This window comes from Hypomesus nipponensis, chromosome 5 (genome assembly GCF_054491055.1).
Source record: "Hypomesus nipponensis isolate SF chromosome 5, ASM5449105v1, whole genome shotgun sequence".
Classification (NCBI taxonomy): Eukaryota; Metazoa; Chordata; class Actinopteri; order Osmeriformes; family Osmeridae; genus Hypomesus; species Hypomesus nipponensis.
Genome location: NC_140365.1, coordinates 7,054,181 through 7,192,186, shown reverse-complemented (window position 1 = coordinate 7,192,186; position 138,006 = coordinate 7,054,181). Strand labels below are relative to the sequence as shown.

The following is a 138,006-nucleotide window of genomic DNA, read 5'->3' as shown; positions in this document are numbered from 1 at the left end:
TGGTCATTGGAGACAGCATATCTTTATTTGTGCCTGCCACCAAACAGAACTAGCTTTTAGCTACACCAACCATGTTGACTCCTGCAACCATTATGACGTGTGTTTGTGAGTGTGTGTGTGTGTGTGTGTGTGTGTGTGTGTGAGTGTGTGAAGTATGTATGCGATGGGAGTAAGGGGTTTTTAAACAAAGACGCACTTGTGTTATGTACAAAGGTCAAGTTCTAGTACTAATACTTATTGTTATTAAATCCAACAATTTAAATTGTGTATCTAAAGGAAAGGGGCTGAGGCAAATACCTACCACACTTGCATAGTGAGGAACAGATTATATCAAGACTCTTAGTTTCATAACGGGAGGCCAGCTGTTGGTGACACGCACAGCGTAACTTTAGGGAGATCAGTGGGTTTCAAATGAGTGTGACGTTTTACAATCACTTTGAAATTGACTGATGTCATTACAAAGCCTGTATTTAAATAATAATTCATCATCGTTAAAGTGACAAGACAGGCATCACTAACAACTCCCTTGGATTTGTTGCTGCCAGGCTAAATGATTTGAAAGGAACACACAGATTTTGGAGTTGTACTTACTACCATGGTTGGGCAGTAAATCCTGTCCTGAAAAATAAGTTGTGCAACATCTCTTGAAGATGTCTTTATTAAAACAATTAGAGACAATGAAAATGGAAAACACTAGTGAAAGCTGGCCACAACATTGAGTAAACCACATTGTAAACAAATATTTGAAACAGCATTCAATATCGCATTTTTATGATTGAAACCATAAACGGACCCTCGTTTTGTTTCGTATTATTCCAAGTTTCTTCACGTCTGTGTCTGTCCCAGATAGTGTTCTATGGTGTAATCATATAGGTGTTGAAGTGAACATGTTTAAGCTGTGCTTGTCTGAGTTGCCTTATAGCTTAACTATCCCATGTGTTTCACAATGCTGATTAGTCAAATCATTCAAAGAGTCAAATAGCTTCAGGGAGAGAATGACGTCTTTGAGCACACGAGAAATACAGTAGCAGTTTCCTCTGGCCACTAGCCATTAGTGAAGTTTGTCTACGGCTGGTCACTGGGACTGACAGACCTGCTACTGAACTCTAGATTTACAACTAGTTCTGTTCACAGATAAGGATCTTGATGTAAGACAGCCTCTGTACCTTGAACTATGACATCGTTTGTGGCCAAGACCAGAAAATGGACGAGTACAAAGGCTTAAATAAAATGTACTTGGAAAGTAGTTGCTTGGCTATGCGTGAATAGACCAAGCTGGCTATCTCTCCGTCTGAGTTCTCCTCCGTTGCCTGGGATTGCGTGATCGTTCGTCAACTTCAAATACAACTTTTTGGAATTATAAAATGTTACACACTTATAAAGCTCAAAATGAGGAATGTGAGTGAAATCAAACGCTGTATCTGCAGCATCAAAGAGCTTTCATGGCTCCTTGGTTCTGCAGTTTTTGCTTTGGGGATTTCTTTTTCGCGTCCTGTAAATTATTAACAGATCTTGTAACAAAGAGAACCTAAGGGGGACTGAAGGCTAGATGGGATCGGGGTGATGTGGAGTGAGAACAAAGAGGTTTTGCTTTGAGGTCAAGTGGAGGAATCAGAGCGTGTTCATTGGGAAACTGAGATGACAAGCCGCAAGCACATCCTCTCCAGACTCTCCAAAGGGCAGCCATTTTAATTGCGTTTTTGTTTATTTGTTCTGTGCCTATGTTGATCAATTTGAAAATATATTCAGTGAAAATGACATGAGTGAATATCTCATAAAGGACTTGAAATGAAACAACAATGAACAAGAATTATAGAGCCCAGAGTATCATTAACCAACAGTTTTGGACTCTGAGTCACAAATCTAAGCGGTTCCTCAAGAAATACTGTTTGCAGATGGATCGTTTACCATGGCTTATTGTGGGACCAACCACTCAATGGGTTTCAACATAGGTTTCCTTCAAAGTTGTCGACGAAAAGTACTTACTTGTCCTGTGACCATTTAGGCACAACAATGGCAAGACTTCAGACGATGAGTTTCTCATTGTGCGTTCTGTGGAACGCAGAGATAAACAAGCTCTAAGTGGGGACGATGTATGATGAGGAATTACAAACCAACCCTGAACGTGACAAGACCGTGCAAGTCATCCTCCCACATAGGGACCTTGTACGGATGCTGTGTGGTTTTCTGACAGGCAGACATGGGCAGGCAGACATGGGCAGGCAGACATGGGCAGGCAGGCAGACAGGGAGAGGCAGGCCGTCAGGGAAAGGCCACAGAGGCTGAAGATGTAATGGAAGTTTGAGTCATTGAGCCCCTGCTTAGGCCCAGGCTGATAAGACGGTCCCGGGGTTAACGATGGGCCATAGCAGGTACCTGAGCCATCCATTTCTGTACAATAAAATCCAATTTAGAGCTCTTCCCCTAGGGCTTCAAAGGTGATTATTGGTTAGGGTAAGTATGTGTGCCTGCCTGCCTATGTACGTCTACATGTCGGTCTATCTGCTTGTCTGACTAGGACGGCTCTGATTTCTGACTCACAGAGTGGACAGAAGGTACTTCAAGGGTCAAGGGGGTAGATCACAAGGCTGCATTGATGTGGCTAACCTTTGACCCCGGGCTCTAGGGGAGGGCGGGTCCCTTTCGGCTCCTAGCAGCATGTGTCCAGGACCTGACCTGAAACCAAAGACCCATAATGGACGAAAGTCTTCATCAAGCTCCTCCATAAATGTCCACACACACATGGGGCCTCCTGGTCAAACACAGGGCCCAGCTCCTCTCAAGACACAACACATGGTCTGAACCCCTTCTCCTCTGACAAAACAAACCAAACAGCTTTTCTGAAGCAGGGTTGAGAGAGAAACAGCAGCCGATGGCAAACAAAGGGAGTGGGTTTCCACGCTGCCTTTCCAGACGCAGGATGTGAATGAGAAGGAGCTCTAGAAAGTTCTGAAGTAAGCGCCACACCTTTTCCGAGAAATGGTGCGCTCATTAGGAGGTTGTCATGGTAGCCTTGTAATGTCATCCTCATCATGCTATCCAGGCAGTGTTTAACAAAACCAGGATTATTTCTCTCTCCCCTAAAACAAACACACACACACAAGTTGATAGGTACCAGCCACATATTTTAGTGTCTGTATTTGTGGAAATATGACATGACTGTAAAACCCATACATACGAACATTAATATAACTCAAGCAGACTGAGATTTGAAAACCATATTTAAAATATTGACCTTCCTCAAAGTCTCTTAATGATTAGAAAAACATTGTTTTGACTATGGTCCTTGTTTCTGGCAAAAGTATGCATAGATTTCACAGAAACAGGATATGTGCTTGATTTGGTTGATCGAATATTCAGTAGCTTTCCAGTCTCCATAAAGGAGGGTGATGGATTCTCAACATTTGCACACACCACTTCATCTTATCATGATAGCATGAAGGAGGCAGTAACACAAGCATGTTACAATGCACCTCGTAGTAAAAACATACCAGTCACAAGAAGCCTTTTGATCAACAGCTATTAGAGCAATCTACCCAATGTCCAAAACAGTTTTTTAAATATTTTAGTCATTTGTCGTGTTGTCATTCGGGTTGCCGTCCAATATTCTCCTCCAGTTCTTGTGAATGTTCTGAACAACTGCCACGTCATCCTGGCATCGTCTCGTCGTCTTGATTTACAACCCAATTTTTGCCCTACCATTACAACCCATAGATTTGTTTTTCTGACACGGAATGACTGTGTCCTTACGCTATTTAACAACACAACAGCCTCGGGCAGTGGAGCTGAACTCATGGACCGCAGTAGCAAATCTCCCAACGACCACCAGGTCGGAACACCACAGCCGAGCTTGACCCACCTCCTCAGGCTCCACTCCCCAAACCAGGGAGCCCTAGGCCCCAGCAAGCCCCAGTTAAGGGTTATCTTTAGTGGGAGCCAAGGAAACAGGATCTAACCTGGTGGGTAGGTTTCCAGCAACCCATCTAGAACAGCCAACATCGGTCTGATATGCAGTGTTTTGTAGCAACGGATGTAGGGATTTTATGAAGCTGATTCATGTTGAGCTTTGCCAGTAGGCAACACTAGGTCAGCCTCAAACTGTCAGTTCCACAGATTTGGCCTCTCCGCCAGGTTAGCCCAGTTTGGTGCCCAGATACCCAGGGTGTGCTGAGATCCACCAGGCCCCCCGGCCCCCTGCCCCACCCCCCTGGCTGGACGCCTCAGCTCCGGGAGGAGAGGGGGAGCCGAGCCAGAGTGACTGATGGAAAACAGAGCTCTGCTTCGGTTTGGACATCTCCCCACAGGGGGGAATGGGATCCAAATTGGATGGGAGGGATGGACCCTGCACAGCCATCCTGACTGGCTCTGGCTCTCAGCTGTGTTTAGGAACGGAAACCAAAGTTAGGAGGGCTAAAGTAGGATCCAGGAATCACGCACACTCAAACACACACCGAACGCACTGCTTCCCTCCCCAAGCCAACCAGCGATCAGCTGACAGACTCAGGGTATTTCTGCTCCTCCGTGACCCCTGCCGCCCGGTCCCCTGCTGGGGGCCACGGACAGGCCTGTGCTCCAGACGCAGCTTTGATCCAGCCAGGACCGAGCACCACGTGGAGCCCCGCGCAGAGGAATGTGTCAGGGTGACTTCAGCCTCCACAGGTCCCTGGACCCCCTGCTGTGCTGACGTGACCCCCTACATTCTGCTCATCCAGCAGCAGAGAGCTCGTCTGCCCCCTCCCAGGACCAGGAGACAGGGGGCCAAGCTCCACCGCTGGAAAAGAAGCGCCTTCCTGCAGGGAGGCGCCCCAATAAAAATCCCTTTGTTCCCTGGCGGATGCTACATCTCAGGTCAACATCAACGCGCTGACTCAGGGTTAAAGAGAAACCAAATCTCCCCGTGGTTCCTCTCTCATAGCGCTCACCTCATGTTTGTTAGGAGGGAACAACATGTATTGATTTATATCCTCATCACACTGCATACATACGCTGACTGGATTGTTATTGGGGAAATATTGATTTAATCAAAGTTCTGGTCTTTGTCCTCTAAATCTCTCGATGTTCTCTTGAAGTTCACCGGTAAGAAGAGGCACCCTGCGGTTTTGGATGGGTTCTGTTGTGATCAGATGGTCCGTGCCTGTGACTGGTCCAGCTGGGTCCCATAAAAGTTACTTTATGACCTAAACATTGTCTGTGATCCCTTTTTGAGATAATGCTTGCATGCCACCGAACACTAATCCAGAATAAACAGTGTGGTCATGTTGATGACAAAATAACAAATAAACCACATTTTATTTTTCTTCCTTGTGATTCGGCAATAGCGCCAGCCTTGCAAAGGAGGTCATGTTCATGATTGATGGGTGCATGAGGGATGTGTGATAGAGAGGTGAATCATCCCTTCCAAGACCCAACCTCCAGGCAGTTTTGACTTCAGTTACCATACAGATCAAAGCAGGACAATTCTGCATCGCCTTGTCAAACCAAACGTTTTCAGAGCAACAAACCCACAACTCTTTAATTAGCATTTCAGCAGAACTTGCAAAACTGACACTGAGATGAATGTGATTTTGATGGCCTGAATTATGATAAGGTTTGTTTCTCAGTCAAACTCAACATGAGGTCCCCCCAAGCCAGCTCCCCATACCGACTTGACGCGTTTCAAAACAATGTGAAAGCCCTTTGAACCGATGAAGTTAACTGCATCAATGTTTTTTTAATCACCGACACTAATAAACTGGGAAGAGCCGTGAAGCCTGGTGGCGTGTTAACGTTGGTTAATCCTTCCTCTGAGGAACCTTCTGCTGGGAACCCAGCATGAGACAACAGAGGACACCGTAGGAAACAATACACAGTATAAATATTTGGGCCATCTTTGTGCTCTGCTGAGTCTAGCTGTCAGGATGGATGGATGTGAGGACCTGGGAGATCACTTGGTTTGGTGTGGCGTTCCAGTATTACCAAGCATAAACAACTTGTGTGTGAAATGAAATATGGTTTTAATTGGCATGTAAATATTTACTGCATAGGACATATCAAAGGCCCAGCACAATCTGTGCGAGTGTACATGAATGTGGATGCCAAATGGGGTTTATGCTGGGAGTTGATAGCTGATTATTCATGGTTGTATTATATACATAAACAAACACATCTCTTTGACCTTGCAGTCTGTCAGCATTAGGAGGACACACATCCTATTGTCATTGATCAACTCTCTTCTCTAAAGGACAACAACCAGCGGACCCAAAATGGCTGCCGGCTCCCAACACCCGACACAAACCCCATGCTTAAGATTAGGCCATCTCTGAAACTACCAATCGAGGGGTGGAAATCGTTATCAGGGCTGTCGAAGATAGAGAGGGAGACGAGCGGGGGGCCAGAGATCCAGGGCGGGGCCACGGGGCCCCAGGAAAGCCTTGAGCTTCGCAGCTCTGCTCCACATTAGAGCAGCTATAAATCTGTCACCCCCACCGCACCCGGAGGCCCCTCCCTCTGGGGGGGGGGGAGACACTCTGACAGGGAAGGGAGCGGGCTGAGCTGGTGTTAGCATGTCACCATCCATTAGGCCTTACAGGGATCAGGGGGCTGTCACATCCCTCCTGGTTCACCATGGTGAGTTGGAGCGTGTGGGAGTCCAGACGTCCCTCTGATGACGCGTGTTCTCCACCTATAGAGGGAGGGAGCCCACCGACAGAGCAAATCGCTGCGGTGTTTGAGTTTGGGTTCCACGTGGAGATTCACGCATGCACACGCACATGAATGCACAGTACATTTGCACACACTGCACAGAGATGTCAAAACAACTTCCTTTGGGGTACATCAAATCCTGTTCTCCCTGGAGCCGGGCCTATTGCTGCGTTTTGGAGCAGAAGGGGAGGGGGGCGGGGGGATGGGAATGCCTGACCAGAGCTGGAGACCCTGTCAGGCAGGCGGAGGGCCGTGCCACTGCCCCAACTTCCAGCCGGAGGGATTAGAGCCACTGTCAGCCAGAGAAAGGGCAGAGGGGCGCCCAGGAAATGATCTATGTTGCATAAAGGCAGGAGGCAGTGCTCCTAGTCCTGCTGCTATACCAACCCAGCACCGCAGAGAAAAAGGAAAGTGCGTGGTCAGTAGTGCACCGAGAGAGAGAGAGAGAGAGAGAGAGAGAGAGAGAGAGAGAGAGCACAAAGAAACGGGAGAGAGTTAGGGGAGGCCAGCAGCCGTGGGGGAGGAAAGAGTGCTCGGTGGAAAACCAAATAAACAAAACAAAATGAGAGAGCGAGAGAGAGAGAGAAAAAGAGATAGAGAGAGAAAAGAAAAAAAGGCATGGATTGCTTCTTCTTTGCTGAAAGTGAATATTGCATATCTGTAGGCGAAGGGGGGGGGGGGGGGGTCTAGGATGTGTGAGCTGCAGACAGAGGGGGGGGGGGGGGTCATGCTTGGATGCTCATTAACCACTCAGTGTGTGCCGCTACTGCTGACCTGAGACATTGCTCAGGCATGTGGTGCAGGAGGAAGTATGCTAGTTTGGCTCAGGGGCTTGCCGTCCCGAGTAGGATTGGAAAAAAAAGCGCTTTCCGACTCATTGCTCTTTTATAAGCAACAGAAATTATGAACCTGCCAATTGGCTAAGGCAGACCAGATATAGCCTCACAGTTAGGCTACCTTTTAAATCAAAACAAATGGATCCGGCCCGCATGGAATTACTGTAATTTGAAGTGTTTCCTATTACAAGGATCAGTGACTCTTTACTGTAGGAGAGAAATTTGACATTTTCCAAATGTTTCACTTCGACAAACAAACACAAAAGCCACATCAGGAGCAGAGTATCAGAGCAGCATGAGACCCGATCATCAGAGGTTGGAGCAGGATGGTGGTGATAGTCTGAGGTTTTCATGTGGCCCACAAGTCTAAACTATCCATGTCCCTCTTCCTTCCTCTTCTCTCCTCTCCTTTACTATCATCCTCTCTTCTCCTCTGTTCTGTTCTTCTCTCCACACAAGAATATGTATACACCACATGAGCATTCCGAACCATACCGAATCATGACGGCGTATACTGTCTGTTCCCTCTGGTCCAAGTGTTGCCCCCTGCACTGCCCAACACTGCACCTAATAACATCATGCTCACATGAAGGGGTGTAGTTCTATAGGTCGAGAGCTACGAACCCTTGGCGCTTGACAGGAAGGGCTTAGCTTTCATTTGCCTCCAAATAGAGAGACTTGATTTGACGTACGATGGAAGGAATGTATTCTTCTCTTATAGATCTCTCTCATTCTTTCTTCTTTCTTAGTGCTTTCTTAGCACCAGAGAGAGAGAGAGAGAGAGAGAGACAGAGAGAGAGAGAGAGAGAGAGAGAGAGAGAGAGACTCATTAAGGGGATGGGGATGTGGTGGAGTTTTCTATGATTGAATGTCTGAAGTCAGAAGAATTTGTCTTCATCTTTTTATTCTTTAATCAAGGAGGAGCAATTCCAAAACAGTATCATAAATGATGTCTGGAGTAGAAGGGCTCTCTAAAGGTGTCATGATCTGAACACTCTTTTATACAGTAATTCCAGACAGTTACAGCAGAACTGGATACAGATGCTCAATATTAAAAAACAGAGCTTGAGACAACAGAAGCAGAACTTGTCAGCAAAAAAACCCTGTATGGGCAAAACAACCAGGGTCAAACAGTCAAATTGTTAGACGTTTGTCAGCAAACGGAAACTTAAGCAATACTGTCTTAGGCAAAAAGGTTATGCCATTTTTACAGAAGTTAAAACCTCAGCAATAATTGTTCTAGGCCAAAGAATAGTATAGACATCTTAAATAATAGTCATTTTCTATTACAGGGAAAAGTCTGATTGACAGACAACCAGGCACGAGATTCTGAGTCACAGAGAGCTACCTCGTCTTATCTCGGAAACATCTGGACACGCCAACAAACATTCCATTCTATGTCTACCCCCCCCCCCCCCCCCCTCCAAAGTGCAGAGGCCTTTTTTAAACCTCTCGAATTGTCTAGCAGCTCGCTGCTAACCTTCCCTGGTGCACATCCAACAACATTTTTTATCAATATTTATCCCCAGTACATGAAGTCCTTTATAAAACACGTGCTTTACATTTGTTTGACCAAAACAACCCTGTGCACTGTGAAAGCCTACAGCTGGGATCCATTGTGCAGCTGATGTAAAGGGTTCTAAACATGATCTAATTTCCATCTAATAAGACCTCGGTGGAGTTGAGGTCCGACACAGCTTCAGAGGCTACGGTGCTCTGATGGCCGGCCACTATCAGAGGACGAGGGAGGCCAGTGGAGGAACTTGGAAGTTCAGCTCCATCTTCATTTACTATGTGAATTCAGACCACAGGCAGGTGACATCCTCCTTCTCCTAAAGTGAGTCCAGACGGGGATGTCTGGTTCGCTCCTATGGGCTCATGTTCAGTGAGTTGACACACAATCTAGATCTCTGAACTGTTTAACTTTTCTTCTGTCCTTCACAGTTTGACACGGACCAAAATAAAAAAACTGTTGATCTCTGTTTAACCAATTTTGTTCGAGTTTAGGAATTGAAACAGGTGGCGTTCATTCTGAATGCCCTTGGAGTGCTGCAAGTGGCAGTTTAAAGCCAGGTTAAGAACAGCCATTGTCCTTAGGCCCCTGGGTGGAATGCCCCCCCCACCCACCCAACCACCCCCCTACCCTCTCCACCTGTCATGAACAGTGGGTGGCGAGCAGCAGTAATTATGGATCCCAAGTGCCACGCTGGCATGGAAGCGTACAGGAAATCCCTCCAACAAAACGTCCGCCAGGCTGGAATGTGGCATGGTCACTGGGCCACTAGTCCCTCTCTCTCTCTCTCTCTCTCTCTCTCTCTCTCTCTCTCTCTTTGGCCAGAACACAGGAGCCCAGTCAGAGGAGAGAGGCTGGGGGAGCACGTGAGGCAGCATCACATTCTACTCAGAGGCTGAGGCCCAGCTCTGCTGGAGGTCGAGGGGTTGAGGAGTGTGTGTGTGTGTGTGTGTGCAGAGGAGAAGGTCAGGGTGGTAGGGGCGCAGCCCAAGGTGTGGTGCTAATCCCAGCAAACAGGCTGAAGATAGGTGTGAGGGGCTACGTGCAGCGATAGTCCATCACTGAAGAGGTTACTAAGACCATGAGGTGCAACCCCTTGTACCTAGAAATGAAAATGGTAGTCATCTCATTTCAGATCCCTAATATCATTGAACGCAAAATCGATCAACTTCTGGTTCAAAACTGGTTCGGAAGAGATGAATTCCGGCCTGTCATCGATAGTATGTGATCGATAGTATTTGTATGCCTTTTGGAGCGTTTGCTTGTGGCTGTGGTGTCTAGTCAAATTATGAGTTATAGTGTGAACATGACACTATAATATCTACGGGTATCGATTTAAATGCCAAAGGGGAACGGTTTCATGCAGGAATGTGCAGTGCATCGTGATCAAACCTCCCTGGAACGGAGACAACAGCTCTTAGGAGCCTGGTTCCCCCACAGCAGAGGAAGCAAAGGCAGAGGGATGGAGGGAGGGAGGGATGGATGGAGGAGAAAAGCCTGCTCGGTTTGAAGTCATCTGTCATGTGTCTTAATCTCTATTTGTCTAATTTAACGGCTGTCAGGGTGGGAAAGTAGTGTTTCACTGTGCAACAAGCACACACACAGAGAAACACACACAGAAACACACACACACAAACAGCCCATGTGCCCAACACAAATTCGCCTTTCCAGAGCTGCAGTTCCTTCTGCAGCATCAACAAGGATCAGTCCTCCCTGACCTGTTCAACACAGCATGTCTTTTGTGTTTCCTTTGTTTATCCAATAGCTAGTGGATACAGTCCTCTGTGCTGACAGAGGACTAAAAGCAAAGTTTTGGAAGGAACCCTCCTTAATCATTTACTTTCGTTTAAACAATGGGCGAGTGTAAGCCATTGCCACACACACAAACTGGCAAACTGTTCAGTGGGAGGTTCTGACCCAGCTGAATGACATGGTCATTTATCAGAGCAGTTCACTTCACTGACGCACACACACATACACAGTTCTCTGCGTCCAACCTAGATTCCCACGCACGCAAGTACACTGTCTGTGTACATGCACACTACTCACCCCACACTTGGTGGCAACAGCTCTCTGGTTGGTTCTCTTTGTCAGCATGCAGAGTTGGGGTCACTTAATCACAGACACACACACACACACACACACAATCACACACACACTCAGGCCTCCATAACACAAACAAGGACCTGGCCAACGAGGCTGCTGCTGTCAATCCACAGCCTCCCTCCTTCCCTCACACCCTCCCTCCTGCTCGGCAAAGTCACACAGAGGCCTGAAAGGACAAATGTTTGTTTCCCTCAGCAGAATTAATGAGAGCATCCATTTCTTACTTTGCCGCCAGACTTCACCCGTCTCTCTCTCATTCTCTGCCTGGGCTTGAAAAGGGGAAGTAAATATTAGGACGTGACTATTTAGAAGGAGGCAGGAAACATGCAGAGCGTCGTGGGAGCATGAGAGGGACAGAGGGAGAGAGAGAAGGGGGTATGGCCTGAGGCTCCTGGGCCGGCACCCAGAGCTGCCGCCCAGCACAAGTAGACACACAGAGGGGCCAATCATGATGACCTTTAGGAGAGGGTGGAAAGTAAGAGTGTTTGATCTTTAAGATGAGATGTCTAGGGCAGAAAAGCTTCCATGTCTCGGCCAGGTGTCTGGGTGGAAATTAAAGCATGGCTTAGCTTAAAGCCTCTGGTTTCATTATATAAACCCCCCCCCACACACACACTTGAGACTCCCTGCCCAAAGCAAACCCTAACCACCACCACCACCCCCCTCCCCCCCGCCCCATCCCCCATCCACTTTATCCTTGTCCTCATCCCCGTCCTTGTGAAATTCACCCCCCCCCCCTTCGTTCCTACTCTGCCTCCCTCGCCCTTTCTTATCATCACCAGCATCAACCCCGCCCCCCGCCCCCGCCCTCCCCCACACACAGACCCACCCCCAGCACAGCAAGACAGATCCTCTCTAACAATAACATACACCGTCAAATGAAGACGAAGCACCGCGTTTGTCTTCAGAGCGTTCTCCCCGTTGAAATGAAGATATATACCCCGTCACATACAGTTTCATGTCGGCCTGCATCGCCCCTCTCCCCTCATGGCTCATCTGGGGGGGGGGTGCGGTGTTGCTGTTACACCGGGGCCAACGTGCATCCCTGTTCCGACAGAGACAGGGGTGGGGCTGGGCGCTCATAGGAACCTCTCTGTTGGGGGAAAGCTTAGAGGATTGGTCCAGTGCTGGACAAAGAGCCAGTGTTTGCTCGAACCTAACAAGGTTTTAATCTTGGGCCGTTGTAAGGTCGCCGGAGTAATGAGAGTATCCTTGGTGGGCGTCCAGCTGAGCAGTTTGTTTTACCTTTTCATTCTCAAACACTCTCTTTTTAAACGTCGACATCCGAGCGCTGGCTGGTTGGAGTCCACATGATGGCACATTGTGAGGAAGAAGAATGAAATCCAGTTAGCGAAGTCCTCCTCCGCCACATCTCTCTTAGCATTTTGCTAAATTGTACTCTCGTGGACAGAGGCGAGCAGGTTGATAGAGAGCGGTAAGAGAGAGTTGCTGGGAGGTCAGACTCAGGGCAGCAGTCCCCCTCGGCCTATCAGGACTGCAGATTTAACAACCCTGCCGGCAGGTTGGGTCCATTCCAGCCCGCTAATAGGGACCAATAAATCAGCCTCTGTCAGGCTCAGGTGGAAGGCCCAGAACCAGTGGCCCAGGACTAGTATGGACGAACAACGTGATGAACTGGAATGGATTTGTCCATATCCATAAGTAGCTCTACTGGTTGTGTGTTATGGCTGGAGTAGTGTTGTTAATATTTATTTTTTATAAAAGTAAAAAAAAAAAAACACTTCTCCAGCCACAACACACAACCAGCTGAGCTACTCATGGATATGGACAAATCCATTCAAGTTGAACACAAACAAACTTAATGATACTGACCGATAATGTCTTTTCTCGCCACGGTTTGTGCAGAGTTAGATCTGAGATTTTAGGAGAGACTAGGTCTTCAGAGCGAGTACATTGATTATTGTTGCACATTATATCTTTCCATTGGTGATTATGAATGTTGATGTTCAGTCACCAGACTGGACAAATCAGTACTGAGAGATGTAAACTTTCCCTATATACAGTAAAGGACCTGGCCTGCCGCTCCCAATGGCCCTATCTCTAATCAGACAATTCACAAGTCAAATTTCTACTGCAAACACTCCTAATCACACATAATGGCTTAGTGGGCTGCCATTCCTACTCAATCATCACTAAATAGATGGCATTACCTCATCCAGCCTCAGAAATATGGAAGCAATTAAAGTTGTGGGGAGAATGTGGCTACCACTGAAAGTGACCCATGCTCTGGAATGGAAGATAGATTGAAATAAGTGCATGCGTACATGTGTGTGTGTGTGTGTATCCTTCCTTTGCTCTCCTAATCACTTAAGATCGACTATTTTTCTTACTCTTGATAATGTTATGAAAACGGATTCAGAGGGCGGGAGATTGATTTACTGTGATGCGCTTGAGTTGCATAAAGAGGAGATTCATCTGAATTCTATATGCCTTCATCTGGAATCTGGCCCTATATAGCCTGATTATTCCGAAACTGTGGCGTAGGTATATGACGTGTTTGTGTACGTGTCTTCAGGTGTGTGTGAGGGTGCATGTTCAGGGGGATGTGGGTGTGTGTGTGCATGGGGGAGGTGTGGGTGTTAGGGAAATAGGTAGGGAGATCATGTGGAAGTGAATGAGACACACATTCAAGCTCATACACAAGCTCACACATATGACCATATAGAGGAAGCTGGGAACTCAGTCTTCTATTGTTCTCATCTGTGGCCTGGAACTTTCTAATCCTGGTGACGAGTCTGTCTGAACTCTTGTCTGACTTTCATTCTCCACTTCTGAATCCCAGCTAACACAGGGCACTCCTCCACCATCAGTATTCACATTCACACAGTATGAAGACGCATTCTTCTCCATAACAGAACCCTCCACCTGAGAGTCATGCTGAAACCAGTCAGAGTTTCCCTCAAATCCCTTAGTCAAGATCCGGCAAAGATCCAATGACAAGCTATAGATTAGCATAATATGTCATTTATAGATTAACCTACAGATTAGCAGAACAGTTCAATTGCAAGTGCATTTTTTGAATTAGTCTTGGTGAGGGTTAAGCTGTTTGATCATTGCTAATATAATTCCCACGTGAAGAAGAGAAAAGTGTGAGGAGAAGGTATTTGGTCTGTCCTCTGAGTCCTATGACTTAAGTCTCGCGTTCCACTTCCAGCTCTAAAGTGCAGCTGTGGACCACATTCTTAATATGAACGGGATGAATACATCACTGGCGGTGCTGAAAGGAGGAGGCGTTCGGCCCGCTCCTCCACACCACTCTGTGGTCTCCGCTAAGGCTGAGCTGCTCCACTTATCAGATCATCAACACTGATCCTGGGCCTGCCAGCGCCGCTAACGTCCGTCATCACAGGCCCGCTCTGGGCTCGCTTACTTTGGCCTCGCACAGCGAGAGAACGTATGTCAGGAAAGGCCGGAATAGTCCTGGGTATACTATCCAGATTATATACAGAAGGGTTCGAGACGGCAGCTGGTCAGAACATATATATATATACACTCACACACACACACACATACAGCCCACAAGGACCTGTAAAGTGATTTACATGGAAAAGAATGGAAGGTTGATTCAAGAGTTGGGATTGGAAAATGTGGCGACCATAAAGGAGCCAGACATTCAGCACACACACGGTGCAGTTTTATTGTGCTTCGTTTGAATAATCAGTGTTCATACCCCCTATGAACTCTGCTTACTAATGTCTATTAGTTGGCCATTTTCTCCTGGGTTTGTTGACTTCTCTCCTCAGGGTGCAAGCTGCTCCGGGGGCCCTGGACAGAGTCTCTGTGATTACATGGCCCCGTGTTTACTTTTCCCAGAGTGCTTAACTCTATCTACCTACTTCTCTCTCTCTCCATCTCTCTCTCTCTCTCTCTTTATATATATATATATATATATATATATATATATATATATATATATATATATTATTTTTTTAAATATATATATGCATCTGTCTTTTCCCTCTCAAACAATGTTAGTTTTTTCTGTCATCCTAACCATCTTTTGGTGGCCATCTGCTTTAGGAGTGTCAGCCTTTTTAAGCAGACACAGATGCATGATATACGGAGCCCAAGAAGAGACCCTCGAAGTTGTCAGTATCACTTTATACTGTGTACTGAACTTGAAAGAAAATGACTGAAAGTATATGTACCATATCAAACTAAACTTGCAATTAAAATGAGACAACAATTTCATTGCATAACTTCCCGTTCATTAGAGCCTTTTATTTATAACACGTGGCATGTTGCATAACTCACACGTGAATGCTTATTCTGCAACAGCTTTATTCTATGAGATCTCTGCATGATCTTTACCAGTACGCCTATTGATTCAAATCTACGGATGATCTGATTATTGTAATGCCATTATTGACTGCCAGCATAACCCTTTACCCCTTGACCCATCCCAATGGTCTGCCTTTATCCAGGAGTGCTGCATGCCTTGTGTCCATTGTCTCCTAGGCAACATGCCTGAGGTCACATCCTAACTGCCTCACAGGGCCGTGTTGACACACACACACACACACACACACACACAGAAAAAAGGAGTTAGAGAGAGGGAGAGGGACAACAAAACCAGCATTTAACAGCACATACGGCTGGGGCTGTTTACAAAAGGCTGGAGGGTGTGGGAGTGGCCCACCAAAGTCCATTTACAGTACGGGTCAGTACATTTCAATGCCTTTACCACTCCAGTCAAATTCTTTGTCTCCCTCATTCACAGAAAGCACCTATACCAGAGGGCACACAAAGGCGATTGTCATTATATGGTCTAGGCTGACATTAGCCGCCTAAGATTTTCCCTGATGTCCATTAAAGTCCCCTTCCCCTCCTCGATTAAAGGGCAACTCTCGCAGAGCCAGGCTCAGTCGCGACACCACCCCGGCTGTGAGGCGCTGTGCCTCGAAACAACACCCAAACGTAAACTTCAGCGACAATTAGTTCCGTTCTTTTGTTTTCTCCAGAGGACAATGCTCTTTAACGGCCCAGACGCGGGGGGCACTAAAGCTGTGGGGAAGTTCCGCCGTGCTCACTCTGCTGCCACCGCTCCCTGCTCCTCTGCCGCCTCACTTTGCAGGCTGCAGAGTGCAGGGAAGGAGAGAGAGGGAGGGAAGGAAGGAAGGAAGGAAGGAAGGAAGGAAGGAAGGAAGGAAGGAAGGAAGGAAGGAAGGAAGGAAGGAAGGAAGGAAGGAAGGAAGGAAGGAAGGAAGGAAGGAAGGAAGGAAGGAAGGAAGGAAGGAAGGAAGGAAGGAGAGTGGAGGCGGAAAGCATACCATGATGATTTTCGTTCTTGTTTTCTAAAATGACTCGAGCCGCTGATGTTTATAGTTTGTAGGGGAAGGGGGGGGGGGGGGACGGTACATAGGGTGTGTTGTGTCATCGTGAGTGACATGATCTGCTTTTTCACAACACCAGATATTTTACAGAGGTCATGATAAGGTCACTGAGATGTGACATGCATAGAGTAGATACGCTTACTCTTTCAACTGACCTTTCAGACGGATTGAGTTGATATATAATATATGTATATATATATTGAGAGATTTTCAAATAAACATAAGCATAAACAATAAGCATTTTTGACCATTGCTAAATAGTTAAGGAATTGCTCATATTTATGGAACTGTTCAAAGGGGGTGAATTTGATATTATTTTTTTTACTAAAGTACTGTGAAAATGGAAAGAATCCGGATTAAGCTTTACATATTACATTGTTGGGTGAATAGTTCAGATTCAAGACTACTATTTACAATACATGCTCCATGTTCATTCTACGTTCAGCTTTCACAGGATTTAATTAAGATGAACTAAACAAGTTAATCTTACTCAACAATGTTTTTTACCGTTTCATTTTGCTATTACAGCTGCTCTGGCTTTCACATTGAGGAAAATGAATTGAGATGTTGCTTGATGTGAAATGACTGAAGTCAGGTTTCACAGTAGATCCATACTATACTGCATAGTCCCGCTCATACAAGCAAGGCTGACGGGCAGCATGGTTCTACTCACCTCATAAGCTCTTTGACAGACCAAGTTGTCAGAAACAAGGTTTCCAACTCTGGTCCTGTCAGTGGCCCTTGGGCTGGGCAGCGACATAGAGGGCAACTTGTGACAAGTCACTCAACAGGTTAGGTTCACTTACTCGCAAGTGGCGACAATGGCCCTACCGACAGACAGCAGACAGAAGGAATGCACACACACACACACACACACATACATGCACACATACACACACATATCCTTCAGCCCAGCTGCCAGTCGGAGGGATGCCAATGACTGAGGAATCCTTGAGTCTGTCGACAGAGAGGGTTGTGTGGAGAGCAAGCCTGCACACACACCTGGCTCTCTATTCTCTATTCTCATATAAAGCTGCAATAGGTAACACATTCAAATATGAGAAACAGCCCCCCTTCAAATCTTGCCTGAACTTTGTCACTTTCCTCTCGCTCGAGTTTGACTGACAGTGGTTCCGCTTCACCAAAGGCGATTGCCTGGAACAGGATTGCTGAAACACAATTGACTGGAAAGTAGCCGGCCCCTCCAAAACTCTGAAATGTACATTCCACTTGCACTGAGCTGTATCACTGTGTTACTAAACAACACTCAGGGGGTATCATTAGCTTACACAATATGTTTATAGGGGGACACAGGCTTTCTTTTTTGCTTACCTATTTTACCTTTACTCTAGGTTTCCCTATCCCATTCTGTATTTACACACAAACCTACAGCGGGCCTATAGACGATGCTTGGTGTGAGAGCATGCTGAAGATTTGCAGGTTTGTGTGAACAACCTTTTGTTTCATTGGCCCCATGTGTTATCACAGCCTGAAAATGGTTTGGTATCACTGACAGAGGTTTGGCTTGACTACTGGCTAAGATTCAATCTGAAACTTTCTCTGTGGTATATTTTTTCACCGTTACACTCCCTAACATAAAAAGCCAGTTAAACACACAACCCACTTCTCAACCAATTTGTAAGGATTAAGTGACTACTGCAAACAAACCTAGGGGTCATAAAAGGCCTCTCTATAAAGCTAATACAACAATGATTGCATTCCATAAATAATACTGTCCCTCCCCTGCAGTTCCATAGTGTTTGTTGCTATCTTGGCAACAAGCGGCAGTTTGTATGTCTGGTGTAGTTTGGAGCTCCAGCGTGTGAGAGCTTTTAATACGGGCCAAGATGCCGAACCAGCAACCTACTCGAAAGCTATTTCTGTCTGTTTAAAATCATGAGAACCACTTGAGCCAACACAAGACTGGTCAGAGGGCAATACCTCAGCTCGACAGAGTGCCAAGTATGTTCCCTCGACAAACAATCTAACCCTTTGTTTTGGAATAAATTCAATTTTGAGTCTTTTAATTGGTTATTTGGCCATACGGAGGTCCCCCTAAAGATTGCCTAAGCCAATGATAGATGTGATCCTAGTAAAGAGATGGAATGTCCAAACAAACACTTTCCCAGCATGTGAGGTTGATCCTTAGTTGTAATCAGTAGTGTTCATTTTCTTTACTGTCAGAACAGTGTTCATTTGATATTTTCTTAACACTTGGAGGTGTAATCAATTACAGTAATGCTAAGAGAGGAAAAAGCATTGTTGATTCCAAAAACAATCCTGGTATGATTTAAAGGTTTGTCCTTGCCAAGAACCATCAGAATCAGCTATGTATTCATTAGGAGGTCGACATGTTGTTTTGGGAAAAGAAAAAACGTTTCAATTCCATCTACAGAGCTTAAAGATTCTTTAATTTGTTTATAAATATTTCTTTCTTTAATTCAGCATACAAAAAGACAGTATGTACATCCACACAAAAGTGGTTTACAAAATGGCATTGAAGCAGACCCATACAGTTGACATGCTTTGAATGTGTTCACTTGTGGACAACTTGTGTGTGTATTTGTTAGTGTGGGTGTCAAACATTATGCACTGCTTTAAACACTAAGAGTTCTTTGTCCTTTTCTGCAAATGCACAGCGATGAAGGCATCTCCACTATCGAGTACCAGTGCTTAAGTGTCCAGTCAAACAAAAGTCACCAGAAAGTTCCACGACTGAAAGTACTTGAAGTTCCCTTTTGTGTGTTTCTTCTGCTTCTTCTCGGTTCACCTCGTTCTCTGAGTACCATTAGAACAAACGCCCCCCTGGATGCTCCAGACCCCCTTTTGAATTCCGGAGAATTCTCTGAAATGTCACCCTCAGAACTTGAGAGACACTCAAGAGAGTGCTGAGACTTTGGCTTCTCTCATCCAAACACATGATCCAATATCACTTCTTTTTAATAAACGTATAAGAAAATAGATTTTCAACATCCGAGTTTGGCGAGTGTATGCAGGTGTTACGAAACAAGAGGACAAGCCCTGGAGGACGGTGGTCTTGAACGTGAACTGACAGGCGTTGTCACAACAGCTCAGAGCCAAAATTCACGAAAAAAACAGAGAGAAAAAACGTCCCAACTTACCGGTTGGAGTTTTGTCGAAATATAATAATTAAACAAAAATAAACCGTTTCTTGTCAAAATATACATGCTGAAGCTTAAGACAAAAGTAAGCCTTCTGGGTAACGTAGTGCTTTGGTTATCTGTGCCCCTCCCTCTCCCATAGATACCGGGGTTGGTGGAATGGGGAGGGAGGGTGGGTGTTTATAAGTGAAGGCGGAAGGGACTCATTTGCAGACGTATCTCTCCACAATCCTCTCGCACTTCCTGCAGGTGACGTAGCAGCACCAGTGGTACTTGCAGTGGCAGCGCTCCACCAGCTTCTCTGTGTAGGGGTTGTAGCCACGGCCGCAGCACATCAGGTCGCAGCTGTCGCTGCCCACCGAGGTCTTGTTGCACTGCCTGCCAGTGAGCCGGGAGAGGGGGGCAGGGGAAAAGGGGGGTAGGGGAAGAGGGGGGCAGGGGTGAAAGAGAGGTGGGAAAGTGAGGGGAGACAAAGAGAGTGTGGGGGGGGGGGGGGGTGAGAGAGAAAGAGAGAGAAAGAGAGGGAGTTCTGAGTTAGACATTCCAACTATTACTCAAACTGCAACAAATCTTGTGTTCGAGCAACCTGACCCCCTGAGTCACCACCATATTCCCATTTATTCATACACAATTCTCCCAAACGACTTCCTGCCTCATACAAACAAAAGTCTACCACTAGTCTGCCTCAGTCTCTCTCTGAGCCACATTATCCAATGAAAGTCACTGAGAAGGCCCACAATAGTCCCCTAAAACGAAACTTGATGAATGCGTTGTGCGTTCACCCAAAAACAGCAACACCCCCTTAGTGTTGCTGTGTCTTTGGGGCTAAAGGACACTTGGGACTCATTCACCCCTACCGCCTGGGGCATCCAGAGAGGACACAGAACAGCCCCGGCCCTAAATCACAGTGAATACTCAGACCTGCCTGCTCTTAAGCTCGCTCCACATAACTGCATTGTTTCATAATGGCTTGAGTGTTAATGGTCAGTCGGTGAGTGAGACCGGACGGATGGCGGCCGGAGAAGAGGAGTGAAGGAGGACGTGGGTTAGGAGGGGCGGAGGAGCGGGACTGGCACTGGGAAAAGTAGGGCAGGGTCATTACAATGGCAGCTTTTGGGACTGGCCGATTACCAATGGCTGTGGACTAGATATGCTTTGTCTGGGGAACTTTGACCTTCTAGTGCCATGAATGTATCAGATCGCTCCCCTCGCAAGACCTGCTTCAGAGAGTCACTTCACCGCTCAGCTTTGGATGGTACTGAGGTTCAGCATGCGGCGGTTATGTGTTCACCACTGGCAGGCGCCCACCTCAAACACATCAAGACAAAGCACCCTTACTCGAGTGAATATCACAAGGCAGATAAGGACATCTTTGAACGAGCTAAACATTTCACATGTCTGTTTCTAGCTCAGAAAGACTTTGTTTGCTTCCCCACTTTGGGTATTATCAATAGGGGTCAAAGCAACCCATGGCGAGGAGTGGCGAGATTAGAAGTCACTTCAAGGGTAAAGCCAGATAACACCATCCTGAAGTGGACACTGCAGAGCGCCGGGGTCCGTCCCAAAGTCAGCGGAGGTTCGTGGGAGGGCCGGAGGACGCGACGGCAGCGTGACGAGGCCAGGAGGTGTGGGACCGACCGTCGGAACATCCTCCAGATCCCCCCCCCCCCTCACGGAAACACACGCGGCATGTCAGTGTCACACGTCCCCTCGCCGACGGACAGCGACGATGGAGGGGGCGACGCCTTGTGACTTGGCGCAGGGCACTAAATATACACCCGGCGTATAGGGTGCGTGACGGGATCTTAAAAGGCCAGGGACAGGGCATGCATGGGGCGTGGGGAGTGCATCTGATGTGGAGCGTGTCTGCAGGTTATCTGGGAAGACAGCGGGGGATGAGGGTCTGGGGGCCTTGACCAGGTTAGTCACTTAGACAGGCTGCCTCCAGGGCCCCTTTGGGGGCACGGCCCCCTCCACAGTGGAGTGACTGTGCTGCAGTTAGCATGTGGCAGACATCAAACACAAGCACAGCAAGCTCTTTATTTATCTGACTCTATTGTTTTAGCTTATAATTGACTGTACCCAAGTTAGTGAAGCAACAACAACTGCCAGACGCTGTAAGTAAATGATCCAGCTTCAAATACCTTGCTCCAGTACTCACAGAAAAACAGACATTCAAAAGGGCGGACAACATGGAAACCAACAGTAGCGTATTTGTAAGGCCGGTCAGACGTTACACCGTCTGGCACTTTGTTCAGACAAAGACAACCCAAACTTCTCACTAGGTTCTCACAGTGTTCCAACAAACAGCATGCATCATATATTGACTAATAAAAACACCACAACGAGAGCCTTGGAGTCTTTATCTATGGGGGAGAGGGGGGGGGGGTTGTGTGTGTTGAGAGGTGGGGTCCATTACCCATTTCCCCTTACTGTCATGCTCTCATATTGATATCAGCTGAGTGGACTCAGGCCCTAAGAATAACTGCATTACTCACTGACTCTGATAGCAACACAAGGGCCCCAGTCACAAAGGCCCTGTCAGTGACACGTGCTCAGACAGGCCACAGACAGGCCAATCTCGGGGGCCACCGGCGTTATCGGGCCTGCTCCTAGCACAGTGGAGCCACCAGGGAGGCCCACAGCTCATTAGGTCAACATCCTGACGAGCCCACGCCGACAAACAAACATGGTGGGTCACTTCCTAACTGCCAGCGATAGGGGACTGTGCCCCCATGAGGTGGTTAATATGGGCTAGCTGTGACATCAAAACAGGGGAAATGTTTTATGGACTGAGAACACACGTATTCACACATCCCAGTGCGCAAGTCTCTCTCTCCTGCTCTTTCTCTCTCTCTGTCACACACATACACACACACAGCGGTATTCCCAGCAGTCTTACCTGTCCTGGGTTCCGACGGAGCCTAGCTTGTCGTTCTTAGAGCAGAAGTCTGGGGAGCTCTGTAGGTATACCAGCTCGTTGTCCCTCACGGGCCTGATGTCGATGTCCTTGGGGACCAGCTGCTTGCGCGTGCCCATGGGCCGGTGAACCACCTTGGTGGCAGACAGGTACTTGGTCTTCAGGTCCATGGCGACATCTCTCAGGTCCTGGAGACCCCTCCAGCAAGTCCTTATGGAGCAGGAGCCCGACACACCGTGACACTTGCACTTCATCACCAGGGCGTCTTTCAGGGCCTGGGTGGAGGGGAAGCCGATCCGACATGGTGCTCAGCAACACGAAAATATACTGTGTGTGCGTGTCCATGAATGTGTGGGTATGTGCTTGTGTGTGTGTGTGTGTGTATGTGTGCGTCTGCCTGATTAGCCTGATAGCATCAATGTCTTATGAACCCACCTGTCTCCCCACTTCGCTGTTGTGCAGGTGCATGAGCTTGTTGGCGTGCGAGCCCGCCCTCTTCATCTTCATGGGGGCGTCGGAGAACTTGGAGCCCATCACCAGGCCGTAGTTCAGGTTGTCGGCACAGCCCCCCCAGCGGTAGCCCGGCTCGGGGATCTCCCCAGGGATGGGCCCGCACGAGCACAGACGCAGGTCCCCTGAAGTGCACGCCCGCGCAATGGTGTGGCTAATGGCAGCTGCTGAAAGTGCGTAGACGAACGCTGACTCCCTTGTGCCTGGTGGGGTGCGGGGGTCAGAGAAAATTGTTGTTAACATGGCCACAGATATTTTCCGGTTCAATGTTTATATTTTCCCTCAGCTTTATTTATATGAACAAAGATAGAATACGAGTGGACAATGATATGTAATGTTGAGCCCTCACAGAAAATAGATGTAATTGGTGTTGAAATGTGTACACAAAGGGCCCATCGGTTTAAGTCAAGACTGAATAATGGCTGTGAAAGGAGAACCATGCCTGGACGTAGTATAACTACATCAAAGACATAATTGACTGAAGAAGCCAGTGTTCTCTGTTCCCATAGACTTCTCTAACTCTGGGCAGATGGGCTGTATCTTCTAAGGCACATCATCCAGCTCTCTCCTCATACATTTGATTAAGAGCCAGTTCTTTGTTGTGGGAAGGTTTATATCTTTACCCAAATTCAATGAACCCTTCTTGCATTGGTGTTGTCTAGCCTGGCAAGTGCTTTTTAAGGCAGTGGAGATCAACTTATCAAAGTGCAAGTCCGGGAAAACGTATGGGAAGAGGTGCATTCACATGACAGGGGGAAGTTTGGGAATACAGACTCGGATGATTAATCAAAGACTGTGGCATTGATACATTAGTAATAATTAGTTCAACAGGGAGTATTTTCAACTAATAGTATAATATATGGCTTCTCTTTTCCTCCGCGTATCACAGAGTGAGTTGGTTGGCAATATAAAATCCAGATGCTGGGCAGGTCTATCCATACAACATAAATAAGAGATTTGAACCAGACAAGAAGAAAGGATTCTGTGAAAAAAGATGTTTAGATCCTGTCTCATTTCCAGCTCTATCTCTCACATGAATGGAATCTATTGTGACGTGCTAAAGAAATTTAACTCAGGAACCGTCGAGCCAAATAGACTGCTGCATCAAATACTGGACTGAGAAGGACATTGTGGCACAGATCTTTTGGGTGGTACGGGTGATAGAGGACATATTCTTTCTTTGAACGGAACACAATGAAGGTCTTTGGTTGGCACATTCTCCAAGCCCATAGACAAGAAAGACCACCGAGGACGACTATTAAGGCTTTCTCTCTTTCTTTTGCTAATAAAACACTTTGAGTAGGGCTTAAACCTCACCAAGGTCACTGAGTTGTTCCTTGCTTTTACTTAAGACAGAAACGCTCAATGGTAAAAATGTCAATGATCTTTCAATGATTTCCTGTAAAAACACATCACGGCAATAATTGCATGTTTTAAACTCAATGAACTTGTGTTTCTGGACCAGTTTTACCTCTGTCCAAATCCGGACTGTACTTTGGGGAGTCACTAGGGATGTCTATGGTGGAGCAGTTCCAGCGCATGTCGGAGAAGGTCTTCTGGCAGGTCTTCTTAACCTCCCGCGCCGCCTGGATGATGGTGTGCATCAGCTCCAGGTTGCTGCGACAGAGCTGGGCCTGGGAGGACACCAGGCCAGGCAGTATCTTGCAGTGCTGGGTTTGGTTGATGTGTAAAGACCCAGGCGTGTGTGACAAAGCTCTACAACAGGAAAAACAACCACACATCAATATACAGGCACTGTACATGGACAATGCGTGATCTTTAACATTAACACAACAGAAAACATATGCCAACATGCTGGCCAAAACAAAACAGTAGACAACTTGGAACTTGGAAAAGTATGGTGGGGTCTTAAAGTCAAGTCGGCAATTCGTTTCTTTACAGAACGTGTGCACCTTGACCCATATTTAGCTGACAAACCACACACAGCATCAATCTGTCACCATTAACATTCTCCTGTCAAAGGGTTTAACCTACTCTGAGTTTCCAGTTATGACGTGAATCATCTGTTTATAGACATATAAAATAGACACCGTCTTTGCACTTACATAGGATTAGCTGGTAGAGATACTACAAGCAAAGCTGGTCAGGCTCTGAACTCTGTTTTGGAAACGTCTTTGCTTCTGTGAGAGTTCGTGAGAACCAGCTCATTCCTCCTACACCTTGGCCTGTTTCGCATTAAGAGAGAGGTTGGCCACTGCTCCGTGCCCAATGATAAGCTGTGACTCCCCAGTGCTCGTGGTAACCCAGCTCTCGCCCCGCTCGCAGGTGTTTACGGCCACATCTGTTTTGCATCGCGGGCCGTGCATTATCAAGGCTAGAGGAGCCTGCCTTTGGATTTAGCACATGCTCTCCCATATCCCCGAGGAGCATTTGGTCAAGTGTAAAAGGGAAATTTGACAACAATACTCTCAAAAGTTTCAGTATGCTACGAGTACGGATACGTTCCATCAAGAATCTTGTAGATTCACAATGTGCTGTAGCCTGTGTCAGTGAATTACGGAAAACTTAGACAATACAAAAATAGAAGTAATCGTTCACTTCCAATTTAAGGTAAAACGCACCCACCACCTTTTGCAAAGTCATAGTAGTCTATTATTTATAGAATTCATATTGCTCATTGACATATGCTACTTCAACAGGGTGGCATTAAAATACTTATCTTATCCAATAATTTGAGACTAAAATAACCCACGTAGACTTCACTTCAATGTCATTGTGATTCAGTCAAGTTATTCAAAGGAATGTCCTTGGAGAATTTCATTTGTATTGCCAAAGCAATTTACCCACATTCATTAAACATTTAAAGAGTGAAACAAACATTCCTCAATCTAAAGAAAGAAGAGAGAGGAGAGTCCTTACAGCCATTTGATGCCAGAGCAGATATGCGGCAGCAGCAGAACTGTGAGCAAACACAGGGAGACGATTTGAGAGGTGCTCTTCATGGTGCTTGTGTTCCAGTTTAGACGGCACGAGACACAGGTGGCTGTTGGCTTCTTGGCTCGGAGGTGCAATCAAAAGTCAACTGTCATGGCAACGCCTATCCCCTGTTTAACAAAATTAAAGAAATCTCAGCATCAGGCGACATCACAAAAACTCATTTAGTACTATCACGCTCAAATATTCTACCTGAATACAGTTGTCATTATTGTACGATCTACACCAAATAGTCCTACACAAATGTTAAATGGGTTAAACACATAATTTTGAAAACACAATGGAGAATAATCACTATAAAGAATTAAATTATGACCCTCCTTGAGATTAAGTAGTCTAAACCAACTTTCAGCCCATTATTTCTCAAACTTAATTTCAATTTCCAAAAATGTCAAACACCAGCCACTGTCCAACATCGTTGGCCAATGCGCTGAATCATATACTCAACCGTGATATAGCCTATGCTTGTAGAATTAACAACGCTAGTCCATTTCGGGGGGGAAAATCTCTGGAATTTGAGGATCTCTGATCACTACAAAATTTCCACAAACCAGCATTCTACCCTCCAGTGGGCAGGACTGTAGGCTATATCTAACGTTACCTCTATCAGATAGCTTTTCATTTGGGCTTGTGATGATAAACAATCTGCTTGAAGAGTGCCCTAAATCTATTTAGTAAAACACACAGACTACTGTTTTTAAATTTGAGGTGATAAGAAGGGACCAAGTAACAAGCTTGAGATTCAAGCGTCATCGTGCTCATCTTCTTTGTGGAATCTATAGGCAAATATATTGTTCATTTGAAGTCCCTTAAACATTAGTGTTATAGCCTACCTACTACTGTACATAAGTTGGCTACAACATTTCAGTTGGCCTACAGCTAGTCATGCTAGTTGAACATGTAGGCTTATGTACAAATATTGTAAAGGTTAGGCCTATTATTTTAAGGCAAATTAATATAAACGTTTTTAATATTGAATTAGGATAGACAAAAATAGCAAATTGGTAGTATCACTGCTGTAAATACTTTTATTTATCTTTACCCCAATCATGTACATTTAAAATCAAATGTAGTAAAGAAAATCATATAGGCTCTATACATCCACCTTTGTTAACTTCATACAATTGATAATGCTTTGCAAAAAATATTTCATTTTAGAGATGTTTCCAAATGTATACAAGAAGCGTTGACCCCCTTTGAAGACCTACGCAAATAGCCTATGTTTTAAATCGTGGAAATACAATCCTCACAAAGTTTTCCAGATCTTTATATAGACATAAAGACACTACTTAATTCACGGTTTCATTATCTGCCATAAACTCGAAATAAGACGAGCCTATCATTCTATAATCGTGCCTTACCTTTTCACGAGTGATATTTGTTTTAGTGTCGATTTATAAATTCCGTGTAATATCCTTTTCATTCAATATCCACCAAATATATTTGTAAATCCACAGGATCGCAATAGAAGTGATTCCAAGTGCGAAGTAGACTACGCATCCTTTAACTCCCCAACAGCGCTTATCTCTCGCAGGTTCCTCGATGGTCTTTCGCGTTGCGGAATTTGTCGGACTCTCCGCAGCGGAACAGCCTCACTTTATAAGTACTCCTGCCCCGCTTTGATCTCCCTGGTGATGTCAGGCACAATAAGCATAACAAAGCAGACTGGATTTCAAGGACAGTTTGACATACAGTTTTGCTGGATTATCTGTTGCTGTTTCACATATAAAACAACACAAGTAATTTATTAAATAAATGCTCCCTTTTTTTTTTACCATAGCCTATTGGCAACATTAATACGATTATTGTGTATACCTAATGATAATTTAGCAATTTTATAATCATGACATGAATACTTCTGGCTACATATCAGTTAATATCGTTTGCATTCCCATTGTAGATTAATCTTCAATCCATTTCACATCAATTGTTTTCCGTTTAAACTTTTCCAGTTAACTGAATTAGGTAATCTGTTTTAACCTGTTTCAAGCTGCTCAAAATCACAGTCACGAGCTACTGATTAAAATGTAGTAATCTTAGAGTTTCCAAAATCTAGGATAGGCTATCCTGTAAGTATTGGAGTAGGCACATTTCTTATGTGAATAAAATAAAAGACCTATAATGCCAGAATTGTTATAGTATGTATTAGCGATCAATTTTGGCCCTTGTAGGCTACATTCATTGCCTCGATGGATTTTTCGATGTTGATTTTAAGATTCTTTTTTATTTGGGCCTCCTAGTGATTTGAACTACATAACGCTAACTTCAGCCACACGCCTACGTTACTAAATTACCATGTAATTAAGATACCTTCATTAAGACTGTTTCCACAGTCTTAACGCTATTTTAAACGAGAGGGAACTCCGGTAATTGTGGGGTTTTTCCTTTTCAGATTTGCCTCTTTACAGTGGAAAACTTAACAAGAAAAGACTGTTGCAAAGCAATTCACAACATTCTACTCTATATTTTTCCACAACAACGAATATTGTTTAGTATTCAGAAATATTCATACATACATGGCCTACAGTGACAGTCTGTCCCCCTCTCTTTTATACATTTACCAAAATGAACAATTTCCTAGCTAGAAATCTAGAGAGGCATTTTAGTTATCATACGAAATCAAAGACAAGGAGGTGGTGGAGACCAACTGTTGAAGAGTCTCTTTCTCTCTCTCCATCTCCAGCTCTACCTCTAGCTCCACCTGTAGGATCCTGCCTTGAGTGGGCTGTGCACCCATACCTATCCAGAGGCATTATTTTGCATATCCATTAGCGTTGCCTACCTGTGCCCTGCATGCCTACAAATACTCATCTGGCTTCCCCAGAGGGAAGAAGCCACTTCCTCTCAGGAGCATGGGGATACTGTGTCCAAAAATATTCGGCAAACATAGTGAGCTCCACAGCCCAGTGTGGGTTTGTAGTGAACTGTAAGGTTATGTATGTCTGTATCCTGTCACAATGCTGTGCCTTGTTTCTGATTCTAGAGTGGGTGAAACATGTTTTATGGAAGTCAACTGTGAATGGGCATGGATTGTAGTGTATGGAGTTTAAGGGTCGCAGAGCTTACTGTAGAACCACCGGCGTCTCAAACCTGAACGTTTTACACACAGGCTCTCCATTCCTGTCTAAGCCAGGATCAACACACAGGACTTTGATCCCCCATCTCACCTTTCAACCAATACACTGAGGGAGAGGAAATCTTCTTGCTTTTAATAGAGGGACCAGAAAACCACACAGTTTTGTAGAATTTAAATAACTGTTAGCACTGTAGGCACTGTTAAAGACTGACCCTTTACCAAAAACATTGCCACAAATAGTTTATTAATCATCACACTTCAGTTTTAAAATTCAACTGAAGATAGACAAGGCATCTGGGCAGTTCTACTCACAAAACACCCAGTCTTTCTTCCAGAAAGGCAAAACTGGTTTGAATATAATGATGAAAGGTTTGGAGGGAACGGCTCTTCCTGCCTACAATGTTGGCCCATTGTCTCTCCTATCTTAAGAGGATCAGAGTTATATCAAGAGTATGGAGGCTCTCCAGGAGAAGATAAGGCCACTCACCTTTCCCCTCTGGGATCTGGACCTGAATAGGCCCTGAGATGCAGCCTCCCAAGCCCTTTCTACTTTTAAAACCCCTCTAACTGTCTGGCAGGCATTGAAGACTTTCTGAGGACCAGCCTTTCAGTCCTCTCTTCCTCCTCTCCCCGTTCTTCAGCTCAGTTGGGAGGCTGCTGCTTGATGCATCTTGCAGATCCCCTTCTTGGTAAGGGGCATCTTTATGAAATCAGCTTTAAACATGAGTCACAATGACAGGCTGAGAATGTGAGATGGAGAGCGGATGGGCGACCGACACACAGTCTCGTTCTGCTATATAGGACTGGTGACATTTGAGGACAATTTGTTAAGGCATTCATTGGTCATGCTCCCATCAACTGGCACATAGGAATGTTGTCAGTTCAATGAAGGAACCAAAATTAACCCATGTCATAGTTACAGTAGAAAGACAAAAAAACGATTTTGTTCGAAAGATCAGAAACTTGACAAAAAATACAATTGAATCAAATGTCCCCTTACAGATGTTAAGTTAGAAACATATGTTTCAACGGTTAAACTCTGTATCCAGTAAGAACTTTTGCCAAAGGGTTCGTGAATGGACAAATAACCCTATACTGCCATATATTATGTAGGTATGAGTGTGGGGGCTTCTTTAAGACTGCATTAACTGTTTTGAAAGTGCCACCCATCTGTCACTTGAAAGGGATCTGGATCCTCAAAGCAGAGTTGAAGAAAGGTTATACACAAATGGTTATAGAGTATTTGGTCCAATCTTCTCTTGTAGAACGGGAATTGGATGGGATTGTTGTTTCTGTAGTGGTTCCTGCTGTGACATACACTCTTGTCTGTTTACCCAACGGCGACACCTGAGAATGTAAAGCAAAATTACTTTTTCACATTGCTGAACGGAACTCCAGAGAGGACCATTGATGTAGCATTTCTTCAATTACAAACTTATTATAAATCACATAAAACAGTACATGAACAGTCCTGTTCATCACTGTCCTGTAATGTTTAGTTTTTGCTGGTAAACAATTATTTGCTGTTGGTATGGCATCAATATTATTGCCATCTGCATGTTACTTTTGAAGTGTTTGTTCAGTACCAAACAAATGCTGATTGAACTTTATATTTGCTTATTTATTTGAATAATATGAATGCTATTACATTCACTCATTGAGGTGAATTGTTTTCTGCAGAATTTACGAATGGCATTTTCTCTCACAGGATGCTCTGTGTACATGCACTGAGAATCCAGTACGAATAATGGTTCAAATTAGGGTTAAATTAGTGGCTAATGATTGCTATAACAGAATGATTTATTCACAGCTTCAATGAAGCATGACCAAATAATATTTACTGTGGATCTGATTTCAAAAAGTAAATTGATTCATGTTACATATTTTCCTAACAATTTGAAACATTTGCTTTTAATAGTAAAGTAACCAACAATCAGTTTTTAAAATGTAAGATTGATTTTATGTAGGTTTATAAAAGGTCAGATTTAACACAAATGGTCTGAATAAATCAAGACAGTAGTGTCTTTGTACATTTGTGATAAAAAAAAAGAAAAATTTAATCAGCAGAAGAGTTACACAAAATCAGAACAAGAAATAACTCACAGTTATTTCTATTGTTATTGCTATTACAGTGTAGCCTATATTCTTCACATACTGTACTCCAAAATCTTCGATCACAATTCTGTTCATCTTCAAAGGTAAACTATTTTCTTGGTTGGTATCAGTAGGTCTTCCAAGTGTAATTGAAAGAGGAATAAAAAAGGAGCTGGTTACAGAGCCGCGACAGGATCATGGTGGGGTAGGAACTCCTATCAACAATCCTCTCTTCTAACACCCCCAGGAACACTAGCTCACACCATTTCAGGGGCAAGTGTCACCACCACAGGCTTCTGACCAGCACAATAGATAAATTGTGCTGACGCATCTGTTTCGTATAATTTTCCTCCCTTTTTAGAAATGCCAGGAGAGGTAACCGAGAACCGGAGAACTGAACATAAATGAGTGATACTTCAACCTGAAAGTGGAGCAGAAGAAATGGGGTTACCAAAGCAGTAACCTAATCACTTCATATCGCCAGGTAATCCTACTTGCCCTCTGCTGGAGCAGGGGCATATTTTTGCTGGGCCACCTCAGTGCACAAGCAATCAGCAACCAATCACTGACAGCCCAGCTTTGGGAAAGTCACTGTGCAGCCCAAATGTCTTCAAGTTGTAAAGTATTGATAACCTTACGGTTAGATACACAACGCTCTGCTCTTGAGCAACAAGTTCATCATTGATGTTCCGGAAATTCTATACAGAAGTGTGTTACATAGCGAGGGAATAAAAATGAGTGTTTTCTGTGTCTGATCGGCAAGTCCATATTGCAATAACTCAAACCATTTGTTGGTGGTTGTACATATCCTGACCCAGGCCGCCATTTTTTCGCCTGCAAAGAAACCTTGAAATAAAATCCACTTAAGCCCTCTGCCTTTCCCTCCAGAGTAGTTAAATCCGAGCTGTGTATGGACATGATTACAGACTGCCACAGGTCTTAGATCAGTGCAGAACCTTGACTTCCAGCAGGAAACCAGCGCCGAAGTTCAATTATGGTATTTGCTCATTTTGCTGAAACAACGAGGCCTTCTTTGCCTGCTGTATAAAAGGTCACCAATAACCAAAACGGCTCAACATGTCACAATATCTTCCCAATCTAAGAATGTTCACCTTTGGAACAAGAAAGGACACATAGCCCTGCAATAAAGCCCACCTCTATGTTCCCGTGTGGAGGGGTCTAACCAAGGGTTTAAGATTGAGTAACAGGAGTTTCTAGTTCTGGATGTGGAAACCGCATGGGCTGAGCTTTAAACCTGTAGGTAAACAAGGCTGTTTGGGGCTCACAGAAGTCAGACAGATCCGTTTGCTCAGCAGCTGACTGAGGACACAGAGATGCACCTTTCACACTAAACTGAGCACCAACAATCAGCCCATTGTAAGAAAGGGCCCTCTGGTGTTACAGCCTACAGGAAGAACACATGCCCCTTCAAGACAAGGTGAGGTCATCTGCCTCTGAGGAGGGGATGCTTCCTATCAAGATGGAGTTTCAGGGAGACTGAGTTTTATATACTGCCGCATACGATTGACGAGTGTTTTTTAGTTTGTGTATCTTGTTATCCTTATTGTACCACCTATATGTCTAAAACATATCTTACTTAAAACGGAGGGACAAGATGTTTCTAATTTTTTTATTGGACATGCTACAATCAAGTATTTCTCTACACCATAAACAAGATCTGCAGTGAATATCTGGTTTAGAGAGAAACCAGTCCAGTTCAGTTATGTATCTCAAATGCAGACATATTGTCCACAGTCCAAGCTACTCCTTCAATTTAACAGCCAAAAACAAAGACAAGAAATCGGCACAAAAATACATAAGAAAAAGGATTTTGCAGTCCTGCACAACCCTCTGTTCACCAAACCTCTGACGTTTTGCACAACTAAGATTCAAGCAGGAAATCCCTCAGCTATCAGGGCCCCCTTTGTTTACTTAGTATTAAAACAGTATTAAAACATTCTTTATTAAGAGGATATGCCTACAACTACATACCTTCCTATTAAAAACCCCCCAATTATTTTAACTGAATGGAACACTTTAGAGATTGCATTTGTATAGCTCCCTATTGGATGGTTTATCGATATAATTAAAATATATACATCTCCATAATCTTAAATCTACAGTTACAAGAGTTAACAATTAAGAAACAAAAAATATTCATATAGTTTTAATAAGTAAAATCGTTTGAATCATTAAAAAACACAACTTTGATCCAAACTGAAAGAGGAGGCCCCTAATTCAGTGCAATCAGAAGACTCACAACACCCTCTTGTGGCAAAATAATGTCACTTCAACTGTTCCTGTACCGGTGTTAAAATAAAAACTATATACATTTTTTTCCACAAGTTTTTATTAATTTTTTGACAAATATATATGAAGGCTGTCCTCTTAAGGAGACAGTATTTGGAGACATTGCAGCAAATTAACCCCTCTAGACTGGAATCCTAGGCAATCATCACAAAACACAAACATGAAATAACTAACCATCTATTTGTGCCATGGGAGGGAATGATACAAATTAAGTGAATTGATGCAAGTGATTCTTTAATTGAGAGAAAATTAATTAGATCATGTTTTAATAATAGTAAAACAGTTATTCCAAAAGCCTGATGGGACTGAATTATTTGTTGACATCAGTATTATCATGATGCATGGAGTAGACTAAGTTTTGCATAAAGGCACACAAGCATTGGTAACCCCTCAGGTGAGCATTGCTTTTTTTTGGCAAGACATTGGTCCCAATAGGCAGTACAAGTGTTTCAACAAAAAGAATATATGCTTGCAGGAAAACAATAAAATCTTCAATCATTCATGTATACATAGAAATATCACCTAGTAAGTTAAAAAAGGGACTGAGACCTAAATAAAGAGTAAGGATACAATGGGTCAGCAGTATATGACACCCTCTTAGAAGCCAGGTTTATACTCACGAGCTTTGAGGGCAGACCATTAACTATTACAGAGGATGAAGTTCGGCAATGCACCTTCTCTCCTGCTGTACAAAGCCCTGTAGACTTCTCTTTCCCTGTCTAAAGGTACTTTCTTTCCTTGAGAAGGGCAAGATGACTAGGAGACGAAGGAGAGTTTCAAAGTTACTGAAGCTCCGTATATGCGACACCTTCAGGGTGTCGAGGACTGTGGCAGGGAGATAGCCTGCCATGGGATCCAACCACTTCTCCTTCCAAGACTTCAACTCGGTGTGGAGCGAGGCCACATCTGGCAAGTCATCTTTGTACATGCGGAGCATGTGCACAGCAACGCTGTTGCTTTCTAGCTTGGACATTGCATAAGGCACAATCACCAGGCAACTCAAGGTGCTCAAAACTTGCTCGGTGAATAGCTCTGTGACCTCAGCAATGACATGCTCTACCAATCTTTCACTCACTGCTCTTTTGTAAAACTCGCTCAGGGGTTCTAGAAGTGGTGGGTGTAGCATGGTTATCTGCAACTTGGAAGCTAAAGCCACAGCCTCCTCAAACCAGGCCTGATGATGGTTGTCAATATCACTCATCAATTCGCTGAGGGAAGTCTGGAGGTCGGGCAAGTTACTCACAGCTATCAACACATCCAGGGGCTTTCCCTGGAGAGACTGACTGAACTTTCGGGTCAAGCTCAGAACGTTCTTCAGCACAACTGTGGAGAAGATGAACTCGAAACTTCGGACTGCATTAAGGTAGTGTGACGCTGGGCTATTCGCTTCGCCTTTCAGCTCATTCAAACAGAGCATGATCACTTCCAGAAGCTCTACCATAACCTCATGCATATCGTGGCTCTTCTCCCAATTTTTGATCAGCTTGTCCCTCAGCTCATTCCCTTTCCCTTCGTCATGCTGGAACATATGAATGATCACGTCGTCCAGTTTGGTCTGTCTCTCGGTGTCCTCGGTAAGCCACTGGAGCATGTCTTCAATCGAGGCTGCCCCCTCCGCTGCCTCCCCTGCTGGAGAGGACCTGGCCAGCCACACGTTCAAAGACACAGCAGAGCTGACCGTGCGCACGGCCAGGGGGTATTTCTGGGAGATCACTGTTGTGACTACCTTCATCTGAGCCCCTACTTCTCCAACACTCAAAAAGGCCTGACCTCTGCAGTATTCCATGTTGAGTCCCCATTTCTCTGACAGGGCTGTCTCAATATAGTCGGCCAGGAGAGCTGTGTCCTTAACGAATGGGACAAAAGCCACAGTCTCCTCGCACTGAGTGTCCTGCTTGTCCAGGTATCGGATGCAAAGTGGGACGTACAAATGGCCCTCGATGTCTACTTCCCGTTCAGTTATTATTGTAAAGAACTGGGAGTCCCAGAGTTCCTTGAGGATTTCCTCTCGAACGGGTGGCTCATAGAAAGACATGGTTTGTCTCTGTTCCGTATCACTGTCCCCTACATTCAGATTTCCAACTGTAGGTTTCACATCCAATGGATGTTGAGGTTGCAGGCAGGTTGCAGATCCAACTTCTGATAGAAATGCATGAAACAAGATGTTGTTAATACCCCTTTCCCCCCCTTGTCACTCCAGTTCTCTTGAAATCAAATTTAGGCCAACCTTAACTATCCAATCTTAACCTAGCCAGGGAAGTAATGGAAAACAAATATTTTAATGCATTAACATTATGTGATATACTTTTCACTTTTACATACCAGTTTCCAGTTTCAGACCCCCAGTTATCATCTTCACCTGTAAAACGTAACAGACCTCAGATTAGAACCAAACATTTTCTTTTGAATGCATATGAAAATTGACCACAACATTACCAATTATTAATATTATTACTACAAGATGGTGGTTTTGTTGAAGAAAAAAAAAGGGTACAAGTTGTTCTTACCTGTGACAGGCATACACTGCTCTCGGAATCAACCTCGATGCACTTATCGATGACCTCTTGCAGGCTTTGAATGGTCAGATGATGCATGCGGAGCATCAAAATGTCGGTTTTGCCTCCTTTGCAGATAGTGTTCTTCAGGATATCCTTCATGGAGTTCAGTGTCGTCTTCATGAGGTCCCATTCCATGCTCACACTGGGCAGGACAGCCACCAGCCTGAGCAGCGTGGTGACAGCAGGGCTGGTCTTTGACTCGGAGTGGAGAAGGGTCTCGGAGATGGACGCCGGTGGTGCCACATCCTGATATTTCTCGATCCACACTGTGGCCCAGTTACTGATTTCCTGCTCTGCTGTGTCGGGGTCAGGAAGATCACTCAGGTACAGGCTGTAGAGCTTGTCAGTGGAGTCCTGGAGGATGGGCTGAGGGTTACATGAGGGAAGTAAAGACAGGACCTTAAGGGCCTTCAAATGGCTCTCTGAGAAGCTGTACTTCATTTCTTCTACAAGACAGCTGAGGAGGGGAACACTCAGTTTCTCCTTGTAGTACGTCTCCGGAGAAGAATAGTTGTTGGTTTCCTCTGGGAAGCAGACTTGTTCAGGGGCCACTTTGGATGCGAGTTGGAACGCCTCTTCGAACCAAGGCGAGTGTATTGTGTCAATGTTCACCTGCATGTTACCCAGTGTCTCTATGATAGCGGGGATTTTCTCCACCTCGCAGATGATGTCAGCTGGATTGCCACAGCGAAAGACGGTACTGCAGTTACGAAGGGGAGCACAGGCATTCTTAAGGATCACCAGATTTATAATGAAGTCCAAGCTTTTCAAAGCAGAGGACAGGACCTGCGCATGTAATGAAATTGCACCTGTGGCACTGGAACTGACTGAATCCAAGCAACTTAAGATTCCCTCAAAGGTGTCGACCAGGATATCAAAGAAGTCCTCCCTCTTTTTCCATCGGGAGCAACAGGTTTCTGGAAACTCTTCCAGGGCCTCACTAGGCGTGTTGAGTAGCCCGTCCACAGCCTGTGCCAACGCTCCCTCCAATCCGGGGGACGAGTCAAAGAAGAGTAGCAGATCTTCCACAACATCCAGCATATTCGTGACAGAGGGAATAGCCAAACTACCGGCAAGCCAGCAGGCAAGACCGCAAGACTCACTGGGTGTGATCACTGACAGTGGATAGCTCTTGAGAAAATCAAGAGACATTTTCTTTAGGCTCTGACAGCCTGAGCCCATGCGCATATATGCTTGTCCACGACATTGGGCCATCTGCAACCCCCAGTCTTCGGTCAGAGTCACAGCAAGAGACTTTGCTTGTACGTCAACGTCACAGCTTTCATCAAAAGGTAAATACCCAATGAGCTCCACTTTTGGGGAACTTTCACCACCAACATACCTGACAAACACAGGCAGATACTTTTTACCAGTGATTGACACTGGTCTGTCAGTGATCAATGAAAAGAAAGGGGACTCCTGGATTTCTTGGAGTATCACTTCCCTGATTGATTTTGTGAGTAGTTTTACTATTTCCTCTTCGCCAATGTTAAGTGAGCACTTGCCATCACTTGGAAACCAGTGACACATGCCGAGCTCTTGAATGACAAGCTCTTGTTCTTCTTTGGAAAGTTCTGACAGAGAGCAGTTCTTCTTTCCTAAGCGGGCAGCCAGTCTGAACACAGTTTCCAAACTTTGCCGATTATCTCCACTGTGTCCATTCTCATCCACGGGTTTGATTTCCTGTTCTTCTTTCTTCTCAGTAGATTGTGGCATCTCAAGTTCCTCTACTCCATCTTTGTCATCCACTGCAAAGACAGACAGATCAGAAGAGGGTTAGGGTTATCTATGCATTCATTAAAAACATTTTGTCACAACATTTTGCATTACACAAAGCATTATTTTTTTTTTACAAAACTTAAAATAATTTGAGGCTAATTTAATACATTCAATCTAAATGTGCAGAGGTTTTACAAATATAATCTACCATTATACACAATGGTTTGTGAAACTTACCTTCCATGTTACTTTCAGAGCTCTTCAATAGACATTTGGATTCTTTATCCTGAGAAAACAAATTAACACATAGCATGCTTGTTAAGTACAAAGTCTACATAAGCACCTTTTTTAAAGATAGGAAATGAAGAGGAAAGAGAGAGGGGAGGACATACAGGGCATGCTGGCTCCCCGGCATGCAAGCTTCTTAACAAAATCAAATACAAAGTCGCAAAAAACAATAGCCATGAAAATAACCTACCAAGCAGATCCCCTCCAATGTCTGGGGAGTGACCTTTAAGCACTGGGAAACCATCCGGTCCAGATCTCTGCTGAAGTTTGTTCCCACCTGTAGCATAGCCAAACATGGGGCCCGGTCTTTGGGGCAGGTGTTCCTCAAGTACTCTTGATACTTCTTGTGGCGCATCGTCACGCCACAGTCCTCCAGCACAGTGCTAGGCAACACAGACATGATCCTCAGCAGGGTGTTGATGTTCCCAAAGTACTGCATGACTGGCAAACGGAGAGTCTGAAAGATGCTCTCTGGGATAGTCAAGGACGCAACTTTGGTCTTCCACTTCACTCTCCAACAGCACAACTCGGTGAAGAAGTTGTCGGCGTCGGGAAGGTCGCTGCTGTAGAGGGGAGGCTTGGACTTCAGGATCTCAAACATGTAGCTCACAGTCACAGAGCATGGAACTAAGGAGAGGAAGTTCAGGGCTTCCTTGTGGTCTTCAGAGAAATGGTCTTTCACAGCATTGATGAGGTTGTCCACAAGTGGCACACTCAGAGCATCTTTGTAGTACATAGCTGGCTTCAACATGCTATCCCTGGGCAAGGTCGAATTATCAGGCACTTTAATCTGCACACCTAGACTCTGTGCCAGGGCACAAGCTTCATCAAACCAATTCTGGTGAAACACCTTGATGTTAGTCTTCACCCTATTTAGGGTAGCCACAATGCCACTGATCTGGCAGAGCTGGGAGGCGGCACTGAAATGATCCTTCTGCAGGCCAGCACTGAGCTCTCTGGTGAACGAGGAGGAATTCTTCAAGGCTACCATGGGTACAATGAACTCAAAGTCCCTTATTCGACGTAGCAGATTGCCAGCTTGTTCTGAGATGGATGGTTTCCATCTCTGTGGGTTGTCTTTGATTTTCTCCAGACATTCAACTAGGGGTTCCAGCATCTGCACAAAAACCTCATAGGAGTCATGCTTCTCTTGCCAGACGGTACAGAACTTTCCCTGTAACTCTTGGATTTTCTCAAAGCTTTCCCTGAGGCCAAATGCAATTACATGGTCTAACTGTTTCTCAAGTGTAGGCAAGCTGCTAAAAAACATCAGCACTTCCTCAAAAGTATCCAGTGCTCGTTTGACAGAGGGCACAGGGATGGTTTTTGACCACCATGTATTGAAGGAGTAACAAGAGCTGTGAGTGCATATAGCAAGAGGGTACTTCTCCTGGATTTTGCAGGCAAAGGCTTTCAGCTTATAGGACACATCACCGGATCCGAGGTAGGCTTGCCCTCTACAATAGCGTAAATCTAGGCGCCATTCTTTGGTGACAGTCTCAAAAAGGCGCTCGGACATTGCATCACAGTCGAGATCCACATCAATGAATCCCATTAGCTCCAATCGCATGACATCAAAACTGTCTACGAACCTGAGGAAAAGTGGTAGATAATCGGTCTCTCCGAGCTTTACAACGCTGTCAATGAACAGGGAGAAGAACGAACTCCCCACCTCCAGCAGAATGCCTTCACGTACTGAATCTTCGCATACCGTGAGCACTTCTTTCATCTCAGACTTGGACACATATTCAACTTCTCCGTCTTGTTCCAATGGCGCCTCACTACCCTGCCTCATTTGGCTGTTGTACGCAGCTGTCACAGCAGCTTGCAAAGCAGATTTAAGGGCCTCCTTATCTGTCTCAGCACACTTTGGTTGCACAACTCTTTCGGCTTCCATCTCAATGGTCATGACTTCTGTTTCTTCTTCCTGCTCCTTTTCAGTGTGGTTTCCATCATTCTCCTCAGGGACTGAGGCTGCAATAGAGAAAAGAGGGAACATTTAATTGATTAATTTGCAGATGGAACCACATGTGAAAACATTAGGGGAGAGGCACGTGTACTCGAGTACTCAATTGGGACACCAGTATTTGTTAAACATCAAGAGTAAATCACCTATGATAAAAGTACATTGAACCCTGTTCTATATTCAAAGTTAACATTTTTAGGAGCGTATGCAGTGATGCTACTGCTATCCATGAATATCTGCATTAATCCATGCAGCAAAAATGATAGGCAGGTGCAGATAAATAAAAAAAATAAGTAAAAGGAACATTACTTTTTTTTCACCAGCCAACTAGATTTTATTTTACTTACTGCAACATTTAAATGGTTGTGGATGTGGCTTTTCTTTATGTAGGTAAACAGTCAGTGCAGCGCAGAAAGGTAGGTAAATACCTACCCCCATTTTTGATAGGGTGTTCATTTCGGACTCTATTCTTACGTTTGCAAGTATGTGATAAATGTGATCATAAATGTGAGTACTCGAACACTGAATTACTTAACATGTCCATTGTTAGACAACATCACAAACAAAATTCAATAATTGTCTTACCTGTGGGCTGCACTTCTATCACATCCTCCTACAAAACAAACATTATTCTCATTAAATATATCATATATCCATCATATGCAAATAATTTAAACCCCTTATAATTCCAATGAGCAATTGCTGAGATATCAAATGGATAGCTTACCATATGCAGCAACGCCAAAATTTCAGGGTGCTTCTGGACATAGGTCTCCACCACGTCTTCCACATTGAAGTGCACATCTTGATTTACAAAGACAAATGCCATGTTGCACAGTCTCTGGTCATCTGGTGTGGCCATTAGGTAGGACTGGAATCTTTCCAACACCATATTGTACTGCCCGTACACATCTGCCTGTGCATTCACACAGGGAATCGTGCCCAGAACCCTGAGAAGGCTCTGCACATTAGGATAAAACCCAATGTCTGGAATTTTCAAAGTGGCAAACGCTGTTGTTGGCAGGATCCTGCGCTTGCTAGCATGTCTCCACTTAACCTCCCAAAAACCAAGCTCATCATAAAATGTGTCGGGCCTTGCAAGGTTATTCAGATTGGCGTCTGCCACTTTATCCCTGCGGATACTAAAATTGTGATCAGCCATGTAAGAGGGAACCAATGAAAGCCATCGGAGAATCCGTACCATCTCAGTGCTAAACACTCTCTTCACCTCATCAGTGAGATACTGCAACACATGCCTGCTTAGAGTTTCTCTGTACAAGTCTTCCAGGGGGGTGTCAGTCACTGATCCTTTGTCTGACTCAGGTAAGGTCTCCGGCACACAGACTGCCACACCCAGCTTCTTAGCCCGGCCAACAGCGTCAGAAAACCACTTCCTGTGGAGTATTGCAATCTCCTGCATATACTTGTTGACCAGCTTTAAGGCATTGGAGATTGTATACTGCAGAGTGCTGCTGATGCTAATGGCTCCTCTGAGACTTGAGTTGAGTATGCTGACACAACAAAGTGTGTTTTTCAGAACAACTAGGGTCATGATAAAGTTGAAATTCTTCAGGAAAGGCTTGAGATTAGCCATCTGCTCTGCAGTGTCTGCATCTGTTGTCGAGGACGTGGTCATCTCATTGATGCAACTTAGGAATGGCTCAAGGATCTCCAGCATGACCTGAAATGCATCGATGCCATACTCCCAGTTGTCCTGGCAACCCTCTGTTATCCTATCTGCTTCCCCTTTAAGGTGGCCATATGTTGACCTGATCTTTATTTCCAATCTTTTCCTAAGATCAGGTGTTTTTCTAAGTATCTGGGCGACCTCCTCAACTGAATTCACAACCTTCTGAATGGAAGGTATGGGCATGGAGCGAATTAGCCAAATATTGAATGCATACGGGTCACTTGGAGCTAGTACTACCTGAGGAAACTCCTGAAGGATCCTGTTTGTGAGATCTCTCATCTTCTGACACATGCTACCTGTGGTTATGTATGTGAGTCCACGACAATGCTCCATCCTCAATTCCCACTTGTTTCGAATCTCTGAGAGTAGCATGTAAAACAGACTCTCAGCATCCGCATCACAAGGCAGGAAACCCATGAGGTGTTTCTGAGGGAAACCGGCCACGGTGACTGACCTAATGAACACTGGGATCTGTTCTTTCCCCTCGATATTTGTGACATCTTGAAGCAATATTGAGAAATAACGTGCCAATCTCAAACTGTTCCGGATCTCCTCTTGCATGAGATCTTCAGTGAACTGAAGCACTTCTTTCTGGTCGATTTTTTCCACACAGATAGGGTTAAGAGACTGCTGTCCTCGGTGGCCTCCCAAAGGTTCATCAGGGTTGGGGTTGGCATCATTCCTAATGCTGAAACCAGAAAAGGCAAGAGTTTCCTTGAAATAGACTTTAAGGATTTCCTTTTCTTTGGAGTTGGGTGTCTCTTCAGTCTTTTGGTCCTCTTCCTGTGCATCACATACAATGCTCTCTCCAGGCTCTTCTTTCAATTCAGCACTAAACTCAGGTGTGACCTCGTCATCTAAGGAAATATATAAAGTTGGTTGATATATACATAGCAGACCATGTAAGATTATACACTGATATGAAAAACTAGGCACCGTTGGCAAATACATCTCGGTTACCTTTAGATTTCTTCAAGGAAGCAAGCTCTTCTTCAGCCTGTGGGTTGAAATTATTTCAATATAGAGGCAATGAAACAATATTTTCATTATTTGCAGTGTGGTTATAATTAATGACTGGTGATACAGGATTTAATAACCAAACGGTCTGAATGTTAAGGCAATACAGGATTGAAAGCATTTTGTGACATGCATTCTTTGCATGGCATTGATGAAGAGGATTGAAATAATAGTGTGAATTCCAAATACTTACTGGAACTATTGTTCTTTTCCTAGTGTGGGTCAATGGATTGTTTGAATGGCTTGAGAAGATGAATATTGTTGGAATGGCATCCTCCTTCAGCACCTGCTCGGTGCTGTCCGTGCCCTATAAAAAAACAAAATTCCTAATTTAACTAATTGTCTAATATCTCCTAGTGACTCATTATTACCTTCTATCTAACCCTAATGCCTTGTCCTTACTGATCTTGTAATCAAATTGTCTTCTTTGATGTTGCCCTTTATAATTTATTATAAAGGGCAACTTTTTATCCCACTGGGGACCAAAAGTATTTAATAACAATTATGGGAAATTATGGCAGGATTGTTTGGTCATCATTATTAATTGAAACATAACCTCCATTCCATCATTATTGATTTAGGACCAGATTATAATTTTAAATAAATCCCAACATTGTATGATCTGTGAAACACAACCTCAAAAAACGTTCAGGTGTATTATCTGGAATAAATAAATTTCAGGAATTTACACAAACTGTTATTGTCGTAATACTTACAAGAGGACAAATCAGGGATGGCTCAAAGTGATTAGCACATAGTCTGTAAAGCTTGTGCAGTTGTTCAGGGGTCTTTGATGCCAGATCTTGTCGACGACAATTGTTTAGCCATTGTTTGCATCTGTAATGTGACCATAGAACACAAGATTACAAAAAGTAACCTGAGATGTATACAATGCAATCACACCAACAATGCCTTGATAAATTTAAAACAATTCAACTTCGAGTTGACCTAGTGGCTAAAACAAGTTAACATTTAGCTTACTGTAACTAGCCCTAAATAGCATGCTAAGGACTGTAAGGCCCTGTATAATTCCTGGAACAAAATGGAACATGTATTACATGCAACAGAAACAAAACAGTTTACAAACTCCAACGGACTCCTAGTGAAAGCATCGGGCATTATGTTGACGTATTATGCAACGAAACCTGCATGCAATGCTTTGGTTCCAGGAATTAGACTGGCCATTTTCAATTAAACTAGCTAGCTAGCATTGAATAGCTTATTTATGTTGTTAGCTAGGGGATACGCAGAACTTTCTAAACTGATGCAGTAGTACTTGAACACAAATTATCACCAAGGTCGACTTATTTTTAGTAGCTAGTTACCTTTCTTCATCCAAAGGAAATCGAAAAAAGAGGACGTTGGATCCCTCTCTGTGTAGATCACAATTTGGTGCGGCACAGCAGTCGGGCATTTTGGGCTGCATGTACTACTGTAGATCAGAATAAACCATGCCTCTCATAAAAATCCGAAACCCTACGTGTCGTGTTTGTAGTTACGAATTCTAACGGACTGCTAGAATTAACTCTGCGTTGAAATAACTTATTTCATTCTTAAAAAGTTGATGAGATGCGTGGGGCTCTCTCGAGTGTTTCAACCAGGAAGAAGTCTACCGAGGGACGGAAATGGTTCTATGCAGAGCTTGAATGGCGCACTGATCTCCGATCTTAGTACCATGTGTTCTGCACTAGAACAAGGTAATTATTGTGCATTTACTCATCTATAAGTACAATGTATACACATTACAATTCTGCTTATTTCATATTATGACTGTACGTGAATTACAGGTTGAGTCTACAGAATATATATTTTAATCCCACCACGAGGCCTCTATCGCATTTATCACGTGACATTCAGAGCTCTATCGTATACTTTGAGACGTGGTTCCATCTGTGGACTAGATAGAACGAGTCTTTAATGTGCTGAAAATAGGCCGTTTGATCGGCGTTCACTTCAGATTGAAGTTTTTTCTTTTCTTTTTTGTACTCAAGATGTGTTTTGAATCTAAATTGTCACTCTCAACTGTTCACTTAACATTTTCGTGGTATATAATGAATAAGTGCCAGAATCACAATTCTGTAGTTTACGAATCCATTAATAACGCAAATCTTAGTACACTGTAATTTTTTCATCAAACAAAGGAAGGGTTCCATGTCTTTTCTTAAATCAACAATTTATAAATGCAAAAAATAAATAAACAGAAGCTATATATACTTATTTATTCAACAACAAATCTGTAAAAATACTGTAATCATTAACAGTTTGGATTAGAAAATTATAAATGCATCAATCAAATGATTTAGTATGACTGTAAGACTATTAAACAGTATTTGTTACATTTTACAGCACCACGTTGGCCTAAAACATTTCTATCATCATCCATTCAATCTATTCAGAAAAAAAAAATTTACAACGTAAAACAAACTCATCTATGTATCCTGCACACATTGTAATCAAACAATATTTACATTGACTTTAATAAAAGATGCCACTTTCTCCAGTCATATCATTCTTTCTCAGGGTACTTCTCCATGTATGTATCTACAATGAAGTCTAAGTTGTGTGTAGCATTATAATGCATGTTCAAAAAGATAATACTCTTGGATCTGTGGTGGCCAGGTGTGTTTTCCACGTACAGTTTAAGTCGTTTGCGGGCGGCATCACAACTGCTCTCAGCCGTCAAAAACGGCAAGGTGGCAAGCACCTTCAGGAAGGCCAGCACATTGGGGAAGAATTTCACTTCAGCCAGCAGTAGGGTTTCAGGGACACTGGAGGGCAGAGTGGTGACATCCTTGACCCTGTGCTTCCACTTCACCCACCAGCAGTGTAGCTCCGCAGGGAGTGTGTCTGCATTCGGAAGGTCATTTTTAAACACATCCATGTTTTCCTCGGACGCGTTGAACTTCAGTTGACCCATGACAGCAGGGACCAGCAACAGACATTTCATGGCCTTGACGTGACTTTCAGTAAACAGATCCTTCATTTCGTTGAGGACATGGGTCACAACGGGGATGGACAGGTGTTCCTTGTAGTAATTCTCTGGCTGCACCTCGGTTCCAGACTCGGAGCGATGCTTTCTCAGGTACAGCCTGGGAACCTTCACCTGGATCTCCATTGCAGAAGCTAGGTTGATGGCTTCCTCGAACCAGAACTCGTGATACACATCAATGTTGTCAGATACCTCATTGAGCGAGTGCAACACAGCTGTCAAATTATTTGCAGCAAAGTAGGTGTCTGTTGCTTGCCCTTGCAAGTTCTTACCAAAGGCACGGGTGAACGACAGGGTGTTTTTTAGCACAACCAAAGCTATAATGAACTCAAAATCAGCCAATGCTGTAGATATTTCTAACGCATTGTGAGTGACTTCATCACTCCACCTCATGTCTTCATTGTCATGAACACTATCCACACAGAGCAAAAGAGATTCTATGATATCAACCGCGACCTCAAATGCATCGTGCCTTAATGTCCAGCTGGTGCGACATGCGTCTTTCAACTCATTGGTTTTCTCTTCCCTGCCTTGATAGAATATCGAGATGGCATTTTCTAACTCTAATTTCAGTGAAGGGGCGTCCTTGAAAAAGGACTCAATCTTCTTAAAAGTAGACATGACAATCTGCGGCCCTGACAGTGACATACTATTTACCAGAAAGGTGTTCAAAGCAAATGTGGACAATGTTGAATGCAGTATCATAGGATACTTCTCTGTTAACCTGGTAGAGATGGCTTTCATTTTGCTGGCATGCACACCAGAGCACAAGTGGGCTTGCCCTCTGCAGTTTTCCATATTCAAGCCCCACTTGTCAGTTACCATAGACAGCAGTTGCTCTGTTAGGGTCTCCTCATCTCCCTGAAAAGGAAGCAGTCCGGCAAACTCCTCCCGCAGGCAGTTAGACTGGTCGACAAATCGCAAAAAAACAGGGAGGTGGCATTGCTCTTCTATGTCCACCAAATCATCTGTGACTAGTGAGAAGAAGCGACTTTCTCTGACCGCCTGCAGGAACTCATCGCGAACGCCATTCTCACACACCTCCAACATTTGACTCAGTTGTGTGGAGGACCAGAGCTCTTTTCCAGGAGTCAACACTTGATTCCCAACACTCATTTTATATTCTAACAATGCCTGGACATTACTCAGAGTGAGGCTTTCTTGTACATCTACAGCATGCCTGTTCAAGGGAATATTTTGCTTGCTTAGCACCAGAAGAACCTCAAAAATTGATTTTAGGATCTCTCTGGGGTCTGTCTCTTCCATAGTTATTTGGGAGTCATCTTCGGTTTTCTCCGTTAAGTCCTCTAGAAGACAAGGCAGAACAAAATACAGTGCATTTTGGTGTTTTACAGTGAAGTTGACAAGTAAATTACACATCTAAAACTCACCTTTCTTCACTTTACTGTCCTGTGGATCATCTTGAATCTGGAAAATAAAACATATGAAACATATAAAATACGAAACACAAAAAGTGTTTGAAGTATAAGTGTATGAATTTAGAAGTTTCATGCAGCTAATCCTTACTTCTCCCTTACGCTTGCACTGTCCACTTGTGGGGTTAGTAGGTTGGCTTGATGAATCAAATATGGTTGGTATAGCATCCTCCTTCAATGCGGTGTTGTGAAGCTGAAAAACAAGTAAGCAGATATGTTAATCATAATATTTTGACTACTCCAGCAGTCTGAATAAAGATAGTAGTTTAATAACATTATAATAGTTTAATATTTATGTTGTGAATGATTTCACTTACAGTTGTTTCCATCACTGAATCTTCGAAGTGTTTTGCACAAAGTCTGTGCTGTCTGTACAACTCGTCTGGGGTTTTGTCTTCAAGATCAATGCGATTGCAGTTTTCAATCCACTTCTTGCATCTGAGAAAGGGAGAAACAACAGCATTGGACATTATACAGATAATGTAATAGTCAGAGCCAAGTAGGCTCACTACATAAGTGGTGTAAGGCCCCGGAAATAACATAAAGCCCTTGCCGGCTTATCTATTATTATGTCCATGTAGTTAGCTACCTAAAATGTAGTATCTAGTATTACTACCAGCTAACTAGCTAAAAGGCAAGACAATTATTAGTAGTATTAGGCTAACTAGCTTGATAGCTAACTTGCTGTTACCTTTCGCTGTTTCTTGGGAACCTGAAGAGGGGAGGAAGGCTGGGCAGACTGCAGTTGTTACTTGTGCAACTGGAGAAAGCACAGTTGTTCGCCATTGCTGTCAAATGTATCGCAACTTCATACGTACTACATTTGCTTTAGCTAACAATAAAATCAAACTACCACAACTCGGTTCAAGCCAGTGTGCAGCAAGCGACAACTGCCGTGGTATCCCATGAGCCTTTGCATGCATAATATGGCAAAAGCGCGCGTGGCGATGTCTCAAAAGTTACGTCGCATTCGGTCGCCGAATGCCGGAATCATAGAGGAAAATAGGAAACCATAACCATAGACAAATATATGTTGAAAAATGCATGTATTTTAGGTAAAGGTTTAATTCATAAATGTTCATGTGTAAGACAAAACAGTTATTGGTGGTTTTCATGAGAAAGCGCATTGTCCTGCAAATTATTGTATGAAAAAGCAAACAGCTTGAAAGGCCCCCTTGGCAATTGTATTTATTCTATATTGTTTTGTCTTACGTTATAATTAAGGTTACGTGTTGTGCTGTTTTCTAATGAGCCTCCTACCAGATGAATAACTTTTGTTTAAAATAAAAAAATACAAAAAAACCCTCTTTGGTTTTAATAGCAGACTTAAATCAACACATATGTGCATTGCCGCCACTTACTGTTCAGGAGTATAAAGCCAGCGGTTAAATACGGACAAAGCGAAACTGATATTATTTTGTCTTATTTGAACTGCAACACGATTCTTTACAAAGCTTCTTCCATCTTTATTAATGAAAGTTGTCAACACTGAACACCAATAACAAACATTCATAAAACGGATTTACTAAAACAAAGGTAGAATACAAAACACAATAATATAAGATTAGAAACTTAAGAAAAAGTGAAAGGCCTAGATGGTCTGACTTCCTTGACAACATCCATGAGTCATATAGGGATTAGTAAGCTACATATGTAGTGACTTTTTTTCTCCTCTTAGCGTATGTGTATGTAATAACTGCAGTTAGCTTTTTTCATCAATTGACCAAAATCAATGAGGTAAGGTGCCCTTAAGTTACCATGAGCGTTCATTGGTACCCATCTTATGCATTACAGAGCATTCCCAAACCTAAGCATCACAGCACTCAGATCTTCCCAAGGTCTCTTGGATGGTCTGGAAGCTCCTCCAGGAGAGCTGGGTTCTTCCTGTAAATGTAGGCATTGGCATCATCATCCAGTTGAACCAGTTCAGCCAGCGACGACACACAGGGGTCGTGGTCGGTCAGCATGCCAGGCAGGCGGGACGACTTGCGTTGGATGCGACAGGAACGGCGCACTGGGGTCAGGAACTTGAGGTCCTTTATGGTGTTCTTCCTACTCGACCCAGTAGCACTTGCTTCACCCTCCATGGTTTTCTTGACACTAAGAACAAATATCAAATGTGCCGGTGCACATGACGTTATGTCCTTGGGCAAGGCACTTCACCCTATTTGCCTCGGGGGGAATGTCCCTGTACTTACTGTAAGTCGCTCTGGATAAGAGCGTCTGCTAAATGTCTAAATGTAAATGTAATGTAAATGGGTTGAGAGCTAGTAACACTTGCATGGAAATCTACCCAGTCGATGGTTTTCGTTTTCAGAGGAGACAAGACTCACCTTTGCAGGTACGGAGTCGTCCTCACGCTGTATTTCACCACAGATGCTCCTTGAGACTCTGGCGTGGTCCCCGTCAGGTCCTCACAATCAGATTCCCCTTCCTCGCTACAGGACTCGTTTATCTTCTTTGAAGCCCTTTCTTCAGCCTCACTCTTTACATCATCCTCTGACTTGACGACGTCTAAAACAGCCTCAGGCAATTTGTTCTCCTTGTTATCTGGCTCATCGTGTACCACGTTCTCCTCCTCAAATTCATCCTGCGTCTCTTGTGGTTCTAATATGGAGGGGCAAAAAAGTCATAGACTAAAATGTCAACCACCTGATTATAGTCAATTTAATAACACAAATGTATTACTTCAAGGAACAAACAACCCCAACACTTACCATCTACACACTGAGAGGGAGTTTCCATGGCCTCCAAAACATTACAAAGGTTTACTACAACCTAAGGTAAAAATAGACAAAAGAAAGCATTTATCATCAATAAAAAAAGCAAGTAGTAAACATGTGGTCCCGCACCAGGGATGTCGTTTCTGCCTTGGGTCAGTCAGTGACCAGACTGCCCCTAGCAGCACAAATTCTACATTACTGAGTGACAAACTAAGAAACAGGGACCTTAAACCGTAACCCCACCATTTTTTGTTAATTCATATATATAAACAAAGTTCTTACATCATCAATTCTGACCTCTGGGTCAACCGGGAGGTCCATATCAGAGTTATCAAGCAGGTCTAAAGTTGTGTTCATGATCAGTGGACTTGAGGCACATGCAGTCAGCAGCTCTGGTCCCTGGTTGGTATCAGGTGGAGGAGCGATGTTGGGATCTAGAGCTTGCAGACCAGGCTGTGGTTTAGTCTCAGTCTGGGCAGGAGGTTGAGGCTCACCACTGGACTCCTGCTCAGGGATTATTTGGGATGGGGCCTGAACTTCAGTCACCTCAACCAGTCTGGTTATTGGGGCTGCCCGCGATGTCATCGGGGGTCTTTTCAAAGTCTTCCCTTTGGATGCTAACCACTCTGCCAGCTTTGCTCTGGTGGTCAAGAATATAAAAGATAGTTGTTAACTCAGAACAGATCACTTACAAAAGGAATTTACACAATGAAGACGTTTTCACTGACAAATGTTTCAGAATCGTGGTAATGAAAAGGGCACACACTTCCTCTCTTCAGCAGTGTCAGTGTGTCCTCGGTACTGACTGAGGGTGCTTGATACAGAAGGCTTGTTGACCTTCGGATTTCCAATAGGCATCTTAGGCTTGGTGCTCCGTGACTCTGTTCCCTTGGATGCCATGGCAGGCTTAGTGGAGCTGGCACGAGGCGGGTATCCGCATGAAGCATGTCGGGCAAGGGGACCTGCATCGCGAGAGGCTGCAGGCCCGCTGGCAGCAGGGCGTTTGGAGACCGGATTTGGCCGGTCCAAAACAGACTTGGATTTGGAGAGTTGACCTTGAGGAGGCTTCTGTGTGCCACGCCCATGCAAGTCAGCGATGGATTTGGATTTGGTCAAATTTCTCGTCTTCTGTGTGTCATCCTTGGGCACTGATGGTTTTGTGGATGCTTTGTTTTCTATTCCTCCATCCAAGCTACAACTAGACTTCCAGATAGCCCCAATTTTGGACTGGACAACTCTGCCTTTGTAGGTGCCTGGTGCAGGCTTAGGGGGTATGGAAGCCTGTGGCTTTGGAGCCTCTGTGACAAGCTTTCTCTGTCTGACAGCCTGTTTGGTCAGGAAAGCCTGGCTGAGTGTATGGCGTGATTTAGCATCACTTGCTGCCCCCTGCCCTGTCTTGACCTTTCTCACAACATCTGCTGCCTGTCCTAGAATAATTTCCTTTTCATCAACCTTTGAATGCAAAGGAGCAGATGAAGTTGTCACTGTTTTGGAGACCTCCCTTTTATTTAAGGTCTTAGTGAGACCACTTGCTGGTCTCGTGTTCTCTTTGTTACCCTAATGTAGACAAAATACACATAACTACAGGTTAGGATACATTTTAAAAATACCAACGAGCAATACGGTGCCAATGTAACTCAAGAAACTATGTAGTTTCGCCTTTTGAATTCTTCCTTTCATAAAAAAAAAGTGCCTACTGTACCTTTTTAAGGTTGACCTTTGCTTTTGAAATGGTCTCCATTGCGTTTTCGACGTCCCCAAACACAGTCCCTAATAAAAAGCCAGCCATTAGCATGCTAGTTAAAACGACAATGAAATCAACAATTCTACAAAAACAAACTAGCTTGCCATAGCTACACTTAACTGATAGATCTCGTACTGTATACAGTTACTGTAGCTTACAGAAATTATGTCAGTCCATGTGCACGAACATATTATCTACTGTAGCTAACACTTGAAATAACTGACTTACGTATACAGCGAGTAGTCATTACATCACAACTTGAGTAATTTGTTCAGAAATACACCAGATTTATGTATACGACTTACCTGTGCAACTTCACTTACAAATCTGAGGATTTGTCAGATATCCTAGGTCCAGGTTGCAACAACGTCTTCGTACTGTCTCATTCACATTTAAGTTTGGCGCTGCATTAGATACGAAATGCTTCTTTGGCATTGGTCAAGATGGTGTTGGTAGACGGTTTGTTAAGCCAATTGAATGCATTTTCTTAGAGCAATGGACTGAATCTATTGGGCATTAGATATTTGGGAGGCGGGCTCTGTTTCTGAATAAGGACTACTGTGTGTTTGAATGTTTGAAACATGCAAGAGAATACCTCGTTCAAGTTGCCTACACCCAAATAGACATCGAGCTGACTGACAACTTGATGTGCATCCCACTGATTCACAAATGTTTTCCGTGTTGTCCTACATCTCACCTAGTTACATGATTGCAGGAATATAAAGAAAGTGAGGGAATGTTTCTGGAATGTAGCTGTCAGTTGGTTGCATCATTGACTGGAACCCCTACAAATCACGAAAGCACATTCTCTGAACATAATGGACACACCCAAGGGACGAAAACAAAAACGTTATGTTTCGAATGTCCCAGTCTACGCAGGGCACAGACTGATCCCAGGTGTGTTAATGTTTCAGTAAATTAATTCGAAGGAGTAAAGTAATGCGTGTCTGCGCATTGACAAACCCTAACAAATCATGAACTGTTGCTTTTTCTGCCCGTATCGCGCTACCCGACGGGCATAGCCTAGATATACGCAGCTCACTGGTGAGTTGTGCTATTTTTATAACAGGCCTGGGCGACTCATGTGGTCCTTGGGGGCGACCTGGTAACTCTATGTGACCCCTAGTCTATCGCACAAACGAAACTCTCCCCCGGTCTATAGATGGGGTTTGCTATCAGACCGGGGGAGAGTTTCTAACTAACACATTTTCCTCGGAAAACCCTGATACCTAAATGAAAGCTTTGTTGGAATATTTTATCCGGAATTTTTTTATTATTAGCAAATCCCAAACACTTAAGTACCCCCCCCCCCCCCCCCCAATTGTTATTTTTGTTTCCATTGCCCGTGTGTCCGACCACTGTGTATTTGGTAATTGGGTTAGGGTTAAATCGCATTTATCTGATCTGGTCATGCAATCATAATCATGATAATATTTTTATAGTTTAAAAAGACAAATGACAAACTTTGCTTATTCTTTTTAATAAAATGCTGAAATTGTGTAAATTATGCAAATTATACAATAAAATATTTTTCATAGCAAACTGCAGTTACAATTGAAGTTTATAGGACTTTTTTTTTAAATTCATTCAATTGATTACCATAGGTAGTAACAAAATAAATCCAACAGGCAATTCCTGCTATTAGTGACAGCACGTTGCATGCCAGGGCCCAGTCTGATGCATTCTTTGCGCCTTCCACATCTCTCTGGGCCATTTTTCTGGACACCTTAAATGCCAACAGATTCAGATTTGAGATACACTTCAGGCTTTTTAGAGTAGACTGCTCATATCACACAAAGACAACAAGACTTACCCGTCTGGAGTAATTGAGAGCCACAAGACCAAATGGGAAGCAGCAGAAGATCACATTGAGCACAGACCAGCTCAAGTAGTTGGGCACAGACAGTTGGACATGTTCCAACGCTACTCTTTGCATCTGCAACTCAACATCTTGGGACCATGCTTGGGATGGCATATCAGCAGCCTGATGAAGTTGTTCAATGCAGGAACGTCAAAAAATGAGCTTCAGCACAATCATTTATACCTGCTGGAAAAAGGACCACCCACAAACGTACCACAGTTTCTATGTGACATGCAGTAAACGGATAGCTGAATCAAAGTATTTTGGGAGCAGTAAATGAACAAGGCTTAACAGGGTGTTTTCCATTGTTTTTAAATTCAATACTGAATTAAATTGATTCTCCAAATGAAATAGAAAAATTTGACTGACTAGACCTTTCAAGACAAGAATGATATTAAGACTTAATTTAAATGGTTGAATACAACTCAAGATGGTCATAGAAACAGTATTAATTTAGTTGTTTTCATTATCTTGAGTAGAAAATGCACTATTCTGTAAAATATATCCTCTCTGAAAAGAACATGTTGATAAATACCAAAAAATGAAAGGTAAAGGTGAATTGTTTCTCCATGTCTTGTAAGATTCAATTTAATAAGTGACTCTTGGAACTTTAATCACTTTTATGGCAAGATGTCTTGCATCCAATTCTTGAGAAACTGCAATGGCTTTTGAAACTGCAAACTTACCATGCGGTGAACTACTTTTCAAGTTGTCACTGGAAATATGGCCACAAGACCACAATGTAGTTACCCCTAAAGCTGCAGAAATGGTGCAATAGGTTACTTAATGATGACAGAACCTACTGTTCTTTAGTCAAAAAACATGCTTAATTTTAATCATCAACATAATAACATCTAGATACCGAAATGGGTAGAAACCATTTTACTGGTAATTTCATAATTGTATTTGGCTATGCTGTGATGAGATCCACAAAAGTCATCTCCTAATATTTTTTCTCTATTGAGTATGGATGTATGTGGTACTTTATAAACTTATAATGGCCTAGTCACAAATCATTTTCTTCTTACACTGTAATTATAGACTCTATAATATAGAGTGAGTTGTTAGATTTCTGGCATCTTAACAATTGTGTTATGCAACTTAAGTTCTCCTTTAACCGTTGGCAAAGCATATTAAAAATAATAATTTTACAACAACTTGTTTATCCCTCTTTAATTGACCACATTGTAAAAATTCAAAGCTCACTGACAAATGTATCTTTTGGCCACTGATTGCAGAAATCACCTCTTGACATTGAATTGGACGTTATGACACCACATCCCTCTGTTATCCAGACAAAACACCACACTGGTAGGTAAAACAAAATCAAAACAAATCTCATTCTGGAATTCCCAACAAAAAGTATAAAAAGTTTGAATTTCACACTCGTCTGCTGACCACAGGGGAAGGCTTCAGTGCTGTGTGCTAACAGGTGTGTGAACGTGGACAGGTAGGGAGGCTCTACGTCCGGGACAGTCCTCGGTTGTCCAAATCTTTCACCTGAAAAGGTTTAAACACAAGGCTTTTTTTAGGTCACTAATTCACGGGATGTGGTTTACAAGTTCCGTGCCATAACCACACTGAAGCGACTGCAGGCTATTGGTTCTCACAATAAGCAAGTACAGCGGCACATATGACACGTATAGTGGTATGACAGACCGTTTAGTTGGTGCACCGCACCCTTATTTGATTTTCGGAAAGACGCAGTTGATAAAAACAGGAACTTGTGTACCTTGTATATTCTAACCAGCCAATGCTCTGTTGTATAGGCCTCCTCCAGCACATCCAGCTCAAAGTCCTTGTTCCCAATCTCAGCATTTCTCACTCTGTCATAGCCAGGGGGACGCTCTAGAAGAAGGGATTAGTAAGAAAATTATTTGATATATACCCTGACAATGATATGACACTGTGGACACCTAATCAATGATCCCAGTAATCTCCTGTGTAGACCTGCCATACAGGTAGCCTGTGGAGTTACTCACTGGCCTCTGTGTAGACCTGGCCAAAGCGGTAGTAGCACATCTTGTACATGAGGCAGTTGAGCAGAACAGGAGAGCCCTCGCGGTCCACACGGAACTCCCCGGTGGGGGTGTAGTAGTCGTGCTCTTTGATGTGCTTGCCTGTGTCTGTGCTTCCCCCGATACGCACCATCCACAGGAACTTGTTGATGTCTAGAAGACAGAGACGGTGTCATAACGCGTTTCAAGTTCAAATAACTGGCTGCAGTCAAGGTCAGAACTTATGCAAATCCAGCAGGGACAGAGGAAGTTTTGACACCGCTGTGTGAACATACCGTCTGAGGAATAACCTGTCAGTCCACCGAAGATGACAAGGACATAGCTGACATCGAGCTCCCGCATGATCTCATAGGCCTTTTCCTCTGTAGAGGCCATGGCCTACATATGACAAAGACAACATTACCCTTCCATGACTGTGACCAAACAGCTGAACCCATGTAAAACACATTCACTATCTTTCTGTACAAAGGAAGGGAGAAAAGAGCGAAACAACAAGATCGCTACCTGTCCAACTCTGGAGATGTGCGTGTTATTCCACGTGTTGTTGTCCACTAGAATGGTTCGATTAGCCATAGCCGTAATCTGGTAACCGTAATCCCACCATGACATCACTTTAGCATCCTGGAAACACAGCAGAAAATGCAAGGATTTCCCTCAGTGAGTCAGGTTAAGCCAGTGGTTAGGTGGGAACAGACAGAGATGGAGCCCTGGGTCTGACCTCGGGGGTGTTGTGGCGAAGCCAGTAGTAGGCCTCTCTGAAGTCGTCGAAGATGATGCGGCTACCGTCGCCGCCACGGGCTGACAGCACAATGGAGGGGGAGGAGTAGGCTTCGCTGGTCACCCAGGTGGAGTGGAAGGTGTATGTGATGAGGAAGAAGGCCATGACGAGAATCATCCCACTGGCCACCTTGACAGAGGGATACGAGATAAGAGTCATTTCCTCATCCAGGAACAGACATAAAACCACCAGACTAATCAACATCATTTCGAATGAATGGGACTACCAGTAAAGCGCAGAGTTACTCATTAACCCCCTATCCTAGTAAAAAGGGGGCACACCTCGTCAAGTCACAACGGTTACGATGGTGGTGCTCACCTCGTTCTTGATGGGGTAGGTGGCGTCCGCCTGCTTCTTGCTCTTCTTGTCGGGCCGGCTGACGTCCAGGTTCTTCATGTAGGTGGTCAGAACCTGGGACACGCCGATGCCTGACAGGATGCACATGACCGGGGCCAGCACCAGCATCAGACGCACCTTGGGGACACAACAGAGCACAATCAAAACATAGGAACTTGGCGTATGCCTAACCAAGAACAACAGTTAGTCAAAACACATGCTCGGTCATTGGCATTGAAAATTGAACGCTGGCCCTACAAATTAGAGACCTTTTAGGAATTGTGTGTTTTTTTTTTTTAGGACATACCATGACAGCTGAGAAGTACATGCTGGTGACTCCGTACATGATGATAAAAATCCTGGCATCAGACAGGTTGTTGAAACAGTAATACAGACCCACTGTGAAGAGAACCGTGACACGACCATTAATGCAACCATGACCACACCACCTTTCATTATATACATGGGGGCCATGTATATTGCGGAAGGCCCACATCCCTGATGTATGACGAGAGAGAGAGAGAGCGAGGGCGGGAGTCCAGTGTGTTTACCTGGGAACATGAAGACAAGCAGCTGCAGGTCAAAGTAGTAGGAGGACCAGGTGGTGGGCTGGTGCTCTGACACAGAGGCGATGATGGGGATGTTGTTCTTGGCGTACGAGGGGTCCAGCAGAGAGTAGAAACGTCCCGTCCAGGGGGAGATCTTACCTAGAACACACCACAGCGTACATTTACATTTAGCAGACGCTCTTATCCAGAGCGACTTACAGTAAGTACAGGGACATTACCCCCGAGGCAAGTAGGGTGAAGTGCCTTGCCCAAGGACACATCTTTATTTGGCACATCCGGGAATCAAACCAACAACCTTCTGATTAATAGTCTGACTACCTAACTGCTCAGCCATCTGATCCCTTAGGAGTAGGAGTAGTGCCTTCAGTTATATGTGACCCGGTTTTGCTATCTCTAAACCTCTCACCACGTCTGACAACGATCACATATGCATCTGCCACCATACCAAGCACTGTCCGAGATACTGCGGTGCATTCGGATCCGCAACCATTTCAAATCTTCAACAGTAATCCAACTGCTACAGCCGCCACACTGTACATGCACGTTGTCATGTGTTGCCAGACACAGCGCCCTCTTGGGACGGCAGAGGCGCAGTGCGCGGTCTTACCGGTGAGCATGAGGACGGTGCCCACAGACAGCAGGACGAAGCCCACCAGGGAGATGACGCTCTTGAAGAGGACCTCAAACTGCTGGGTGTTGAGCTTGCTGCGCAGGTAGTCCACAAACGCATGGATCTGGCACAGGCCAAACACCCCAAAGGCCGCCATGTGCTCAGACGACTGCACTGGCTAGAGGGGCCACAGGTGGGGGGAGAGACATGGTGGTGAATCCACTGACTAGAATCCAACTTAGGCTGTCCCGTTCACAGAAACACAGAGGTTTACTTCTAACCAAATCCAAATATTGGATGGATACCTATCATTTAATTAGGTTTTTATTAACATTGTTGGCAGGAGCATACAACACTAATCCCTGTCCAGTCCTAGATGACTAGCAATTTCACCAGAGGACAAATACATGTGGAGGGTCGTGGAGGGGTACCTGGAAGCCCACGAAGGAGATCTGCATGGAGAGGATGGTTCCCAGGCAGTAGACGGTGCAGTAGGCCACGTAGATGCGGTGGGAGAAGCGTCCGGTGAGCATGAGGACCAGCACGTGCAGCGGGATGAGGTTGATCAGGAACACGTAGCCGCCCCAGGACGACACCTGCACAAGCGGGACACCGGGTTAAACCGGGGCCAGATCACCACCCAAAAGAGCCGAGGTAGGCGATTCCGATACCAAACGTTCAACTCTGTTCAACCCACCATGTAGAAGTAGGCCAGAGCGCAGATGGAAGACCAGTATACTGAGCCTGTCTTCACTGCCTTGATCCACATGTAGTATGTCAACAGCATGCAGAAGATGGCAATCCCTGGGTAGAGAGAGGGGGGAAGGGAAAGCATGCTCAGCTAACAATTGTGAACGGGGGAAACTTTTAACTGAGGGGCGCCGTGTGGTTGAGGCCCGTACCTTCATTGTCGTAGGAGCCGGCAACAGAACGAGAGATGTACCCGGGCACCACGGCAATCATGGCGGCCGCGAGGAGCCCGGCGCCTGCATCCTACAGAAAGAAAGAAGTCTTGAGTTACTGTGCCAAAACCACCACTAACTATTTCGACCGCATTAGCTCAAAATACATTCTGTCAACATGCTTGTGGCCTTTATCAAATCACCAAATGTTTCCGCATACAGTGCACGTGGGATGGAGTACCTTGAGCTCCTTGGTAAAGTGGTAGGTCACAATGGTCGTGAAGGAAGAAAAGAGAGGAGCCAGAAAGACGCAGACGTTGCGGATGTCGATGGTGATGTGGAAGAAGTGGAGGGCATGGTACAAGGCTGCAGAGGTGACCATCAGACCTACAGGGAGGGAAGTCAAGGTGCATCGGTGTCAGATTGGCTGAAGTGGCCATTATAGTGACCGTTGCATAAAAGTGCATTGATCCCACTCGAATCAAAGGAAAGTGTCCGTGTGTGGCAGTAGAACCGCTCCCCCCCCCATCTCCTCTATAAAAATCACCCCCTACTGTCTCATAGCAACCCTATTAACGGTGCTGGAATATTTGACATCTTTATTGAATTTCAACCCAATCTCATTCTCACCTGGGTAAATGGTACCGCCAATGATTCTCCCCAGAGGATACCATGCCCGGTCATCAAACCAGTTATGGAACTTGTAGAAACCCTCCTCTGTCAGGAAGCGGGTGGTACGGTAGTTGAAGTATCTGGGTTGAAACAAAGTATGAGCGGGAACCATACTTGGTGTTGTCTTGGTCACAAATGAGGGAATTTAAATGATTGAATAGCCTACTCGACTTACGGATCAAACTCATGGATGACACTCTCAAACCTCAACACGGAAAATAGTCTAGTAGAAAATGCTGAAGAGAAAAAAAGAGATCACGTCTCAACAATGTGCTGCTCACTGTATCGCAAAAGACAAGGATACTGTTATGTTTGAATGTTACAAGAGTGATACTGCAGGGGAGGAACTGTTTGCAGACTGCATAGGTGCGCCTCATTTGGAGTTTGTGTAGAAGTACAGAGATGTAGAATGAGGAGACTCACAGAGGATAGCGGCCATAGACAGGATGAGCAGCTTCAACAGCGTGTCCTGTTTCTCATAGGACAGCCGTAAGAAGCCTAACTTGGTCATCTTCAAACAGGGTGGGACGACTAACCCTTAGTATCCTAAATCAAGTTTAAAAAACAATGCATGAGTTAAGGTTAGTCATGCATGTAAATAAGATGTACTGTAAGAAATATAAGAATGCAATGAACACTAACGAAAACCTGAACTGATAGAAATGTCCTAAACTAAAATAAATCACTGAGGTCAAAGACATGGTAACTGACTCCTGTACCAACCAGATAAGGACACGCAGGGTTTGTGTGGCGTGGACCAACACCAGGAAATACTTGGCTAGCTGCAACGCCTTTGTATTTGAGAAACTACAGCTATATTAGCTAGCTAGCTAGCTAGCTAACATGAGCTGTCATTTACGCGCTGCTTTCATTGCATTAACGACATGACACTGACCATTTAGTCAAAACACACTAGTTGTCTGATTAATTCACTGTGCAACATGTCAATCTGATTAGTTAGCCTTAGCCAAAATAGAGGGGCAAGCAAACGCTCCCAATTGTCTTAAAGAAAGCGGTAAAGTAAACTTACTCTGACAGTAGTAACAGTGTTGCAAAATGTTAACGAGACACGCATGCAATAACTTTCGTGAAACAGTTGTGGGCTTGCGAACTACGGATTATACGTCTGTTCGGGTTTTCTCGGGTACGTGGCCGAAAACCAGTGCAGTGCTGCTGATGATTTCATTCAATTCACGCCGACATGCTAATGCTATGCTGCTAGCTAGTGAACTACGGTGTATAGCAAGGAAAGGGGACCTTTCTTTTGTTCTTATTCCCCTGAAGATGATTTCAGTACATACAGGAGGACAGTACAACAATAACGCTATAAGTCTAGTTTAACAAATTCCTTTGAAAATCTTAGACCTGCACTTACCCACTCCGTTCCTGTATCACAAACACTTTTCACATACAACCCTGCTTTGTATGTCAATCCCGCCCAATAAGCCCATACGACATGATTATTGGCTTAACGTCGGTCTTCAGTAGCCTTGCTCTTTTCTGATTCGCCAATACGTTGTCATTATTTTCTCTTCTTGGGCCTGAATAGTGACGTGTCCTTGCTACCTAGTGAGTGCGGAGGCTCTGAGAATGCATTATGAAAAAAATAAAGATACATGTATATTTTAGTGGGTGTATCCATAATTTGACTGCAAATGACACTAGAAATGTGCTATAAATTTAGTTACTGTTGGACCTACAGTTAGTGTCTAATTACATAAGATCTGACACTAAGTTCCCATCACATATGTCTCACGGTTTATAAAGTCAAAGATCTACAAAATCACTTGCAGTACATATGAAAACTGTATGATGGACTGCACCACTATAACTCCAATGAAAACAAGTGAAGGAGTCAACAATGTAATGTATACTGACCAATTTTATTGAAATTAGGCATAATACTTTTACAAAACTTCACTCACAAATATCAATCTGCATACATAAACACTATGCACTTCTTACAATAATTACATACCGTTTCAAAAACACTTCCCCTCCCACCAACCCATAACATGAAAGAAAGAAAGCTTGATGGGGATGATACCCCCACGGTAGAGTTTTGGTTAAACATTCGGAGCCTAGTGACATCATATACAGTACAAGTGACAAGAAGCCAATAGTCTGTATGGATTTGCCAGTGGAGAACATATAACAATCAGTGGAGGGATTCTCCTCTATTATAAGGTGTGCACCATCCTTCATACAAAACCCTGTTAGATCAGTGATCTGTGATGTCTTCCTACAGTGTACTGCAGTGCTTTGTGTCGCATTGATAAAAGTCAAAATGAATCCAAACAGAGAAGATCAAGCAGTTTGGCAGTGTCCTCTGACCCAGCAGCAGGGCCATGTAGCTTTGTCAACCATCTACACACCCATAGAAAACCACTTGTTCAAAACAGTTTGCGTCACCTATTAACACTCTACAACCAGTCATTTTTGAATTTGGTTAGTAAGGATGCCCTTTCCTTTTGATGGGATAATAAGACCAACTCCCTTGCTGAAATGTAAAATATGATTCCCCCAAAAAAGCACTTAGTTAAAAGAAAAGTCTCCCTTTGTTTTTACTGCACAATATTATTTCTGGCTGTTAGACCAAAGACGTAGCTGTGAAAACTTGACTACACAGACAAAAAGCAATGCATGTGCAAGAATACAACCAGTCTGGGAGAGAAGGTCACTTGCAACCCAGAAGAATGTCACAAGACAACACCATGTGCTTCTCGTATCAATGAACATATTCTCCTTCAATGGGGATGGAGAACCTGCGTTTTCTTTTTGTCCCACACTTGGGATGATTTATGTGTCCGTTCATTCTTTTGTATAAAGAACACCAAGAATCACCTGACCAGTGTAAAAAGCTGGCTCTAACTTTAATTAATGTAGCTTGGGGTTTGGTAAAAATGCAACCTATTCCTTGTACTCCTCCATATCACCTATTGGTTGCTCAACTGCAGTAAACATGGTAAACATTGCAATTAAGCATAGGGGCAAAAAAGCAGAGAAAAATGTATGCAACTCTGTGCTGTATTTGAAAAAGCCCAAAGCACTCAAATGGCACATCATACATAAAAAAAGCAATTAAACATAAAGGAAATGAACAATTATCACATTAGTGTTGTTTAAGGGTGAGGCACAGGGCAGTCAAATCCCCCAAAAGTTATTCACATTAAAAACACACCTGATAGGTGCACCTAAAGAATATGAAAGGGCCACAGACTCAATAAAAATACTAAAAACTCTCCCTTGAACCACACAAACGTCATTTCTCCTTCTGATGAGTGATTCTTCTCCCAGAATCGCACACTTTTTTTTTTTTTTACTAACTAGAACTGATCTCTGTCGCCCTCTAGGGATCATTACTGGGAAGACATGGGTCTCTGGCGGGTGGGTGAAGCGTGGGGGGACGGCTGCTTCTCGGTGGGTGTGGAGGAGGTCAGGGAGGACTGGAGGTGGACCGTCTTGTGGAACAGCTTGTTGCTGATCAGGACCACCAGGGAAAAGAGGCGCAGCTGGAAGTGGCTGTTTGATACATGAGGGGGGAAAGTCAAGTGTGAGGGTGGATGATGGGTCTAGTCTTTTTCCAATTTCCAATTAACTTGTCACTGTACTCACTACAGCTTCGTTGGGGTCTTGGCCTCGTTAGCGCTGATGATGAAGAGAGGGAAGAGGATGGAGAACAGACAGCCACTGTTGAAGAGGGGGGAAACATTGACATTCAGACTCAAATATGAGAGGACATAAATCCCGGTACTGAAAGTGTGTGTGGAGGGTAGTGGAGTCTGGAGTGGACAACCAGTCTTACCTAATTATATATGAAGATGGGAGGGCAGTCAACAGGGCCATGGGAAGACCAAAGCCAAAGTAGTAGGGCCAGTTTCTTTCAATGTTGGACAGCCGTTGGTGCATCTCAATTCCTTAAAGTAAAAGTAATTAGGTTGAAAATAACATTTTCTTTGCTTAAGGACGATGGCAATACTTTGTCAAGGGCACCCTCTTTCAGACGCAGCGATCTGCCACTCACCGTGGTTGAACCAGCGATACTCAAAGCAGTAGAGGGAGTAGAGCAGAGACATGTGGAGCAGGCTGACCATCTGTCCAATGGCATCGATGGGAAAGAGACTGACAATCATTCCCTGGGGAGTCATGGAAAATAGAGGTAGATGAGCTTAAACACTGAATTCCAAATTGATAAACGTCAATCAGCAGGGGCCCAGAGTACATGGGATAAGGTCATATAGGGACAACCATACCTGAATAAGGAAGAGGGCCTGGAGGAGGAGGTTGAAGAGCATGTCTGCGATGATCTTGCTGACGCTAGGGAAGGGTTGTGCCTTTCGACCTGAAACCTCAAATGCCAGGTCGGCTATATCCTGCAGCACACAACAAAATCATTCTGATTTTCTACCTCTTTAGATCGGCACTGCAGTATGAACATGCTCCATGGCCAACAATTCTAGTTTTAACTATCCACCACAAAATCACTGTACTGCCAAAGGCCTCACCTGAAACCAGATGGCATTGACTATCTTGCTGAGTACAAACAGAGGGAGCACCCAGAGAGCACTGAACACTGAAGTCAAAGTAAACTCCAGCCAAGACCATACGTTGCCATGGAGAGAGGGGTCACCTGATAGGACACAGCACTTTTGAGTTACACATTTTTCAAATAATCACAGCACAGATGAGTTACGGAAAGAACCCACCCACAAATCTTAGCTGTCATACATACCGATGATTCTTGCTGTGAGAGTCTGCAGCAGAGGAATAAACACTCGGTAGAAAAGAAACAGACTGAGCTGTGGAAGACAGATCAGATAAGCTGCACAGAATGTCATAGCAGTAAACTGCTCTGTACTTATACAGTATATTCCTCGACTGCAGATATATTGTTTTGAAGTGTGTTTGATTGGTGTTTGTCTTACCCAGAACACTCCCCCATTCCATGCACAGCACTGAAAAATCCTACTGGCTAGTTTGGGTTCACTGAAACAAGAGAGCAACTGTGTTCATGAAACAAACCCCCCCCCCACAGCCAATCCTGCTGCAACGGGGCTCACATGTGTTTGTGCTGCTGCTGAAGAAGCCCACCTGTCTGGTTTGCGCTCCTCGCTCTGGGCCCGTCTCTGTGCCAGCGCCCCGCTGGCTCTCCGCCTGCGCTGCTCTTCCCTCTTTAGTTGGATGCGGGCATCCAGCTTGGAGATGGTGCCAATTCCCCAAATCGAGTCCTTGATCCCCTGAAAAAAACAGGTAGTAAATCTTGTATGAAGATTTTTTTATATATATATATATATATATATATATATATATATATATATATATATATATATATATATATATATATATATATATATATATATATATATATATATATATATATATATATATATATATATATATATATATATATATATATATATATATATTTATTGAAAACACTCATGGTTACCATGCAACCTGGGGTTGATAAGGTTTAAAGTAAATATCAGAAGATAAAATGTCAATATTTGGTCAAATCCACTGTTATATAGCGCTGTTTTTCAGCTCTAAAGTATGAGGACTTAAATGACAGTTGGGACAATGTTATTGACAGCTGCATGGTTGTGCCCTCATTTGTTGTCACTTGTGTGTGAAGGCAGAGTGCATTGCTGACCGTCGCAACATTGCGGAGGAAGGCTCTGACGCTGTCGGTCATCTCCAAGCCAGCTGCAGATCCATCAACTGCAGAAGGAGGGGGGGCTTGGGACCTTTTCAACTATCATGGCACGGAGGGGCTCACCCAGCAACCTGTTTGAACAGAAAGTTGAACAACTTACCATTCGACTTGTTCGCATGCCGTAAATTAATGTTCAATTGAAGTTCTAACAACCTGCTGATTTTCAAGCAGAAACATGTTATTAAGACTAGTGTGATAACATTTTATAGTAAATTACTTGCTGGTTATAGCGATGGTGTAATAATTCAGACTACTCTAATGAATAGGTCGTTATGAAGCTCATTAGAAGCCTGATAACCAACATCATTTGAATCAGGTGTGTTGGAGCAGGGAAACAAAAAACATGCAGGACAGTGGGTCCCGAGCACCAGGGTTTTGTTTCTCTCTTCTAGGTCCTAGAAGATGCAGTTGGACCTTTGTCTTATATAAATGCACTAGACTGATAACTGATACTAGATAACGTGCATTAATATCCAACGTTAACGAGTTATTCTGATGTCTGACAACATATCCCAGTACAGCTGTAATGTACTGTAGTCTAAAGAGAGCTTTCAGTTCGACAGAAAATAACCAGCTACACAAGATAAGATTATTAATTTCAGCAAACTTCGATGAATCGTTACTGAATCATACATTATCAGTTGAAAGTTGCCTTATTATACAACAGGGTAATTAAATATCCATATAAAAAGACAAGGAACTTACGACTAGCAGTATGGCTAGCTAGCTGGCCACAAATGTTTTTCATTAGCTAGACAGAGCTAGCTAGACTAGCTAACTTAGCTACTGTACCCGTCCCTAGCTGACCAGCAACAGTATATGCTGATTTAATAAGTAAGATCGTAGGCAAGTCACATAGTTAAACATATTCAACTACGCTTACCTCATGCGACAACTAAACACAAATCTTCACTTTACCTCTTCATACGGTTCCACCTTTTTTAGGAACAACAACAAACCTAAACCAGCTAACGCAGGGCCGTAACTTGTGTATTGCGCAAGCTCAGCCTCAGTCAAATAATTGTGGGATTTGTAGTGATGGGACGGAGGCGTAGTCTTTCAAACGGCGTTTGTGTAACAAATGGGAAACGCACTGTTTCGTTCCAGACTAAGTTGCCTATGATATTTTATTTTACTCCAATCATGGACGTATCTAAAGTGTCATTAGCCCCCCATCTGTTTTTGTTAAAAAAAATAAACAAAAAAAAGCTTAACAAATGTTTCTTTCATATTTTAAATATACATTTGTTGATTTCTCTTTCTAAACCCCACTAGAGGACACAATTTAAAAGGATATTTCCCCCCCTTGTTTTGCTGGGTCACAGGAAAAATAATAAGTTTTATCTGGGGCTTAGCCCCCCCAAAAGTGTGAACCTAGATTTGCCCCTGACTCCAATGTTGGGCTGATGAACATCAACTGTTGAAAATATTACATTATATAAAAGATCAATAATTCACAAAATGGAACTAGTGGTGAAGCATTAGGACTAATAGGGTGTATTTCCTTAGCTCTGCTCACGTAATTTTACATTCCAAATACTGTCACAGATGCATGGTAAGGCCTACCTATGTGTCTTGGCTGGGAGGGCACCTGTAGCCTAGGACTATACAATATAAATGTTGAGGTAAAGTTGGTTTCATATTCGACATTTGTCTCACATTCGGAAGACGCTACTTTGCAGCGTTGCGTGGGGGGACTGGGTGAAAACTTGTAGGCCTACAATTATTATTTTTTATTATATTTCTATGGATATAAAAATTCAAACTGTCACCAGATTATTCTAATAATGTCTGGCCTACTACTACAACCTTTACTTTTGCAATTAAATTTCAAACAAAACTATAGAAAATCGCTAATCTCTGAAAATAGCATAAAATCCTCACAAAACTCAATAACTTTTTCAAAATTGCACTGAAAAATCTAAAATATACACCATATTATTCTAATAGTGTATGGCCTATTTCTACCCCCTTTACTGTTATTTTTTGCTTAACATGAGGTAGTGTTGCCTTTTAAAGCCCAACGGCATTGATTCACACCACTGTAGATAGTTTAAATTGAAAGGAGCCTAATAAACATGCATTTAGAGAAGGTATTCTTTCACTTTTGGGGTCATGCAAGAATGGCCAAACTAATCTGCATAATATGCCCTATGAAATCCTCAGTGTCTCTGTTTTGTTGTCAATGTTTCTGTGTTGTCCAGTCCTGGTTTTGTGTGTGTCTGTCCAGTCTGTGTTGCAGGTCACATACACCAATACGCCGGTCCACATTTTCAGTTCCCCTCCCAACCGGACACCTGTTAGCACAGATATCATCGGCTATTCCATCACTTACAACCTACGGCTCCCTCCTCATTCCCTCCTGTCTGGCTTACACGGACCTAACCATCATCACCCTCTGCATGTGTGGCAATAAACCTGGTTCATATCACATCAGCATCTGAGTGTTGCATTTGGGTTCACCTTTCACTTCCCAGGCAGCCGGGTTCATAACACCTAATATATATCTTGAAAAGGGGCTTAGAATGTCACGGTCACTTTTTTGTATCTTACAAACACACACAAAATGTAAGTCTAGTTAACTTCCACATGACACTTCTAATCTTCAGTAATCTTAAGAAGCATAGGCTAATAATGTTTGCAGAAACTCACAAAGCTAGACTACACCCACAAACCACAAAACTTCCTCAACATTTTGTCAATGTTTTCTTTAGCGCAAGTACTATGCAAACGATCTAATAAGGGCTACCCATTGGGCGGTGCGATCATCGTTGGGACTGTCAGTTCATTGTACGTTGGCGTTAATTCTGTGTGGTCCTCTAACTAAGTGAAATAAACCCTGACATCGCAACGCGAAAGAAGTGCCTTTCTCACATGCGATCTGTGAGTTGATTTTGTTTTTGTTAAATCAAACCTGAGCAAATCAATGTTTGTTCTAAGAATAAGGAATACCCATAAAAGACGTTATGCACTTCTCTGTTTGAGCATCGTTGTTTTTCTCATGTACCGGTGCATCGGGTAAGTCGATCCCATAGTTTTCCAAAACTTCTTTCATCTGAATTCTCGTAAAGAGTGTTTATGTTGTAATGTTGTAATTGTGAAGTTGGTAGTGTTAAATGGTTGAAACCTGCAAATCAATTGTGTGTTTTTATAACTGTATTTGATCTCGGGGAGAAATCTAGGTAACAATTTATAATAATTGTCCGTTGTTATCAAATAACTATGCAGGAAGTAATAGGTAGTTCTACATTAACACCGAATTTAATACTATTAACTAATATGGAACCAAGATTAACTAAGCAAGTAAGTAATAGCTAATTTACAACAAATGTAGTTCCTTGGTAGGTATTTGGTTATTACTAAATAGATGTATCCTCTTGAGAACTACTTGTGAACTATGACTTTTACTATTACTACTACTTTTGCTATTACTTACTGCTTTGTTAATCTTGGTTGCATATTAGTTAATAGTATTAAATTCAGTGTTAATGTAGAACTACTTATTACTTCCTGCATAGCTACTCATTAACAACAGACCATTATTATAAAGTGTTACCGAAATCTATGAGCTTGTGTGTGATTTGACGCATAGCATCTTCATACCAGTATCTTCATCCCAAATATACAAACAGCCTGTGTCACCCATTCACAATAGCCTACTGAACATGCACCGTCAGCAATCCTTTGCTGTCAATTCCATTTGACATAAATGTTTGTGAGTTCTTTATACTTCAATGTGTATGACCCAAATCACTATTACAACCCATTCTCCAGTCTCCTGTCTGGGGGAAGGGCAATGAGTAGGAAGGTGGGCTTGCGTGCCAACTCATCCCAGTTCACTCTGGAGGGGGAACCCTTCCGCATCCTGGGGGGGTCCATTCACTATTTCCGGGTGCCCAGAGCCTATTGGAGGGACCGGATGATGAAGATGAGGGCGTGTGGCATCAACACACTCACCACGTACGTATTCTGTCTACACGTACTTCCAAACCCTCACTACTGTCTCAATCATCATTCCACTTGTTGAACGTTAAAAGCGACCCGTCTCTCTTCTATAGATATGTACCCTGGAGTTTACATGAGCCGGCGAGAGGAGTTTTCCAGTTTCAAACGGATTTGGACATAGAGTAAGGAAAGCTTTCTGCTTCTGTCACACTCTGATAACCCCCCCCCACACACACACACACACACACACACACACACACCCTCTCCACCACCACAAATGAATCAGGCAAATGAAACAACACTGAATGCAAATTTGCTGCAGCTGTATCTGTTGGGTGCAAAGGCAAACACCTGCTGTTCTCTCCTCGGTCCCCTGACGTGAATACCTGGTACAAAGTGCAGTGAGAGCAGCCCCTTCTGAGACTAGATATCAGGCATTTTCATTTATTGGGCTACAATACTGTGGGGAGGAGGTAGCAGATGCACCTCACCTGACGACCGCAACATTTCCACAACAACAGTTTGAGATGCAATTACTGTGAGGATCCTCAGGAGATAGGAGTAGTTGCTAAGTAAAGGTTGCGCACCTCTCCAACAGTTGGAAATATGATGTGTATATAGTTTGTAATGAACAATATTTAAAGAGTGGCTCATGCATCAAGGGCATTTCCCATTCGGAGACAATCTCTGCTGTACAGAATATCTGTAAACAGTTGGCCTCACTGACTGTGTAATACAGTGTATGCTTTGTTGTATGTTTGCATGTCACTTTCTTGTGTTCCAAGAGCCTATATAAACCTGGCTGCAGATCTGGGACTGTGGGTGATTCTATGTCCAGGCCCTTACAGTTCCTCAGAGTTAGACTTAGGAGGGCTGCCAAGGTAATGTCGCTGTCTTATAAAACAATCAATAATCTGTAACTCTTTACAGAGAATATGGTGTGTATTGTGTATGGGATCAAATCCCAAATGTTCTGTGCTTTAGAGTGAGTATCTTATCCTTGCAGCATTCCTGAGTTAACGCAATTATGGGGTTTGGTGAATCTGTTCACACAAAGGCCACTTGAACTCGCTGCACAACGTTCTATTTTAATTGTAATGTGTGTCCATGGGAACCATTATAAACAAGTTGGATGCTCCAGGGAAGGGAAGCGGGATAGAGATAAGAGGTGGGGCTGGTGGGGGTTATGATTCACATTACTCAATAAAACTCTTCTCTGTGTATGTGAACTACTTATATTTGGTCTTTTTTGAACAAATGATTTTCAATACATACACAGTGCTTACTTTATCCTTGTACCCTTACACTCTGTTTCCTTCTATCAAGTTGGCTTCTCCGGGATGGTAACATGAGGTTGAGGACTACTTACCCAGGATTCATTGAGGCAGTCAACACATTCTTTGACAAGCTCATTCCAAAGCTGGTTCCCCTACAGGTATAGTTCGCTAACCACAGATCTCCTTTGCAGTTGTTGTCATGGCCGAATTGTAAACCTAGCCCTGTAAATCACTTATTTTGTTCAAAGTTCAAAAAGGGAGGTCCCATCATTGCAGTTCAATTAGAGAGTAAATATGGATCCTTCAAAGGCGATGACAGTTACATGCCTTTCATCAAGGAGGTAAACGCAGACATACGGTACAGGCACATTCAAACACACACACACACATTATGGTTATGATTTGTTGGTAAAGTCTATAGTGCCTAAAGTCTGCATTCCTTTAAAAAGGCAGTTCTGTCGAGAGGGATCAGTGAGCTCCTTCTAACATCAGACACCCCCCAGGGCTTACAGGCAGGGGGTGTAACGGGAGGTATTGTATAAACAACAGTCATATATTCACAGATTATCACAACAATGTGTGAGGTTTACTCATATTTTAAGTATCATTTTGGCACACTGTATATCATGATCAAAGACACATCATCATGTTTTATTTTGTTTCCAGCCCTTCGAGCTGTAAATCTTCGGAAATTAAATCAGGGAAACATAGAATATCTAAATGCTGTTCAGGTATGCACAAACCATGTTGGGTATTTCCAACATTAGTCACATATGCAATCAATAAGCATTTATGATTGACAGCTCCCTGGATTCAAAGAGAATGCCTTTGGTTGTTTATGTTGTCATTGGTGACAGCCTAACAGCCCCGTGATGGTGATGGAGTACTGGACCGGATGGTTTGACGTATGGGGAGATCTTCATCATGTTCTCGCCCCTGAGGGTAAGATACGTCGTCGTACGTGATTCAAATCTGCATGTATGTAACGTGTGACGCTAAGTTAACTGTCCATCTAGCTAGCTTTGACGATGTCACTGTTGTGCAGACACGGTGTCTTCGGTGCGGGAGATGCTGAGACGAGGCATGTCCGTCAACCTGTACATGTTCCATGGAGGGACAAGCTTTGGCTTCCAGAGTGGAGCGCTGGCTGATCCCTCCTACAAGGCCTTGATCACAAGCTACGGTGGGTCACCTCGTCCCTCTGTTTTCCATCCTGTCATATTCCATTCCATCAAGTCACCACTAAGTGGCAGTGTTCAGTAACTCACCCGAAGTGAACCTTTCGTCGTTGTCCTCTTCTAGATTATGATGCTCCCCTGTCGGAAGCAGGGGAATACACTCCAAAGTATCACCTCCTGAGGGAACTCTTCAGCCGCTACCACAGTAAGTCCATTACAGAGGTAGATAGGAACGCCGTCTGTGTTAAGGACTAGGATGAGCATGTGAGAGAGAGGAGGCCCTGTTTAGACCCTGTCGCCTGGTGACTCTCTTAACCTTTACCTGCAGGAGTTGATAAGCTCCCAGACATGCCAGCCCTGCGCTGGATGGAAGCCTACGAGCCAGCCATCATGTACCACCATCTGTCCTTGTGGGACGCATTGAGCTTCACGGAAGAGGTATGTGTGTGTGTATGTGTGCGTGTGCATGCATGGATGGGCACGCATGATCCGTGTCAGCAGATTGTTCCTCAGGAGGGCAGTAAAGATCGGTGCATCCCTTTCTGGTCCCCAAGCCTTTTAAATCCCCAACGCCTGTAAACATGGAGAATCTTCCAGTCAACAATGGGAATGGCCAGTCCTACGGCTACGTCCTGTATGAGACAACAATCACAAGTGGAGGTCTACTCAAGTCTGAAGACCACGTGCGTGACAGAGCACTGGTAAGTGTCAAGAAACCTATTCTGATAACTGAGAAGAACAGGAATCCCCATGGCTGGGCATGTTATTGACACGTGGGATATGTATGTCTAGGTGTTTGTGGACAGACACTACATTGGCATATTTAAGCACCAAAGTCTCGAGCTAGCAGTTCCTGATGGTAAGGTACGACATCAAGGTGGGCTGTGGAATCTGCTTTGAAATCTGATATGAGTTTTTTAAAAGTCAATATCTAATTTTATGGCAGAGATGAATGCTTGAACTGATAAAAACTCAGCCCAATACTAAAGTAATGTTCGCCCTGCAGGGGAAAAGGATATTAAGTTTGCTGGTAGAGAACTGTGGACGAGTGCAAAATGGGAAAGCTCTTGATAATCAACGCAAAGGTGAAAACCAATTATATATCACACAATCGTAGAAATTGTGATAAATGAGCTTACTTTGAGAATTCAACCTTTTTACATTTTGTTTTGTAGGTCTAGTAGGAGACATTTTCTTGAACAATGTTGCATTGCGGGATTTTACAATCTACAGTTTGGAAATGAAAGCAAGTTTCATTGACAGGTTTGCACTTTTTCAGTTGTCACTTTCTGTTCCAAAGCACTGCATGCAGCAGACACCTAACACCATCCACTGTATTTAAACACATTTCAGCCTCTACCTGGCGCCGTGGAAATCTCTTCCCCACATTCCCAGCTTCCCAGGGTTTTTCATGGGCAGATTGTTTACGTATGGCTATCCTAGCGACACCTTTGTTAAGCTTCCGGTGAGTAAATACAAACCAGCTGTACCATGTATTGTCTCGGCTGACTACACTACACTGCCTGTGTACCAATTTAGTTGAACATTCAGGTTGATTATAAATAAATGTTACAGTTTGATAGTCAATTAATCTTATTAACGATTCTAATGTCTTTAGGGCTGGGGGAAAGGTGTGTTTTTTGTTAATGGACTGAACCTGGGCCGGTACTGGTCCATTGGCCCCCAGCAAACTCTCTACCTCCCTGGGCCTTTCCTCAACAGTGGTGTCAACCAGGTAGTTCAGGTTCAAAGTTATTGTCATATGTACATGAACACAGTTATTAATGAAACAATATAAAGCTAGTGGAATTTTTAGCAAACATGTAGTGGTATTACTACTACAAATTCTATTACCATACACTCTCCTCCAACCTTTCAACCCTGCACATTCTTCTAATCCCGTCTCTTTGATATTCTGGTGTTCACCTTTGTGGGCTGTCTCTCAGGTCATCATGTTTGAGGAGCAGGAGGCAGACTATAAGGTCCATTTTGAGGATGTTCCTGACCTGGGTATGGCTGTGGACATCCAGTGACTCAAACCACACACTGCTACAGGTGGACCAGGCTGAATATGGATTGAACCTGTGAATTGCGTTTTGCTGTAACATAAAAGGGCTTGACATTTTGCTGGGGTGACCACTGGAGCTCCTCTCAGTCCCTGGGTGAATATCAGTTGTGCTTAAAGAAAATGCCACTCTGACTGAATTAATTGGAACAGCCTCCAAAACCTAATTGCCATTTCTCTTTAGCTGTGGTGATCATGTTGGCTGGCCGACAACTGTGCTTGTTTAACTTTTCCCTTTTCCCAGTTTTTATGTATTAATTATGGCTGTTGTCAAACATGGTTGGAATACAATTGTGAGTAAAATCGGATTGATTGTTATTTTCATCCCAGTCCCAAAGTGTCAAATTGTCTAGACAGCTGGTGAAAATACCTACTGTTCTGTCTGTTGCTACAGTATGGGGGATTTTCAGGACTTGGTTCCCTAGAGACCAAAACTATATGAAAGCTGTCAGAGCCTAGCAATCGAAAACAATGCTGTGATTATTAACAAAGGAAAAATAAGATATCACAGTCCCATCCAACAAAGAGAAAGAACCTGGCAGATGGAGTAGAGTGTTTTTTATTTTTATTTATGTATTTATATGTACATTATTACAGTGGCTCATTTATATTGCAGGCAGATTCTTTGACAACTTACAGTAACCTTTGAATATCCAATCAAAAAGTGTATAATGGCCCCTTGGCACCACATTTGAAAGAAAATGGAAACATGGAAATCAAAGACGAATCTTAGTTGGCCGATGTCCAGTGACTACACAATGCTTTGTCCATTGTGATATAATACTTTAGTAACTAACACTACAATTAAATTCAGCAGTGTCACATACCTTTAGAGATCAATCATTATTGTTGAAGAACTCTGTGATGTATAATGTAATCTGTACAGAAGACCCTGATCTGAACATGAAAGTGCTGAAACAAAATCAGTAGTGTTGCATGATCAGGAAATGTGTGCATATGAAGGGAAGGGAAAAAATGAAGCTGGGATTACAGTAGCGTAGTGTTAGACTAGCTATCTGTCTCCCTGCTTTGTGTGTGTGTGTGTGTATGTATGTGTGTGTGTGTCTGCATTTGAGTGTCTGCATGCGTGTGTCTAATTAGCAATGAAGTTGAGGGTGCTGTCTGAATAGCTCAGTGTTTTACAGTGAACACGGGATGGGTTCATGTCCTCTTTGACCAGTCTGTCAGTCACTGCTGATTCCCACCAGACAAGGCCCCCATTCTTCTTTCCTGCTTCACACCCCACAACAGGCCAGGCCTGGACAACCGGGGCCAGCTCCCCCTACAGAGAGGAGAGACCACCAGGCCACTGATTGGTCCAATGTGTGGTTCGAGAACACTGATGGGATGGTTGGCTTGTTTTGGCTGGTTGGAGGATGCTTCCAATTGGATCCAGCATCTATGAGTCCCGCGCTCTGCATTGCCTGACTTGTTCTCTCCTCGCTCTCTGGCCAGCTCATCTTGGCAGCCTTCCTGTCATCAGGGTGCCAAAGCGCTCAGCTGAATATTGCTCTCCTCTGTGAGTTTGTGCTTTGATATTTGATGCCCGTGTTTGAGGCTGTGTGCTACAGTACTGTATTTGTGGACAGGTTGGCTCCCCTCTTTGAACTGTTAGCATAGCAGCCAGGGGTGGACCTAAAGAACTGTACAATACCACTGACTCCCTCACTCAGCCAGAATAGTTTACTGTCCCAGCCAGATGAGGTACCTGAAAAGCCAATGTGCTTAGTGGGCAGCCAACACATTTTCTATCCAGTATTCTTACATTTTGAATAACAAATGTGCAATACATATTCAGCAGGACAAGCTGGGATTCTACAGTAGGTTTCCAGGTTCATGTCAAGTCCCTGGGAGGCCTAGGAGAGCGTGTCGGCCCCCTCGCCAGCCCTCCAGGGGGTCCGTCATTTACATATCTCTTTCATCACCTGGTATCAGACCAAGTATCATATCTCTACGTTGGAGTCAGTGAATCCTTTCTTGCCTTCATTCACCAGAACAGGCTTCTCTGTCCTCGTGTGCCATACAAGTACCTGCTCAAAACAGAGAGGACATTAGAGGATTGTTCTGCTTAACTGCATTTTTCAGTCACTATTACACTCGCACTCAGAGAGGAAGTTAGAGATGTGTTAGGCTTAAATTGAATTTGCGCTCCATTCTGAACACTACAGCTGTTAAGTTTCAGGAAAGGTTATTTTAAGGCTGCATATAGTACGTTACAAGTGTACTACATTTGCCCAGAGTCATATGCTCACAGTCTCTATACTAAGCTAATCAAGAAAGATTGTGAAATGCCTGTATATTGTTGCTTCTCAAAATTAACACCAAAAAAACCAATCCTCACCTTAGTGCAATTAGCAGCCTTGGGCTCCAGGTCATTGAGTGTGACCAGTTCCCTCAGTAAGCTGCTCTCCTGGTAGCCTCCCTTTACTCCTCGCAACTTGAAGTAGGCCTGAGGCTTATACAGAATAAGCTGCAGGTTGACCGCAAAGCCAGCCATGTCGATGGCAAAGGGCCGGTGTGGGTCAAATACAGTCTTCCAACCATACACTTTCCCATGGGTGTTGACTTTAGGGGACTCGTAGCGCAGGCCTCCTACGAAGGCCACAGGCCACACCGACACCTTTTTGGTCGAACGCATCTAGAATGGAGACAGAGAGCATGAGCTACTTCACTAAGAACGACATGTCCATGTTTCCATTTTCTTCCTTTAGCACTTCAATGCAAAGTACAAATGGCGCCTATCTAGGGGTTGGTGATAATGAGCGGGAATGTGCGCGACACCTCACCTCCTCAAACAGCTCCAGGCTGTAGGTGTTGTCGTCGTCCGCAAAGTAGACGATGCCAGCTTGACTGCTGTTGACGCTGAACGTCTCCCGGAGCCACCGCAGCGCCAGGTTCCTCTGCATGGTTCCCCGGGGGATCCGCGGGTCCCTCATGTCCCCACGCAACTTATAGTTCCTGGGGGTCTCCACGTTGAGGTGGGTGTAGTTGAGCCCCGTGTCCCGGAGGAGCCGGGTGACCAGGGGCGTCCTCCTCTGGGAGTCCTCCACCAGGATCCAGTGCAAATTGGGGACGTGGAGGAAGGTGTTGGCCAGCCGGGTGAGCTCCGCCTTCTGGACGGGTCGGCTGTAGGTGGGGGTGATGATGTGGATGGTGGGCAGCACGTCGGACCAGGGCGGAGGCCGGCTGTAGACGTACTCTGTGCGTACAACTTCCACGATGTCTCGGTTCTCCATGGAGCAGGGCTCCTTAAGGCCGAAGGTGTTCCTGGAGTCTCGCCGACTCTCATGTCTGTCATCTAAGGCAAGGAAGAACATGATGTCATTGCTGCAAAACCCACCTATTCTTCATAATGTTTCTCTTATAGACGAGTCAAATGAGTTTAGCGGCTATATCAAATGTACATATAAGAAATCCATCATTGACTGAAGGCTTGCCCCCAAATAGATTTTATATTAAGTTCTCCATCCATCATGGCTCAGCTATTGGTTTGTTGGCATTTGAGATTTTCAAAACCGCAGTTCTACACTTTCGGTATTGGAAAGAGGTGCACGGTTGGCAAGATGCAATTGGTGAGAATGTTCCAAAAAATTCATGAAATAGTCTGGATCTGGGTAGGACTTTTTTGTGAAACCTTGAATTCTCACAAGAAGCTACCAAAAAAGGACCATTACCCTTTCGAGCAGCCAGCAGGGGGGCGATGGTACTCTGGTGCCAGACGGTGATCAGTAGAGTCCAAGGCAACACGATCAACACGATGGCCAATATGTCCCGTCTCTTCGGCATCTCCGGGGTCGGACCTGAGCCACGTCATTACCTGCGGCGACACACATCACAGAGGGGCCTTCAAGGTCAGACTGAACGCCACTCAATGCAAAAGCTACAATTAAAACGTTAACTTGAAAACCCTTTGCTAAAATACAGGAAGTGGGTTTGTGCTAATCAGAATCAGAATCATAAGGGATTTTTATTCGCCATGAATGTTTGCACAAACAAGGAATTTACTTTGGCAGGAAGGTGCATACATTAAACATATAGGAATCTTGAAACTTAAATATGTGGTCTAACAATACAAAAGGAGCAAAGTCTAGCTAATATTAAGGGGATTTAGAATACAAAATAAAATATAAAATATAAGTAGCCATAATTACAATCTAACCTAAAAATACAGGTAGTGCAAAGAGAAGGAATGATACATGCAGTTTCTCCCTGCCGCTGTATTGTAACGCTTGGTACGAAGGAGGTTAAGTTCACCGTGTACCCAACAGTAAGTCATTGTCAGAACATAGAGATCAATCGAAACGCTCAGCTGTTGAGTTGAACTGAGTCTATGGTATGATCAAGGTTGATGACATTTATATTATTTATTCATGAATGTTATTAGCAGTTTATTAACGGTTCAAAGACAACAAGTTGCAACCTTGACACTTGCTGAAAGACGTCTCCAGAGAGTCATCACTCAAGAGAGTCAGGGTGATCCCTGACTTTTTAAAAGGCTTCATCCAATACAAGACAGTGTATCCCCCCCTCACAGCCAGTGCCTTGACGAGGTGGCCCAGGGAGCAGAAAAGCTGCCTTCTAATGAACCATCTTTGTGCCACCATGAAAAGTCAGTTAGATTCACCATACAAGGATATGGCTCACAGGGTCAGCTCTGCAGAAAAAACATTTGCAAAGGATCCCTCTGCCCCCAGTGGAGCCAGTCCACACCAGAAAATAGGTCAGGAAGGGCTGCGAGCGGCCCTTTCATCGCCTCATGAAAAAGCAATCTGAAACACAACAGAATTCCTCGGTTTGCATGTGATCTAAGGCGATGGGTCTGTGACAGCAGGCTGGAAAAGAATGTTTGGAGTCCATAATGTTGGGTTGATTTGCAAACAGTGAATGTGGACTACATCTGTCACAAAACCCCCCAGCCTGAAGCAGATATCATGAAGGCAAAAGCTATCTAAAGGTTCACTGCAGGCGAGAGGTGATGACACGAAGCTTTCAAATCCGCAGAGGCATAACACAAGACCTGCTAGTCGACTCCACAGGTGCAACCAGCCAGAAGATGTGGTATGTCTTCTGATTTACCTTCATAAGAGTTAGGGCTACGGTGGTAAATATAAATGTATCTAAACCTGTGATTAATTATTTGCTGTTGACGTAGTTAGAGCATGTTTGATTTGAACCAAGTGTAGGTTTGACTTGAGCTGATTTCCTGTGAGTAAAGGCTTTTGTGACACCACAAAAGGGTGCCTGAACCACAGCAGGAGATTGCTGGGCTCCCCGGAGTGAAACACAAGCGATAAACAAACTCAACAATCAAATTAATCTAATGAGCTCCGAGCTGGTTGATTGCTGGAACCACAACATTACATTGATTTTGCCTTCCACGCCACATTCAGAACATGTCTCTGACCAGTGGAAAGAAGTAATGCAGAGCACAGCTAATCACCTACTTCACCTTTAGCATGTGATCAAGACCAATTGTCTTCTCATTAATCACAGCCACTAAGATATCATTAATCCTTGATTAGGGGAGACAAACCCCAGTGTAAAAGATTCATTGGCATGGTGGGTAATTATCCCATCATGCCGGTCTTAATGGGGTTGCTGTGTTAATGAGGTGTCATTAATATTGGCAAGGTAATGACAATGCAGAATATGGTAGCAATCAGTAGTTTAGAAGCCCCAGTCCATATGACTTATTTCACAAGACGGCTGCACCTGCAGGCCAGTACTGTGATAAACGGAACACTGCATGTCCTGTGTTGTAGACGGATCCATCTGGTCAGTTCAAGGAGAGTACTTTCTTTACTGGCATGCAGACAAAAGAAAGCCATAGGAAGCTTCAGGCTACCAGCAGTTACTCTACAATGGAGAGGAAAGCTGTTCCAATCACAGACCCTCAGCCTCCCAGCAGTCTACTGATTGCTGTGAGACTCATATATAAGTGTCCATCAGTGTAACCCAGTGTGGGTTACTGATCCACTGTATAAGACAGCTCATAACACTGTCAAAGGACATTATTATGGCAAAAAAATACAGCTCCCTCATGCAAATAATTATTACAGCCTACATTATGCAGAACACGATTACCATGCAGGTAAATCCATGTTTATTGGAAACCACGGTTCTCCCAGCCTGATATTCTATGGAATCTTGTGTAATCGTACCGTGGTCTTACTGGTGGTGTAATAACATGTCATGCTTTGATGCAGTGTTTCTTCCTCTGCTCAGAGCCGCCAAGAATGTGAACAGACACATCCCGAAGTGAAACTGAAATGTTGAACGACGGCTTTTTCAGCCGCCTATGTTTATCCTTGGAGACTGAAAACTGTCAACAGCAGAATGGGACTCTAGGGACAATACCTCTGCAGTAAATGCCACTGCAACACAATAGCCCACAAATCAGCCAGTAGCTGTGTATTATTCAATCCATAAGCCTCCCAGAAGGATGCACACACACTCAGCCGACTGGCTGTGTATGGAGATAACACAATCAAAAGCGCAACCGGGACTAATATATTCTGTATTTCTTCAACCAATCTTTCAAAGGCTTGTTGCTTTTTGGACGCAAGATTCTCAATGAAAATGGCCAAAGAAATTAGAGAGCATCGAAATGAAAAAACACTCAACATTTCCAAACATGTCAATATAGACCTTTCTTTGGCATTAACCACTGAAATACTGTTAGAACTATAGACTTGTGGCACTTGATTATTTGCTGTTCTGACCACATGCACAGTTTTTGTTTTGTATCCCTTCGGATAAAAGCTTCTGCTTAATGAATAATGTGTCAAATGTATATTTTCAGTGCCGTCCATCAGGAAAAATGTGCTCTCATCCATGATCACTAATATGTCTGGTATTTCTGGCAAAGATGTGGGTTGATTCTCACACAATCCTTCTGTATAAATACTCTGTCTACATACTGCATCTCGGGTGGTTGGAGCCATGGATTAATGAGCATGGATTCAATTATATAGTAGAAAGTTGGTTTTCCCTACTCAACAGCAAGCACATAGAGATCATCTCCTGTTTGACTTCAAAGTGTCACATGCCTTTGAAATTCAAGCATTTCTCCTATCCTCCATGGCAACTGGCCAGAGAAGGTATGTTAATAAAGATGGGTTCTAGGTTGAAGTGTTGCCATGTGCTCACTTCCTGGATGTTTTAAGGTTAGAAGTCTTCCAATACAGTACTGTATGATGCTACTCACTTGGGTTGGTAAATTGAATGGTGTGTGACAGATCTTCTTCCCTGATCATTAAAACCTTATTGAAAGCTTGGCAGCTGTAGCTCTTGTTTGGACTTGGCAGCGCTGGAGTTTGTGTTTTGTTTGGGCCATTTATTTAGGGGACTGACAGAACCAAGCGCTGTGGTGACTGAGGCGTCTCAGAAAGACCCAATACTAGGGCACGCACACACACACACACACACAAACACCCACACAAACACCCACAGAAACACACACACACACACACAGAAAGCTGGACAGGAACCAAACCATTAACCGCACTGAGGAAGCAGGACGACCAACTAATGGGCACCATTGGGGATGCAGCATTACATGTGGAAATGGTTCCAATTAAGCAGCCCAGCCATAAACTTCGATGGGCTGAGTGGGTTGTCTAAACATTTGCGGGCCTTTTAATCAAACTGCATCAGCTGAGAATGCACAAACACAGACAAGAGACTCATAAATCAAGAACAATGCCATCGATTTACAGAGACCTAGAAAAGCGACACAAAAGGATTTTTTCCTTACCACAGAACGGCCACACTATTTCTCTGCTCCCAGTCATCAGTCTCGAAGTAACACTTGTTGCTGCCTGTTAATTCCTATCACCTAGCCATTGTTCTAGTCAGGGCCTTATATTATAAAATCAATTTGACTTCAGACATGCGAAGACTGAGCTATGATATCATTACTTCACATGGTTATTTATACAAAGTGTTGTATGTCACATAACAGCTGTCAATTTCTTCACTAACCCTTAGTCTGTTGTTGTGCTCCCCAAATACTGCAACTTCTTTGGAATAATGACTTCTGTGTGGAAGCCTGGATATAGGTTACCAAATAGCTTTAACATCACCTGAACCCTGGCATCCAATTGAAACGCCCAGATTGATTCTTGCCCTCATATTCCCGCCTCACCAAATGGAATGATTCTCAGATACATAAAATAAGATGAGATTTCTAAGATGGGGAATGGCTCGGCATATTTATTTCAGTGTAACTCATACATGCAAAAGTCAGAAATGAATCCATTTATTTTGATCCATCGGACACACACAGCACATCCAGGCAGCACATCCAAGCATATTAGGTCAGCTGTGAATTGCGCTGTATGTGGGTTCTATATGCAGGCTCTGAGCCATGAAGTCAAATTCCTATCATCAATAGATGTGGCAAAATGGGACCCCTGGGCAAAAGAAATAATCATAAAGAAAGAAATCCATTTCCATATATTTACTAGAGCCTCTCATGCCTTACCACTGGTGGCAGAACAATCTTTAGCTTACAGTATAAGATGAATGTCCAGCTAACTGTAATGAGAGTGCAATATAGCACAGAAAGTAGTGTCATCATGCTGGTGCTGCGTGTTCTAAACTCTCTGCTGTATGACAGAGGCATGGAGAGACCCCATCCACGGAAAAAACCCCATCAAAGTGCACATCTGAGAAACGCTGAATCGCAAAGGTAGAGGGGTATAGATCACCTCAACGACAGGGATGTTATGATGAATGTAAACAAAACCAATCGGACTAATGTCATTGACTGTCTGGCATGTATGGCTTCCATGACAGGTGTGACGGGAGGCAGAGTGTGTGCATCAGACCGGCTGCCCTGAGCCCAATCCATCCTCCAGTCACGACCGAAACAGTCAGACTAGATCAAAGGCCAGGAGAGCGGGGAAAAGAGCAGACTGCCAGGCACATTTAGCACTTAAAAAGATTGAAAGCTTCTTACCATGTATTTCATGAAGCGCACAGCTCACCACAACTAAAAATAGCTAGCCCTCTCATAGCCAACCTCTCAGTCAGGGTCTGTTAAATCCCACCTCCATAGGGAAATCCATCCGAATGAAGTCCGTTCTAATAACCGTCACATGGTTGCATTGGGTCCACATAGGTATCAACCTATCAGTGTGGTGGGAGGAGGAGAGATAGCTGTTCTAATTGCTAGGAAAGTAGTTGAGAACTCAAGACATACTCTCCCTGCACCTCAACTAGGCTCTGTGGAGGCCTAGTGTCAGAGTAGTCAACAGGATTACCGTGCTGTTGAACTGTACAGCCATACCCAAACACATCTGCACTTGTCCCCTCTATAATAAAGATGAATCTGCTTAGACAGAAAAAAGCTTTCTCTCATCCAGGATTAACCCTCGTCAAAGCCAGTCAAATCCTAATGATGTCTATCATTATTTCATCAAACCTATGCCTGCTCGTCAGTCTAGTCACGATAGACAGCTGTCATTATTATTATAATCTGCATCGGGGCACAGAGAACCACGATCACGACAGAGTTGATCTCTGTTCAGACATGAAGTTTGGAAAGACCTTGACCTGGGGCTAATTTTAACAGTTTTTGATTGCTCTGTAGTTGAGTTACTTAGCTATGTGTGTGTTATGAATGCATGGTCTGTTCTTTGTACTGATGCCTTTGGCTTCACTCTGAAGTCTAATTGTATACTTTAATGACATTTAACAATTTTTGCCTTACACTACTTTTACGTGACAGAGGGTTTGGGATACTAGGTAGGATACATACTAGGTTCAGGCCCTGTCAGACAACCTGGACTTCAGAGCAGCCATGAATCTATACAGCACACTGTACTCACACAGGGTCCTCCACTCTTCCCATGCAGAGTCCAAAAGTCCAAGTCTTTTGTTGTTGTTGTGATGATGTGTTTGTTGTGTTACCGCTCCCGGTCACAGAGGTCCATCAGGTCTGCATCCTCCTCACCAGTGAACAGTGCAGAGTGGTCAGCCCACTGAGGAGGACTAGACAGGCTGCTGCCCGCTCTGGACACAGCGTCCGGACACTGGCCAATCCACGGACAGGGTGGGCAGGGTCACGTCCTCAGTGTCAGCCCCTGTGGAGACAGAGGGAGGTCATCGCTCTGGAAGAATGCTGCTTCACATTCGCTAAAACAAAGGCCGGGATTGTCAAAGCTGACGGAGAGAGAGGAGATGGAGGAGTGGGGGGGGGTGGGGGGTGGAGGGGAAGGGGGGATGACGAGGGATGGGGGGACCAGGGACAATGGAATAAATCACATCAAAAATGTTCCAGCTCCTCCCAGTGGAATGTAGCTCGGGGATGAATCTGGGTTTGACAAATGGAGAGAACGATGCATGATGTCCCTGGGTCGTTTCGCAGCGCCATAAGCAGCCTGTCACATGGTCCAGTCAGTCAGACAGTAGTGCCACTTTTTCAAGTTCTTTTATTTCCTGACAAAGGACCACATTCTGAACGGACTTCCTGAACAGTCACATACTTGACGTGATAAAAATATGCTTGCTACTCAAAGGAATTTCACAGAGGGGGAAAAGGCTATGAGAGTAAGACTCATTACACATCAATAATTCCTAAATCGATGGGATCAAATTACTTGCTGATATTGGAAAATTCTTCTGACATTGGTCAAATCTTGAATTGTGCCTACAGAAGGTGTTTTGGATGTCTGTGTGTGTGTGTGTGTGACCTTGCTGTCCTTTGAAAGATTAGAACAGAGGAGATCAGAGGTACTGTGTTACTGTATGGGAGAGGCAGAATCAATCTACAGATACACATCTCTGGAACTGAATATTTAGAATGAAACGCCATCAACTGAACACATTATGGATGAGTTACTACCATACCAGCTTCACTGTACCAGATTACAACTATTGCAAAGATCAAGACAAAACAGAAATACTCAGAACCTGTCAACCAAATGAACGATGTGACACTGGAAATCACATGAGCTATTTTAATTGGACTGCTGAAACTGACATAAATCTCTTGACGAGTCGTGCACTCCCATTTCTGTTGAAGGGAATCTGTCGGTGAAGAGAACACACCTCCAGACATCCATTCACCCTCGACAAGGCTGATCTCACAGGTTACGAGGAATCATGTCAGGTGCACCAAACCAAGAAATACAAGCACCTGCTCATTGAGGGGTTGTCAAGTTCCAATGCTGTAGCTTCCAGTTATTCTTTGGGTCCGGCAAAGACGCTACTTCACATTTACATGTAGTCATTTAGCAGACGCTCTTATCCAGAGCGACTTACAGTAAGTACAGGGACATTCCCCCAAGGAAAATAAGGTGAAGTGCCTTGCCCAAGGACACAAAGTCATTTGGTTTGCACAGCCGGGAATGGAACCAGCAACCTTCTGATTACTTGCCCGATTCTCTAACCTCTCAGCCATCTGACTCCTAGCTCCTTTATAACATTGTGTTGTAAGTGAGCTGGAAGCATTGATATTTTACTGCTCTGGTCTTTGACTTCTGTTCTTTCATACCAGAGCCATGATCACCTACTTCCCCTCTGTATCTCCTATGATCTGGGTGGCGGGGGTGGGGAGGGAGTTCTCGCCTCCTGACTACAACACAATATTGTTTATTCAATCATAAATCTTCAACTGATATATTCCTTTTCATTCACATGACTGCATTCCTACACAGAAGCAGAATGGCCAGAGTGCACACATGACCACATGAGATGTGATGAGATGAAATAGCACCAAAAAAAGCCACATGAACATCATTCATTAGGTTAACATCTTTTCGTCAGACACTTTTACAGTAGTTTGACTGGGATCTGCCTGTTTCCTCTGTTGCTCTGGGACTTATCAGCCCTTATAGATGTGACAAAGCAGGCCACAGACAGACAAAGAAACAGACTTGTGCTCGATGACTCTGAACTCCCACGACCATGCTTAACGACCGTTGCTATGGCAACAGAAGGAACACACTTCTAGACAGAAAGAGAGAAAGAGATAGGGAGAGAGACGAGGTTCTGGGAATGGGTGTGCTGTTTTGGGAGTGGTGTCGGTGTCCGACCTAAACCAGAATATTCATAATCTGCCGTCGTACCTATAAATTGATAAAGCTGCAAATAAAAGTGTAAGGAATAAATCTGTAAAAATGTCAATTAGTGTTAAAGAGTGGAAATTCTTCTAACGTCTGGTTCAATTGCACCAACAGAGCATTGTTGGGATAGGGGATTATGCATGGTGCTGTAGTCTGATACCCTGCACTGTGTAACTCTTAAATATAACCGGCTATTGTTAATCAAAATTGAATCCAAATTCCCCAGTTTATTGTCAGTCCTTGGTGAGTAAACTTCTCATCCTTTCCTCAAGGTATTGAAATGCTAAATGTGCTTCAAGGACCTAGGAAACAATGACACTGGTAGCTCTATGGCAACGACGCGCTTAGCTCTAAACTATTTCGACTCTACATTCCTGTAATCAACAATACTGTTCATTCATGGGCATGTTCTCCCATTTCTGCACCTGTGATTGCTTGCTGATGTGATATCACACTGTGCCCTGACAACAGTGAAACAGCTAAATACATGGCATACTAAGACTAATCTAGTCAGCATTTGTTACCATACGACAATTTGAAAGACTTGGATTTGAATCAACTGTTGATTTTTGACATATTAGGTTGACAGGTTTACATATTAGATCAATTCTGTGTACAATTATATATTATCAATATTCCACTTGTGCAAGAGCACAATTCTGAAATGAAACATTTCCAATCCAAGTGTGAAAACTGGTCATTAAGATATAAACCCATTATTTTATCTCAACCTGTCCTCTCCCAGATTGTTGGTATCACAGTGAATGCTGGAGAGAAGATGTATTCCCATACAAACACAATCATTCCGAGCAAACATTTATTTTCCCTCACCAAGAGCTGGCAGGCTCCATGCGCATGCACAAATGTATGTACACACACACACACGCACGTGCGTACATACACACACTTTTGAACATACTGTATGAACTCAGCACTAATATACAGAGGCTGGGGGCAGTGTTGTCCGGCCTGGGGCTATGAATCAATACTGAAGTGCATGTGAGCTTATATTGAATGTCATCAGGATCAACGCTAGGCATTTAGGTGACAACACTAAGGTTGAGTAGAGCCCACCCCCACCATGGTAGTATTTAACTAACATCTTAACAGCTGAGGGTTTGTGTAAGCTGTCATGCAACGATTGGTTATCAAGATAAGTTAAAGTGATTCAACAATTAGTGTAGCGTCACCTTCACACTAATGAAATCAGCTGTCAGTGCACAGCTATATTCACCGAAAGAGTTGTCACTGAGGAGAGTAGAGAGAGTCTCTGAAATCTGCTTTTGAAGAGTGTGCATGTGATTTCTACCAGCCACATGGAACATGAGGAGTGGGAGACATTGAAGCCTAAAGGACCTAAAGCGATTGTATTTCCCCATGCCATGCGCAGCATGATGAGACTACCCTCTATGAAAGACACACAGTCTAAATATATTAGTGTGTGTAGGAGGCTGGACGGTAAGCAATGCTCTTCAAACGCTCTTCCCTGAGACTGTTATAATGACCAAACTGTTTTGGAGCATTGATCTGCCCATACTGTGCTTCCATCACTGGTGGCAAGATATTCTGACATCATCCTCAGATCTCTGGACTTTCAACTTCAGTAAAAGAATCTCTGAATCAAAGACACTTTTTTTGAATCCTCAGCAGCCACTAAATTAGGCTACTTGATGTCAAACCTCCCTTTGCCTCACTTATCTCTCATTAATTCCGAAGTATATAAAATAGCAGCTCAAAACACAATGCTATGTTCAGGAATGTAGGGTCATTATATTGTGACAGTGCTGCTTGCCACAAATGGATCCTGATTTAAAGACTTCCTGTAAAAATGGGTATACAAAGTACAATTCATATTATTACAGTTTGCTTTGTTTCTTTTGACGTTGTCATTCCTAATGCCTAATATTATTTTAACCCAATACTTTAAGAATGAAACAATCTCAGCCAACTGACTCAGCACACACGCACACACACACACACACACACACACACACACACACACACACACACACACACACACACACACACACACACAGACACACACACACACAAAGTGCAGGGGGGTATCATATCACAGTCTAGAACTGTTCATTCCCAACCAATCCTTAACAGCCATAATTCCATGTAGTACTGGAAGCGACACTGCTAATAATACAAGAGAGATTTCCTTCAGAGAGTCCCAGCTTTAATTGAAAGGCTTACATGTCCGGAGAACAGAGAGTAGGGTGATTACAGTAAGACTGCACCAGCATACCAGTGCAGTGGGAAAAAAAAGTGGGTCTCTCATTTACTTTTGTCACCTGATCAATCACTGCAGGGTTTATTGATCACAGAAGCTTGTACTCGGTTCTAACATCTTCTTTCATATCACCTCTAATGAATGGCTTGGGGTGCTGCGATTCAGCTGCACACAGTAGTACACAGAATCTATCGTTTGACTGTAACCTCAGACACTGACACAAAAAGAGTCTAATAACTCTATGGAAGCAAATATATTGTGCATGGCACTGATTTCAACTCATTCTCCCGTGGAACAGAAACGCTGTGTACGTGTGAATGACTGTGTCCCCCTTGAACACAGATGTGTCCTCAGAAAGTGAAAACCCTCACAGACAAACAAAGGAAACTCAATTACCTGATACGTGTACAGTCCTCTTCACAAACAGAACAAAGTGTTGAAGTGGTTTAGAACTGACATAATAAATACAGAACAAACATCCATAATACAGATATAGTAAAAAATGTACCTTATAGGTTGAGTCCTGTTTTACAGCTTTTCCATGGCCACATGTGTGTGGAGTGCTGTAAAGTCCATAAAATCCACTTTACTTACAACATTTTCTGAGTACTTTCTTCTCTTTAAGATAGCCTCAAAGCGTTCTTTCATTTCCCTCTATGCCCACACCAGAGCTGACATTTCTGTTCAAACCCCCCAAACACAAAAAGCTTAGCGGAGACGAGCATGGAAAATACTCGGTGTTCACTCCGTGCTCCAGTGCACATGCACGTAGCTATGGGAATAGTGAAGGCAGCGTATTCTGTAGTAGATCCTCCCTCCCCCTTTCTCCTCTCTCTCCCTCTCTCTCTTCTCTCTCTCTCTCTCTCTCTCCTCTCTCTCTCTCTCTCTCTCTCTCTCTCTCTCTCTCTCTCTTTTTCTTTTCTCCCTCTGTGTCAGTGCTGGTGCTGGTGATGAGCCTGGCAGAGAGAGGGAGGCAGACACAGCTCGGAGCGAGACATCTGTGAGTGTGTTTTGAAGGGACTGAGGGAGTCTCTGCTCTGAACCAAGGACCCCCCCACCCCTGGCAGAAATGTGTTAGCTACTGGCATGTACCATTCCCATGCAGTGCAGGGTGGGTGGCCCCACATTACAGTGATAAATATTGACAATCAGACAGGGAAAGAAGTGAATTTGAAGGAAAGGCAAAAGGCAGTTCATTGTAGTTATGTAAACAAATTCCAACCTAACCTTTACATACTCTTGAGGAGAGACCATTATGTCAAGTAAAGTAATTGGAAAATGGAAAAAAAGTCAATTTTGTGAGACATAATTTCAACGTGTTCACATTGGACACAGAATTGTTGTGGTTGTGAAACGACAAACATCCAATATTTAAATTGTCTTTGATAAAAGAAGCAGCAATTCATTACTGTAAAGTTTACATATCATAGAGAGCCTATCGTGTTTAGACGTGTCAGCTTTAGGTTGGTTTGGAGAATTGCTTTTGGGGGGCCAGTGGTTTATTATCAATACAAGCAAACCTTGGTCTAATTACGGTAAGATATTATCTATGCTTTCAGATGCTACTAAGATAATGAATGTTTTTAGTGTAGTGGATAGTTTAACAGCCTGCTCGCAGCACAAGTAGGTCAATGCATGCCAGGGATCTTTATAAGTGTTTTGGCCCAACATACTCACAGATCCCCTGGAAGTGAGTCTCAAGAGAGGTTATAGGAATAATTAGGGCAAGGCCATACACGATGAGTCTACTCCGTGGACTGGGTTTCAGGCTGCCACAAGCAGCAGCAGACACTTGGGAGTGTTTGGGAGCAGACCTCTTCTTCAGACTTGGTCAGATTGTTATTGCTATGATGGCTGAGATATACTCACTTTTAAGACCCCACAATCCTAATGTTTGAGATCTTATTATTTGGATGTAGGCACTGTGGGAGGCGCTTCTGCAGCACATGTTTATTTCAACTGCCTGTAAAAGTATTTGGCTGCTACCCAAGGCTTTATAGAAGACCCATCGTGCACCAGGTTACCTCCCTGTTACCATGGGAGACTAAAGGGCAGTTTGTGCCATATGTGAGTTTGTGAGATGGAATGAGACAGAGTTGCAAGTTGAATTGAGGAATCAATGACTCAGCCAAGCTGAATACTGTTGTAGTTTGTCTCTGGTTGTCTCAGGGGTAACCTACAGTGTGTGTTAATTCACCCTTCACAAAGGGCCTTGAAGCAAGGCACTTCCCAACCAGCCAACAAATCGCTTTTCAAGCTCAATTGGTATGCTCAGAGGGTGAGTCTCTGGTCTTTATGTTTTGTAAACCGGATATAAGAATTCTAACCACAGATTCAAGGTTGCAGCGTCTAGTCTGTTACGCAAAAACGTTTTCACAAACCATCTCCTGTTGCTTATGAATGTGCATTTTCATGGACCCACACAATATACCCAAAACGACCAACCCAAAACACCACTGTGGCGATGAACTACTCTACTTTTGCAGATGAGAAAATCCCATTTGAACCTGCAATGCTTTAAGATGCTTGTTAGATCAATTTCTTCCATATTATGGAGAAAATATAGGGTACACCCAAATTACACTTCAAAGGATATTCTTAATTTTTCTTTTAATCATTAAATAAATTATTTGCATTGAAATATAAATAATTGATCATTTTCTTTACAATAGGAAAGTGTTTTTCTTCTTCTTCTGAATAACAGCTGTCAGTCCAAGCTAAATTTATATCTTCTTTTAAATAATTGACCAACCAAATGGCCTTCTTCATTATTCAAAGATTGTGAATAGCAGGGAGGCATCATGGTTGTTGCAGATTGTTGGTAATGTGAGGGTTCCTGCAGGGGAGTTTACTGGGACAAATTACAGTAATATTTGATAGAAAACAAGATCTACAGTACATGACTTCAACAGTGAGGGGGTTGTCACATGACTACATATGTGTGAGCATGAGGTGGTGGGTCCATTCTGACCTTTCTCCAAGCTCAGGACGTACTAATGTACTATGGAATGAAAAGACAATGAAAAGGACAGAGGATTTCTGAAAATTATGGCAAATAGGAAAAGGATCAAGAGTCCTGTATTCACTGTCTTGTGTCAACCTTGGACCATGTGGGCTGTCGATTATCCAGACCTTACAAGGGCTTCAGATGCTTTAAGAAAAGAATGTGAAGAATTAGGTAAACAAAGACTTTGTCTATATACATATCTTTTTGAATGTGATATACTGTACTATAGTGCTAAAGTCATGACCTCTAACAGAACACAATCCCACAACATTGATTACACTACATTGTATGGACGCTGATGTGCAGTATGAATCTTTCATTAATTGTGGACAAACATCAGTGGAACAAGAGTGCACATTAAGAAGCATCAGTAAGAAGGAACAGTAGAGGATTACATTGTGTGGGTGATGCCTTATGATGAAACAATACTTATAAGAGAAGCTGTCAATCTCCTCCAGAGGATTCCAGAGGAGTTTTACATGAGTTCTCCTCAACCTACTAAAGTTCACATTTCCAGCAGGAGATGACATTTCCAAGGACTGATTCTATACTGACGCTGTTACATGGCATTATTTCTTTTGATTACGAACAATACTCCTGTTTTGATAGGTATAATGACTCATGTGTTATAGCAGGTATATTGAAGCGACGGAAATACACAACATGCGACATGGACAGGGTGCCGAGGTCATCTCAGTGAAGTGACCTTCCCTGCTGACAGCAGAGAGACCGTCACTCCAAACTCTCTCAGCCCTCTGATGCCGTATACCCTCTCAACGCACGGAGGTCTCCAGTGAAAGCAACAACAAAAAAGAGAACCTCATTTCAACGTCCTCCCACAAGACAGGCGGAGATACTAGCCTAGTCTTTAATAATGAGATCTCAAGCAAGAAGGCCTTATCTTGCGAAGAGACTGGGGAAATAATGGGAGTAATTAACTGAACGTTTCTTCTCAGCGAGACCTCCTGAGAGCTCCTGCAGTCATTACCGCCCTGCTTGTGCTACCGCACTTCCTCTCTGCTTTAACCGATGTTTCTGTCTGACCTGGCGTGCTGCGGAGACGCTGCAACCGCTTGTTTTCACGTTATATTCACATGGGACGCTTAATTATTTTCGGGTCACCAATGCACCCATGCAGTAGTTATTGCTCATATGAAAGACAAACACCTTCCACTCCATGTATGAAACGTCTTTCAGACGTTCAAGGTTTTCAATTTAAGGCTCCATATGGACATGACATTTAGTCCACGGTGAGTCGTGTTAAAATCTGTGTTCCACATGCAGCCACAGTGTGCAATCAGGCTGCCTTGGCAGGTTACAATAAATCATTATGCCCCGATAATTTATGACAGCGAGGGAGATCTGATCATTATGCTCTGATGGGCTCATGTAGAGAACTCTCACAACACATGCATTAACCAAAGCAGGCCAGCCTCATTTATGTCTGATGGTTTGTCATGACAAATTACCCAGCTGCAAGGCTTTGGATATCAGGGATATTGTTTGTTTTTCAATGCAATGTTTCTGAGAACACAATCTGCTCAGATGTGAGCCTCATTATGCTCTGTAAGGTAACTATTGACCAGCACAAGGAAAGCATTTGAATTATCAATGCAAATCTAAAAAGATCCTGCAACTTATTTCACTGGTGTAGCTTTTCTATGACCAAAACAGGAGGTCCTACTGAGTTCTGCTTGAAGGGTTTGACTTACAATCGATCCCTCAGAATCCAGTTGCTCATGAAGGAAATCAATGTACTGTATATACACCAAACAGCAGTCAATGTTTCCTCTGCAACATTTATATTCCAAACAATTTCCTATAGTCTACATACATGTGGTTCATTCATTATCCTCCTCAGTCCTTACATCCACTTTCATCAGTATGCATATCAGAAAAACATCATAGCCTTAACCTCCCTTGTAGAACATTCTAGTGCTACAGTATGGTGTCCCTCAACCTTTTGAATTCTGCCAGAGAATCTGGGTGAGCCAGGGTCGATAAGAGACTCTGTCTCACACTGTAGCATTGTGCAACTTGCTGGATTGATCTCTGCTCTGTGTGAAGTCAGAGAAGGGAGGATAACTGAGTGAGATCAGCTCTACCAGCAGTCCAGACCAGCGCAGGGTTGTATGGAGGTTTTCCCTATTCTCCGAGGGCTCCGACCACTCTGTTCACCTTAAAGATCCATAGAAGAAGAACCTCGCTCTCGTCTTTCGAGCAAATTAGCAATATTGGGCTACCATCATTGCTATTGATCAGTGCCAGTTCAATGGGCCAATGCGAGTAAAAGTTAATAAAACAACAGGATGGACTTCTTCTGGCACAGCTGTTGCTGTGTCGAGATTGAACCCCCCCAGAGAGGCCCACTTTCACCGTCTCATTAGGCTAGCAAGAAGACACAGAGCACAGCAAAACATCTCTATCACCAACACCAATCCCTCCCATTGTAATGATGCCGGGGCTGGTATTGTTTGTCTGTGGGTATATTGGTATATGTCAGCTGGTGTGAGAAGCCTGTCTTCTTAACAGCTCACCTGGGGTCACTGCAAAACAAATCTCACTGCTGTTGTGATTCCTGTAGCCTGGAGTGCCTTCATACGGAGCTGGATGAAACGAGCTCAGTTCATATTTTTGGTCGGTGATCTGATATAAGCATCTGGGTCTCTGAAAGGGAATTTGATTATCTCCAGCTCTCACATATGAGATCCATTCTTCTCTGTCTGCCTGCAAGACCAATCGCTCTAAGTCAGCACAAGTCGACATGACAAATAACACTTTCATTTTGATGGTAAGGGTACCAAATGGGGGAATGATGGTCTTACAGAAAATCATAAAAATACATCTTGCTTTGGAAAATTGTAGGGCGGCTGTTCTTCAAGGTCACTGTCATGTCATCACCAAATAATTAAGGAATGTGATTAAATGCAGTTATGACTATGGTCAGATTTGGTGTCAACCTTTGTGTAGTGTTAAAATGCTGATTTCGTTTAAAGGTTGATGAAAGAGATTCCTCTAAGCGGTTGCAACAATACCTATTACACAAATATGAAATATATTTTCAACAAGGTTATAAGATGTTGAATAAAAGAGTAACATTTTGAAGGCTAATTTATTGCCATAAAACAAAATCTTTGTCCATTTATCTTCCATATCAAAAATTTATTGTAAGAAATGTGAGAAAGCGTTGGATAAAAACGTGAAGAACTCTGGGATTGATTTACCCTAAGCCCAGGTCCCTGTGATGATAACGCACTGACCTAGAAGAAGGAGCACAGCTCTAAGGGCTGAAAAAATCCTCAAGTTATATACCTCACCTATTTAGTTAACCATGCATTATTCTGACATGGACATTTATGGTACAACAGAGGTAAAAGAAAAGCCTGAATTGTGGGATCTTTGTCCATCATTCTCTCGTATTGAAGTCTGAAGGGAGTTGCATAATGAGGTGGATATAAAGCTACTCCACTCAAATATCAATAAAACATAGTAGTAGATGGGTCTCAGGTGAGAAGTGAGCACATGGTATGGTTATATTTATATTGCAGAATTATCTCCAAGGTAAGAGAAAATAAAGATGTGTTTCAGAAAGTCAATGTCACTTTGTACTACACAGACAATAGCTCAAAATAATTGCTGTAAAATAAATATGAGATACATTATGGGGCATTTTCAGGCTTTATTGGACAGTTTTTCAAGTAAAGTGTGATTACAAATGCAGGGAGAGATAAAGGACATGCAGAAAAGGGCCAAGGCTGGATATAAACTCAGGCTTCTGTTTACATAGTACAAACATTCATCCAGTGTGCCCCTAAAGCTGCCCTGAATTTGGTATGTTTCCTCACACAAGCTAGTGGAGGGAAAAAAGCCATTATTTTTAACAGCAGCCACAAAGGTGACCCTACAATGACTAATTTGCTACTGGATGGAAATCATACTTTAGGTACCATTGCCTTGTGAATCTCCTGTCACAGCCTCACAATAACATTTTCAAGCTCCTTCTGCTTCTCCCACTGTGGTGCTGTCTTCAACGCTATTGCACTTCTCTGCCTCCTCTAGTCAGCACACGTCTCACTTTACACTGTGATCAACAACGGATGTCTGGTGAACAGCTGACAGGGCAAAGCTATGCATTACAGATGTCAGTGCCAAATGGATTTCAATGTCAAAAAGGTTTATTAAACAGTGAGCTTGACATATTTATACATCCAATGGATAAAGACTAAGGATTGTTCTAAAATAATTTGTGTGGAAGGAAAGCTACATAGACAGCAGTACCATGGACAACAGCCAGTCCTCCAACAGCACATTCAGGACCATGGACAGGTCAGAGTACGGTATCGCATAGAAGCCTTGCAAAGCAGGATTTATTGATCGTATCTATTTATACACACACGGTCATACAATAGCAGTAGTCTTATGTTGACTGGATCAGTCCTTTTTGTTCTTTTAGCTTTTGTGAATCGGTCCATGTCTGTACATTCTCTGGATTCCTCACTTTCCTTTCTTTCTGATCTCAGTTCAACAGATTGTTGGGAGACGTGTAAGTGGCTTTAGATCATCAGTATTTAGGTTTATAATTAGGCCAGAAGATTGCAAAAACAGAATAGCCCTCAGCTCCGCAGAAAAGCCTTGTTTCTGACTTTGCCAACTTACTTCTTTACCAGCTCTCAAAAGCAGTGGGTTGGTTTCATCCCCTTGTCATATTTGATTAGTCATTTCTTTATACATCCAGGATGGGGAGGGCCCTGATCACACTAAGTTCAGAGTTTAGATAGATCCATCAGAGACACAGACTGTCTCTCCACCTTCAAGAGAAGGCTCAAGACGCACTCTTTCCGGGAGTACAACGGTACTTAGGAATGGTTTGCTGAACCCAATGCTAGTTTCCTCAAGGATCAAATGACTTGCTTAGAGACTTATGTTGACTTGCTTATGTTGGTTAGTGGTAAGTAGTGGTATGTTTTTTGGTTGTTCACAATGTGTGCTTCTTGTTTTGGCTACCCCCAATGCTTTTGGGCTATCTTGTTGTTATTATCAGTGACCTTTACACTTCGTAAAGCTCTTTCTTGGAAGTCGCTTTAGATATAAGCGTCTGCTAAATGAATAAATTAAAATGTAAATATAAAGAGCGCAGAAGGTCAAGAAAGAGGACTTGCTGGAGATGTGGAGCGCGGTACATAGGACAGGGTCGGCAATAATGTTAACATTTACTCACACATACACCCACACATGCACACACGTTTTCTCACAGAAGTCCTGCACCTTCTGGTCTTCATTCAGAAACACAGGAGACAGGAATCTTTCCTCTCTTAATAACTACTTCAATACTATACATTATTGTGAGCTCCAGGGCAAGAAAACATGTCAGGTTCCCTCAAGAGTCCAAAATGCAGAAACTCCCTGCCAATGTCAAATTCGTCAGGAATGCTTCTCCATGTAAATTTTGCCCTTGGCACTGTAGCCATTGGTGGATTTGATGCCCTTCCACACAATGAGTAATGCATACAGATATTCTTTGACTGACTGCCTAGAGGCTATGTAAATTTGAGCTCTTATCTATCACAATGTTAATTTGTATGTCCCTAGATCCACTGCTTCATTATCATCTGTCCCATTCGTATGCAGTCGGTGTGATGCTTGGCATCATGATCAACCTGGAAAGATAAGCTGTCGTGACTGGAGGACGACTTTCTTTGGAACATAACCAGAGATGGAGAAGAAATTCTATTCTTGTAGACAGTCAAAGTATGGACATATCTATGTTATTTTAGATGTGTTTTTTTAAAACCTGCCATCAGCCTTGTGTATTTTTCATAGGTCTGCTCCATGTATATTGAGAGAACAGTCAGATGACTGAGGGAGGAGATCTACTAGATATTGTCTCCATGAAAAGTGACAGCCCTGGGGGAATACTATCCAGATCCATGAGAAAGGTAGCATTCCATTGCCCACTCATGTGTCACATTGGGACATGTTTTTTTACACACGATCTGCCTTCCCATCCATCTTCAGAAAGCCAGAGTCCCTGCCAGAGGTGACTGTACGACCTGTCATGATCTGTGATGGAAGACACCACCACATTGCACCACGTGGACCCCATTGACTGTGCACTGGCCTCGTCTTGGGCTTGGGAAACACAGCTCTAATGGCCGTCGGTGGCATAAGCAGATGGCGGTACAAAGCAGGGGCTGTCTGTTGAATCAGGTGTTACCGGTTCTGAGGCCGTGTTGTTTTCTCAAATCAAACCATGATTATGCAATTTCCCTGAAGCCACAGGAAATGTATTTCAGATGGATCCGTGATGGTGTTGTCCACACACTTTAGGGCGCACTAATGTGGCAACATCAGCCACTTTTTCATCAATTTTACCTGTCACTCTATCTATCTATCTATCTACTCTAACCAGAAAACTGTCTTGACTCATTCACCTCCATTACCTCTTGATGATAAACCGTAGAATAGGTTAAGAGAGAATGGTCTGAAGGAAAATCTTTAAGGAGGGTTTTAGCTGGTAAAAGCCCTGGTAAACAGTTTGTCTGATGCGTGACATGACCTGCTGTGGCTCGTCAGACCTCCTCATGATACCAGGCCAAAGTATGATTGTATAGCTACTTTCTGTATCGCTCATGTTCTAGCCGAATGAGCAGAGGGAAGACGGGAGGAAAAACCTAATCTGGGCGTTCAACAGGATTGCCTGGGATGGTGAACTGAGCCTCACTCGAGGAGGTTACGGAATTCTCCCTTTCTTGAACTAGGAGGTAGCAAAGCGTGATTGTTGTGTCTTGTCAACAGTGTCATTCATTTATTCAAATCCACCCCAGAAAGGGAGACAAAAAGGGGTCAAATTACAGCAATACAAATCCCTAGACACACGTAACAAGCTGTGCCCTGGGGGGTAGATAAGTGTGATAGATAACTCATCTTTTTTAGGGGGAGGGGACGAGAGATTGGAGGGGAGTTGTGGTACTTCAGTAGTGGTGAATAGAAGCTGAGAGGTTTAGAGGATGTCGAGGGGCTTGGAGTTGACCTGACAATTTAGTTCAGTTACACTAATGGGTTCTACATTCATGCATTTCCATTAGTCCGTGAGACAACTGTGAAACTACTTAATATGGGATATTAAATGGAATAAATATGGTTTATTTAGGAAAGGAGCACTCACTCACTCATTCTCTCTCTTTCACTTTGTTCTGGCTCTCTCGCTTTCTCTTTTAACCTTAAACTTTATTTTGCGGACCAACGATTCCTAAGCAGGGGTTAACTTAGCCTGTGTCTGTGCCCTATTACAAAAATCTAGTCACCGACTTGTAATAACTTGTATGCCAAATCAGTTGCAAAGAGGACACCAATGTGTAGTCTGAATGGTCAACTCACTCTGAGCCTCCAGTCTATTGGCTCTTTCTGGCGGCAATATTTATATAGCTTATCACTGGATGGTTGGCCACCCTTTGTCAATGGAAATTGGTGTAGCATGGATGTAAGTATCCATCTGTGTGTCACTAGAATTTGGGAGGCTTTCATATGTAAACACACTGGCGTTAAATAGCTTTGGAATCCCAACAGCTCTTTGCCCTTGCTTAACAAACAATGAATAAACCTTGATGCTCACTGCTTGCACAATCCTACAAAAGCAAATGTCATTAAACACATTTTTTAATTGTCTGTTTTATCTCTACATATGTATATGATTTCCTGGTTGGTGGTAGACTGTGATACAGGGTAAATTGAGAAATAGTATTAGCAAAAAGTTCTCAAATAGAAGCCGCAAGCTTGATTTGAGGACAGGAAGCTTTTGTATCGAGGAAGGAGGGAAGGAAAGCTCATATGAAATAGTGTCCCTTCATATAAACACACACACACACACACACACACACACACACACAGAAACAGACACCTTCCTCACTACTGAAACCCTCTCGAATGTAGGCTACACTTTGTAGACAAGTCTTATGCATAAACATGTATAACTTCTGAGGACTGCAGCACTCCATCCATCAAACAAGATGTTGATTACAAGAGAAACGAGTCCAGGGGTGAAAACGGGGGGGAATTTTGCTGACAGAATGACACAGTGCTCCACACAGGTGAAATTGGATCTGCAGGAAATCTGTCTCAAAACCTTGGGGGCACTCGTTCATTCAAAAGAAAGAAGGCGCTGGAGGGGAAAAGGAAGTTGTAATAGCCTGCCAAGTTCCAACAGCAGGGGGTTGAATCAGACGCATTAATTGAAATTTGGAGCTCATTCCACTGTACACTGCCTCCACTCCCATTGCTCCCCTGCCGGCCCAGCTTTGTTGCCACTGGTGAGTCGATGGTGAATTAGCGAGGGTAATTACCCAGTGTCCTGTCTCCTCCGTCATGATGCTCCCTGACTCATCCCTACATCCTTGTCATTTTTCTCTTCCTGTCCAATCTGTTATTCGACACGTTGGAGCCGCAGTGTGGGTCATGATGGATAGACTGTCCTGTCGGCTAGCTGTGCTGTGTCGGTTCAGGCACCCTCCCATTGGGCGTTCAGAAGAGGGACTGAGTCTCTGTGCCACAGCAGAGAAATCTTCCCTATGCCAACCTTCTCTTTTCATTTCAGCCTGATATGGTGCCAAAGTTAACAATCAATGATTTCCTCTTTTGCGCTGCTTTTAATGAACGTGTCTTTCACCCATCTGGCTCCATTAGAAAGTTGTGACCTTAACATCGTGTTAAAGATGTTCAACTCATCTGAATGATTTAAGACCCAATGTAAACTGTGAGTCAACATCCCGTTTGGGCTGTAATCTCAAAACACATCTTCATAGACCTCCTTGTTTCAATTCTGTTCACATTGCCAAAAATATCACTGTCATGTAAGCCTTTTATTGGTTTTAGTCATATACAATTAATATCCCACTGGTACTACACTATGAAATATCCTACTAACTAAGCATCTTTCTATGGCTTAGGAGGGATAGCAGCATTCTCTCTTCTGGCACACTGGCACCAAAGACATTAACGGCAAATGTATTTTTGCTTGTGTTAAAACACAAGGTTAATTCAGTTGTGGCGTCATTTCGTTGACAGAGGTATTGGGTGAAACAGCAGTCGAGGGGGAAGGGGGTGTAGCAAGGCTTCCTGAGACCTCCCCCTGCGTTACCTCTTCCAGCCTTTCTCTGAGGTAATTATCTACCTGACACTGTCTGCCACACCAATCCCACCTTCCCCACCACTCCCCAGAGCAGAGCAGCCACTGAGTTGCCTGGCAACAGAACTACAGATAAAGCAGATCAAATAAAACATCTGACTTGAGAAAAACTTGGCTTGGCTTCCTGTCTGTTTCGGCGTGGTTGACACATTTGTAAAACCTTTAGGTTATACTACAATGAACAGAACACAATGAACCCACATGGTAATGGAAGGACAGGAAGCATCCTGTGACTCGATAACAGGCTGGTGCTGCAGTGACTAGTAATATGGAGTGTGACAAAGAATGCTGTATGTGTATGTCAAGGCAGTGGGATTCTGGGAGATTTTGCATGCCTTCAACCATCCAAACTAGTTTTTTTTGTGTGCTGCCTACCTCAAGTGTCTAAACACTTGAACACTAACACAGGCAGTGCCTGACATAAGGAGGAAATATTAAACGAGAATAAAAACAAGGTTTCCTGCTCAGTTTGTGTACCCTGCATCTAGCTGAGTCCTCTGGATATGTAAAGTGTCTGAAGTGCACACTTCAGATACTTCTCCACATGAAGGTTCAACCTTAAATGGAACACAGAGTTCACCATACAAGGATTAAACCTGGATCTCATCAGCTTGTCTGACTAATTCCATGTGACATATACATGTCAAATCCATGGAAACTGATCCATGTTGTCATTCTGATGTTTAAAACAGTCATCATAAAGCCTGTACTGTCAGGAATAAAGCTTTTAGAATGAGGAAAATGTCAATCTGTCATGGACTTTACATAATGAAAGCTGATGCTAAAACAGAAAACAACAACAGCAAAAATGTCTGCCTTGGAGCTTTCCGATGAGAAAGGAGGGCCCCTCAGTGTTTTTATTATTCCCTTATTCAACTTAAACCCTGATCCGAGTGCCTCAATGATTCATCATCAGCGTTCCGCTGATGCCATGAAACGGAATGCATCCCCGTACATTTCCATGCGCGACTCACTGTGGTACATTATGACGGCTGCAGAGCGTTGAACAGTGGTAATGAGATGTGGCGGTAACCCTCAACCTTGTCTTTTCGCATCGCAACAGATGCAATTAGAGTGCACTTCAGATGCTGTGCTAACACAGAGAGGAGACCGTGGCCTGTCTACTTACCCTGTTGTCGCCCTGTCTTAATTGGGTTCTCCTCGGAGGCTCAAGAGCAATCAAGGATGAAAGCCAGTGATGAGAGAAATTGAAGAAACTCAATATTTGATTCTCACCACCAACAGTTCTTGACTTGACCTCCAACCTTCCCTGACACCTCCCCCCACACACATACACACACACACATACACACACGTATACAAACACACTCACACACCAAGCATGGATGTATTCTGCTTACTTGCATGAATATTTTGATTAGAGTGATTTTCAGATTTTGCTTTGCTCTCAACACGGATGTTCGCCAGTAGAGCTGTGGGCAATTGATAACCAAATTGGTTTTCTTATTTCTTTCCGATTTCCCTAAATCGGAGTACGAGCCTTGCAATTTGTTTGCGTTTATTCAAAGAGTCCCAGCAGCTTTTGGGCCACACAACAAATGTTCTTTGTAAGCTTAAGGTGTGATTATGGGCTTGTTCATGCACAAACAGATGGGTACCGTTCGTAAGATGAGCGACGTGTTTATTGTGGGAGGAACACAGGAAACTAACATGAAGACAAGATACAAGAAAAGGCTTATGCCATATAATAAAAACACCCAATAGGAACTCACGAATCAACGCATAGTGTGTCACAGAGGAAATGCGTTTGTATGCAATCATGCGTGATACTGCTTGTATCCCTTGTCAGAGGATTATTTAATGGGTAATTACAGTTGTCTATGAATTTTAAAAAGACCTCGGAAGACTGAATATTACATGATGCACTGGAGTATGAGCACACTGTGACTTTAAATAATAGAAGCCTTTATTTTGGTTTAATTTATTAAGTTAAATGAAGTTGGAATCAAAAACTATATTCACACATTGGAGTCCACCACTTTTGGATGGAAGACAGCAGCTTTGTGCCATTCATCCAGATGGGCAACTATCTACAAAGCCAACTTGGCTGCATATCATATTAATAATCAACACTGTTTGGCACTTAAGATGTCGAACCGCCAACCGTATGTACTGGTAGAATCCATATCTCCGTCAGTGGCCTGGCATGGCTGGGCTTGTGCTCTCTGAGAGAGGGCAAAGATGCTGTGGATGTGCTCTCTCACGGGGTGCTGAATGGCAGGCCTGGCCTCTCTCTCTGCTGCTCCTGCCAAGGCTTGTCTGGCTGCTTTTGGCAGCACTACCCTGTACATGTTCTTCTTCTGTCATGAAGAACAAGAAGACTACTGACCACAGAAATGTCTATGGAATTCATGCTTGACAGGACAGTAAGTAACCGACTGAGCCCAAACCTCAGAGTTCAATGTTGTTTCTGTGGTTCTTGATGGAGAGGAGTTGACAAGGTAGTTTTCATAGTCTGAAATTTAGTACATAAATGGGCTGAAAAACATACACTGTTGTGAGCCCAACCACACAAATGTAGACTTGAAAATAATAGCATTCACTGCGAAATCAAACAAGTGGAAAATTGTTGAAAGAAACCGAACAAGAACACCGTGCCATTATCAGAATGTTGTCGTTCTCGCGTCTCTCCTGAAGATGTGAATAATGGATCCTTTCGCAAAACACTCCACAATAATCATAACATGATTTTGTAATCCAACGCCCTCTCACGTACGGTTTAATTGCTCTGTTTGACAAGTAGGGACGTGGAGAGATCCACTCATGTCGAGCATGTCCCAGCTTCCCCAGTGCCATCTGGTCTGTGCTCTGGGCTTCCCATGTGCAGTGCAGTGAAGAGACAGAGGTGAGCCAGCTGCAGGAGGCCTGTCTCACAGCATCCATGCCTCTATTATTATAATGTTCGTGTTTTGATGGAACTGAATGCTATTTGTTAAAAGTGATATATGTCCTACTTAATTTACTTTGAATAGCTCATGCTAGCAACATCAAGTTAATTAACAAAACTGGAGCCTGGGAATTCAGCAATTTGCCTGTGTGTAACTCGGCCTACGTAAAGATCGAGTTGTGTTCCTCTAACGCCATCTGCTGGCAAATATTCAAACTATGCATCAATTGCTACAATGGCAGCAGACTGAATCACAAATGTTTCAGTCAGCCAAAATGTTGGAACGTGTCCATGTTAATGCAGCCTGGACAACCTCCTTCCTTGCGAAAATGTACTCATTACATGTGTTTACGTAGGCTATGTAACCTCATCCTTCATAAACTCAAATGGCCTGTGGGTAGGCTTCAGTTATTCGAAACAGTAGCTGGACAGTGTGCACAGATGGGGAATGTACGCTCTTTACATGACGTAGCTCACATTTCCATATCAAAGCTGCGTGAGGAACGCCTTCTTGCCACGGACTACGCGAATGGCATCTCAACGGACCAATCCAGGTGCAGAAGAAAGCATGAGTTCCTGTTGCGGTTTTGTCTGGACACTAAGAGAGGGATTTGGGGTCCGACTCACAAGGTATCAGCCACGTATCCAATGTTTTGATACACTTTAACACTTTACCAAAATTGTACCTAATGTAATCAATTCCGATTGTGATTGGAGAAATGATGTGGGATGCAGTGAACGATGTTGCTTCCGGATTGAAGATGCGAAATTGTAGTTCCATAGGCCTGCAGTCACTTTAGCAGCTGTAACAGATGGAGATGCGTGATTTAAAGTGTCACGTTAATATCAACCAGAATTGTTGTTAATAATTGGTTTTAAGAGAAAATACATATTGTTTTGGATTACTATATTCATTTTGTATTCATGTTTATCGTATTTGTAGCGTGATGCCGATTATTCCACATTATCGCGAAATAGGCTGCAGTTGATTAAACATGGATTACGTAAAGTTTCCGTTTAATGGATTGTAGCTGTAGAAATTCTTTCAGGGATTTGCCGTTTGCCTTGGTGGTGAAGGTTAAAGTTTCTCGATGGGTTTCCAATTTTAAAAGGTCGTCTGGGAAGCATACAAACAGATAGACTGGCCAAGAGCCACACAGTTGATCTGCTCTTTCATATTCTATGAAGGGTGACAAATCCATTGATATAATACAGAAGATCAAATCAATGGTATTAGCTATTAGCCATGTATAGTTTTTAAACTAAAATCTAATAGAAGACCAGTAAGTGTTTTACTTTCAATTAGACACATAGCAGCCCTAATAAAATGCCCATTACACCCTTATTGTTTTGTTGGATTATCTAGGCTTTGGTGTCAGGGTTCACCTTCTGTTCTCTGTTTCAGAGAATCTCCACCAGTTGGACCTGCTGCGCCTATGAAGAACTGGTCTGCAGAGAATACACTCTACCAAACCCAGTAACATCCACAGTGGAGAATACCAACCCTAAACCAGACGCAGAAAGGAAGCACCAGTACATTTCTGTTTGACTGACAAAGAGCTCCAATCAGCTGTCAGCCTCATGCCTTAACCTCAAACTTATCTTACTATAACAATTTATGTTTCTCTATTCAGAGAAAGGTTAGCATTGAGCCATTCCTCCTGTTAATGGAGCATCACTCTTTGCGTGAACCAGTCCCTGGCACCAAATTATTTCAGAAGCTCATTGAAGAAGAATTTGGCCCAAAATCAAGAAAGGACATTTTCTACAACCGTTTTGTTTAGCATTTTATTTTTTTATATATATATATATTTTTTTACCCCAGATACTACCTCTACATCTGGAAATATGGGAGCCACAGGTTATGGATACTACCGCACGGTCATCTTCTTCTCTATGTTTATTGGCTACTCATTGTACTACTTAAACAGAAAGACCTTTTCCTTCGTCATGCCCTCTGTGATGGAGGAGATCGAACTGGACAAGGATGACCTGGGTAAGAGCACGGTTATGTTACCAAATGTGTTTACCTAAGTCAAGGATTTATGTTAACCTCCATCTCTTCAGTATTGGTGTCCTGTTGAACCGCATACACTTTCACTCCTGTTTCTTTAGGCATGATTGCAAGTAGCCAAACCATGGCCTATGCCATCAGCAAGTTCATAAGTGGTGTGCTGTCAGACCAGATCAGTGCCCGCTGGCTCTTCTCCATTGGACTCTTTGTGGTGGGAGTAATCAACGTGGCTTTCTCCTGGTCCTCTACTGTGGCCATGTTTTCTGTGCTGTGGTTCATCAATGGTCTAGGCCAGGGCCTGGGCTGGCCTCCATGTGGGAAGGTGCTGCGCAAGGTAAAATTGCTGCACTCGGGAGAAATGGAAACCCTAGGATCTGGTGTGTGTGGGCTACACTTTTGTGATAAAGAAACCTCCGCCGGCACTCATAAAGAAAGCCTTCAGTGCCAGTGTAGCTTTAGAAATATACACATAAACATTCTGAGAATACTGACACCTCTTAAGGTAATGCATGGCCCCAGCACTGGCCCCTTGTGTAACAGGCTCCAACAATCCGCAGGTTTATGCTATGCGCCTGAGCCTTTTTCAATAACGGGAGAGTGCACCTGTCATTTACTATTTGGGACCGTACCAGCATGGTCAGGAATTTTGACCCCTGTCCCTGACCTTTTGGGCAAGAGAACTTGAGCTGTTTACCATGGTCAGTTCTAGACCACACTAGCTACGTACATTATATGTTTTTTGATATGGAATAAAACGGTGGGTGTTTTTCCAAGACTTTAATATTTAGAAACACAGGTCCACATGTCGGACTGCCCATTTGTGTTCCCCACAAAAACATATTCCAAATGACTTAAATAAAGGGGTTGTCTGGGTTTGAAGAGTAGATAACTCAGAGAGTAGAAAATAACTCCTTCTATTGTGAATTGCTCAAAATGAAACAAATGACTGAATACATGGCTTCCAACTAACAACTATTCAGTGCAAACTTTTGTGCTATAGTGCAAGCCGAGACAGCTGCAGTCCCTGAGAAGCGGCCGTCAAAGTGCAAGTGTTTAAAGATAGGAGAGAAAATAGGGGTTGGCATTTACTGTGTGTCCTGGAGCAAGAGAGAGGGATTGAGTTGCAAGTAATGGTATTTATAGAGGCCCCTTACACACAGGTGTATATTTGTATGACAAATAGGAACAATGACGAGTGAATGTTTCAACACAGTACATGCAAGTGAGATGCAGTGAAAGTGATTTGTTTTCCTCAATTAGGTTCAATGTGTTAAATCAACCTTCATGCAGGATTATGAGTGGGGTATAGTGAAGTGGGATTAGTGTAGAAAACCTGATCTGTGAATAATATGTAGGCATTCCATCAAGTGAGTGAATTTTAGACTTTTTTTATTGATGACGATGATGGAAAGGAGAGAGACTGTTCCGATCTTGAAATCCTCTTCCGTCGTATCTTCTGGCCAGAGTACTCTGTTTAACCTTATCTCACTCATTATGGCAGAATCACAACCCATCTCACACGTACTCTGCATCCTAACACGATCAGCTAAACTGAGTACTAAAATAAAGGTTCATGTGTCCTCTCGCTGTGTTTCTGTTTGTCCTCAGTGGTTTGAGCCTTCCCAGTTTGGGACGTGGTGGGCGGTGTTGTCCTGCAGCATGAACCTGGCGGGATGCCTGGGGCCTCTCCTTGCAACAGTCCTGCTGCAGTACTATGACTGGAGGGCCATCTTGGCCATGTCTGGAACCTTCTGTGCTGCCTTCTCCTTCATCTGCATGGTGTTTGTTAAGAACGAGCCCAAAGATGTGGGTCTGCCCAGTGTCGAGGCTGCTGCCAATAAAGGGGGCAAGGGAGGTAAGGAGAACGTGGAGCCTGTAGACTCCTCATGTTAGCTTGTGTGTTATAACATGTCGACCAGTGAGCATACTCCAGGAAAGTCATTGGTTGTGTCTCTGTACGAAGATACATCCATGTCCTTATCTTCTCCCCTGTAGCGGTCAACAGTGAAAGCACCCTGAGAGAGTTCCTGCTCTCTCCATACTTGTGGGTTCTGTCCCTGGGCTACCTGGTGGTGTTTGGGGTGAAGACGGCTGCCACCGACTGGGGTCAGCTCTTCCTCATCCAGGAGAAAGGCCAGACTGCCCTCATGAGTAAGAGAGTTGAACTTTCTTGGGGAAAGTCCAAGTGGAGCCTATCCTTGTGATTCAATGCTCATGACAAAATGTCTTCCACAGGCAGCTCTTACATGAGTGCCCTTGAGATGGGAGGTCTCGTGGGAAGTCTTGCAGCCGGCCTACTGTCTGACAGGGCTGTAGCTAAAGTAAGCCATCACACAAACCACACATGAAATCTTTTTTTCTCTCTCTATTAAAATGTGCTAATTTTCCTTAAAACATGTCTCCTTATTGCTGTCTAATGATTTTCTGGGCTGTCCCTATCATGCTTCATAGAAAGGTTTGAGTGCCCATGGAAACCCTCGCCATGGCCTGTTGCTGTCCATGATGGCTGGCATGTTTGTCTCCATGTACCTGTTCAGGGTCACAATCACAACAAAGGATCCTGAGGTAACACAGGTCAAACTCATTTGAAATATGTCAGTACTTTGCAGTGAGAAATTGAGGCTTACTTTGACTAAATGTTCAATTGTTATCTTCATTTAAGTGTGAGTTCTTGTTCATACAGGAAGCTCCTATTTGGGCCCAGGTACTTCATCCTATATCTGTGCTCATTGGCCTGTCAGAGAAAGAGGTACTTGATTAAATGTGGGATTTGATTTGATCAAATGTATTAGATGTGCATTTCGTGTACACACAGACGTTTCTAATCCTGACCGGTGTTAGGGGAAAACATCTTGAAGAAAACACACTGACTTTATCCTACTCTCATATCTAGATCTGGATCCTCTCTTTGGGTGCCATGTTTGGATTCTCTTGCTATGGACCAATAGCTTTGTTTGGTGTTATAGCCAATGAGAGTGCTCCATCAAACTACGGCGGAACATCCCATGCCATTGTAGCACTCATGGCCAATGGTGAGTCTCTAGCTTGGCGTCCTACATGTCTAAAGCACATACTGGGTGAACCTTGGCATTAGCATGATGACACTCAGTAACAGATGCAATTCTGTTGATCATAGTTGGGGCTTTTCTGGCCGGACTCCCATTCAGCACCATTGCTAAACACCACAGCTGGGACATGGCCTTCTGGGTGGCTGAGGTGGCCTGTGGCCTGATGACTGTCAGCTTCTTCTTCCTGCGCAACATGCGAACCAAAATGGGGCGGATACCCGAGAAAATTGACTGATTGCCATGTCACCGGAGACAGTAAAATACAATGTTATGAGATGGTCAGCCTAGTGGGGCTGTATACTTGTATACCGTATAAAACAGTTCTTGCTCCTCGTGGCACAACACTGTCAATGTGATCTCATCTCAAGACACGATTGTAAATGTTTTAATCTCTAGAAGTCACTTGAGTAAGAATGTTAACTTTGTAGATGTTCAAAATGTTCCTCTTTTGAATCACTTTTGATACACATGAAAACTAAAGTTTGAAGTCTACACATTGAACACCACACAGTTTTATTAAAAAGCCACAAGGCAATGTTTTTGTTTGTAAATAGTTAGAGAAAGTAAAGTTTGTTAACTGGCACGGACAAAGGTTATATTTTATTATATTATTTCCTCTAGTGGTGCTTGAGAAAGGAAATTCTGTCCTGCTTATTGAAGAGTTATTTTTGTTACTGTGTGTTTAACAACAGAGACATTACAGATGATGAACTAGCTGATATGTAAGTACACTGTAAATATGTGCTAGTCATTGCATAGTTTGCCTTCAGTGGAGGCCAATTATCTTGGAGTTATTCAGTATCTCAAGGAAATGCCACTCTGTTACATGTTTTCAGTAACTATGCACATCTAATTTTTAGGTATTTTCTTAAAAGAGCACTATCAGACTGTTCTAATATGAGATTTTTATGTGGTTTGTTTAGTTTAATCAAAACTAATTCAACATCTCAGTTTTAAAAATGTGTACATGATATGAAGGAAAATATTCTGCATTGTTTGTTACCTAGTACCATTCAGTTTCTTATTGTCATTGTTGCTAGAACATTTTGACATGAACTGGAGTTTTAAATCTTCATATTTTTATCTTGTGTTAATTTGACATCATCTCCAATAATTTGCTAGTTTTTAATGAGGGAAGTAATCAAAATCTCACTCCGTTTTACAATTTGGGCATGTTTTAATGTACTGGAATTAAAAATAAATAAAATAAGGTCTACCAATAAAGTATCATTATTTTATTATGACTATGAAAACCCACGGATAATTGGTATAGATGTTAAGACATCCTACGAACAACATTATAGCGGACAATATTACTGCACAGTAAAAAAATATATAACACGAACGAGAAACTCAATTTCCCAGAATCACATTGTAGATATACCGGATACTACACATTTACAATAAGCAGAGCGTGCGCTTCAGGGAGTTCTCTCTGAACCAGCTCGTGCGGCCTCAACATGGTAAGAACGCGTGCTACTGTGAATTGATCCCGTTTTGCCACATAAATGCAGTAAATAGACAACGGATTTGTGCTACATGATGTTTGAATACATGTTTTTAGCGTTTTAACACGTACAAAACGTTTAAACGTGGAAATGATCATATTTATGCAGTCAGACTTTTAGATTTGGTGCGGCCTGCTAGCTTAGCTGTTAGCGTTTTATTTGACTAGCTAGCTCCCACAGCGGCGAACTATGCATGTGTACAGTCCAAGCCACAACCGGGTTGATCAGCATTGTACTTAGCTAGTGAACAATATTTGCTGTACATTTGATCAGAAACTACGTGATGTTTCTTGCAGCCTCCCAAGACTGATAAGAAGAAGGATTCGGGGAAGGCTAAGAAGGACAAGGACCCCGCTAACAAGTCTGGAGGCAAAGCCAAGAAGAAGGTAGCTACCGTTAGCTAGCAAGGCAATGATAAAGTTGTCAATGTACTATTTTTGATATCGTTTTAAGTTTATTTACTCACTCCAAGATCATCGTACTCAAATTTGCCAAGTTTGTTTCCCAGCACTGCAATTTTCATATACGTTGTATGTCCCAAGTAGAAGTGGTCCAAAGGAAAGGTGAGGGACAAGCTCAACAACCTGGTCCTCTTCGACAAGGCCACCTACGAAAAGCTGTACAAGGAAGTGCCCAACTACAAACTCATCACACCTGCTGTTGTTTCTGAGAGGCTAAAGATCAGAGGCTCTCTAGCGAGGGCAGCCCTCCAGGAACTGCTATCGAAAGGTAAAGTCCTAATTTTCCTGTATGTAAACAAGTCAGCTAAACTTTAAATGCACACCAGTTGATATGCATTTCCTGATTGCATCCTTCCATTAACAGGTATGATCAAGCTCGTATCCAAGCACAGAGCGCAGGTGATCTACACGCGTAACACCAAGGGCACAGAGGAGGGTGCACCAGAGGAGAAGGCATAAGGTAAACCCCTACTTGGCAATGCTGCGATGCAAGTTCTTGGACCCCTTAAATCAGGGGTGGACAACCCTGGTCCTCGAACCACTGTCCTGCATGTTTTAGATGGTTCCTGTTCCAGCACACCTGATTCAAATGAATGGTCATTACCCGGCTTCCACAGAGCTTGATAACAACCCATTCATTTGAAACAGGTCTGCTGGAGCAAGTAGGAGTCAGATGGCTAAGCGGTTAGGGAATCAGGCTAGTAATCAGAAGGTTGCTGGTTTGATTCCTGGCTGTGCCAACCAAATGATGTTGTGTCCTTGGGCAAGGCACTTCACCTTACTTGCTTCGGGAATGTCCCGTACTTACTTACTAAGTCGCTCTGGATAAGAGCGTCTGCTAAATGACTAAATGTAAATGGTGCAGGTAAACATCTAAAACATGCAGGCCTTGAGGACCAGGATTGCCCACCCCTGCCTTAAATTTTCAGTGGGATATTTGGCCTACTAGCTCTATAGAACATATCCTTTACACGTCCAGTTGGCTTCAGTCCTGTAGTTTGAACTGATCAATTGAAATAACATATTAGACATCCAACAAGCAAGTCAATGTTTGATTCTGATGTAGTTTTCTCTTGTCTTCCAGGTCCCTGCTTTTTGGAATCACGTTCTTTGTAAAATAAACAAGGAAATCTCTTGTATATGGTCTTTTTATTTTTTTAGATCTTGTGCATAGTGACTGCTGTTTTTAATTAGATAAACAAACCAAGGAAACACTAGCCGTTAGGCTTGAAGTTTATAAATGTGTATATACTGTAATTTCTACGGTGGATATAATCACACAAACTAATGTACACAGTAGTTTTTGATATTGTAAGTAGCTGTGGTTGGGTATTTCAACAAGTATTATGTTCCCAAATGTGCAGCCCATGGAAACTGACTTAATGTTTTATGTATGTAACTTCAAATTGGATAAATCATTACATTAAGAAATAGCCTATAGGCCTAGTAGAATGTGTGTAACCTAGATTAAGTCAAAATGTGTGTAGAACTGGACAAATCGCCTCAAATTAATGTAACGTCTTTAGTGTGCCCTGTGAAACGTCTAAACAAAACAAATTGACCTGTCCATCCGTGACATCGCTCCTCCCTGGAGTGGCATACTGTCTTGATAAGAGCTTTACAATTGGAATAGGCTGCAAATGGACAAATAATGACTCTGTCAATTATTCAGAGGTGAGAGGGGAGCTTTACTTTAAACGATCGTGATTGTGATTCAATTCCTGTTCATTACTGTTAAGTAAAATGAGAAATTGTGTCAGAAAGTGAGCCAGGACAACATGACAGTGGATTTCAAATAAGTTAAATATAAGTATTTTAGTCTGTGATTTGGCGTATTGTAGCTAGATTAACACCTTTTTATAATGGTATAGGCTACAACGACTGTGCTCAGACAACTAGGCTAATTTGTTACGCATTAAATTGTTCTGTATTGAAAAGGGATATGCAACATGGTTCGGCTGTAGGTTATCACATACCAGCCCTTGTTGCTGTAGAACCTTGTCAATCATTTAGCCTGTTCCTAACTGGTCAGATTTTTCTACCACTGCAAGAAAAGTTTTCTACAAGGAGTAATGACCTCGGTTTTCAATGGATGCCTTTAGATAAGTCTTGCTGAAAAGACGGGGGAATGGGTAGGCAGAGTTGGGATGTAGTTCGTGAGGGAGGGAGGGAGGGAGGGAGAGAGAGAACATACTCAAAAAAGGAAGGATTCCAAGCCTGTGCCGATTCATTGCATCTTGATGTCAAATGCCTCGGGTCTGAGGAATCGGCATCACAAGATACTGAAAGAAAGAGTCCTAAGACTTGGGTAAGAGAGACTCCTCAACTATGACAACTGCGAACATTTGTGAAATCATCTTAATTTAATGGTATTAGCCTATTAATGGTGTATATTGTATATTTTCGGGAGGGAGACAAAGTTAATTTGATAATTAGACAGCCTTCGTAGAATCCCCCACCACGTTGATCGCTTTTGAAATCTCAAATTATCTTAAAAACTGCTTGTTTTCCTCGAACTGTCAGTCAGCTTGTCAACACGGCAAATTTGAATTAATTCTACGTTTTAAATATGAATGGTTGGCAAGATTCGCAAAGGAGCTTACCTGAATAATTAAAACTTCATAGGAGTTCAGCTGTACATCAGGATGTTTCATTAGAATTTCTACTTGAAATCTTTCGTTTTGGTATCGTCCCATCCGTCTCTCATCATTGCCTGCAGATTTTGTACCCTGAACTGGGAGTACACACCAAAAATAAATCGTATTTTCAGCCTCAGACGAAAGATTAATCTCACAAGATTTACCACTTTACCTGGGATTGGGATGCTTAGTTGATAGCTGAATTCAACTATTCAGGCAAGGAACATTTGTGATATATAACAGTGGCGTCCGTAAATCCATCCATTAGCTGATGGTCCAGGCACAATCTGCCTCGCCAGCAGGGGGTGCCGATGGGGAGGGCACAGAAGAGCAGTATGTCTACAGACTGAGGATCTATGGATGGAGGAAGCGCAGCCTCTACCTGCTGGTGATACTATTACTTTCCATACTGGTCATCAACTTTGCTCTGACTGTCTGGATCCTCAGGGTCACCTGCCTCAATACTGTGAGTGTGTGATTGTTTCATCATCTCTTTTAAAAAGAAAAAAAAAGTAGGACTTGCGTCACAGTCCTTCCACCAATTGTGTGATTTTATGTATGAGAAAAGGAGATGAACTTGAACGAAACATGACCCCACAATGTCTAAACTAAATGTTGTAAACCTAGCTTGACTGCCTTGATAAGCTTTCTTGAGTAGGGTTGAGGGCTTCTTTTTCCCATCACGCATTCAGCAATGCTTTTATCTTTAAAGAGTCACTGAATAAATAAAGAGGATACCTCTATAATTGAAAGTCTCTCAATCTCAAAAAAAACTTTCAAAGATGGTAAAGAGACATTGTCTGAAAGAGCATCAGCTCAACACAATCAGAATAGAAAATGGCTTGTGGGGTTTTGGATGGAAGATAAACATGTTGATTTGCCCCATTTGCAGGAGGGAATGGGACAACTGAGGATAAGGGCAGGCAGGGTGAGGCTTGATGGAGTGTCTGAGTTTCTCTTCCCCCTCTTTGCTCAAGAGATTGGCTCAAAACAGGTATGTTGAAGTATAATATTTTTCATAATTGTGTTGGCTCGTTGATTGTGTTGGAATAGCTTGATTTGATTCAAAATTACTGCATGTGTCTGCATGTGGAGAGGGATGTAGTTCTGACTTGGTATGCCAATTTTTAGGAGACATCTCTTCTCGTCCACTCCGAGACTCACAATGTCTCAATAAAGTCCATTAACCGAAGAGGAGGCGTGTCAAGCAGCCTAACTCTGGGTGAGATTCTTCTTGGTAGGACCGGATAAGAATGAAACATTTGAATGAATAAAAATGTTTAAACCATTTTGGATTTCATGATCTGATAGGTTTATTCAATTTAGACCCGTGGGACTGATCCATTTAGATTCATGGGAAAGACTGATGTGTCAATAAGACAAGGGACGTTCCTGGAAAAATCTAAATGGATGGGTTTAATGTATTGCAATCAGACCTGTGAAAAGCCCTGGATCAAATATTTTCTCAGGTTATAACTCAACAATTCTATTGCATTTCATGAAAACATTTCCCTTTGTTTTGTGTGTGTGTGTGTGTTAGAGAGACAGAGAAAATGTGTGTGTGTGTGTGTAAGGTCTATACTTCTTTCAGGTCTCACAATGTCATACGAAAACGATGGTGGGAGCAGGTGCTAACATTAATTATCTCCAAGTTTAATATATTCATGGTCTTTGCTCTTTAAATGTCTGCAACTGCTCCTTGTGCACCTCTCGGGTCTGAATGAAATTAAATATGTTGTTCCCTAATTAGCAAATGCAATGGAAACTGTCCTAGTGCAGCCTTTGGCTTTTTCAGCTTAATGTTCTGTGTGGTTGAATTACAACCCCATAACTAAGGTAGTAGGTTTTTGCAATCACATCCAGATGATCATTGTGTGTGTCCCTACACAGCTGGATATCTTAGGGGTCAAAAAAATAATACATTTTTACTGTATTTTTTTTTTCCAGGTCCACAGTCCATAGAAATCACAGGGAAACGTTTTGAGGTGATGTCTAACACTGGGACGCGTTTGTTTTCTGCCGGGCCAGAACATTGCGTAGTTGGAGTAGGCAAGCTAACAGTTACAGGTACTATCACCACAGTGTCAGCCATGCAGGTCTTGTTTTATATCTTACCAAGTCCGCCAAGAAATTCTGGTAAATATGAATATTCTTATCTGTATAATGCAGGTGAAGAGGGTGCTGAGTGTGGTCACTCCATTGAGACACCACTAGTCAGGGCTGAAGGTTCCAAACACCTCAGGTAAACAAGGAAATGTAATGACCCTGTTCCTTATCGAGCATTTGATGAGGGTGCAGACCATATTTCCTGAGTGACCGGTTACATTAACGTCATACTGTGATTTGAGTAATTCTCAATGTTCCGTACGTGAAGCATTTACTGTCCCTATCAAAAATCGATGTCCATTTCATATTCACAGCAGTATTCACAGAGCAGAAGCACAGTTTCTGTACCTTGTGTCCAGAATATAAATGGAGCCATCATGCAGGATCAGCAGTGAAGTCCACACACGCACGGTCCCCTGACCTGAGCACCTGTGTTTCCCAGACTGCATGTTATCTCTTCCTCCAGCTTGTTGTTCTCGCAGTGTGCGGCCCTCACAATTAACCATGCTCACTCTTCCATAGCACACGATGTGTGTCTAGCTAATTTTATTACAAAACAAAGTGCTCTGTTGTTGTGGGCAGGCTATGCAGGTAGGCGGATGCGAGCCAGGAGTTATGTAAAAGCTGGCTGTAGTGACAAAGTAAAATATCACCAATGCTGATGAGAAAACAAGGAAATCCAATTTACATATGTAATTTAGATAAACCCTCACAGAGATGTTAAGCTGTTTTCCTAATTTAGATGGAGGCAGAGGTCTCATAGCAACAGCATGGAGGTGCCAGGCATAAATATCCATGTCATTGGCTCATATCGAGAGGTGAAGAAGCCCTGTGAGTGCACACCGAGGCTTAATGTATGCCGGAAGGTGCCAAAATCCATGGAAATGTCATTCAAGCATATTCCAAATTCTAATAGCTCGAGGCCATGTAGAGGATACAAAATATTTACTCAATGTAATGTTTATCTTTGCTGCCACCAACAGGTAAATGTGTGTGGATTCAGATAGTTTATCCTGACACTTCACTTCACTACACAGCACTGATCATTATGTGTTTCGTTTTATTTTTGTATAGCTGTGAGTTTTGCATCACCGTTGTCACTATTATCACTACCCTCCCCCCCTCCACCTGTATGCTCCAGTCTAGAAGCCCCCACCCGCTCCCTCTACATGGACGCGCCTAAGGGTGTCCACATCAATGCTGAGTTGGGTAGCACCAAGGCCCTGTCCAACACAGACATCTCCCTACTGTCCACGGACGGAGTGGTATGCAAAGGTTTCAATGTAGCACTGTAAAACGTTAGACCGATACAATCCAACCCAGAATCAATGTTATTTTCACGAACGACATATAGAATAAGTTGGCCTACTGATAGTGACCGACCTCTTCTCCGTGTTTCCATCAGTTGGTTCTGGATGCTGAGTGGGTACGCCTGCCGAGGCTGCCAGTGAGTGGTCAGGCTGAAGGAACAGGACAAGAGGAGGAGCGGCCGCTGTATGAAGTGTGTGTTTGTCCGGATGGGAGGTTGTACACCTCTAAGGCTGGACTCACTTCCACCTGCCATGAGTACAGTGGGAAGTGTTAAAGCAACACTGTGGACTACATGCCTGTATCACTGTGGCATGAAGATGAAATTCATGAGCAGTAAGTTGCCATAAATGGAAAAAAGAATGAAAATATTTTAATAAAGAGATTTCTCCCCCCAGAAAAACAAAAAAATAATTCGTAAGTGAATTGGGTTATCTACTTTTTTGAGTTTAACTACTTGAATGTGAATTTCACATGCACCAAAAATCGTTTGCTTGGATATTTGTGAAGACAATATTCCGAAACGTATTCTTTTATTGTAGGAGGGTTTCTATCAAGATGTTTTGCTGGTGATCATTTGAGTATTTTGTGAGCAAAATAGTTGGGCTACTTCGTATAATTTGGAAGGTTGAGGTAGTGCTGCGCTAGAAAAGTCGTCAGAGAATATCACCACATAGTGGTTGCGCATTTACGGAATTGTATTCAAAGTTGGCACATGTGAGAAGGGTTAGATATGCGTAGGTGCTCTGTAGAGATGGACCATTAGATTTTTTAATATGGAATAGGCTACGTGTAGGTTAAAGGTAGTTATATGCAAATTGTTATTAACTTTCTATTTTAATATCAAAAGGTAAAACGATCCACATTTCAGTTTTCAGTACCGTTTTTCGGTAAACGTGGTGCGTATTTGTGTCCGATGAAAGTACTATCGGAACTCTTATTTGGTTTCGTCTCTGCGCAGTGGAACGTTCTCAGAACTCATTAGACACATGGACTTAAAACCTTGGAACCATCGAGCCCGTTTACTGGAACTGACAATATTGTGGTACTGCTTTATGGTAAGTGCTCTTAAAAATAATCGTGTACACATTTAGATACCAGCAAACACACCCGCTGTCACTACAAACCATATCCAAAAGACGCTGTGTTTAAATAACTGGACTGCACCTTTTTGTGAATGCTACTCAAGTGTTTTTTCTGCTTGTGGTCAGGATCTTGATGCAATAGAGGAGGCCAGACAATGTAAGGAGCAGGAGTACAGAACAGCTAGGAACTGTCTACCCTGCATACAGTGTGACCCAGGACAGGAGTTATCCACGGTAATTGCTTCATGACATTGCTGAAGTGTTTGTGAAGGCTTATTGAACAATAGTTTTCAGACCGTGACTCTTCGTATTATTTCTGTTGTCCATCAATGTCAGTTGGTAAACTCTTAGGAAGTCTTCAGATTATTAAACATTTAAAAACTGCCAACCCTATCCTAGACTATTTAGCCCAGCACATAGCCCAGTACAGGGAGGTCTAGGGTACTACTGTAGACTTCTCCAAAAGAATAATTGTTTTTTGTTCCTGTCATAGATTTAGTCGGATCTGTCACAGATCACTAGCTCCTGCAAACAGTCATAGGGGCTGTCTCAGACCCCCTAACAGGTTTAGTGAAAAGATAGCACTGAAAAGGATTGTTATTCTCCGATTTCAGCTTCAACAAGTTGCAATTAGTGGCTCATTCAGAAAAATGTTTTTACCTTGTAAAAGTCAAAACTGCCCTGCATATTTTTGAGCTGCTGATTTATTCTTTTGATCGCTCACTCAACATTTTATCCGAAGGTGTCCCGCGTGTATGAGAGAGGAACAATGTGGTTTGATGCTAGATAGAACGCAAGTCACAAGTAGAGCCAACATTAGTGGCACATCCGTGTCTGTATCTTTTATTTCGTTTTCTTTCAGTCCCTGTCAAACAAAGGACCCTGAGTTCCTTGTTGCTGCCCTCCTAAACCCCCCACCCTGTAGCCCATCTTCAACTGTTGGGTCCTCTGTGTTAATCCCCCCAGGAATGTGGCTTTGGCTTCGGAGAGGGTGCCCGCTGTGTGCCCTGCAGACCTGGGCGCTTTAAGAACAACTCTGGCATCCAGAAATGCAAACCCTGCCTGGCATGTGGCCGTGCAAGTCGCCTCCAGACCTCCAACTGCACCGCCACCATCAATGCTGTGTGTGGCGACTGTCTGTCTGGGTGAGAGGCAGCCAGCAACAATTAAATCAACTCAGTCCTCGCAGTAGAGGGTTGATATGTGCCAGTGTTATATCCTAAATGTTTTTGTACTCGCACGTCACACTGACTGCGCTGGTATTTTCCTCATGTTCTCCAGGTTCTATAGGAGAACCAAGCTGAGTGGGTTTGAGGACATGGAGTGTGTACCTTGTGGAGACCGTCCCCCTGCTAACGAGCCTCAATGTGAGTCCTGGGTTTGGATCCAGAATCTCATGTTCTGTCTTTGACTATACTCACCACACTCGATGGACATTGTCCAAAGATTTATGAAACCATCTTTAAGTTATTTTTTGTGACATATGTATGTGTACCATATTTGTATATACTCACATTCTTCATGCTAAACTCAGTGACTGTTTGGTAATGGAGTGTGAACTGGCTGGGAATTGAACCTCTGTGTATCTTGGCAGTCACAATAATTGGACATGGGGAAACATACGCATTTCTCAGATCTCACAAGCTAGTGTAATGTGCCAGTTTCTATAGATATTCTTAGTGTTAGAATACAAAAATTAGACTTCAGTATTTTCACCTTCAACTGCTTCAAAACAATCAACAATTAAAGTATTATTGAAAAGCATTATTATTATTATTTTAGTGCTGGCATGAGTGGACTCATGCGGGCATTATTTAAAATCCTTAGTATCTCATCACAGTAAAAAATAACTTTCATACGATTAATTATGTTAAAAGAGAGATTCCTGTTGATACATTCTGTAGATTTGGTTACTTTGCGCCGCTGTACTCCTGCAGTTGAAATGTGAAATTCTTATGAAACAAATAGGTTGTTATATCCCAGAGCTGAGAGGCCTTCCAACTGTAGTCTCACTGTGTCTCCCTACATACCTGGACAGCATTTGATTCATAGTGGAAATGTGGGAAAGTCTTGAGAACTACTTACCTAATTTGTCTCCACAGAAGCACAGAACAAAGTTTTATTTTGTATTGTCAACATGGTTCATAAGGGACACAACATTTCAGTTTACGTGTTGATTAATATACAATTACCTGTGCTTGTCTTTCATCCACAGACTGAACCTACACTACCTTCCTGTGGGATCTACTATATATCTATATCTATACGTATACAGTATATACCTTGATAGTGGGTGGAGTGGTGCCTCATATTGCACCTGAGGAGATTTATTTAAAGAAATAACACTTTTGAATCATCTTCCGTGTGTGTGTGCGTGTCTGCATACACAGGCACCAGCAGAGTGAACCTGGTCCCCCTGTCGTCTGTGGTGTCCAGCCCCCATGACAACGCTCTGGCTGCGGTCATCTGCAGCGCCCTGGCCTCGGTCCTACTGGCACTGCTGCTGCTCTGTGCCATCTACTGCAAGAGACACCTGGAGAGGAAACCTCACGGTACCTCAGGCCCCTCCCTCATTCTTCACCATCCAACCAGATGATGAGAGGATGATTAAGTGAAACATTTGTTTTTGCATGAACATTTTTCTTCTTCAGAGCCCTGCCAGGAAGGACACTGTGATGCAGAGTTCGCCTGCTTGGAACATATCCAGGTCCAGCACCTGCCAGACTCTTACCAACAGAACATCTGCAACTGCTACCATGTCTGGGGCCATACCTCCAGTAGGATAACTCTCTGTCCTAGGCAACACTTCCTCATCCATCCATAGGCAACACTGTCAAGTTTCCTTGATTCAATTTTTCATTGATTCAAGTTCAAAACCACATTAACATGGTAGTATTCTTTTGTGTGCTTATTTTCCTGTCTTGTAAGGAGTGTTGCACTGTCCGTGTAGTGTTGAGCCTTGCAGTGTGGGTCATATCAATAGCTACTGTCTCTGCTGTTCTCAGATCAGCTATGACGACAGGTAAGAGGTCACCTGTCTTCAGTGTATTTTATGTCAAATGTTAAGTTTGGTAGATGCACCATCTGTCTAGCCCTCACCTCATCCTCTTGTCTCAAGCCTTTCTAATCCAGGAAGTGAGACATTTTCTGGATGTCAGAGATTCCCTGGCAATGAGGTACAGATGGAACTACTGGAGAACACTCTACTGCGTATGGAGAACTACCATTCCCAGGAGGAGCCTGAAGACGTTCCCACAGAGGAACTAAGAGACTAGAGAATGGTTCATCAGCTAGTGAGGTCAGGTGCTGGAGGATATACACTAGTAGATTTGATCTTACAGTATCGGAGATCTGGGGATTTATAATGGGCAGAGAGGATTTATTTGATTAAAAGGGTAAAGTTGAAGATCCTTGTCTACCTTGAGAGCAGACAGAAATGTCACCAGGAAACAAATGCTTCGGCAAATATCGCTGCACTCACAGTAACCTGTACATTTAATTTGATTAATACATTTCAATAAATCATTTAACTGTCATCTTGGACTGGTGTCATTTATTGGTTATGATAAGGTAAAGATTCTGCAATAATGTTAATGTCACAGACGCATATTATATACCTTCTTATCCCCCCAATTCTAGCATTATTTCCCCCTCTTATGCAGGCCCACTTGTGATGCTGTTTTCAATAATGACCTTTTGCATTCGGTGAATCAATGATTGGAGTGAAGCTTGATTCTATCCCAGCGGAGTGAAGCTCTTTGAGGTGCAGAGGCAGACCGCTTCCTCTCATCTCCGCTCCAGTGAGTCTTGATTACCTACCATCCCTCCAGGATCCCTCAGACACAACACAGATGCCTCCTTATCCACCATGTCAAAAACACTGGCAGGGTGACAGCCAGTCTGGGAACCGCCACTCCACATACCCCCATTTTACTTCTGTCTTCCTTGATAGGGGTTTCTGTTTCCAAGTGTTGTAAACTGAGTCAATGACGTTTCTTATATTTCACATGAAATCGGTTTTATTTCAATCCCTTGTATTCACATTCTGGTGGATAGGACTTTCATATAGAACTGCATTCACACTAAATTATATGAACTCATTTCCTCATTCTCACTCCATGCATAATAAATTGTACTTTAAAAACAAACTTTTGTAGTCAATATATTTCATTCAGGCCTAACTATGAGCCACTGTATGTCAATGTGTTATCTTCACTCCTGAGGATGTATCTGAATACTTGACAGAAGTGTCACTTACAGATGAGGCCAAAGGTTAAAAACAGTAATAGCAAGCACTTAAGTATTCAGTCTCAGAACTCTTCAAATGTCCACACAGGATTAGGTCACTAAGGGGTTAATCTGTGTAATGAGGTCAAAGAGGACAGAGTTCAGTAAAAAAGAAAAAGCATGTCTAATCACGTCACGACAAATCGGTCAAGGTTTCAGTTGTATCCAGGTCTGCTACCAAAGCATCTACCAATTCCTCCATGGTAGGAGTCCTTTGCAACATGCCTATAAGGTAGCCCAAGACAGAAAGGGAGAGATGGGAGAAGGAGATAATGCAACAGACCTACTTGAAGTGCAAAGTATTTCACGAACAAAGACTACTCTGAAAAGCTGTCTATTATTCTTGATTGAAACACACTTTTTCCTGAACAAATGTCTACTTTTGATGGACAAGTCATGAAAAGAGTTCAACAGGTCTTAGTACAGTGGTTGTAATTGGTCAAACTTTCCACTTAGATTTGACACTGTGTGGTGCCAAATCCCCTTATGCTTTCAGTAAAATAGTGCTGGCAAGTACTGGTAATATGTGCCATTCTGAAAAAAAGTACAGTTGAATCTCCATCTCACTCCCACTTTGATACACAGATGGAGAACTACTGTATTAAATACAGGATTGACTGCGAAAGCTTTAACTGACTCCTAGGAATTTAAGAGTGGGTTTGGCAACTTGTCTTACCCTTTCATAATTATGAAATGTAATTTATGTCACTCAGTACCAACACTGAATACAGGGGGCAGGCGGAGGGGGGGCATATGGAGATAGTGATTTCCAGTATTACAGCAGTGATACAGCCATCAAGGGCATAACAACTGTCATCAAAACCCTGTAATCATGAAGCAATCAATGCCTGGGCCTCATCTTAATGCACTGGCAAAATTAATATTGTGCATCAGAATCACTGTGAAAATACAACCCCATCACAAGTAAGGCGACTTTACCCCGGCTGTGCTATGCGAGAGAGCGTCCGACAGATTCGGTTGCGTCAGCCAAGCTCTGCTGACTTTGAAAGTCAAAAGCATACAACAAAAAGAAACTTGACTCTACATGCCCTGTGTCTCACCGACAGATTGCGCAAGGAGGGAGCAAAGTGGCCGGAGGGATGAGAGTGAGAGTGTGTTACCTTGCACCATCAGCAGTGGCTCCTTACTGCCTCCATGAGCCAACATCTCCCGGCGGTAGCGCTCTCCCATTTCCCTTCAGGCACAAAGACAAGCTGTGTGAACCAGAGTTTAGGCTTGTTGATGAAAGGCTCCTGCACTCTCTGTCAGCTCCCGTACTGACATACGTACGTCCTTGGCAGAGTGGTTTGGCTGATAACTCGGGCTTAAGCTTTCACTGCCAGTGACAGGAACCTCACACGTCAAGCTCCCGCAAAAGAACAAAAAGCAAAACAAAAAGCACGGTGCTGGGGCAGACACAACACCTCAGGCAAATCAATCCTGGATATCTAAAACCGTAATCCTCTGACGTGCAATCCAAGGAGTCACAGGGATATCTAAGGTGATTTTGCATTCCTCTAATGCACAGTTCTCCTGTTCCTGTCAGAACTGATCTTTGGTGTGATATCAGACTACAAATACTGACAGTGTTATGTCTAAATCAGGGAACACATGACCAAAATCAACCTGACAACCCCCCAAAAAGATTTATTGTGTGCCCAGTAAGAGAGACAAACGCTGGAACATAAGTATTTAATCATGTCACTCTGTCTTACCGGTTGAAAGGGTCCTTGCTGAAGCACTGCCTCCACACCATGGAAGCCACAGCTCTGGACATGAGGTAGGAGTAGTACTTAGCCCCGTAGCCAATCAGGTGGCTGAATCTCAGTTGCCAGGCCTGCAGGGGAAAAAAGTTATTATCGAAAAACACGACACTGGTACATACAGCAACATGGTCTAATATGTCATTACTTTTTAACGTATGTTTTTTTTTTATGTTTGGTTTATCCAGTCTGCTCTCTCTACTTCTACTAGGAAAATATGAGCTATTTTCTAAAGTATACCTTTGTGGGAGCTATAGTATTCCATCCAGCTAATGGACGGCGGTGAAGAAGATAATTTAGTCCATCGGGACTTTTTGGTCAGTTGAGGTTTTAAATAATGTCAAGGGACCAACATGTGTGATCAGTTGATCTGTGGACATGATGTCTCACAGCAGGGCAGTGGAATGGTTTTAGATCTTAAGACAAGAAAGAGCAACAACAGTAACAAGAGAGTCTCCTTGAGGCTCCTGCCAGTAACTGTAATTCTGTCCCCCTAGCTTGGAAAAACACAAGAGGCCTTCATCAGTAGAAGTGTTACGAGTATTTGCTGTACATACAGTGTTATCAACTTACAGTATTTGGAACATATGGAAGTCCATAGAATTTCTTCTGCACCTCTTTTAAGAGGTCTGTTGTAGACCTGTTTTGGGGTTTTCCATGGTACACCTGATCCAAAGCTGCATAGAAAACCTACGAAAACCACACACGTTTCTGCCTCACCTAAGAACGTTCATCATCACATTTGCTGTAGTTGGTAGCTAGCTAGTGTGTCTACTTGACATGATAACTGTATTATGTAGTTACCTGAAGTTGAGTGTCTGCAGCTCCACAGATTCTCTTTGAATCACAGAGGCGAGACACCATGCTTTCAGGCAGTGGCTGGAAGAGATGGCACGAAACATGAAATGTTGTCATTAACGTGCAGTAAAATCTTTGTGAACACACTACTCCATGTGATGGCTTGGTGGGGTGGATGGGGGCTGAGGTGGATGCCGTTGAGACAGAGAGATAGACAGCAGAGCCCAGAACAACTAAGGACATCTTTGTAAGTGAGTCTACTAGGATAAACTAACCCCAGCACTGACCAACACACATACAGTACACACATTCAGTAAACACACAAACAGACATTACAATGTGAGCTAACAGGATTTTTGGGAGATACAAAGACAGGGAAAGGGCTTAACATATAATAACAATGTATACATCTAGCTGACACATTTATTCAAAGGGACGTAAAGGGGATTCAAACCTGCAACCTCTTGAACTGCAGGTAAATCGCTACCACCAAGCTATAGCTATCCCCGTATTCCTATACCTATAACCGTGTGTGTGTGTCCCACCTGTCCAGTCTGATAGTGGCGTGCAAACTGATTCACAACACGATAGTCTGTGGCAAAGTACTCCATGAGGATGGAGGGAACCTCTGCAAAGTCAGTGGAGCATCTAGTCCCTGGAGGAAGAAGTGAGTGAAGCAGATGATATTAATGTAGCTCATTGTTACATTAATAACCAAAAACACATACATAACCCCCCCCCCAAAAAAAAATCCAATGATTTCCCAGAAGAAAAGATGTATGAAAACGTCCAATATTTCTGGTATACCAATGACTGTGCAATTTTCCGAGGTCATATGACAAAATCCGGACCTGTGACATGCTGGTAGCGTGTGCGTCCCAGCATGGAGTGCATCGCGTGGCCCATCTCATGGAACAGGTTCTCCATCATGCCCGGGGTGAGCAGGGTGGGGGTGCTGCGAGTGGGAGGGGGCAGGCTCAGCATCAGCACCACCACAGGGAGCTGGTACTGCCCGTCCTCCATCAACCGCCCCCCTCGAATGGTGAAGTGGCAGTCCTGGGGGGGCGACACCGGGACAGGGGGAGTGGTGGAGTGAGACAGATGTCACTCCCTCAGTCCCAAGCATGTTTTTTTTTTTTTTTTTAAGGAACTTTCCTTCACCTGTAGAACCTTTAGACAGGAGCCTATCTCTTACCTGATTTGGTTTGTCAGACCTCCTGAAGAAGTCACAGTAGATGTATCCCAAGATTCCCTCTGTCTGGTGAACCACCGCCTGTAGGGTTTGGATAACGGGATGAAACCACTGTGGAGGACTGGTCTTGGGGTAGACATGAGTCTGCTGTCCGTCTAAGCATATTTTTCAGGACTGGGCAGGGAGTGGTAGTGAGTGAGTTGCTGTTCGACGGACATGTGGTCTCACCAGCTTGCGGACGTCCTCGCTCCACACCTCCCCAGTCATGGGCTGCTGTGTCTGGAAGGAGACCCCCAGCAGCTGGCTGAACAGGCCGTTAAGACCCTCCATACAGGCCCCCAATGAGAAGTAGGGACTATACTGACTGGGCTCGATATTATACCTGCAATGACATTAGGCGTTACACCAGGTCATGCTACGTCAGCAAATATTTGGTAACACGGGTTGATAGAGGGTTGTTAAAGAGTCCTAACAACATAGCGGAGACTCAAAGCAACGCAGCCCCCTCTAGAGTTCAGAGACAGGCGGTTCCAACATACTCTTCAGTTTTCTGACAAACTGCCTTTCACCTCAGACAAACAAACGAAACGAACTAAACAACAGAACAACTCATCACTGCTCGTTTACCTTTCCGCCCGCACAGCACAACTGAAGTAGGGGTGGTCCCATGGCATTAGCTCCTGGGAAAAAGCATATTTACAAACTGTAATAACCTGGTTGTCCAACATCTTCTAATACATTACTTTGAAAGCTGTTTACATGTGATGAAGACTCACCGTACTTCTGGTGTTCATTTTGACCTTCACCTGCCTCATCATACTGAAATCTTTGGCAGTTCTGTGGCAGACAAATTGAACATGTCACACGAGAGTGCAGGTTTTCAGTGAGATTGTGTCACTGCTCCTTGGTGACACAATAACATACCTGTCAGAGAGTTTGACTGTCAGCAATTCAAGGAATTTCATTACAGTCTCTGAAAACGAAACACAAAATGGAAAATACTCGTCAGCATAGAGATATCCAACATTTTATACACATCTCCACTTGGTGTTGACTTCCATCTCCATCCTTTACAAGTGACAGAACCTTCACAAACATGCCCAGAGGTCCATTTACCTGGGTTCTTAGCCATGGTTCCCTTCAAGGCCCTATGTGCAAATGACTCATAACCCACTAGCTTGGCAAGCTCATCCCTACAAGCTAGCAGCTCATCCAGGCAAAGCATCAGACTGGGGTTGGGGTACAGAAAGATCTTATATGCAGCTTCCCGGACCTATGAAAAAGAACACGCACAAAGATAGCAACTTTGGACAACATTTGCTAACTACTTACAAGTGGAGGCTGAAGATCTTAAACACCAAGTTTGCAGTGAGTTAATGGGCCATTAAGCGCAACTCGATGCGATTTCAATTATTTGCCACATGCAAACCTAGCACCAACAACAACTAAATGAATGGGAACCCAATGGAGAGACACATGCCAGTTCATCAGGAGAGTCTGCATGGAATCCTCCTATCTGGATGCAGTTGCCATCTATGGAGAAACAGTGTCTGATATGCTCTGGAAGAATCCTCTTCTCTACCCTGTTGGGCATATTACAGCCATTCAAAAACTCATTGTTTAGATCCAGGAGTTTGACGTTGAGACTGACAGCCTTCCTTCTCTGTTAAAAAAAGCCACAAAAAACAATGGGAGGTAATGTTCAGGTTCTAAGACAAAATGAGCTTCGGTGAGTTAGTTACTGTTCAGCAGAGCATTGGTATTCAGAGGAGTCCACTGCATATTCATGTGTATGATGAGATATTCCGATGGTATATTAGAATATACTGTGCACTGTTGTGACAGATTGTTACAAACCTTTGATTCATCCAGGTGAATTCCACTAATCTCAAAATCAAACATGAACAGTTCTGCAACTCGCCTGAAAAATATCAGAAGACAACATACAATTTTTGATGTTTCTTTTCATGTTTTTGCCCACTTCTACCCAAGACAGGTATTACAAAGAAGACAAGTTAGCAACGCACAGTAGGCCTACACACCTTGTATCTGGATCCAAGGACTCCAGAACCTTGTTGTTATCCAATAGGTTCTTGAGACTTCTACACAGCTCAACATTTGTGTTCAACCTATCATGAGAGGAGACATTAAACATCATGACAAACACTTGCAAAACTTGCTTGTAATCAGTCTGATTTGGCTACTGGACTGGGCAGGCTCATACTTTTCTACGACTGTACCAATGTTTAAGCATGCTTTCTCAGCAGCATCGCGAAACGAAGGATCTGGATGCCCAACTTTGACAAAATCTGCCTGCAAGGAGTAAAAACAGCAGGTTACACTACTTGTCGTAACGGAGGTTTTGGTAAAAGTGGTACTTTTTGAGAATGTCGAATGTTGCGTTTACCAAGTCTGCTACTTTGCACAAGCTGTCTGACAACTGGTCGAAGGACTCCACTGTAAGTGCACCTGTTGGACAGCGGCAGGCTCTGTCAACCAGTTTCTCCGTTTCTTTGAGCGCTTGCTGCTGGGCCACCTGGAAACCTTCAGGGGTGCTCAACTCTGGTATACCAAACAATCCCTGAGCAAAGGAAATGCATGCCTAAATTAAATTATAAAGGTCAATGATAACTTTCTCGTCCGACCTAATGAGTGATGTAGCCGGCTCGACAAATGGGGAAACCCAGGTCCACGTGTATGTGGGCTAGTGCACTGTTGCCTGGAACATGTAGCTGGTCAGCTTTGTGAAACTACGACGCTGTGTTGAGAGAGAACGTACCACGTTTTTCTGAGACACTTCGGATCTCCTCTGCTGTGCATTGAAAGCAGCTCCGACCGGGGACCACGTTGTGACATGTCGTGATAATGTCCTTGTGTTATTCCTCAGAATACTAACTAGGCTTTGACAAACAAACATTTTTCAAATATCAAATCGTGATGACCCTGGCTCTCATTGGGTTCTCATGGGTAAGATCTAACATTGTAGGCTATGCATAGCGTATGCAGTGCACATATTATGCACGCTTGCGCTTGGTGCCGTTGGTCCCTTAGATAAATAGCTATGATGAGAAAGTGTGGCCTGTTATGCGTAAATGGTTATTTACATATAAAGTCCCATTCATTTCTACACTAGAGGTTGGCTAACGCAGGTCCCCGAGTCGTGTTTACATCCAAATAAAGGTATTTTTTTATTCTAGCCAGTACTTTCGCAAGTTCAACCTGGCTAACAACATTAAAGACAATACGGCTGGGTGTCACGATAAAAATATATAACATAGTCCTAAAATAAAATGAAAACATAAACCAGTTCATTGTTCTTTAGTCACAAATACATACAACGATTTTGTACAAAAGCAACGAAACTGCGGAAATTATTTTACTTACATGACGTAGGCTGTCTCGGGAATGCCCCCAACACATGACGAAATGTACAAAAGCTTACAAATATAGACTCAGTTTACAGCTGCAACGGTGTCATCGTAAATTAATGGACATTTAAAGACATTAAATGAAAATTAGTGGTAGCAAGAACCCCCAAACCTGAACTAAACTGTGCTAATAACTTTCTTAAGATGGCTGAAGCAGTTGGGGGTGCTGTCCATGGTGCTGATGTTAGTGGATATCCGAGAGTGGTCTATAGGTGATCTAACCACATGCAAGTTTTTAGGGGAATTGTGTGATTTTACATGAACTAAAATAGACTATGGAAATGGTAAACAGTTAACTATCCCCTTTGGTAGGGTGTACCATTAATTGTAGCCTGAGACAGTCAAGTTTTGTATTTTAAAATTTGTAGATACAATTTCTTTAATCAACAACTCAGGTAACACTATAATTCCAACTTCCAGAAGAGGGTATATTCTGAGTTATGGGTTATCACTCAGAAACCTTTGTAGATACGTATAACACAATTTATGTATGACACACAATGAGCAAACAATTACAATATTTTATTGTTTTGTTCATACCAATCATTACACAGAGAAACATCTATAAACAAAGGAAAAACTGTACACTTGTACTTTATACCTAAAAACCCACATGAATATTGCTACTGCTGGTATGTGTATCTGACAGGTCAGGTGGATGTACAGTTTGTCTCATGGAATCTGAGGAACTCACGGTATGTTTCACACTGTTATGTACGTCATTATCTTGGCTAAAAACACATATATAATTTTTTTTTAACCATCCTCAATGTACCATTACACACTGCATTTAAAAAGTTTGAAACCCCTTTTCACAGCAGCTATACAAATTTATTGCGATGCTATCACAGAACGGAGACAAAACTAATACACGCAATGCACAGGCCTGATATAGGGAGAACTCCAGTACTAGGGAATAGGTTTATTTTGCAGAATGGTTAAGAAAAAACTGCATGAGTACAAGATTTAACATATGGAACACAGCTTACAAACATTCTAAAACACTTTTTGTCCTCATTATAAACAATAAAACAATGTGTTTCCCCTTGAGTAATTCCTCCCCGCCCTCTTCAATACAGGTTACAAATACCGTCCCTCATATAGCCTATGGAATGTTAGTCTCTCAGGCAAGCTCTCTCAGTTGTTTCAGACTCCTGTAAACGATGGGCTTGCATTGTTCTTAATGCATCAACCTGTCCCTTCCCTCCCCAACATCGAAAATAAAACCATTGACATTTACAATGACCGTAATTGTTTTGGAGATGCAAAAAATGTGGGATGCTATGAAATCCCTCGTCTCCAAATGTACTTTTTGTTTCATAAAAAAATGTGTTTCTACAATCAAACTACTAAAAAACCTGCTTTTAGAAAATAGTTGATAAAAATATTCCCCTGAATTGTACAAGAAAAAGAGGTACAGGGAGCACTGATAAAAGATGTGGTTTGAGAGATGCTATTCTGCTGCCTCCTCCTCCTCCTCTTCTTTCTGTTCAGCTTCTTCCGTGGCTGGTGCCTAAAATGACAAACATCAATGACATTTCTGAAACAGTTTGTGCCTTACCGTGACTATCTTGTGCAAGATCTGTGATTTGTATTGTAAAATTAACATTTGAAAATAACTTAAACACATTTTGTTTGTGTTTTTTTTTTTTTTTTTTTTTTTTTACAATAACAAACAAAAAACGACAATCCCAGAAGCCCCTTACCTCTTCTTCGGCTTTGGCTTCTCCATTCTCAGCGGGAACGTCCTCCTTCTTCTCCTCAGGCTTAGCTTTCTCTACCTCCTTTGCTTTTTTGGGCTTAGCAGGTGCCTTCTGCATGTGCACATGTTTGAAAAGTTGAAACACGATCTTGGCCTTTGATTTTCAACCATCTCTTAAGAGTAACTATCTTAATACAAAGACTTATTTTACCTTTGGCTTTGGCTCTGCTTTTGTGGTTGTGGGTTTCTGTAATAAGAAAAAAACAAAACATGTTTTGTTGACTTCCAGCATATGATTGAGTATGAGGAGAAAGAAGAGGAAGTGCATTCTAAAGAAATCTTAGATGTTGGGAATATACTTACATTTACCAATCTCTCCGATCTCCTCTTGGGCTGCAAAATATTAAAAAAATACATTTGGAAAGTTAGATAGTTATCAAGTGGGCTGATGCTGACCTCTAGTGGAGGAGTTGTTGTTGTATTGTAAGTTAAAGCTTCCTTGGTAACAACAAAGTAAAGTCTTCACAGATGCAATGCAAATAATGACATTTAATAACGGTTTTGATTATTTACCTCCACTGCCTCAGCGTCATTGTTAGCCTGTGATAATAAAAAAAAATAGGATTAATATAATTGTAAGACTACAGCGTCTTAACAGTGAGTTTACTGAAGGGGGAGGGGCCGTTTAAATGCCAATGGTCGCGTATAATGAATAGGCTACGTAACCCGAAAAATACCAAGAAAATTATTTTTAGAATTCATAAGTTGTTCCACAGATATCACTCAATTACAATAAAAACTGATATGCTATTCCTAAATACAATTTACCCATTCGCCAATGATTAGAATACAACAAGCTCTCCCTGCTCGCTTTGAAGAGGAGGGGAACACCGACTCCGCCTCCTACCGACGCATTTGCTCGCTTGTAATAAATGGGACTTGCCAGACTAGCTCCACACCGACCAGTGTGATATCTGTTCCCGCCATTCATTCGAATTTCGCACTCCGACACCCTCAGCGATTCTCCGAATGGTTACAGAATCGACTAGAATCCCCAGCAACAAGAGCGGCGCTGTGATGTCGTAGAATCGCCATTGCATAACCCCGAACTGGCACGAGCAAACAAAAACACGAAGAGGCACTCTAACGAAAGCACAGGATAATATTATTATTTAAATAAATGCAAATTTGTGCACTTGTGCATTGACATGCATTTATTAAAATGTGTCTGAAAATGGCAATGGTTAGCCTATTGACAAATAAGTCGTCGGGTGTTCATCTTTCTCAAATGGGTGGCCATGACACCAACACTTCATGCCCTTTGAGAAGAGCCTTAGAATCAGTCTTGGTTCTCCGCCTACTATGCATTGGACATCAGTACTGTCCAGAAATTAGATTGCATCTGGAACGGCTATTCCACATGTAGGTTTGTGCAGAAGGGCATTCTAAAAACTAAACTCATGAACACATTCATGCGACGTTTTTTTCACTAAATGATTGCTGCCTCCAACTTTCTCTGCAGAAATGCCATCTCACGACGCGGCTACCTACGCCTCTTTGTCTGGTTACAAGCTAAAGTCTTATTTGTAAACAACCACGACACTGCCAGTGGAAAATAAACGTTTATAAAAATCCACTTGCCGTAAAACATTTTTTATACATTTTACATGTCATACTTATCTAAGTATAAAATCACTGCATGAACAAGAACCCGCCACTTCCCGGATCAAAACAGAGGATACGTTTTAAACCGATACGTGCACAGAGCAGTGCAACAATGTTGCCATTGCGCGCAAACCAAAATAGACCACATTATTGCTACATTTGAACAACTACAGCATACGTGTCGCTTAAATACAGTATTTCATGAAATATTTATTAAAATCTATAGATGCATTAATTTAACGATCTTATTTTACTCACTTTGCTCCTTTTAGGCATGGTTGGCTTGCGTTTGTATAAAAAAAAATAGAGAAATGCAAAAGAGAGAAGCAAGAAAATACCGTTCAATGTTCAGTAAAAGATTCAAACAGTACGTTCTATTACGGCGTAGCAAGACGTTAATGTTCCATTGGAACAAAAACTAGCTCAAACCGGATTGGATTCTCCCCCTCCCTCCCTATTCATTTCATTATAGCCCCAACCTGATGGACAAGGCACTCTCCGCCCCTGGGTAGCCATTGATTGGTCTGAGGAGTCGTCAACACGTTTTCAAATCTTAGCGAGATACCTGTGTGGGTATTCTTACATGCCAATCAGATCTATATTTATTTGTCCTTTCTGTGCAACCTTTGGGTGTATGGGGAACCGGACCGACTCAATTATAATTTTGGGGAGATATTGTAACCAACTGCATCAAACCGTGTCCAATTGTTTGATGTAAACGACCTGTTTATTTTTATATTTGAGAACTAAAATAACATCACACATCCAGCACAAAGTGCGACACAAACATGCTATGGACACGGATTTGTCATAAAAAAAATTATGGACGTGGCATTAAAGACATAAACGAAAATTGCTAAAATGCCGGTTAAGAAAGGGGATGTGCTGCTCTAGTAGTAACGGCTGGTGTAAATAATCGGGGGAAAATGGCGACCGGGTATGTCTGGTTACTGGTTTTAGGATCTGTGATCTTGTGCAACCTCGTCAAAATAATGTTGCCGTCCATTTCCTCCCATGTGAGTAGTCTATATTTACACCGAGACGGTTAATGTAGCTGGTTGACCATTTAAATCCGTGACTGCTCAGTTGCAATGTCGGCCAGTCTGTATAAGGACATTATGTTCATTTTTCTGCGTGTGTGGGATTTACTTCAACGTCTCTCGGTTTAAACATATGTCAACTATTTATAGCAATGTCGTCGTTGTACTATGTTGAGTGCGTATCACACCCCTAACTAGTGGACATTATATAGTCCAATTGTTGTAAATTTCACATACATTTTTAGCCCCAAAACCTAATTTAGCCCACGGTTGAACGTTGCTGTCTTAAAAGGCAAGATAATCGTGCATTTGTGCAGTAAATACATTCAACATGAAGTCTGAAAGCCAGCCTATAAACACCATGGTTAGGATACCTAATGGACTAAGATTAGTGTATAGTGGAGGTTAACTGTCCATAGAAACAAAAGTAGCATATGCTGCCCTTGTGTCAATTACTATAGCATATATTAATCCCTCTTAATCTGCAAAGGATCCATTCTAATCCCTCTAGTCTCCTATAAATCAATCCTTAACCTTCATGTGATGCATGTCACACCTCTGTGCAGTTCACTGTTACTTTCAACAAATATTTACTATTAAATATGTTTTTTCCTGTTCCTTTCTTATGTCAGTTATCCAGAGTGTTTCAGAGGAATGCAGAGCAGGAGGTGGAGATGAGGGGCAAGATTCAGGACATGAAGAAGGAACTTTCATCGATCAGTATGATGGACGACTTTGCTAGGTACGCGCGACTCGAGCGGAAGATCAACAAGATCACCGACCAGTTGACAACGTTTGGTAAGACACACAGGTCTTTGTGCCTAACCTTGTTATTTCACAAAACAGGTGTAGCTCAGTGGTTGAGCATTTGACTGCAGATCAAGAGTGTAATCCCCTCGCCCCCCACCTACTTTACTTTGGATGCAAGTGTCTGCTAAATGAATAGATTGTTCTTTTCCTTCTGTGATGTTGTATACCCCACATCTCATGTGTTTCATGGAATATCCTCTCCAGCAGAGCCTTTAATGGCCTGAATGGTCATAAACAAGTGGACCAGCTTAGCCTTTATATTGCCTTATGCCACAGGGTGAAAGTGAGGCCATCCCGACAGATTTGTATTCTGCTTGGGTAGTTGTGTCAAATTGCATAACTGTGTAAATATGTATCATCGTGTCACCCGAGTCTTCCTTTTATATTCCTTGATGGTTTAAGTTACTGAAATATATTCGTTTTTTGTGATTATTACTCTTCTCTCGTCAGGGTTTGTAGGCGGGAAAAGTCTTGCGCTAACATACACTTTGCACCATCTGTCTTGTGGGTCACTAGGCGGCAAATGTATGTGAAGGAAGGAGGGAAGAATAGAGGAAAAAAGTGGGATTTGTGGGCGGGCCTTAGATAGCAGTGGCGCGTTGACATGGGGGGGCTACCGTTACAGCTGCAGCTTCTAGTCCACCCCTCCTTCGCTCTCTCACTCTTGTTTCTCTCTCTGTCTCTCTCTCTCTCTCTTTCTCGTTGTTTAATTTTCCCGCCCAGGCTCTTAGGCATTGACAGGACCATAAGGAGTAGGGAGTGGGTTCTCCATTTCAGGAAACACTCTATTCTTTACAAACTACCGACCCTGACACAGTTTAGTAACTTATCCAAGTCCACACTCAGCTCACGGTTACACAAGGCACTACGAAAAGCAGAACTCTAAAGGGCCAAGTTGCATGTTTTTTCAACACTTAGCATTAATGTTGAAATGTTAGACGACACTGTGTGAAATTTGTGTTTTTAAAGTCATTGCATTATAAGAGGTGCGCTGTGACTAAGTGAAAGGCGTATTTGTGGATTGGATGAAAGACCTCCCATAATCTTCCTTTGTAGAGCACCAGGAGGATGAAGGCAAAGGTGACCTCTGACATGACACATTTCCTGTGGCTTGACCAAAGCTTCTTTGAGGAGGGGCAACTTTTCCCATCTCTCTCTATCCCCACCCTCTTAGCCAGCTGTCATTCAGTCTCACCTGTTGGTCCTCCAGCGCTACTGTGATAAACAGCCTTACTGTGTGTGCGTGTGACAGCTTAACACAAACATTACGCTGAAGTTGTCTTCTCCCTTTTGTTTACAGTGAAGTCCAGAACAGCACAGCAAGCAAAAACAAAAGGGGTTGTTAACATTGTGTACTATCTACTACAGGTATGCGATGTCACACTGAAATATACAGAATGTGTGGGAAGTAATTTGAATATTCACTCGACACGCTACTTCCTCAATGAGGATCGTGAGAAGGGAGTGGGGGAGAGGGGCAGGAGTGTGACTGTCTCTCGCTCTCTCTACAATCCCTTTCTTTTTCTATTTCCAAGGCCGTGTTGATGATCTCCTTGATCTGGCACTACTGTGCTGACCCAGTGACTGTGCTCCCCAGTAAGTGGATTTCTCCTCTGGAGCGAATGGTGGCCTTCCCATCTGGAGTGGCAGGTAAGCCAGATTATTGCCTGCCTTGAGAGGGGCTGTATGAACCACCAGTGGTTCAGGGTCACCATTCAAGGACACACACAGTGACATAAGTGTTTATGCTGACCATTTCTACGCTACACACTATTAGGCTGTAGCTATTTATGTGAAGGATTATCATTGGTAGAAATGCAATGTTGTTCGCAAGAAAACGACAGTGCCTAGCCCGAGCTGAAAGGTATTTGAACCTTTAAATGAGGGTTTACGACATTATTCCGTACACTACCAGATCCAGGGATTTTATTTCTTCCTTTTTAAAATTTAATTTTCTTTGATCTGGGTAAAAGACATGTTTTGGGTTAAATTGGTCTTAATTGATGTTCTCCTTATTATAAATTATAGTATGGTCTTTGAACATTTAGCTGTGTCTCAAATGTGCTAGTGTCATTGTAATGGGGCTGCTGTGGGAACCTCTTCTCATGTGTTTCAGGTGGGGTTGGAGTCACCTGCTGGCTCGTTGTATGTAACAAGGTGGTCGCCATTGTGCTCCAAGCTGTGGGGCGATGAGCTGAGGACTCGCAGTTCCTGTGGATGAGCAGTTCCTGTGGATGAGCAGTTCCTGTGGATGAGCAGTTCCTGTGGATGAGCACTTCCTGTGGATGAGCACTTCCTGTGGATGAGCACTTCCTGTGGAGAAACTGGAGATGAGGGGCCACTTTGCCGTCTATTGTGACCAAATGATGCACTAAACTAAAATTTGCAATTGTTCTCATGTATGTCATTTGATATGAAAGTGTGTAAATAAAGTATTTTCATACATAGATGTGTATTTTGGATTTGAATTCCAATATCTTAAGTTTCACTAAGTAATTTTTTGTGTCTCTGGAGTAAATGGAAGAAACTAGCAAGATTGTGTCACCATGTGCCACCAACTATTTAAGTATTTCTGCTATGACTAAACTGAGTTTTTTTTAAAGAAAGTTTGTAGTTTTATTTGTTATGTTATGGTTTGAATGTTTATTTACAGTGCCCATATCCTTACATATTTTTTTTAAAACCATGTCATTCCATGCATTCATTTCAACATACCTATGAAAAGCAAAACCTTTATTTCAATACAGATAAGAGCATGGTCACAGTTTTGAAAAGGCAGTACAGCTCAAAGAGAATCAGACCTTTGCAGTTCAGTTAGCTTGGGACAATAACCTCAGTAGAGACCAGAAAGCCCCTGTCCTGGCCAGCAGCAGTCTGAATGACCCTCAGCTAAGCCCGGGGCATAACTAGCTTCTAACTATTGATCAGCTTGATAACTATTACAATTAAATGAATGCACACACACACAAAACACACCAGCGCATTCCCCGATAGTCTCTCCTTTTGTTACTGAGATCTTTGTCTGGCAGTAGGACCAGTCCTGTTGCTTCGTTAGCCTGTGAATGAAGGGTGATAGAGCATAGCTGATCCTTAATGACAAACTCTCAATAGAGGCAACAGAACAGCAAAGCAAAGACACAAAGTCAACCCTTATGAGACAATGGGAGAGCTAGGCTTTAAGGCTTCTAACGTGTGCTCTCTAGGACACAGGAGGTCTAATGGCGGAAAGGACTCATTACTCCTGTGCTCACGCCATATGGAGGGGACTCCCAATGCCGCCCCTCCCCCACTATCTACTTCCTGTTTTTCATGGTTGTCTGCTCCCCTTTCCCCGTACAATACCAGCTGTGTCTGGAGACATTCCAGCTCTATACGTTGGCTGTCTGATAGGGCCAGACTGGCTGTAGGTTGGGCCTCGCTTCCATGATGGCCGCCGTTGTGCTTTTTGAATTTTTTTTCTTCTTCTGGTCTAGTGACATCATATCGAACATCATACTGTAGCCTTTTGTGCCTGTGTTGTGTGACAAAGCCCATTCAGATGTGGTCAGCAGACCTTTTATTTAAATGAGCACACATTCAAATTTCACAGACTTGACATCCTATTTCTTTGTCTTTTATGTAAACTGAGATAGGAATGACATTCACTCTCTTAGCTGAGGGGGTTATTGGGGTCATGCATGTAGTGTTAAAAAATATACACTTATATATCTCATAACCATAGACTGTATTTGAATATGTGCCATTAGATCATAGACTGTATGTCTATGCATTGGATGCACGCGTTTTCTTCAGGGCTGTTGTAATACTCTTTCATGCCAATGTGTAGTGCTAGAGATCATCCATGAGAAAGATGAGGTATGTCATTCAGTTGGGTTGGTCCTTCTTAATTTCAAAAGAGGGAAAGAGACCGCCCTGATAGAAAGGCTCTGATCTGTAAGGTATAAAAATGATCTCAAGGAGAACCTTTCCTTTTAATTTGGAAGAGAATAACCCCAACTACTTAACACGCTTGGCAGTCTCAAGCAAGACCAGACTCAAAGGATTTCAAATACAATTTGAACCAGTTTTGGATGACTTGTGCTTATACCACAACCACATAGCGTCCTCTTTTGGTAAAAATGGGTAACTACACCTTACATGTCACCAAATATGATTTTCATCCACTGAGATTCTCTGTGAAAAAAAAAAAAGT

At 43.2% G+C, this 138,006-nt stretch overlaps 15 protein-coding genes across 24 annotated transcripts; 6 read left to right on the top strand and 9 right to left on the bottom strand.

Moving 5' to 3' along the window:
- Positions 1–18,885: 18,885 nt before the first annotated feature.
- On the bottom strand, positions 18,886–27,564 carry wnt11 (wingless-type MMTV integration site family, member 11). The gene is made up of 6 exons (XM_084698135.1): positions 27,359–27,564; positions 25,923–26,107; positions 24,514–24,758; positions 22,968–23,245; positions 22,515–22,807; positions 18,886–19,990 (listed from the first exon to the last, which is right to left on the bottom strand). The coding sequence occupies exons 2-6, from the start codon at positions 26,003–26,005 to the stop codon at positions 19,816–19,818; spliced, it is 1,074 nt and encodes a 357-aa protein (XP_084554261.1). The 5' UTR covers positions 26,006–26,107; positions 27,359–27,564; the 3' UTR covers positions 18,886–19,815.
- A 5,219-nt stretch (positions 27,565–32,783) lies between these two features.
- Positions 32,784–44,341, bottom strand: LOC146288237 (uncharacterized). Its single transcript, XM_084697811.1, has 11 exons — positions 44,041–44,341; positions 43,432–43,552; positions 42,909–43,022; positions 42,659–42,695; positions 40,736–42,555; positions 40,594–40,621; positions 38,233–40,016; positions 37,992–38,040; positions 35,985–37,783; positions 35,800–35,836; positions 32,784–35,616 (listed from the first exon to the last, which is right to left on the bottom strand). Exons 1-11 carry the CDS (start codon positions 44,139–44,141, stop codon positions 34,124–34,126), a joined length of 7,383 nt encoding a protein of 2,460 aa, XP_084553937.1. The 5' UTR covers positions 44,142–44,341; the 3' UTR covers positions 32,784–34,123.
- A 579-nt stretch (positions 44,342–44,920) lies between these two features.
- thap12a (THAP domain containing 12a) lies at positions 44,921–48,070 on the bottom strand. Of its 2 annotated transcripts, XM_084697812.1 has the most exons (5): positions 47,832–48,070; positions 47,458–47,578; positions 47,232–47,333; positions 47,096–47,132; positions 44,921–47,011 (listed from the first exon to the last, which is right to left on the bottom strand). In XM_084697812.1, exons 1-5 carry the CDS (start codon positions 47,924–47,926, stop codon positions 45,222–45,224), a joined length of 2,145 nt encoding a protein of 714 aa, XP_084553938.1. In that variant the 5' UTR covers positions 47,927–48,070; the 3' UTR covers positions 44,921–45,221. The 2 variants fall into 2 exon arrangements, with proteins under 2 accessions (XP_084553938.1, XP_084553939.1); XM_084697813.1 differs by lacking the exon at positions 47,832–48,070 and having other exon boundaries at positions 47,243–47,333.
- Positions 48,071–48,582: 512 nt separating this feature from the next.
- Positions 48,583–52,051, bottom strand: LOC146288235 (cytoskeleton-associated protein 2). Of its 2 annotated transcripts, none has more exons than XM_084697815.1 (7): positions 51,913–52,051; positions 51,566–51,633; positions 50,630–51,420; positions 50,161–50,503; positions 49,858–49,918; positions 49,474–49,747; positions 48,583–49,240 (listed from the first exon to the last, which is right to left on the bottom strand). In XM_084697815.1, exons 2-7 carry the CDS (start codon positions 51,602–51,604, stop codon positions 48,964–48,966), a joined length of 1,785 nt encoding a protein of 594 aa, XP_084553941.1. In that variant the 5' UTR covers positions 51,605–51,633; positions 51,913–52,051; the 3' UTR covers positions 48,583–48,963. The 2 variants fall into 2 exon arrangements, with proteins under 2 accessions (XP_084553941.1, XP_084553940.1); XM_084697814.1 differs by having other exon boundaries at positions 50,146–50,503; positions 51,913–52,050.
- A 2,575-nt stretch (positions 52,052–54,626) lies between these two features.
- stt3a (STT3 oligosaccharyltransferase complex catalytic subunit A) lies at positions 54,627–60,793 on the bottom strand. 2 transcript variants are annotated; one of them, XR_014755110.1, is made up of 19 exons: positions 60,729–60,793; positions 59,777–59,899; positions 59,529–59,589; positions 59,312–59,433; positions 58,923–59,068; positions 58,682–58,772; positions 58,477–58,583; positions 58,211–58,375; positions 57,777–57,957; positions 57,152–57,307; positions 56,908–56,999; positions 56,583–56,738; positions 56,205–56,393; positions 55,991–56,107; positions 55,762–55,864; positions 55,451–55,639; positions 55,201–55,316; positions 54,867–54,968; positions 54,627–54,776 (listed from the first exon to the last, which is right to left on the bottom strand). XR_014755110.1 is itself a non-coding variant. In XM_084697650.1 (18 exons), exons 2-18 carry the CDS (start codon positions 59,862–59,864, stop codon positions 54,930–54,932), a joined length of 2,118 nt encoding a protein of 705 aa, XP_084553776.1. In that variant the 5' UTR covers positions 59,865–59,899; positions 60,729–60,793; the 3' UTR covers positions 54,627–54,929. The 2 variants fall into 2 exon arrangements, 1 of the variants encoding a protein (XP_084553776.1); XM_084697650.1 differs by having other exon boundaries at positions 54,627–54,968.
- Positions 60,794–61,217: 424 nt separating this feature from the next.
- On the bottom strand, positions 61,218–66,111 carry ei24 (EI24 autophagy associated transmembrane protein). 2 transcript variants are annotated; one of them, XM_084697652.1, is made up of 11 exons: positions 65,988–66,111; positions 65,007–65,140; positions 64,445–64,590; positions 64,279–64,339; positions 64,086–64,152; positions 63,859–63,983; positions 63,607–63,726; positions 63,378–63,489; positions 63,159–63,270; positions 62,969–63,043; positions 61,218–62,875 (listed from the first exon to the last, which is right to left on the bottom strand). In XM_084697652.1, the coding sequence occupies exons 2-11, from the start codon at positions 65,046–65,048 to the stop codon at positions 62,713–62,715; spliced, it is 1,023 nt and encodes a 340-aa protein (XP_084553778.1). In that variant the 5' UTR covers positions 65,049–65,140; positions 65,988–66,111; the 3' UTR covers positions 61,218–62,712. The 2 variants fall into 2 exon arrangements, with proteins under 2 accessions (XP_084553778.1, XP_084553777.1); XM_084697651.1 differs by having other exon boundaries at positions 65,953–66,091.
- Positions 66,112–67,986: 1,875 nt separating this feature from the next.
- LOC146288232 (beta-galactosidase-1-like protein 2) lies at positions 67,987–74,084 on the top strand. The gene is made up of 19 exons (XM_084697654.1): positions 67,987–68,087; positions 68,844–69,029; positions 69,128–69,196; positions 69,800–69,895; positions 70,341–70,449; positions 70,540–70,632; positions 70,741–70,822; positions 70,958–71,022; positions 71,149–71,233; positions 71,337–71,474; positions 71,594–71,674; positions 71,798–71,907; positions 72,024–72,170; positions 72,262–72,333; positions 72,476–72,554; positions 72,645–72,732; positions 72,823–72,934; positions 73,088–73,204; positions 73,416–74,084. Exons 1-19 carry the CDS (start codon positions 67,996–67,998, stop codon positions 73,500–73,502), a joined length of 1,908 nt encoding a protein of 635 aa, XP_084553780.1. The 5' UTR covers positions 67,987–67,995; the 3' UTR covers positions 73,503–74,084.
- b3gat1b (beta-1,3-glucuronyltransferase 1 (glucuronosyltransferase P) b) lies at positions 74,078–88,587 on the bottom strand. Its single transcript, XM_084697653.1, has 6 exons — positions 88,353–88,587; positions 83,368–83,622; positions 77,209–77,351; positions 76,321–76,832; positions 75,876–76,172; positions 74,078–75,564 (listed from the first exon to the last, which is right to left on the bottom strand). The coding sequence occupies exons 3-6, from the start codon at positions 77,318–77,320 to the stop codon at positions 75,478–75,480; spliced, it is 1,008 nt and encodes a 335-aa protein (XP_084553779.1). The 5' UTR covers positions 77,321–77,351; positions 83,368–83,622; positions 88,353–88,587; the 3' UTR covers positions 74,078–75,477.
- A 14,883-nt stretch (positions 88,588–103,470) lies between these two features.
- Positions 103,471–109,246, top strand: slc37a4b (solute carrier family 37 member 4b). Of its 4 annotated transcripts, none has more exons than XM_084698801.1 (11): positions 103,471–103,570; positions 104,346–104,473; positions 104,766–104,936; positions 105,056–105,288; positions 106,563–106,809; positions 106,950–107,105; positions 107,190–107,275; positions 107,406–107,519; positions 107,638–107,703; positions 107,848–107,986; positions 108,091–109,246. In XM_084698801.1, exons 3-11 carry the CDS (start codon positions 104,789–104,791, stop codon positions 108,255–108,257), a joined length of 1,356 nt encoding a protein of 451 aa, XP_084554927.1. In that variant the 5' UTR covers positions 103,471–103,570; positions 104,346–104,473; positions 104,766–104,788; the 3' UTR covers positions 108,258–109,246. The 4 variants fall into 4 exon arrangements, with proteins under 4 accessions (XP_084554927.1, XP_084554926.1, XP_084554924.1 ...); XM_084698800.1 differs by having other exon boundaries at positions 104,346–104,512; XM_084698798.1 differs by having other exon boundaries at positions 104,346–104,580.
- Positions 109,247–109,348: 102 nt separating this feature from the next.
- rps25 (ribosomal protein S25) lies at positions 109,349–111,130 on the top strand. The gene is made up of 5 exons (XM_084698808.1): positions 109,349–109,485; positions 109,827–109,916; positions 110,076–110,259; positions 110,356–110,451; positions 111,076–111,130. The coding sequence occupies exons 1-4, from the start codon at positions 109,483–109,485 to the stop codon at positions 110,448–110,450; spliced, it is 372 nt and encodes a 123-aa protein (XP_084554934.1). The 5' UTR covers positions 109,349–109,482; the 3' UTR covers position 110,451; positions 111,076–111,130.
- A 1,055-nt stretch (positions 111,131–112,185) lies between these two features.
- Positions 112,186–116,431, top strand: LOC146288228 (gamma-sarcoglycan-like). Its single transcript, XM_084698523.1, has 8 exons — positions 112,186–112,299; positions 112,899–113,096; positions 113,523–113,624; positions 113,762–113,852; positions 114,578–114,697; positions 114,800–114,872; positions 115,878–116,001; positions 116,142–116,431. Exons 2-8 carry the CDS (start codon positions 112,902–112,904, stop codon positions 116,319–116,321), a joined length of 885 nt encoding a protein of 294 aa, XP_084554649.1. The 5' UTR covers positions 112,186–112,299; positions 112,899–112,901; the 3' UTR covers positions 116,322–116,431.
- A 366-nt stretch (positions 116,432–116,797) lies between these two features.
- Positions 116,798–120,616, top strand: LOC146288227 (tumor necrosis factor receptor superfamily member 19-like). 2 transcript variants are annotated; one of them, XM_084698683.1, is made up of 9 exons: positions 116,798–116,847; positions 117,006–117,102; positions 117,256–117,363; positions 118,096–118,274; positions 118,411–118,496; positions 119,520–119,681; positions 119,781–119,906; positions 120,058–120,151; positions 120,248–120,616. In XM_084698683.1, the coding sequence occupies exons 2-9, from the start codon at positions 117,034–117,036 to the stop codon at positions 120,402–120,404; spliced, it is 981 nt and encodes a 326-aa protein (XP_084554809.1). In that variant the 5' UTR covers positions 116,798–116,847; positions 117,006–117,033; the 3' UTR covers positions 120,405–120,616. The 2 variants fall into 2 exon arrangements, with proteins under 2 accessions (XP_084554809.1, XP_084554810.1); XM_084698684.1 differs by lacking the exon at positions 116,798–116,847 and having other exon boundaries at positions 116,886–117,102.
- A 73-nt stretch (positions 120,617–120,689) lies between these two features.
- mipepb (mitochondrial intermediate peptidase b) lies at positions 120,690–128,360 on the bottom strand. 2 transcript variants are annotated; one of them, XM_084698681.1, is made up of 19 exons: positions 127,949–128,360; positions 127,577–127,750; positions 127,394–127,482; positions 127,212–127,298; positions 127,027–127,090; positions 126,650–126,832; positions 126,286–126,442; positions 126,094–126,142; positions 125,946–126,006; positions 125,797–125,849; positions 125,398–125,551; positions 125,173–125,250; positions 124,829–125,033; positions 124,523–124,632; positions 123,984–124,058; positions 123,753–123,869; positions 123,132–123,253; positions 122,538–122,611; positions 120,691–121,641 (listed from the first exon to the last, which is right to left on the bottom strand). In XM_084698681.1, exons 1-19 carry the CDS (start codon positions 128,084–128,086, stop codon positions 121,550–121,552), a joined length of 2,082 nt encoding a protein of 693 aa, XP_084554807.1. In that variant the 5' UTR covers positions 128,087–128,360; the 3' UTR covers positions 120,691–121,549. The 2 variants fall into 2 exon arrangements, with proteins under 2 accessions (XP_084554808.1, XP_084554807.1); XM_084698682.1 differs by lacking the exon at positions 127,949–128,360 and having other exon boundaries at positions 120,690–121,641; positions 127,410–127,482; positions 127,577–127,716.
- Positions 128,361–129,098: 738 nt separating this feature from the next.
- hmgn1b (high mobility group nucleosome binding domain 1b) lies at positions 129,099–132,397 on the bottom strand. The gene is made up of 6 exons (XM_084697481.1): positions 132,223–132,397; positions 130,873–130,899; positions 130,663–130,692; positions 130,511–130,546; positions 130,304–130,411; positions 129,099–130,110 (listed from the first exon to the last, which is right to left on the bottom strand). The coding sequence occupies exons 1-6, from the start codon at positions 132,238–132,240 to the stop codon at positions 130,051–130,053; spliced, it is 279 nt and encodes a 92-aa protein (XP_084553607.1). The 5' UTR covers positions 132,241–132,397; the 3' UTR covers positions 129,099–130,050.
- Positions 132,398–132,614: 217 nt separating this feature from the next.
- On the top strand, positions 132,615–136,261 carry LOC146288224 (guided entry of tail-anchored proteins factor 1-like). Its single transcript, XM_084698214.1, has 5 exons — positions 132,615–132,980; positions 133,637–133,802; positions 135,115–135,182; positions 135,350–135,464; positions 135,931–136,261. The coding sequence occupies exons 1-5, from the start codon at positions 132,891–132,893 to the stop codon at positions 136,005–136,007; spliced, it is 516 nt and encodes a 171-aa protein (XP_084554340.1). The 5' UTR covers positions 132,615–132,890; the 3' UTR covers positions 136,008–136,261.
- The last annotated feature ends 1,745 nt before the right edge of the window (positions 136,262–138,006 follow it).

Coding starts and splice junctions, on each gene's coding strand:
- stt3a (XM_084697650.1), bottom strand. CDS start 59,864: ATGACCAAGTTAGGCTTCTTACGGCTGTCCTATGAGAAACAGGACACG. Junction 57,308..57,776: donor CACCGTCCTCATGCTCACCG/GTAAGACCGCGC, acceptor GGTGTGTTCTAG/GTAAGATCTCCCCCTGGACG. Junction 57,000..57,151: donor GCTTGTCTTCATGTTCCCAG/GTAAACACACTG, acceptor TTCTCTTCACAG/TGGGTCTGTATTACTGTTTC.
- slc37a4b (XM_084698798.1), top strand. CDS start 104,559: ATGTTTCTCTATTCAGAGAAAG. Junction 104,581..104,765: donor GTTTCTCTATTCAGAGAAAG/GTTAGCATTGAG, acceptor TTTTTACCCCAG/ATACTACCTCTACATCTGGA. Junction 107,987..108,090: donor TGTAGCACTCATGGCCAATG/GTGAGTCTCTAG, acceptor TGTTGATCATAG/TTGGGGCTTTTCTGGCCGGA.
- LOC146288228 (XM_084698523.1), top strand. CDS start 112,902: ATGGTCCAGGCACAATCTGCCTCGCCAGCAGGGGGTGCCGATGGGGAG. Junction 113,097..113,522: donor GGGTCACCTGCCTCAATACT/GTGAGTGTGTGA, acceptor CCCCATTTGCAG/GAGGGAATGGGACAACTGAG. Junction 114,873..115,877: donor GAAGGTTCCAAACACCTCAG/GTAAACAAGGAA, acceptor TGTATGCTCCAG/TCTAGAAGCCCCCACCCGCT.
- mipepb (XM_084698681.1), bottom strand. CDS start 128,086: ATGTTTGTTTGTCAAAGCCTAGTTAGTATTCTGAGGAATAACACAAGG. Junction 125,251..125,397: donor GCGAGGACGTCCGCAAGCTG/GTGAGACCACAT, acceptor CAAACCCTACAG/GCGGTGGTTCACCAGACAGA. Junction 123,254..123,752: donor TTCCATATGTTCCAAATACT/GTAAGTTGATAA, acceptor TTTCCCCTGCAG/GCCTGGCAACTGAGATTCAG.
- LOC146288232 (XM_084697654.1), top strand. CDS start 67,996: ATGTTTGTTCTAAGAATAAGGAATACCCATAAAAGACGTTATGCACTT. Junction 69,030..69,127: donor GGCATCAACACACTCACCAC/GTACGTATTCTG, acceptor TCTCTTCTATAG/ATATGTACCCTGGAGTTTAC. Junction 70,823..70,957: donor GGCAGGGGGTGTAACGGGAG/GTATTGTATAAA, acceptor TTTTGTTTCCAG/CCCTTCGAGCTGTAAATCTT.
- LOC146288237 (XM_084697811.1), bottom strand. CDS start 44,141: ATGCAGCCCAAAATGCCCGACTGCTGTGCCGCACCAAATTGTGATCTA. Junction 42,556..42,658: donor TTCCTTGAAGAAATCTAAAG/GTAACCGAGATG, acceptor ATATTTCCTTAG/ATGACGAGGTCACACCTGAG. Junction 38,041..38,232: donor CATTGGAGGGGATCTGCTTG/GTAGGTTATTTT, acceptor TTGTTTTCTCAG/GATAAAGAATCCAAATGTCT.
- LOC146288224 (XM_084698214.1), top strand. CDS start 132,891: ATGGCGACCGGGTATGTCTGGTTACTGGTTTTAGGATCTGTGATCTTG. Junction 132,981..133,636: donor TGCCGTCCATTTCCTCCCAT/GTGAGTAGTCTA, acceptor TTCTTATGTCAG/TTATCCAGAGTGTTTCAGAG. Junction 135,183..135,349: donor TTGTGTACTATCTACTACAG/GTATGCGATGTC, acceptor TCTATTTCCAAG/GCCGTGTTGATGATCTCCTT.
- ei24 (XM_084697652.1), bottom strand. CDS start 65,048: ATGACCGACAGCGTCAGAGCCTTCCTCCGCAATGTTGCGACG. Junction 63,727..63,858: donor TCAATGCCATCTGGTTTCAG/GTGAGGCCTTTG, acceptor TGTGTGCTGCAG/GATATAGCCGACCTGGCATT. Junction 63,044..63,158: donor CCATCTTCATATATAATTAG/GTAAGACTGGTT, acceptor CCTCTTCAACAG/TGGCTGTCTGTTCTCCATCC.
- LOC146288227 (XM_084698683.1), top strand. CDS start 117,034: ATGGACTTAAAACCTTGGAACCATCGAGCCCGTTTACTGGAACTGACA. Junction 117,364..118,095: donor CAGGACAGGAGTTATCCACG/GTAATTGCTTCA, acceptor TAATCCCCCCAG/GAATGTGGCTTTGGCTTCGG. Junction 120,152..120,247: donor CAGATCAGCTATGACGACAG/GTAAGAGGTCAC, acceptor TCTTGTCTCAAG/CCTTTCTAATCCAGGAAGTG.
- LOC146288235 (XM_084697814.1), bottom strand. CDS start 51,604: ATGGAGACCATTTCAAAAGCAAAGGTCAACCTTAAAAAG. Junction 51,421..51,565: donor CAAAGGTCAACCTTAAAAAG/GTACAGTAGGCA, acceptor TGTCTACATTAG/GGTAACAAAGAGAACACGAG. Junction 49,748..49,857: donor TCCCTCTCAGTGTGTAGATG/GTAAGTGTTGGG, acceptor CCTCCATATTAG/AACCACAAGAGACGCAGGAT.
- hmgn1b (XM_084697481.1), bottom strand. Junction 130,693..130,872: donor ATGACGCTGAGGCAGTGGAG/GTAAATAATCAA, acceptor AATATTTTGCAG/CCCAAGAGGAGATCGGAGAG. Junction 130,111..130,303: donor AAGCCAAAGCCGAAGAAGAG/GTAAGGGGCTTC, acceptor TTGTCATTTTAG/GCACCAGCCACGGAAGAAGC.
- b3gat1b (XM_084697653.1), bottom strand. CDS start 77,320: ATGCCGAAGAGACGGGACATATTGGCCATCGTGTTGATCGTGTTGCCT. Junction 76,173..76,320: donor GCCTGGAGCTGTTTGAGGAG/GTGAGGTGTCGC, acceptor TCTCCATTCTAG/ATGCGTTCGACCAAAAAGGT. Junction 75,565..75,875: donor AGGCTGCTAATTGCACTAAG/GTGAGGATTGGT, acceptor TGTTTTGAGCAG/GTACTTGTATGGCACACGAG.
- thap12a (XM_084697812.1), bottom strand. CDS start 47,926: ATGGCGAACAACTGTGCTTTCTCCAGTTGCACAAGTAACAACTGCAGT. Junction 47,579..47,831: donor TTCCCAAGAAACAGCGAAAG/GTAACAGCAAGT, acceptor TCCCTTTCTCAG/ATGCAAGAAGTGGATTGAAA. Junction 47,012..47,095: donor GGACAGTAAAGTGAAGAAAG/GTGAGTTTTAGA, acceptor CTTGTCTTCTAG/AGGACTTAACGGAGAAAACC.
- wnt11 (XM_084698135.1), bottom strand. CDS start 26,005: ATGAAGAGCACCTCTCAAATCGTCTCCCTGTGTTTGCTCACAGTTCTG. Junction 23,246..24,513: donor CAGTCCGGATTTGGACAGAG/GTAAAACTGGTC, acceptor GCACCCCACCAG/GCACAAGGGAGTCAGCGTTC. Junction 19,991..22,514: donor TCCGTCGGAACCCAGGACAG/GTAAGACTGCTG, acceptor GCTCACTGGCAG/GCAGTGCAACAAGACCTCGG.
- rps25 (XM_084698808.1), top strand. Junction 109,917..110,075: donor GAGGCAAAGCCAAGAAGAAG/GTAGCTACCGTT, acceptor TGTCCCAAGTAG/AAGTGGTCCAAAGGAAAGGT. Junction 110,260..110,355: donor CCAGGAACTGCTATCGAAAG/GTAAAGTCCTAA, acceptor TTCCATTAACAG/GTATGATCAAGCTCGTATCC.